Raw genomic sequence first — 138,793 nt, 5'->3', positions numbered from 1 at the left:
TCAGAGGAAGATTGCCCCAGCCCCTCTGCTGAGCAGGGTTTGGATGTGGAGGATTTGGATGGGAAGGGCGTTGCAGCTGCTCGGAACAGCCCACAGGTGGAGACATGCGTCAGGAGGAGCAGGGCCCTGAGGACCCAGTGGGCGTGGAAGGTCATGTGTGGGACAGTGTGTCTTCCAGAGGGCTCAGGACTGGGGCTGGGAGCCACAGAGCCTGTGGCAGGCAGGTGTGACCAGGGACAAGCGTGCTGCGGGGGGAGACAGGCCAGAGGACCAGCGAGGCCAGGCTTCCCAGCGGTGGGGCCCCTGGACAAGGTTGTATCCCTGTGGGAGGCAGAGGGCTTGTCCAGCCTTCATTTCAGGAACAACGACACGAAGCCCTGAGAAGGAGGAGCTCAGCCGGGAGCGGAAGGAGCTGGGCTCGAGCTCGGGGTTCAGTTCTACCAAACCCAGTCCGGAGCTGGCACCTGTCACCAGCCAAGGAGCACATTAAAAAATGTGACGAGGCCGGGTGGTGGCGCATACCTGTAAACACAGCACTTGGGAGACTGAGGTGGGAGGATTGCTTGAAGTCAGGAATTCAAGACCAGCCTGGACAACACAGTGAGACACCCATCTCTGCAAAAAATAAAAATAAAAAAAATTAGGCCTGGCATGGTGGCTCATGCCTGTAATCCCAGCAATTTGCGAGGCCAAAACAGGTGAATTACTTGAGGTTAGAAGTTCAAGACCAGCCTGACCAACATGGTGAAAATTCATTTCAACTAAAAAACAAAAAAAATTACCCAGGCATGGTGATGCATGCCTGTAATCCCAGCTACTCAGGAGGCTGAGGCAGGAGAACCTGGGAGGTGGAGGTTGCAGTAAGCCAAGATTGCGCCACTGCACTCCAGCCTGGGCGACCAGAGCGATTAGCTGGGTTTGGTGGTGCACACCTGTAGTCCCAGCCACTCAGGAGGCTGAGGTGGGAGGATGGCTTGAGTCCAGGAATTTGAGGTGTCAGTGAGCTGAGATCACACCACTGCACTCCACCCTCACTCCAGGGTGACAGGGTGAGGCCCTGTCTCAAAAAGTAAATAAATAAGTAAATGAAAAATAAAAATGTGGCGAGACCAGGTGTCCACTGATGAGTGAACGGAAAAACGAAACGGGGTCCATCTGTGCCTGGAAAATTCTTCAGCCATAAAAAGGAGCAGAGGCCGGGCACGGTGGCTCACGCCTGCAATCCCAGCACTTTGGGAGGCCGAGGCGGGCAGATCACGAAGTCAGGAGATCGAGACCATCCTGGCTAACACGGTGAAACCCTGTCTCTACTAAACAATACAAAAAATTAGCCGGGCATGGTGGCGGGCGCCTGTAGTCCCAGCTACTCAGGAGGCTGAGGCAGGAGAATGGCATGAACCCGGGAGGTGGAGCTTGCAGTGAGCCGAGAGCGCACCACTGCACTCCAGCCTGGGCAGCAGAGCGAGACTCCATCTCCAAAAGAAAAAAAAAAAAAAAAAAGGAGCGGAACCCCGACACAGGCTCCATAGGGACGAACCTTGAGACCCTTCTGCAGAGTAAAAGAAGCTGGTCACAAGAGGCTGCGCATGTTTGCCCCTGTGTCTCTGGAACACCCACAATAGGACAACAGGCAAACCCACAGCAGGGAGGAGGACTGGGGGTGTCTAGGCTGGGGAGGGGGAGAGGCAGGCGGCTGCTAATGGGGTGGGTTTTTTTTTTGGAGACGGAGTCTCACTCTGTCGCCCAAGCTGGAGTGCAGTGGCGCGATCTCAGCTCACAGCAACCTCCACCTCCTGGGTCCAGGCGATTCTCCTGCCTCAGCCTCCCAAGTAGCTGGGATTATAGGCCCGCACTACCACACCCAGCTAATTTTTGTATTTTTAGTAGAGGTGGGGTTTCACCATGTTAGCCAGGCTGGTCTCAAACTCCTGACCTCAGGTGATCCACCTGCCTCAGCCTCCCAAAGTGCCGGAGTTACAGGCTGGAGCCGCCGTGCCTGGCCTGAATACGCATTTTGAAAGAGTCTCGGCCAGGCAGAGTGGCTCACGCCTGTAACCTCATCTACTTGGGAGGCTGAGGCAGGAGAATTACTTGAACCTGGGAGGTGGAGGTTGCAATGAGCCCAGATTGCACCACTGCACTCCAGCCTGGGTGACAGAGACTCTTAAATAAATACAAGAGAGCTTCATTTGCATAATTTCAGGCAATGATGAGCAGAGCCCTCTGAAGGTCGTTATCCCCGGGCAGTCTCTCATCTGAGCTGGGCTCGGAGCCCAGACTGTCCTCTCCCGGGAGCTCCTCAGGCTCCGTGTTCTCATGGGCCAAGTTTGCCGTCAGACTGCCTGAGTCCCCGGGGCTCTGAGTCCAGCAGAAAGGAGGAGATGGTGACCACGCCCGTTTCCTCTTCTTTCCTCCAGGCTCACTGTAGCCTGGCCTTGGTGCCTGGCTGCTTCCTCCCGGACACATTGCTCCGGAAAGGAGCCCAAGGCCAACCTTCTGCCTGGGGGCCACTGTGCCATCCGTGGGCCACGTGGGCTGCTCCAGAGGGTGAGGTCCCCGACCTCCCTGGGTCAGTCAGAGCTGGCTGTGCTTTGCCTGTTCGGTGGTAGAGCTGCACCGTGCCTGGGGCGGGGGTGTGCACAGGAGGAGGCTCCTGCTGTTGGAGCAGAGTTGGGGTTGGGGTGGGGGCCACCCTCTCCCCTGGCCTGGCCTGGAAGGAGGCAAGAGGCATGTGTGACTTCCGGAAGATGGCAATGAGCACGGAGCAGAAGGAGACCGAAGGCCTGCCTGCACCTCCCGTGTTTTGGGGAGACATAGGGGCATTGTGCGTGTTCGGAAGTGTGAGGTTCCTGTCTTCCCTGACAGCAGGGGCTCGGATCAGGAGCCAGGGGTAGGAGCGCAGGGGGGGACAACCAACCTTCTCTCCGTGTTCTCTGGGCCTGTTCCCAGGTCAGAGGGCGGTGCCAGGGAGGCACTCGCACAGCTGGGCTTAGCCACAACTAAGTTTTGATTGAAGGCTCCTCCCAGGCGCTCACCCTCTTAACCCTCTCGAGTGAGCCCCGCTGGGTGCCTGAGCTGCAGGAACCTGCAAAACACCTTTGTCCCTCCCAGGCGTCAGACTGACTTCAGCGTTTCTTGTTGCTATTTTGTTTTGCTTTGTTTTTGAGATGGAGTTTCACTCTGTCCCCAGGCTGGAGGACAGTGGCGCGATCTCAGTTCACCGCAACCTTTGCCTCCCAGGTTTAAGTGATTTTCCTGCCTCGGCCTCCCACGTAGCTGGTATTCTAGGCGTGCATCAGCACGCCCAACTAAGTTCTGTATTTTTAGTAGAGACGGGGTTTCACCATGTTGGTCAGGATGGTCTTGATCTCTTGACCTCGTGATCTGCCTGCCTCAGCCTCCCAAAGTGTTGGGATTACAGGCATGAGCCACTGTGCCCGGCCTCTTGTTGCTATTTAAAGGAGGATTTGCCTAAGAACTAAATCACTTACAATCTAACACAGATCAGAAGTGACTGCCAGTGTTTCTGACCGAGACTTAAATAATCAAAGTCGCTCTGATGTTTGTGCTGCAGCTGAAGCAACACCATGTTTCCTTTTGTGAAATTAACTCTGAAATGGCCCCACGTTTAAAGAAGTAACTTTATTCTGCTTTGGTATTTCAGCTCATTTTGAAACCCAACCGTGGTCTCCTCTCTTTGCCATGTGAATTGTCCATGGATTCTGGCTGAAAGTGGTGGACCCTGGCTGGCGGGCGCAAGTGCACTACAGTTAGAGCTGGAGGCAGTCCTGCCCCATGCAGCCACTGCTGGCGCTCGGGATTTAACCACTTGGACCCTCTGTTTCCTCCTCAGTAAGACAAAGCTGGCACCGGAAGGGTTAAGATTGGAACAGACTTTCCTCAACTCTGATCCATGGAACTGTGCGTTGGTGCCAATGTTTTCATTGGTGTGCAGTGAAATGAGGAAAAGGAGTGCCAAGTGGAATAAACCATTTCATGTGGGCCGGGCGCGGTGGCTCATACCTGTGATCCCAGCATTTTGGGAGGCCAAGGCGGGAGGATCGCTTGAGCCCGGGAGTTTGAGACCAGCCTGGGCAACATAGGGAGACCTTGTCTCTATTTAAAAAAAAAAACACTTTCATGTAAAAGGCTTTTTGTTCAGATATTATGCCATCCTACTGTACTTGGTGCCAAAAAGGTGCTTTGATGAAATGTTGAGACTGTTAAGCAATAGTTTAAAAAATTAATGTCAGTATCTGGGAAAAAGTAAGGTTAGAGTCGCATGCAAACCCAGAAGTGACTGTTGACTGTTTTCTGGTTTGTGATTTTTCCGAAGTCTGGGGACACCTGTTCTGGGTGGCGCTGCCTCACTGGTGCCTTCAGGTGAACCCTGGCCGGGGGCAGGGTCCCTGGGAGGGAGCTGGGCCCAGCTGTGCAGTCCAGCCAGAACAGAGAAGGCAGTCGGTCAACATGCAGGCCCTGCCCCAGACTTGGTCCCAGATAAAGGGATGTCCCAGGGGTTCCTTTGAGACCCTGGAGCCTGTGGCTGGTGTGCATGGGAGGAAGGGAGGTGTGAGCCAGGCGCCCAGCCCACAGGGCTGGTGGGGGATGGGGGCAGGAAGAGGCCCAGTGCCCTGCCACATAAACCTGCCAGGGCTGGGGCCCTGGAAGCCCTTTCCCCTGGGAGGGTGGCAGGGTCACTGACGGTGACCATCTGGCTGGTGCTGATGTGGAGGGTGGGGATTGGAACCACTGGGTTGGGATCCTCTGGCCATTCACTGGGAACCCCACCTTATGGGGGGAAAGGCTGGTGGCGGTCAGGCTGCAGTCAATCCCTACTGCAGCGGGTGGGTGGGGGCTCGGTGCCCTTGAGACCCCTGGTCATCCTTCTGGCCACAGGATGTCCTGCCTCTTCTATGCCTCCTGGGTCTTGGGGGAACCAAGGGTCCTGGAGGGGAACTGTGCAGTCTCACGGCTCAAAAGGGCCAAGGTGGGGTGAGGCCAGGGTGCCTGCAGCCCGAGCACATACACATAAGCTTCATGTTTGGGCAGTCCTTACCCTCTGTCCCCTCACCTTCCTCGCCCTCTGTCCCCTCACCTTCCTCGCCCTCTGTCCCCTCACCTTCCTCGCCCTCTGTCCCCTCACCTTCCTCTCCCTCTGTCCCCTCACCTTCCTCGCCCTCTGTCCCCTCAACCTTCCTCACCCTCTGTCCCCTCACCTTCCTCGCCCTCTGTCCCCTCACCTTCCTCGCCCTCTGTCCCCTCACCTTCCTCATGCTCTGTCCCCTCACCTTCCTCTCCCTCTGTCCCCTCACCTTCCTCGCCCTCTGTTTTCTCACCTTCAGAATGAGCAGAACGGTGCAGCAATGGGCAATGGGTCTGGACAGGCGTTTCTCCAAAGACACACGGTGGCCGGTGAGCACGGGGAAGGCTGCATGGCGCTGCCCGTCACTGGAGAATGCAGATCACAGCCCCAGTGAGATGCCCCTCACATGCATTCAGAGGCTGAAGTCAGACAGTGCCCCAGCGTGTGTTGGTGGGATGTGGAGACCTGGCACGCGCTGCTGGTGGGAACAGCAAACACTGTGGCTGGTGTGGAAAGCAGGGTGACAGCACCTCAAAAGCTAAACCTCAGGCCTGGGTGCGGTGGCTCATGCCTGTAATCCCAGCACTTTGGGAGGCTGAGGTGGGAAGATTGCTTAAGTAGGGAGGTGGAGACCAGACTGGGTAACATAGTGAGATGCCGTCTCTACAAAAAGTAAAAAAAATTAGCTGGGAATGGTGGTGCGCATTCGTGGTCATTGGCACCCAGGAGGCTGAGGTGGGAGGACCCCTTGAGCTCAGGAGGTTGAGGCTGCAGTGCGCCGTGTTGGCACCACTGTACTCCCTCTTCCTTTGATTGGAGAGAGATGATTTCCTCATGCTGGTTGGAGACCGGAGCATCCCATGTTCATGCTTTATGAACTTTTATCTGACTTTACTTGTATTATTATTATTGCAAGGGTATAAACAAAAATAGATGCAAGATGGTCGGGCACAGGACCCCTCCCCCCCAGCTTATGAGGTGCCACTGGGATCTTTTTGCAGCCCTGGGAGGCCCTCTCTGTCCTGTGTCCCACCCTACTCCAAGTCCCTGCTGTCCTGAGTCGGGTGCAGCGGCCTCCAGGAGCCTCCTGTGGCCGCAACAAATCCACAAAGTTTGTGGCTTGCAACAAACACACCGATTCCCTCACGCACTAAGGGTGGCACTGACGTGGGTCTCGCTGACGCGGGTCTCACTGGCTGAGGTCAAGGCGTGAGCAGGGCTGGCCCCAGCTGGGAGCTCCCGAGGAGAACCAGCTCCTTGTTCTGGAAGCCTCCCTGTTCCTTGGCTCACTGCCCCTCCCCCATCTTCAAAGCCCATTGAGTCCTCCCATCCCACCTCTCTGCTGTTCTCTCCTGACCCCTCTTCCGCTGATAAGAACCCTGTGGTTCCACTGTGCCCGCCGGGATGATCCAGGGTGATCTCCATATCTCAGGTCAGCTGATGAGCAACCCCAACTTCCCCTGCAGCCTTAACTCCCCTCTGCTGCGTGAGGCTGCAGCCTTCACAGGTGCACCCTGGGATGAAAACACAGGCATCTTTGGGGCCGTTCTTCTGCCGGCCACCCCTCCCCCGGCATCGTTGTCTATGTCTGCTGCCCGGATTTGAATCCGGTGCATGTGTGCACCTGAGTGGGCCTGCATCTCCTTGCAGCATCCATGCTAAGATTCTTTGTGCTAACTCACAGAGCCAGACATGGTAGCGCAGGCCCATAATCCCAGCTGCTCAGGAGGCTGAGGCTGGAGAATCGCTTGAACCTGGGAGGCAGAGGTTGTGGTGAGCCAAGATTGAGCCACTGCACTCCAGCCTGGGCGACAGAGCGAGACTCCGTCTCAAAAAAAAAAAAAAAAAAAAAAAAAAAAAAAAAAGAACAAGACTGTGTCTCAAAAAACAAAACAAAGAGGCCGGGCGCGGTGGCTCAAGCCTGTAATCCCAGCACTTTGGGAGGCCGAGACGGGCGGATCACGAGGTCAGGAGATCGAGACCATCCTGGCTAACAAGGTGAAACCCCGTCTCTACTAAAAAATACAAAAAACTAGCCGGGCGAGGTGGCGGGCACCTGTAGTCCCAGCTACTCGGGAGGCTGAGGCAGGAGAATGGCGTGAACCGGGAGGCGGAGTTTGCAGTGAGCTGAGATCCGGCCACTGCACTCCAGCCTGGGCGACAGAGCCAGACTCCGTCTCAAAAAAAAAAAAAAAAAAAAAAAAAACAACAACAAAAAAACAAAACAAAGAAACCCCCCAAAAACTAAGCAGTTAGACTGTGTGTTATCATGTGCTGATGTTTATTCTTTACTGAACTTGGGATTAACTGGCTTCTTTGTCAACAAGGACTAAACCAAGCCACACACCCTCATGGCAGCCTCTTCCAAGTCTGAGGTGTGGTGAGGGAGGGGGAGTGCAGCCCTGAAGCGGGAGCCACCGAAGCACAAAGCGTGATGTGAGCAGGAGCCCAGCTCCCTCCAGCCACTGCAGACATTGCATCAAAAATTGCCTCAGTGTTGGCCAGGCGCGGTGGCTCATGTCTGTAATCCAAGCACTTTGGAAGGCTGAGGTGGGAGGACTGATTGAGCACAGGAGTTCGCAGACCAGCCTGGGCACTATAGTGATATCCTGTCTCTTATTTAATTAATTTATTTATTTTTCAGACCGAGTCTGGCTCTGTCGCCTGGGCTGGAGTGCAGTGGTGAGATCTCGGCTCACTGCAAGCTCCACCTCCTGGGTTCACACCATTCTCCTGCCTCAGCCTCTGGGACTTTACGAGTAGCTGGGACTACAGGTGCCGCCACCACGCCTGGCTAATTTTTTGTATTTTTAGTAGAGACGGGGTTTCACCATGTTAGCCAGGATGGTCTCCATCTCCTGATCTCGTGATCCACCTGCCTCAGCCTCCCAAAGTGCTGGGATTACAGGCGTGAGCCACTGCTCCCGGCTCCTGTCTCTTATTAATAAAATTTTCATAATAAAGAAATTGTCTTGGTGTGTTCTGTGGTGGTGTCTGTGATTGTGGGAACCAGTTTCCTTTTCTTCGGCTATTTTCAAATTTCACTGGTCCTTTAAAAAAACACACAGTAGAACTTTAAAACAATAACAACTAAAGTCGTACACAGACACCCAACAAACACCACAGCTCCTGATGGTGTGAAAAGTGGCTTTTGACTCACAGGGACTCAGGGCTGTACTGAGCAGTTTGCAAATCTCAGCTCCAATGATCATGGGGTATGAACGGACTCGCCAAGGCTACCTGCATGAAGCCACAAGTGCAGCCCACAATGATGAATCTTTGGTAGTGTTTTTGTTTTTGTTTTGTTTTGTTTTTGAGATGGAGTCTGGCTCTGTCGCTCAGACTCGAGTGCAGTGGCGCGATCTCAGCTCACTGCAAGCTCCGCCTCCTGGGTTCACGCCATTCTCCTGCCTCAGCCTCCTGAGTAGTGGGACTACAAGCACCTGCCACCACGCCTGGCTAATTTTTTGTGTTTTTAGTAGAGATGGGGTTTCACCGTGTTAGCCAGTATGGTCTCGATCTCCTGACTTCATGATCCGCCCGCCTCGGCCTCCCAAAGTGCTGGGATTACAGGTGTGAGCCACCGCGCCCAGCCTGTTTTTTGTTTTTTTTTTTTCAGACAGAGTCTCACTCTGTTGTCCAGGCTAGAGCACAGTGGTGCGATCTTGGCTCACTGTAACCTCCGCCTCCCAGATTCAAGTGGCTCTCCCACCTCAGCCTCCCGAGCAGCTGGTACTACAGGCGCCTGCCACCACGCCTGGCTGATTTTTGTATTTTTAGTAGAGATGGGGTTTCACCATATTGGCCAGGCTGGTCTCGATCTCCTGACCTTGTGATCTGCCTGCCCCAGCCTCCGAAAGTGCTGGGATTACAGGTGTGAGCCACCGTGCCCAGCCTAGCCCATCTTCGAAGAATGAGAAAAGTCAGCTGTCATGCTGGATGGAGTGTCCCATCAACTTCTCATTCAAGAATTATGGCACAATAAAGGCTTTTCAGATAAAACAGGAGTATAGTTCTGCATAGTCAGACTTTCATTAATGGAACATCGACAGAATGCTATTAAGGAAGAAAGAACGCAATGCCAGGAAGTTGTGCTGGGATGGCTTGTGACCCAGCACCACCATCCATGGCCAGGCGGCATTTGAGGGGGCTGCACCTGCCTGCCAGGTGCGCTGGAGCTGCCTATCCACCTGCTGCTGGCACCTGGTGCCTCCCATTCCCGCCCCGCCCATCCAGTGGGTGTGAGCCTCATCTCCTCATTTATAATTTGCCCTCCCCTGACGACATCTTCCCACCAGGCTCCTCCTTGTCTCCGGCCTTCCTGTGGGATGTGCAGACACCGGATCCCAAGCCAGGACTCGAAACTTCAAGCCCAGGCTCTAGAGACTTCCTTGCCACCTCCATGTTTGATTCTGGAAGGAAGGAGGGGCCAGCTCTCTGGCCCTTCCCACCAGATGGCAGGAGGGAGACTTGCTGGCTCTGTGCCCCTTCGGAGCCCCCAGTTGGCAGGGTCTAACGAGGCGTGCAGCCAGCTGGTTAATGGGGAGAACCTGGGGGGAGGTGACAGCACCCAGAGTGACAGTTGCCCAACAACCCATGTACCCAGGCCAGGCAGGCTGGTGGGGGAGACCCGTTGCAGGGGGCATGAGAGCACAGCCCATAGGGAGGGCCCCCAGCCTCTTGAGAGGCCCATGCCTGCTTTCCACAGCCAGAGACCCTGTTAGGGCCAAGGGCGGGCCACCCACACGCAGCCTCCGAGCTGTCCTGAGGTCGGCAACTAGCAGGACTTTTCCGGTCACAACCTTGCCGACCAAAACGTGATCTGGTCCAGCAAGGATAAAGTAAGGAAAGCAGCAGGAACCAGCAGATGGTGAGGAAGGTGATCCCTAGCTGCCTCGTTCTCTGGCGTAACACAGTCCCACCAGCGCCATGACAGTTTCCAAATACCACGGCAACGGCCTGGAAGTTACCACTGTTTTACATGGCAATGACGGGGAAGTTATTGTCCCTTGCCTAGAAAGTTCTAAGTAACAGCCAGGTGCGGTGCTCGTGCCTGTAATGCCAGCACTGTGGGAGGCCAAGGCAGGTGGATCACCTGAGGTCAGGAGTTCGAGACCAGCCTGACCAACATGGTGAAACCCTGTCTCTACTTAAAATACAAAAATTAGGCGGGCGTGGTGGCAGGCTCCTGGAATCCCAGCTACTTGGGAGGCTGAGGCAGGAGAATCGCTTGAACCCGGGAGGCGGAGCTTGCAGTGAGCCGAGATCGCGCCACTGCACTCCAGCCTGGGTGACAGAGGAAGACTCTGTCTCAAAAAAAAAAAAAAAAAAAAAAAAAAAGAAAAAGAAAGTCCTAAGTAACCTGCTCCTCAATTTGCATTAACCCATCCTTTAATTTGCATGTAATTGAAAGTGGTTTAAGTGGTTATAACTACAGTGGCCAAGAGCATGGTGGACTCTGGGCGCACTGCCAGGGAGTTAGCCTCGCTCTGCAAAGAGTAAAATTGTTTAGTAACAGACTGCTGCCGTCTGACACCCCAGCCCGCCCTTGAATTCTTTCCCGGCTAAGTCTCAATCGCGTGGCCCACCTGTCCTGCATCAAGAAGAGAATCAAGGCCACGTGCTGCCGGCTTACGGCAATAACAGGGCATGTGGGGCTTGGGTCTCTGGCTCGGGCACCACACCTGCCTGGCTCTGCCTCAGGCTGGTGGCAGATGCCCATGAGAGCATATGAGACCTTCTCTGAGCCATCAGCGGCCTCCTGGGGGGAGCTGGGCTCTGCAGGAGGAGCCCAGAATTTCAGACTGGAGTTAGGGTGTGTGCCATGCCTGCTCCAGCTTCTCCCGGCTGCTTGGGGCTTGTGGTTCAACATGGAGGACCAGGATACCAAGGCCCTCTTCACACTTCCCTGACCCTTTGCGCCTCCTGCCTGCACGTACCACATTCTCCTAGGCATTCCTTCAGCCTCAGCCTGTGCCCTGCGTTTGAGGGTGGGGCTACTGCCCTCGACACCCTGTTCACCAGGAGCATCAGAGAAGGGGAGGGCCAAGCATGCACTCTGTGCAGGGCAGGACATGGCCCCTGGGCAGAGATCTGGGTCTGGCTCTCTCCCTGCCCTGTCCCTGCCTCAGCTGACGAAGGCCTGGTGAGCAGGGCTGTGTCTGCTCCTGCTGGTGAGCTAGTGGGGTCGGCGCCCACGGTCTGGGCACCTGCTGTGTGTGCAGTTCTCACACCTGCCAGAGAGCAATCTGCTGGGAGCTGGTTAAAGGCAGATTCCCAGGCCCTGGCTGGCAGGGAGGGAAGCAGCCAGACAGAACTACACTTTGGTCAGCACTGCGGAGGCCGGGGGCTCTGAGGGGACCCTGGGGCCAGATGGGGAGGCCATGCCGGCGTGAAGGCCACCGTGTGCAAGGCAGGGCTTGGGCTGTGTGTGTTTCCCTTGCATCTTGATGGTTACTCCTGTGACCCTGGGCAAGTCGCCGTACCTGTGAGCCCCCTGCTCCCTGCCCAAGGACAGCATCAGAGGATGTGCCTCCAGGCTCGTGTTGGAAGCAGCCTGGAGCAGCCCTGTGAGGTTGGGATTCTGTCGGGTTCGCCACTCTCCCCAGGTCCGGGCCGTCTGGCGGCCAAGCTCCTCCCGGATGGCCGGTCACCTCCCCTGCCCCTTCCCTCACTGTGGAAATGGATGCTGTGAGACCTCCTGCTCTGCACCTCCCTCCTCCATGCGTCCTGCCCTAACCCTAACCCCAGCCTGGAGCTCCCGACCCTCCCCGCCCCTGCCTGGCTCACCTTTGAGACACTCCCAGCCCGAGGTCCCGAGAAGAGTTTTGTCCACAGCCACACGGTTTGCTGTTCTCTTCACCTCTCCCAGGTGCCTCCAAGTAGGAGGGGGTTGGGTGTTGAGGGGGGTGGGGCCGCCTCCTCCCACCCCTCCTCCCACCCTTCCTCCCTCCCCTTCTGCAACGCCCCTGCAGATGCCTCCTGGCGTCCTGAGGCTCCGCCTGAGACTCCAAAGCTGGGCTCTCCCAGGGGCAGGCTGGGGGAGGAGCAGGTGCGGATGGGTTTTCAGAGCAGACCCATCCTATGGTTGTCGGCTCATGCAGCCCCCCAGCCACAGATGATGTCCTGCTTTGCATGTTGGTGTCCCGGTGTGGGAGACAGGGCCAGCAGCCGGGGCCCTGTCCATTCCCACCCTTCCTCAGGCAGGCCGGGGTGGGCTTCTGCTGGGCCTGAGCTTTCTGTAAGCCAGGGCGTGGCTGGGAGGCAGAACCCAGCAGTATGGTTGGTGGTCAAGAACCCTTGGGTGCTGAAAGCCGGCAGTGGGACATGCCTCGGCCCAGCTGTGGCCGCCAGGTGCCTGGGCAGGAGGCGTGTTCCGATGGAACCTTGGTGCCCTCGTGCATAGTCAGGGCAGCCAGCCCATGGTGTGGCTGAGGGGCCAGTCGCTGTGCCTGGCAGACAAAGGGGCCTCAGGAGGGCGAGGCTGCCCTGCATTTTCTCGTGGACGTTGAGTCCCAAGTGGTGTGAGGGACTCCCGGCAGGCTGGGCTGACCCTGCCTAGGGGTTGCCAGCCTGCATGCGGCTTTTTATTTTTTATTTTTTATTGAGACGGAGTCTCGCTCTGTCGCCCAGGCTGGAGTGCAGTGGCCGGATCTCAGCTCACTGCAAGCTCCGCCTCCCGGGTTCACGCCATTCTCCTGCCTCAGCCTCCCGAGTAGCTGGGACTACAGGCGCCCGCCACCTCGCCCGGCTAGTTTTTTGTATTTTTAGTAGAGACGGGGTTTCACCGTGTTAGCCAGGATGGTCTCGATCTCCTGACCTCGTGATCCGCCCGTCTCGGCCTCCCAAAGTGCTGGGATTACAGGCGTGAGCCCCCGCGCCCGGCCCTGCATGCGGCTTTGAGCTGTATGCAGCTCAGGTAGACGGGGGCAGGAGCCCTCCCGGAAGGAGGAGGGTGGAGGTGGGAGGCCAATCCTGTGCAGGGCAGGGGAGAGGCGCAGCCTGGCTGGGTGGCCCCAAGGGGGAACTTTTAAGCCAGTCTTGAGGGAAGAAGGAGTTTCACAGGTAAAGGTGCGGGGAGGGGGAGTGGGGGAGGGGGAAGGGGAGTGGGGGGAGGAGGGGGGAGGGAGCAGCTTGGAATGCAGGGGTCTGAGCAGCTCAGTCACACAAGGGACTCAGTGGACAGTGTGACTGGAGAGTGGGCTGTGATGGTGGCTGTGTGCCATGTGCCACGAGTGGACCGTGTGGCTGTGACAGTGGGAGTGACTGCTGGGCGTGGGGAGACCAGTGGACCGTGTGGCTGTGACAGTGGGAGTGACTGCTGGGCGTGGGGAGACCAGTGGACCGTGTGGCTGTGACAGTGGGAGTGACTGCTGGGCGTGGGGAGACCAGTGGACCGTGTGGCTGTGACAGTGGGAGTGACTGCTGGGCGTGGGGAGACCAGTGGACCGTGTGGCTGTGACAGTGGGAGTGACTGCTGGGCGTGGGGAGACCAGTGGACCGTGTGGCTGTGACAGTGGGAGTGACTGCTGGGCGTGGGGAGACCAGTGGACCGTGTGGCTGTGACAGTGGGAGTGACTGCTGGGCGTGGGGAGACCAGTGGACCGTGTGGCTGGGACAGTGGGAGTGACTGCTGGGCGTGGGGAGACCAGTGGACCGTGTGGCTGTGACAGTGGGAGTGACTGCTGGGACCAGTGGACCGTGTGGCTGTGACAGTGGGAGTGACTGCTGGGCGTGGGGAGACCAGTGGACCGTGTGGCTGTGACAGTGGGAGTGACTGCTGGGCGTGGGGAGACCAGTGGACCGTGTGGCTGTGACAGTGGGAGTGACTGCTGGGCGTGGGGAGACCAGTGGACCGTGTGGCTGGGACAGTGGGAGTGACTGCTGGGCGTGGGTAAGGGTTGGCTGTTTTGTCTGTGGTCCACACACACCCTGTGACTTCAATGGATGCAGGCCCCTCCTTGGTGCCGGCCACTTGTGGGTGCCTGGGAGGCAGAGGTCCAGCAGGCGCAGCCCCAGCTTTCACAGGAGATAGGCCAGTAGGCAACGGGCAAGAGGACAGAGATGCAGAGTGACCGTTCCCACACGGAGTGAGCCGGGGACAGAGATGCAGAGTGACCGTTCCTACATAGGAAGAGAACTGGGGACAGAGATGCAGAGTGACCGTTCCTACACGGAGTGAGCCGGGGACAGAGATGCAGAGTGACCGTTCCTACATAGGAAGAGAACTGGGGACAGAGATGCAGAGTGACCGTTCCTATGCGGGAAGTGAGCCGTGGACAGGTCTGAGGGCCAGATAAGCTGACAGCCGGATGACAAGGGCAGCCTCCGAGGAGGAAAGAGGGCATCAGGAGGCACTGCCCGGAGCAGCCAGCTGCAGCAGGGGGTCCAGAGGGTGGTGGACTTGGCGGGGTCGGGGGCTGCCGTCAGGAGAGGCCACCGTCGGGAGGCTCCTCTCCTCTGTGCAGAGGCAGAGAAGGGGGAACTTCTGATCTTTGAAGGTGGGGCCAGTAACGAAGGGGTTCCACATGTGAAGCACAGGCACCCGGGGGTGGGGCCGGGCCTCAGAGCAGGGGAGAGGGGAGAGGTGGCAGCTGTGTGGGGAGTGGACCCTCGAGATTTGGAAGCGGCTGTTCAGAGAGACCCAAGGGTGAAGTCCCAGGCCTGGGAGTCGGCGATGGTGGATGGGTTTGGGAAGCGGTGGGTTTTGGACAAATCAAGCATTGCTTTGACAATGAAGGGTGAGTGCTCTCCCCCTTGAGGGGCGGGGGCCAGTGAGGACACCTGTGCAGGTGAGGGGAGGAGACAGTGAGCCAGGGGGATACTTGCACAGGTAAGGGGAGACAGGTGGGACAAGGGGATGCCTGCACAGGTGTGGGGAGACAGGTGGACTGGCGGGGGGTGGGAGGGAAGCCTGCGCAGGTGTGGGCAGAAGTCACAGGTGTGTGGGGGGTGCAGTCACTCACGGTACATCAAGGGCCTGGAGGGACACCGGGGCTGTAGGTCTGCAGGTCTAGGGCTCAGAGGACGGGTGGCTGGACTAGAGAATTAGTGGAGAGAAGACCATGAGCCCACCCCAGGAGTGTGGAGGGAGAACTTCAAGGGGAGACCGGGGCAGACTCAGAGCCTTGAACCTGGCTCAGCAGAGAACCAGCTGGGGGGGCGAGGGGGCATCTGCGAGCAGGGCTGGCAGCTTCCTGGGGAGAGTCGGAGAAGGCCTGGACCACCACTGCGTCAGTGGCTGCAGGGGAGGCATAGGGTGGAGGTCCAGGCGGGGGTCTGGTCGGGGGGGACTGGGGTGATGGCTTGAGGGAGTAGGGGTGACTGATGGCGTCTGCCAGGTGTGGGGGCCCCAGGGTCTGTGCAGAAGACGCGAGCCAGAGGCGAGTCCTGGGTGCAATGGGGACAGGCTCTGGCCGCACGCAAATTACCTGGGATGGGCGAGGGCAGCGGTACCCAGCCCTGCATGCTAGGGGCAGTGGGGGGTCATGCAAGCCAGGAAAGGTGCAGGGCCCTTCATGAGGCTCAGTGTGCTGCCCTAAAGCTTCGCGTCCGGGCCATGGTGGGGCTCTCTGGGGTGACTTCAGGTCTGGGTCCCGGTCACATGGTCCTTGTTGCCTGAGGTGAGCTCCCAGAAAGGGCTGCAGGGCCCAGGAACTCCCACTCCTGTGGTGCAGGGTGGGTTTGTGCAGCGCTGCTGGGCTCTGTCTTCCAGCCTCTCCTCTGTGTCTTCCATTACGGGGCCTCACTTGGTCAGGTTTGGGGTGGGGCTCAAGGTGGGTGAGGACGCTGGAGTTTTTTTTGCCCCTTTGAGCACCTGTCGCTCACCAGAGACTGTATCCTTAAAAGTTTCTAGGCACCTTTAAGAAGTTTACTTTTAAATGAACACACAGTTTACAACCCCCACCAAGGTTTCTATTTCTTAGAACATCTTGTACCCTCTGCCTGCACCTGGGGAGGACCTGGGGGCAGAACCTCCTGAACCCTCCATGCAAATTCATGTAGAACAATGCAAATGACGAGCAGGCTGAGGGGTCCGTGCCTCCCGTCCCCATGATCACCTGGCCTTCAACAAAAGGGGTGTCTGTGAGGAAGAGGCTGCTTGCCTTCCCTGGAGCTCAGGCCCCTGGGAGGGGGTGGGAGCCCTGTCTGTCCAGTGGCCTTGGCCACAGGCCCCATCTGGCCAGACACCCTAGTGGGCAGGTGGACAAAGACATCAGAGACCACTGAAAGCGTTGCAGACCCAGGCCCAGGAGCTGCGGGCGGGAGAGTGAGCCCTGGACCGGCTGGGAAGTGCCTTGGGCTTCTGAGGCGAGACCACTGCCTCGTTCGCTTGCACTCACCAGGGCTGCTGGGCAAAGCCGAAAAAAATGCAGCTAGTTCAAGTAGAGCTGGAAATGGGCTGGGAATGGTGGCTCGCGCCTGTAGCCCTAATGCTTTGGGAGGCTGAGGCTGGAGGAGCACTGGAGGTCAGGAGTTTGAGACCATCTTGGGCAAGACCTTGTCTCTATAAAAATTTGTTAAGTTAGCCAGGTGTGGCAGGTCAAGCCTGTAGTCCCAGCTAGTCGGGAGGCTGAGGCAGGAAGATGGTTTCGGCCCAGGAGTTTGAGGCTGCAGGTGACTTACGATCGTGCCACTGAACTCCAGCCTGGGGAACAGAGCAAGACCTCAGCTCTAAAAAAAAATAGGGTTGGCCAGCCTGGGCAACATAGCAAGACACCATTTCTACAAAAAATACGAAAATTAGCTGGGCATGGTGGTGTACACCTGGAGCCCCAGCTACTCAAGAGGCTGAGGTGGGAGAATCACTTGAGCCCACAAGGTCAAGGCTGCAGTGAGCTGTGAGTGTGCCACTGCACTCCAGCCTGGGCAAGAGAGTGAGACCCCGTTTCCAAAAATAAAAAAATAGCCGGGCGCGGTGGCTCACGCCTGTAATCCCAGCACTTTGGGAGGCCGAGGCGGGCGGATCACAAGGTCAGGAGATCGAGACCACGGTGAAACCCCGTCTCTACTAAAAATACAAAAAATTAGCCGGGCGCGGTTGTGGGCGCCTGTAGTCCCAGCTACTCGGGAGGCTGAGGCAGGAGAATGGCGTGAACCCGGGAGGCGGAGCTTGCAGTGAGCCGAGATCGCGCCACTGCACTCCAGCCTGGGCGACAGAGCGAGACTCCGTCTCAAAAAAAAAATAAAAAAATAAAAAATAAAGTGATGTCGGGAATGGAGAAATGTTTTTGTTCTCCAGTGAGAAAGCACGATGGAGGCTGCCCACAGCCGCCCAGCTGCAAACGGCAAGGTGACGCCGTGGCTCACTGTGGTCAGCCACGTATTCCCTCAGTGTTGCCGGTCCATACAGCCCAGCACGGCAGGGAAGACAGGGTGGGGTGCCCTGGTCCTTGCACCGACTCCGCCATCATACAGCTGTCCCCAGCCCTGGTTCTGAGGGAGAGGTGCACCCACCAGTGAGCATCAGGACCCTCTGGAGGCCAGGGAATGCTTTGCCCTTCGTTTTCCTCTCCTGTCCACCTACTCGCCCATTCTTCCCCCCCGTTGGCGACCACAGGGCTTCATCCTCCCCAGGGCGCCCCCACCCCTGCCATCCCTGGTGGTCTGTGACTGGATGGGGGACATCGGACCCCCAGGACCATGGAGGGTTGGGGGATGGTCAGCCAGGACAGTGCCTTTCCCTTCTGTGTCTGGTGGCCAAGTAGACCGCGGAGAGGGTCAGCAGTGCGGAGGCTGCCCTCCCTAGGGGTTTATGGACAGGGGTGGGGTGGAGTGGGCCCAGAGCGGCTGGCCCTGCAGTGGTTCAGTGTGTGCTGTGGTCTCCAACCTGAGGGTCGGTCTAGCTCTTAGCACCACCTGCGGTGTGACTCCTGCAGGGGCCCAGCCACTCTGGGCCGCAGGGGCCTGTGTACAAACCGGGAGTGGAGGTGACGCTGGCTGCGTGTGCCTGCCGGCTCAGAGAACTAGGCTGGTCCACCACCATGCTCATCAAACTGTACTTCTTTATTAAGTGCCAAGGGTCCAGGCGGGCGCTGTCCCTTGCGAGCCCCTCCGCCGAGGCCTGTGCATGGCGGGGTTCCCAGGAGCCAGAGTCCGTACGGCCTGGGGGCGGCTCCCCCCGCCTCGCCGGGGGGCGTGCAAAGCGTCTGCGGCTGTAGTGTGGCGCTCACTTCACGTGCTCGGCGGCGTGCGAGGAGCAGTAATACTTCTTGTGGGCGATGAAGGTGGACAGGCTGCTGAACTTGATGTTGCAAAGGCGGCAGTACCGGTGGTTGCCGTTGGGTAGGGGCGCCGGCGTGCCCTTGCTGGGGGTCTGGACGCCCTTGTCCGAGTAGGAGGGGGGCGCCGGCGGGGGTGGCACGGCCTCGGGCGCGGCGGCCGGGGACGGGGGCGGGCCCGGCGGCGGCTCCTGGAGCTCCGGGCCGAGGCCGTCCCGGGGGCCGCGGGGCTCGGGCTGCGGGGAGGCGGCGGGCGCAGGTGCGGGCGAGGGGCCGCGGTCGGCCGGCGTCCGGGCCTCGACCCCCGGGCCGGCCAGGGGTGCGCCGAGCAGCAGGCCGTGCGCCAGGCGGAAATGCTCCAGCAGGTCCCCGCGCACCGGGCCGTTCGGGGGGCAGTAGGGGCAGGCGGCGGCGGGGAGGCCGAGCGCGCCGGGCGGTGGCGCAGCGGGGCACGAGTACTTCTTGTGCGCCAGGTAGGCCTCGAGGCTGTGGAAGCTCACGCGGCAGGCCGTGCACTCGTGGTAGTCGGCCAGCGCTGGTGCCGAGGCTCCGGGGGGCGGGCGCCGCGGCTTCTTGCTTAAGTCGATGGGACCGTCGGCCGCCGGGCCTGGCGAGCGCGCAGGGGCGGTGCCGGGGCCGCTTCCGCTTCCGGGCCGCGGCGACTCGGGCGCGGGGGCGTGGCCGGGCGGCGGGGGGGGCGGGGCGCCGGCCGCGTGCAGCTCGTAAAGCTTGCGGCGTCTGCGCGTGCGCACGGGCGCGACTGGGGAGGGGGCCGGGGGCACGGCCGGCCCGGGGGTTCCCGGGGGCGCGGCCGGGCGGCGCGGCGGCGGGTCGTGGCGCGAGGCGCAGTAGTAGCGCTTGTGCACGCTGTAGGTCTCGTGGCGGCTGAAGCGGATGTTGCAGGCCTCGCACAGCGTGCGGCTGGGGTCGTCCTCCGCGTCGTCCACGGAGCTACCCGGGCTCTGGCTGCCCTCGCTGCCCCGGCCGCCCGCGCCGTCCTCGGGCGTGGCCGCACCCCCGGCCCCGTCCTCGCGCGCTCCGGGGCCCGGGGACAAGCGCGGCGCGTCGGGCTCGGCGGGCGGGCCAGGGGGCACGCGGGCCGGGCCGGGGGGCGCCTTGGGTCTGCGCGCGGCGGGCGCGTCCTCGGGCGCGCGGCGGCCCGAGCAGTAGAGGCGCTTGTGCACGTAGTAGTTGTTGACGTTGCTAAAGGTGATCTCGCACTCGAAGCACGTAGCGCCCTTGGGGGCCCCCGCGAAGAGCCCGGTCTGCGCGCCGCCGGCTCCCGCGCCCGCGCCTTGCTGCAGCCTGCTGTGCACCAGCTCGGACATCTTGGCCAGGATCTCCGAGGCTGGGGGCGCCGCATCGGGCCCGAACACGTACTGCGGCAGGAACAGGGCCCCGGCCAGGCTCAGCTCGCCTGGCACCGGGCTGGAGACCGGCGTGGGGCTGGACAGCTCGGCCTTCACCCTGGCCGGGGCGGGGCTGCGAGGCGACGGCGTCCGCGACGGGGCCTGGGGCCCAGGCTCTCCGGTGCCCGGGGCGCGGGCGGCCTCCGGCTCCTCCACCGCCTCCACCTTGATGCTCCTGGGGGCCGCCGGGGGACCGCTGCTGCCTCCATTCTGGGGGGCTGCTCTGGCCTCTCCGTTGGTGGCCTCTGCCAGGGCCTTTCTGTCCAGTCCTGGCGATGGGGTGGGCGCCAGACCCAGGTCCGCAGAGGCCAGGGGGCCGTGCAGGGCCGTGTGCTGCTGCTGGAAGCTACCCAGACTGTCTGCAGAGAGACCGCAGGGGTGGCACCTCAGGCCTGGGGCAGGACTTGGCCGGTCAGAGCTGAAGGGCGAGCTCCGGGAGGGGAGAGGTGGGCGGAAATGGTTTACACCTGTCTTGGGCGACAAGCCCGCTCCCTTCCCTCTGCTCAGGGGGCCCAAGGGGCAGGGGGTGGCCCCCACAGGGCTGCTCACCTGGAGGCAGCTTGGTTGCTGGGTGTCCGGCCCCTGGCGAGTAGATCTCACCCTTGGAGCCTGGCTGGCAGACCATGTGGTTGGTGACCAGGTGGCTGTAGAGGATGTCCCTTGTGGTGGAGATGAAGCCACAGCTGTGGCAGACACCTGTGGGCCATGGCGAGTTGGTCAGGGCCCAGGGCGGAGGGCGGGCCCCACACATTCCCCGGCCCCTGTGGCGCCTACCGCTCAGCGTGTCCGTGTGCACCTTGAGGTGCCGCTCGCAGTTGGCCTTGGTGGTGAAGGCCGACAGGCAGATCAGGCACACGAAGGGCCGCTCTCCTGGAACACAGGGCGCATAAGAGCGGTGCCCAGGCCAGCTTGACCTTGGGACTCCAGGGACGAGGAAGGCAACTGGGCCAGGACCATGAACTGTGCCGGAGGGGGGGACCCTGTGCTGAAGGCTCTTTACACCCCTCCCCCTCCTTGGCCCTTTGTCTCTCGGGACTGCAGTGGGCCCAGCCCTCAGCTGACTACCCAGATAGCCCACAGGCTGGCCTGCCTGCTCTGGGCCCCTGCGGGGGTCTTGGGTGTGCCGGAGACCACACAGGTGAATCGTGGCACTGTGGGTGCTTGCATGTGGGTTTTCCGGGGCGGCCTGCAGGACTGGGTGGGGAAGCAGCCGGCATCCTGAGGACCCGCGTCTGGGGTGGGGGCTCACCGCTGTGGGGGCTCACCGCTGTGGCTGCGCATATGGATCTCCAGGGAGCTGGCGCTGGGGCAGCTCTTGCGGCACTGGGGGAAGGGGCAGACGCGTTCGTTGGGGTAGGTCTCCTTGGGCTTCTCGTCCGCAGCAGCTGCGGCCGGGGAGCCGGCGCCCTGGCGGCTGGCACAGTAGTAGAGCAGGTGTGCTTGCAGGTTACGCTCGCTGCGGTACCAGATGCCACAGTCCTTGCAGGGGAAGACGTCTTCTGTGGGGTGGGAAGCAGGCGGGGGCAGGCTGAGGGCCAGCCGGGCAGCCAGGGCAAGGCTGTGGGCGGAGGGAGGGCCTGGCCCCGACAGACCCCACCGTCCTCCCCACCCCAGGAGCTGAGGCTTTGACCCCTCCCTGTAACCGTAAGCCTCCTGGATGGTCCTGTGACAGCCCCACTCCCTTCCGTAGATCCCAGAAGCCCTGGGACCTGTGGGGCGTGGGGTCTGAGTGAACCCCCATGGGTCCCCTTCCAGTGGTAAGCCCCATAAGGAGACGCTTTGGCCTCATGGAGGCAGAAGGAAGAAGTGGACACCGCTGGGCGAGGCTAGCATCTATGACATACTGGGGTGACCGTGTGGACCCGGGAGGCCGTGGAAGAGGAAACGTGTGTACAGATGTGCGTGCAGGTGCGTGGGAGTGCCAGGCTGCGAAGAAGACCCATGTGCACAGTCTGAGCACTCAGGCACACGATGGCTGCTGACTGGAGTTCTGGGGATGTGGGGCGTGAGACTAGGAGTGCAGAAGTTAGGAAGCCCCCATGCGCCCACACACCTGGGTGGCTCCATGTCAGCGACTGCCTATCTGCTCAGATTTGCCACATTCACCACACTGACCCCAAATGGGCTGCTTGTAACTGTTGAGAGTTTTGGGGGCTTGCACTCTGCTTAGGGTGGTTTTGCTAGCGGGGGAGGACTTCTCTGGCATGTTCTCAGTTTGTCTTTATAGCAGTTTAAGGAATGTTCTCTGACCCAGAGCCCTGCCCTGCCATCTGCCCGTGGCCCCTTGGCTGAAGACACGGAAGGGGAGGGCCTGTTCAGCTTGGCCTTGGCCTCCGTGTGGAACCCAGGGGCCCTGGGATTCCTTATCTGGCTTTCAAGCCCGTTCCACTTAGAGCCCGATGTGATATCTGGTTTCTGCCTCTGCAGGTTAGTGCTGGTTTCTCACCCGGCTTCTCCCATGTTTATCCTGAGTCCGCAGTTAGCACGCAGGGGTGGCCCCTGCCCCCGCGCCCTCCCCCCTGCGGCCTGCTTGCCACCGCTCGCCTCTCGGGAGGAATTTCAGTGCCTGCCTGGGTGAGGTGGCTCTTCCTCCTGCACCTAGTTGTTCTGGCGACTTTTCTGGCTCACGTCTCCCTCCTGTGCTCTTGATTAATGTTTCTCAGGTTCCTTTTACTTGGGGGCTGCAGGCGGCTCTGTCCTGTCTCAGCTGAGGCCTTGAGCTGGGTCCCAGATCTGGGAGGCCACCGGGTGGGTTTGTTTCTGCATCTCCCAGGTTATTGTGGGGGCTGTTGCTGCAGGGATGTGGGGAGAGGGGCTGTGGCCGTGCAGTTTAGAAAGGCTGCCCGCCTGCTGATGACCACAGGCCAAGTCCGGTGGCCTGTGGAGGGGCCTCCAGGCAGGTGCCTCTGCATCCCGCTTCACAGGTGAGACAGGCCCAGAGTGCTGGAGGCTCAAGAATTAAACTGGATCTGACTCTGGAATTGGTTCCTACGGCTCTCCCAGAGCAGCAGCCAAGCAGCGGCTGTGCCCTGGACCGGCAGGAGTTAGGAATGTCAACAAGACGTCTTGCCCTCGGTGGTGACCTTCCAAAGCAGCGTTCCCAGGACACTGCTGCCTGGGGATAAGGCATGTCAGACCCATGAGGGGGAAACCGAGGCAGAGGCTGAGCCTGGGGCACCCGCAGCTGCCCCTCAGAGATCGGGAGCTGGTCTCCGCAGGCTGTGTGGGCAAGGACCCGGCTGGAGGATGGGACCCTCCCCAGCCTACTGTCCCCACTGTCTCACTGTCTCTATCAGCGGGGCACTCCCCTGGAGTTGGGTCTCCCGGACACCCTGAGACACTACAGGGGTATCTGCTCCCCATCCTGGTGGAGTAGCACTCTGGCCTCCCATTCCCTCCGTGCCTTCTCCTTCCAGGGAAGAGACGAAGGCAGATGGGGACCCCCTTTGCTCCCGGCTCCTTTCAGTCACCTGTGGCCCATGTTCTCTTTTGCCCTCCTGGCTCCCTCGGGCAGTGGCTTGCCCTGCTCAGACCCAGCCCCCAACGTGGGCTTGGGTGTTGACCTGGCCGCTCTGCCCCTTCTCTCCAGTGTCACCAACCGTTGCCACCAGCACATAACGTGGGCCGTTATGTCCTGGGTACCAGGCACACAAGCCCAGCCCCCTCTGGCCAGGTGGCCCCTGCTCAGGCCTCCTCTCTGACCCTCACTGGAGTGGCCTCGGTCAGCGTCATGGCGACCTCTGCACTGTCAGGACCAGCAGTCATTTCTCTGCTGTTGGTCTCGCCACAGCCTGGATGTGGCAGACCACCTGCCGCCCTCCAGGGCCCCCTCTAACCTATCTCAACTCACTCTCTGTCCCTTGGGAGATGTCCCCTGTCCCCTGACTCCAGGGTCCACAGGCCCCAGGGCTCCCTGAAGTCTGTCGTTGTCCCTCGACAGACTCTGTGACATCTCTTGTGCATCTGGCAGGTGTCTTGAGGTCAGGACATTCAAAGAGTGGGGATCTGCTCCCCAGACTCCCATATGGGCCGACATCCCCCCAGTGGTCACACCAAAGCCGCACACTTGGCCCTGCAGGTCCCTTTGGCCCTAACCACTGGTTGTCTCCACCTACTTCAAGCTGTCTTCACATCTGACTTGCTCACAAGGGTCGCTTTTCTTCCAGTTTTGTAACTCTTTAGTCACCAAAGCTAAATCTGAGTCTTACGTCCCCCTCCAAATGCTCTCTGGCGCAGTCCCCATTCCCCTGGGAAGTCCCAGCTGCTGGCCGGAGCCAGACTTGCCGTGTGTCCCCTGCATGCCTTCTGCCTATCCATGGTGGCCACACGCTGTCCTTGGCCACACAGGTGCATGGGGTGCACCATCACTCTTGGCTAAGTTTTAAAAGTTTTAGCTGATACAGGGTCTTGCTGTGTTGCCCAGTCTGGTCTTGAACTCCTGGGCTCAAATGGTCCTCCTGCCTCGGCCTCCCACAGTGCTGGGATCACAGGTGTGGCTCCTGCACCTGGCTGGGGGTGAGTGACTCCTGATTCCCACAGCCACCCTCAGAGGTTCCGAGAGAGTCGCTGCAGGAGTGATGTCTGTCCACTTCAGGCGTCCCCAGGGGCAGCTCTGTCCCCAGGGACATGTGGCCACGTGTAGAGAGCTTTTGGTGGCATGTGCCTGAAGTCCCAGCTACTCGGGAGGCTGAGGCAGGAGGATGGCTTGAGACTAGGACTTCATGACCATCCTGGGTAACAAAGTGAGACCTTGTCTGGAAAAACAACAGAAAACCAACAGGTGTCTTGGTTGTCACAACTTGGAGGTGGAGGTGGTGGCAGCACCTAGTGGGCCCGGGCCAGGGCTGCTGCTCACCACCCATGGTGCCCAGGAGACCTCCACTGTGGAATGACCTGGCCCCAAACACCAGGAGGGCCGAGGTGAGGGTCCCGCAGTCAGGGCTGCCCCCAGGGAAAGCACAGGCTTCTGTTGTGGTATGCAGGGCAGAGCTGGGTCTGTGCCTAAGCCTGCTTGCCTACTGGCAGGGGCTTTCCCTGTGGTGGCCCCGGGCTCTGGGGACCCTCCTGTCCCTGTGTGTTCTGAACTTGGGACCACCCACATCACCTCCTTCCCCACCTTCCCTCTCACTCTGTCGGCAGCCTGGGGCTCTTGAGCTTCCCACCCTCAGCTCCCACCCTCTCCTGCTCTGCCTGCCCCTCCTTGGTTGAGCAGCCGCCCCGGGCCTGGGGAGCCCAGCACTCACTGTTGATCACTGCGGTGGCAAGGATGGAGGCCATCCCGGCCTGCTGGGGCAGGAGCTGGAGGTCGTGTGCGGGGGCTGGGCACGTGGGCTCTGCTGGCTCCTTCTTCACAGGGTGGCCGGGGGTGCTGCGGGGCTCGGCTGTGAGGAGCACACTCAAGAGTCCCCCTGCGGGCACTGGCTTGGTGACCCTACACCAGAGCGCGTCATCTGGAGGGAGACAGGTGTCCAAACCTAGGACTTTGTGCCCCACTTCCCTGTCCCATCTTAAACGACAGGTGGAGGATGGGGTCAGGAGAGCGGCCACCCCATGTTCACAGCTGTGGCTGACTGGCTGCCAGGGCTATCCTGCCTCGGGGGCAAGGCTGGGTGGTCCCCTGTGGGTGCTCACAGTCTGCCTGCCTCCAGTTCTCCCTGCCCTGCGCTCATCCTAGTGGGAGGGCCCTAGGGAAGTCTCCCAGGAAAGGGATGTCATGGAGGGTGGGTGGTGGAGTAACTAGGGGAGACCATTCAGGGAAGGCAGCCAGAGGTGGGGCCCTAGAGTGGACCCTGCTCTCTGGGAAACCGTCCAAGGGCGTTCTTCCTGCTGTGGCCCGAAGGGGGCAGCCTTAGCCCACAAAGCCCAGGCTGCGCGGGGCCGGCTTGTTCACCTGGGGTGCCCGGGCTGTGCATTCTCTGCGGTGCTGGCCTCAGGCCTGAGCCGGCCCCGCCTACACACACCACAGCCCGTCCCCACCCTGTGCTGGGGCCAGGGACTCCACTGGCCAGTGGACCTGCCTAAGCCCAGAGGGCCTCTCGCTTCATCCCCGGGCGTCCAGAGGTGCAGGCCGCCCAGACGTGCTACCCTCAGTAGCAGCAGCATGGCAAGGCCCCTTGTCCTTCCTGGATGGCCACCTTGACTGTTCTGGAGCCAGCCTGACGACGTGGAGCCCTGGTCCAGTGGCACCTGCCAGCCAGCCTGGCTTTGGGGTCCCTGCTGCTGCCCTTGGTGGGTTCCCAGAGGTGCAGCCAAGGTAGGGAGGAGATACGGGGCTCATGGTGTCCCCCAGAGGGGCAGAAGCCATCCCCATTCCCCCTGCCACAGACACCTGTCGTGGCTCAGCCTGCCAGGCGAGACCTTCATACAGGGACTCGTGGTCTGGGCTGACTGGTCCCAGGGGAGTGTCTGCTTCATGCTGCAGTGCCTGGTTCCAGCAGTTCCCCGTCCCCCATCCCCGGCCCTAGCAGTCTGGTTTCCCTTTAAGAGCCCAGCCCAGGGACAGCCAAGTGACCCCCACCTTCCGGAAGGCTTGGGACAGAGGCGCCGCGTCATACTGACCCTTCCTGTGGATCTCTGTGTTGGCCTCGGCCTCGGTCAGGGCCTGGGGCAGTGTCCTCAGCCAGCAGGCTTCGTCCACCAGCAGCAGGGTCAGGGCTGGGCTCTGGGGGGGCAGGAACACGTGGGGAGGGGTCCGTCAGCAGCCTGCCTGGGGGTGCCCGCGGGTATGTGGGGCATCCGTGACATGGATCTGCCTCCCGGCTTGGCTGCTAGGCCAAGCTGTGGACAGTCACTGGCCCAACAGCCTGCAGAGCTGTGGCATGGGCCATCTGTGCCATAGCTGGCCGGCATGGCTACACCATGCTGGGGCTGGGAGGCTTGGCAGGGAGTGGTACCTTCCAGGGTTGGGCACGGGGTTCTTGTGGAGACTGAGGCCCAGAGAGGTCACACAGCCAATAAGCAGCAGAGCCTGAAGTCACACTCGTGTCTGCATATCTGTGTATCAGTGTTCTCCCCCCTGCTCGCCCACCCTGGCCCCAGGTGTGCTGGGTGTGGAACCACTGTTCCCACACGGGCTGGACCTGGTAGAGGCTCCTTCCACACAGGCCCTAGATACCTCCAGAATGACCTCTGTGGGCTGGAGCCGAGATTAGCCCAGAAGATACAGCACCTCCCTAGCAACCCTCAGGCCTCAGTGTCCCCCTGACAGCATGGCTCCCCTCCCTGCCACAGGGTGTGGCAGGGCCACCTGCGTTCCTGCTCCCTTCCGGGGCCAGCACACAGTGGACGCCAGGGAGCACCCACTGGACTCAGTGGGTCTGTCCCCACCCTGAGGCTGGTCAGCCCCCTTCCTGTGGGCCTGAGACACCAGCACTGTGTTGGATCAGCCCTGGCCCACCTGGCCTCACCGGCACCCTGGAAAGCAGGTAGCGCCCTCCTCTCCATCTCATGGGTGAGGAAACAGGCCTGGAAAGGGGAAGGACAGAGCTCATGCCAGTGCCTCGGGCCGTGCCGTGCTGTCGGCGGTGGCTTAGGCTAAGTCTAGAAGGAAAACACTCTGGGCTCAGCCCTCGGGGTGGCTGCCAGCGGAGCCCGTGGAGGCCGCCTCATTTCCTGTGTCCCTTGCGCCCTGGGCCCCAGCCGAATGGCAGAGGAAATGTGAGGGGCCCCATCCCAGTGCAGTCTGGGGCTGGGACAGGACGAGGTGGGGCGGGCAGTCCGTGGCCTCGCTCTGTGGTGCCCAACACTGGTCAGCCATCAAGGGGAGAGAGTGGTGGTGGAGGAAGGGGTGACCGCCGTTGCCCTTCAGGCCTTGGTCCCTCCTGCAAGGCTGACTCAGCCTCAGCGCCCTGACCCTCGGTCCTGTGCTGCTGACTGCACTGGTGGTCCCCAGGCTCAGCCACCTGGGTGCCCAATCCGGAGGCACAGCACATGCACGTGCTCCAGCACTTCCTGTAAACACACTCACTTTTTCTATACAAATAAATGCCTTTTAATCAGAAACTTCCTACATCATGACCTTTGACTGAAAAGCCAGTGTCACCTACAAATGCTGCTGTTGGCACTGGACAGGTTTGTGCAGCCCTGTGGTGAGGACGGCAGTTGGCCCAACCCTGCCATGGTAGAAGGGGCCGGGCTGGTGACAGTGCAGGGGTGTCCCCCGTGGGTCTGGGGTACCTCCCCACCAGGTGCCAGCCCATGAGCTTTCCTGGCCTTTGCCAGCCACGCGTGGGACCCTGTGGGCCGCAGAGCTGGGCAGCGGGGTCCCAGCCAGGCTCGGCCTCCCTGCTGCGACCATGGGCAGGGCACGGCCAGACCCGTATGCAGGGACCCCTCTGGGCCACCCCTGCCTCTCGGCCCATCTGCAGGGCACTCAGGAATCTAGCAAGATACAGCCTTTGGGTTGGGATGCTGAGTGACTACTCAGGCAAGGTTGGGGCAGGCTGGCCAGCAGAGCAGGTGACTTCCACACGGCTCAGCCACAGAACAGGTGAGCAGAGCTAAGCTGGCCTTGGCCGGGGTGGGTGCAACCCTGCAGTCCCAGTGTGAAGCCATCCCAGTTCCTGGCTCAGCTTCTCTGCAGATGGGGCTCTGCCCTCTCCCACATGGCTGTTAGGGGGACGGAGGGGAGGCCGAGCCCCTGCTCACTCTGGACCCACCCCAAGCCCACCACTAGCCTTTGGGGCAGCCTCAGGGGGGTCAGTCCCATCTCCCTTGACTCAGTTTCCTCCCAGTATGTTGGGAGGCTGTGATCTGTGTGAAGCCTTTTGCCTGCCTAGCAAGTTGCCAGCCTAGCAGGTTGCCAGCCTAGCACGTTGCCAGCCTAGCAGGTTGCCAGCACAGGATGTGTATTAGCTCCAGCCCTGGCTATTGCTTTGGGTTGGCCTGGCAGGACAAAGTGGGCAGGGGGTGCCTCCAGGCCCCAGGGGATGCCGTCCATGGGGCACATCTGGGGCAGCACATGCTGGGTGTCCACTGGGGTGAACGGCTCCCCTGAAGAAGATGCTTTGTGCAGGCTGGCATCGGGTGGGTGTCCCCTTTTTAAAGGACACCCCAGTGATTCCCAGGGCCACAAGGCAGGGCTCCGGAGCCGCATGCCAGCTGTGGGGCTCGGCCAGCTTGGACGGGGGCTTCTGCTGGGGCAGGCTGGGGGCAAACCCCAGGGGCAATGGACAGGCACGTTCCTGGCACAAAGGTGGGTGACCAGCGGCTACTGTGTCCCGGCTGCGCCCAGGTCAGGCAGTCAGTGCTTGGAGAGGCTGCTGGGGCCTGGCCCTCCCCACTCTGGCCTTCCCGAGCCTCTAATGAATATTAATGAGTAGCGGAGGGTGAAAAAAATTAATCTGCTTGATCCTCCGATGGGTGCTGCGGTAACGATATGAAATCTAATTATTCGTCCCAATATTTCTAAACCCTCAAACTGAGACTGACAGCCTCCCGGTCGGTTTAATGCTTATCACTCCCAGGAGCAGCGTGTTCACAGCATGATAAAAACACGCGCCGCAACTTTGCTGACGCTGCACAACCCCCCGATTTTTCTGTGGCAGTCCTGAGTGGAGGGAAGGCGCCATGTTCCCACCTGGCCCCGCCAAGTGTACCCCACGTTTGTGGGGCACGATGGGGCACCTGCCCTGGGGGTGCAGGTGGGGAGGGGCATGGGGAAGGAGGGCAAGGCTTACGTCTGGCACTCGCCCCCGACCCGGGAGGGAACAGGTGGGAGAACTAGGGGTGCAAGACAAGAAGCTCGGGCCGCCCTGCCACAGTCCCCCCTGCAAACACTCTCAGAGGGGCCTGCCACTCCCACTTCTGTGACCACAGGCTGGGAAGGGGTGAGGGCCTCCCTGCCAGTCTGCCCTGTCTTCAGGGGCCACCCCCAACACCTCCCAGGGGAGAGGGGAGCACAGCCTCACCCGAGGCCACCAGGGTCCCCGGCCTGGAGGTGGCGTGGACACAGCCAGCCCTGAGCCAGTGTCTTGCCCGGTGCCGAGTGGCAGGACCCCTGAAGCCAGCCTGGGGCCACCTGCCCACCCTGGGAGCCACTGCTGGGGCCGGGGCCAGGAGACACTGGGGCAGGAAGCCAATTTCAGCTCCTGCTTCCCTTGCGGAGGGGCTGGCTGGGCACAGGTCTGTCTGTTGATTTTTTTCTCTCTCTTCTTTTTTCACCACCTCTGATCAGGCCTGCAACAGAAGCCTTTCTCTGGTGCTGCAGGCCCTTCCTGACCCTGCTCTGCCTGTGGGCAGTGGGGAGCGAGTGGGGAAGGGGCCAATTTTTTTTTTTTGAGACGAAATCTTGCTCTTGTCCCCAGGCTGGAGTGCAATGGCGTGATCTTGGCCCACTGCAACCTCCACCTCCCGGGTTCAAGCGATTCTCCTGCCTCAGCCTCCCAAATAGCTGGGATTACAGGCACCCACCACCACACCCAGCTAATTTTTGTAGTTTAAGTAGACACAGGGTTTCATCATGTTGGCCAGGCTGGTCTCGAACTCCTGACCTCAGGTGATCCGCCCGCCTTGGCCTCCCAAAGTGCTGGGATTACAGGTGTGAGCCACCGCGCCTGGCCTTGGGAGGGGGCCTATTTTTAACTTCCCAACCCGACCCTTCTGCCAAGACTCTCGGAGATGGCAATGGCTCCCAGGGTGCCCCAGGCTCGGCACTCATCCTGGTCAGGCAGGTGTATCCAGGGTCCGCGGAGGACCCTAGAGTCCACCCTGCTTGCCGCCCCTTGGGGTTGCCTTGTCCCTCCTCCGGGCCCTGGCCGGCCCCACCAGCGGCGGCCACTTTAAATTCCCCGGGTGGACCTGAGAATACTCCTTGTTTCCTCCAACAAAGAGGTCAGTGTCTCGATTCTGCGGTGGCACCGATAGCTATCGGAAACCCTATCTGCGCCGCATCCGCTGTGACAACTTTATCTGAGGCCGTTCCCAAACCTCGCTGTGCAGCTTGCAGGGCTGCTGAGGTGGCCCGGCCCAGGGAGCCAAACAGCTGGTCCTGCAGAAGCCCCTGCAGATGTCCTGCTCGGCCATCCCCAGGTCACTGCGGGGTAGCAGGCCAGCAGCGGGTTCACGGGAGAGTGGGGGCTGAGGCTGAGGCTGCTGAGCCCATCCTGAGAAGTCCTCCACCTCCCCGTCACCTCACCAGAGACACCAGCTGGTCCCTCAGTGCCTGTGTCTCCCTCAACCACGCAAGAAGTACATTTCCCAGGTGAGGGCCTGAGGCCTGCAAGACTAAAGCCAGGTCTGTGAGACCCCTGCCACCTCGCTGCTGCCACTTCATCCACTCAGTCACTCAGTCACTCACTCACTCCCTTATCCGACAGGCAGGGCTTGTGCATCAGCTGTTGCCAGGTGTGGGGAACACAGTGAACAGAACTGCATCTCCCGTGGATGCTGGAGTGTGGAGCTGGCCAGAAACAGCAGGTAGGTGACTGGAGGGGGCGGTGACAGAGACACAGGACAGGCTGAGACAGGAAGTGGGGGTGGCTGTGCCAGGATGTTGGCTGAGGCCTGGAGGGTGAGGAAGGGAGGGTGTGGATATGAGGGGGCCAAGGAACAGCATGGGGAGGGAACAGAGAGGAGGGAACAGCACAGGGGAAGGTACAGCACGGGGTTGGGGAACAGCACGGGGTGGGGGAACAGCACGGGGGAGGGAACAGCAGAGAAGGGAACAGCATGGGGGGAATAGCACCTGGGGGAAAAAGGTGAACAGCATGGTAGGGGGAACAGCATGGGGGAGGGAGAACAGCATAGGGGAGGGAACAGCACAGGGTGGGGGAACAGCACGGGGGAGGGGAACATCACAGGGGCAGGGAACAGCATGGGGGAGGAAACACGGTGTTTGTGCTCAGGAGACCTTAGCAGGCGGTCCCTGACCCATGATGGCCTGAGGCTTTCTCACCTGAGGATGGGGCTGGGACCCCTGGAGACACCACAGGGTCTGAGCAGTCCTCTGAAACCATGCAGGGAGCCCCAGAGCCTGGCGTCAAGGGTCATCGTCATGGCAGAACCTGATCTCATAGCAGGGGAAGGCCGGGCTTGGGGAGCTGAGTCAGGCTACTCTCCCTTTAGTTTTCACAGCACGGGGGAGGGAACAGCATGGTGGTGGGGGAACAGCGCGGAGTAGGGGGTAACAGCGGTGGGGGGAACAATGAGGTTGGCCTCAGGCCATATATCCGTCTATCCATCCAGCCATCCATGCGTCCACCCACCCACCCACCCAGCCATCCACCCACCCACCCAGCCATCCACCCACCCATCCATCTATCCATCCATCCATCCATCCATTCATCCACCTGTCCATCATCCACCCACCCACCTAATCATCCATCCATCCACCCATCCACCCACCCTCCCATCCATCCATCCACCCACCCTCCCTCCCTCCCATCCATCCATCCACTCACCCACCTAATCATCCATACATCCACCCCCCACCCACCCTCCCTCCCATCCATCGATCCATCCATTGATCCATCCATCCATCCACCTATCCATCACTCACCCACCTAATCATCCCCCCCCCCCACCCACCCTCCCATCCATCCACCCATCCATCCATCCACCTACGCATCATCCACCCACCCACCCACCCTCCCATCCATCCATCCATCCATCCATCCATCCATCCATCCATCCTTTCAGCCACCCACTCATTCATTCATCCATTCATTTATCTACCCACCCACTCATCCATCCACCCATACATCTATCCATCCATCCATGTGGTTATCCATCCACCATCCATCTACCCACCCACCCATCCATCTATCCACCCATTCACCCACTCATTTATCCATTCATCTATCCATCTACCCATCCATTCATCCATCCACCCATCCATTCATCTATCCATTCGTCTATCCACCCCTCCTTCACCCACTCATCCATCCATCCATCCATCCACCCACCCACTCATCCATCTATCCATCCATCCAGCTGTCAATCCATCTACCTACGCATCTGTCCATCTACCCATCTACCCACCCATACACCCACCCATCCATCTACCCATGCATCCACCCATCCACCCATCATCCATCCATCCATCCATCCATCCACCCTCTCAGCCACCCACACATTCATTCATCCATCCATCTAACCACCCACCCACTCATCCATCCACCCATACATCTATCCATTCATCCACCTGGTTATCTTCCCATCTGTCCACTTATCCATCATCCATCTACCCACCCATCCACTTGTCTACCCACCATCCATCCTTCCTTCCTTCCATCCATCCATCCATCCATCCATCCATCCATCCATCCATCCATCCATCCTCTCAGCCACTCACCCATTCATTAATCCATCCATCTATCCACCCACCCAGTCATCCATCCACCCATACATCTATCCAGCCATCCACCTGGTTATCCTCCCATCCATCCACTTATCCACCATCCATCTACCCACCCATCCATCCACCTATCCACCCATTCATCCACTCATCTATCCATCCACCTATCCATCTATCCATCCATTAATCTATCCACTCATCCATCTACCCACCCCACCTTCACCCACTCTCCCACTCATCCATTCACCCACCTATCCATCCATCCATCCATCCATTAATCTATCCACTCATCCATCTACCCACCCCACCTTCACCCACTCTCCCACTCATCCATTCACCCACCTATCCATCCATCCATCCATCCATCCATCCATCCATCCATCCATCCACTCACTCATCCATCTATCCATCCACCCAGCCATCCATCCATCTACCTACGCATCTGTCCATCTATCTATCTACCCACCCAACCACCCACCCATCCATCTACGCATGCATCTACCCATCCACCCATCATCCACCCATTATCCCCCCACCCATTCATCCATCCACCCACCCACCCACCCACTCATCCATCTGTCCATCCACCCCTCCAGCCACACATCCATTCATCCATCCATCCATCTACCCATCCATCCATCCACCTACCCCTCCACCATGAGTGTTTCTGTAACTGACTATAAATTCTGAAGCTGGCTGGGCCCCTCGGGTCCCTTCCTGCAGCCCCGGGTGTGGCAGAGGTGGGAGCAGTTGCTACATCAGGGAAGCGACCTGCCCCAGGTCACACAGCAAGTCGGTGCCAGAGTCCACACTCCTGACTTGGCTGGGGACTCGGGCACTCAGTTTCCTCCCTGGGTGCTCACCCCCCACTGTCCAGAGGTGGAGGACTGAGGGGGATACCACCCTGGCCCCATTCACCCCTGCCTGTGAGCGAGCCCCAGGCCTGTGGAGGCTGCGGGGAGGGTCACAGGGTCGCATCTGCACCCCTCCCCCTTCTCCTTCTACAAAGAGAGAAGAAAAACCGGCAGCAGCTGGGGCGATCCGGGGCAGGAGGCGACGTCCTCCTCAGGGAGGGGTCGGGGAGAGAACTGGGACCTATCAGCCAAGAGCCACAGGGGCCCGCTGAAACGCAAAAATATTTAGACAATAAATGAAGTATCGGAAAGGCGTGCATATCTTGAAGAAATCAATCATCTTGTACGGTGTGTCTGGACACTCGGCGCCAAGGCGGAGATAGCGCCTCGCTGGGGAGATAAGGGTTAATCAAGGATTTAATTCTGCAGGAGATAAAGCAGAGGAGGGAAGAGTGGAGCGGGGGCTCCTTCCTCCCCAGGCTCCCCGCAGAGCCTCAGCGGCTCCTCTGGCCTTCGCTCCCCTTGTGCCCCCAGACGTTATCTCCCCACTTGGGAGGGTTTCTAACCCTGCGCCCGTCTCCCCAGAATGGCCTGTGCCCCAGGCCAGAGCAGGACTAAATGCGGAGGCAGGAGGGCAGGCAGGGAGGGGTGACTGCAGCCAGGGCAAAGGGCAGCCCGTGGGGATGACTCCCAGGCTGGTGCCAGCCCCTCAGCCCCGTCATTAAGGAGTCTGAGAGGGTCTCCAGGAATGGGCAGATGTGGGTTCTAGTGCTCCCTCTGCTGTTTGATCCTGGGTACCTGGGCAATTGACTTAATGTCTTGGAGCCTCAGTTTTCTCATCTGTCAAATGGAGTGGCAGGACCCACCTCGTAGGATGCAAGGAGGAGGAAGTGAGGATGGGCCTGTGGTGTGTCTGGAACTCACAGAGCCCTCTAATCTCAGCCCCTACGGCCTTTGCCCCTGGTCTCTACCTATGGGTTTTCTTGACACTTTGAGAGTTCAGAGATGAGAGCCACGGAGCTCCCAGCCCATCCGTTCATTCCTCCTGGCAACCATAAACGCCTGCCAACATCCCCACATCCCAGCACTCCAGAAGGATCGACTGCCACTTGCACACGTACAGTGATGGGGAGCTCACGCCCCACAGAGCCAGCTCTGAACACCATGGCTTCCTTCCTGTGGTGGAGCTGAAATGTGGCTCCTTCCATGGAGAAAACTGACCACCACTGAGCTTCCACTGCTATTCTTCCACCTCCCTGCTCCAGGCCACGGGGCCAGGGAGCCACCCCTCCTGCCAGGCTGCCGGCCGCAGTGCCCACTGAGCCATGCCCCGTGTCAAACACCACTCCTGAACATCTCACGTGACCTGCCCAGCTGCCCTGGCAGGCAGGGGTGCCATGGGCTTCCCTGCTTCACAGACAAGCTTGCAGCCCTGCCCATGCCCCTTCTCAGGGTCTGCAGGCTCAGATGTAAAAGGAAGCTTTAGGCGCCCCTGTGTCTCACCCAAGGTCCCAAAGGCTGAGGCAGTGGAGGCTCATAGCGGGCAGGGGCCTGCCTGCAAGGAAATGGCATAAAGGCAGGAGACTCCAGGGCCTAGCAAAGGGGGACACCCTCTGTCCTGGGCCGGCTTCCCAAGGAATCCCTGAGCGGCCTGGGACACGCATCTGCCCGCTCAGCGGCAAAAGGCTGTGTGAACGACCCAGGAGGCCCCAGACCCTATGCCGCCCATGACGTGGCCCCACGCGTACTTACAGGTTTCTATGTATCAGTGCCCTTTCTTAGCTGAGACGTGTTTTAAAAGAAACTGTTATACCCTCTTCGGAGGAAAACGTACTGACTTGTCGTAAGTCGGAGGTGGCCCCAGAAGTACATCCAAGACAAACCACACAGGCATTCGTGTCTAGTAGCAAGGGGCTGCCTTGGAAGGCTCTGCCAGGCAGGGGCTATCACCAAGGAGGTGAGCACTCGTGCCGAGGCCATGGAGACCACGGGCCTGATGGCCGTGCCTATTGTCAGAAGGGTCTGCGGGGACAGACACAGAACTACCCTCTCGCCCTCTGCTGCAGCGTCCTCACCGTCCCAGTACCCCCAAGGCCTGGGCCACTGCTTTGCTCCTCCCTCCCCTTGAATGCTCTTCTCCCCTGTCCCAATGCCCAGTCATCTGTCAAGGTCCTGCTTAAAGAACTCCTCCTCCAGGAAGTCCTCCCTGAGGCACCAAAGGCCCAATATCACCACCTACAGGAAGCCCTCCATGGGCCCCCAGGCAGTGAATCCCTCCCTGCCCTCCAGGTCCCAGTGTCTCAGGCCCAAATCTTCCCACAGGCTCTACACACAGTGGCCAGAGCTCCTGGGCTGGCGTCTAAGCTGGGCCTGTCCCCTGGGTCGGTGTTGCCCTGTATCGGGTGGGTGGGCAGGGGCGGGGGTGGGGGCTGCTTACCGGCTCCACCTGCCCGGGCGACGAGGCTCCGGTCTGGACACTCCCGTGGAACGGGCCCCAGGACAGGCCCATGGCGAGGCTGAGTCGGGCCCGTACACGCCTCTGCCCATCCTGCACCACCGGCTCCAGCTCGTCTGCAGGGAGACATTGCAGGCATGAGGCGTGCCCGGTCTGGGCCTGTCCAGCCCACCTCCCGCCAGGGTCGGCCCAAGGGGCAGTGGAGCGTGGCAGTCCTGGGGGCCTGGGCTGAGTGGCAGGGGCCGGCAGGTGCTGGGTCCCGGGGGCCTGGGCAGCCCTGCAGCATGATCTCTAGGGCACTGTGGGGTATAGCGACGCAGCCCGGAGGATGCCTGCGGCTGGGTTGTGAGCCCTGCGATGGTCGTTCTCCAGGGCAAGGGCTGCAGGTTAGACGGGGCCCACAGAGCCCGGCCGCACGGTGCAATGCTGGCATGAGTTTGTGTCATGGCTGACGAGTGGCCCCCAAAAGATACACCAGCCTGCAGTCTACGAACATGCTCATATTTAGAAAAAGGGTCTTTGCAAATGTAATTAGATTAAGTCTCTTGAGATCAATGGGATTATCAGGTGGGTCCTAAAACCAATGACAAGTATCTTTCTAAGAGACACAGAAAAGGAGACAGAAAAGACCATGAGGAGATGGAGGTGGAGATGGGAGGCAGCCATGAGGGTTGCCTGAAGCCCCCAGAAGCTGAGAGTGGCAGGAAGGAGCCTCTGGAAGGAGGCTGGCCCTGCCGACACTTGGACTTGGGACTTGGAGCCTCCAGACTGTGAGAGGACACACATCCGCCGTCTGAACTTAGCACTCAGCCCAGGACACACACACACCTGACCCTCACCCGCCTTCTGGAGTCTCAGCCTCCTCGGTGGACAACAGGGACGTGGCTCCTTCCGGGCCACACACCCTCTGCCCAGGAAGGCCGGGTCACCTCTACCTCTCCCGTGGCCAGGGCTGCCTGGGCCCACGGAGGCCTCACGTGGCCTCGCCTGGTCCCCTGGCCGCAGTGCTGTGGCAGCCCCACTTCCTGGAGCCCCGATTGGGCAGGCTGTGGCCTTAATGGGCCTGATGATCAGATAGCTGCTTGCCTAATGGCAGAGATAACATGTAAATACGCCAGGAGGCCCTGCTAAAACGTTTTAACTGGGTCTTTGTCTTCCCCAGGGCAGATAAGATGGCAGCGAACCAGGACTGAGAGGCTGAGGAGGCCTGCGTCCCTTTATCAGCCCCCAGGAGGGGACGAGCGGACTGGGGGCAGCAGGAGCGGCTCTGCCGTCTCAGCTTCGTGGCTGCCAGCCCACCCAGAATGCCTGGGTCCTGGCCCAGGGCTCTGGCCACTGGGCCTCCCTCCTCCCCTGCCCCTGCCCCTGCAGGGCTTGGCACCAAGAGGGTGACCAGTGTGAGCTGGGTCCCAGCATCCCATTCATATGGGCCAGCCAGCACCACACGGCCCTATGGGGTCATCCCCCGTACAGACGAGGACATTGAGGCCCCTAGAGGCTATGCGGCTAGCAGCAGGGCACTGGGGTCCAAAGCCCTAGGCCTGGCTCCAGGGGCACCCTGTGTGTGACAGTGGTGGGGGGCCTGGCCCCTCATGTCCTGGCTGCACCTGCGTCTCTGGCCCCTACCTGGTCAGGCCTCAGGGGTGGACATGGGAGAGAAGAGACTCCCCAGAGGGGAGCTCCCAGTGTGTGCTCATCCGTCCGTCTGTCTGTCCAGTCGCTGGTGGGTCGTGAGTGCCACCCCTCAGTCAGGGCTGGGGCCACAGGGAAGCATGTGGAATCCCATCCGGACCGTCAGAAACACTCGCAGCTTCGTGGGTGGGGCCCTGCGTGCGGGCCTCTGTTCTGGCGGGGCAGGGCGGGGTGGGGGGCAGAGGACCCTTGTCTGAGAAGCCCCTGAGGGCACATCTGGACCCATGAGTGCTGTGACTTCCTTTCAGAGAGGGAAGGGGTCGCATGCCTTCCCCTCAGGTTCCAGAACATTCCTGACCAGAGTCCCTGGGCCTGCTGGGCACGGAGCCCCCACTGGGCGCCCCTGCTGTTCCTGAGACACTGCCGTGCACCTGGAGCTGGTGCCCACCTTTCCAGGGGTAGGAGGAGCTTGGGCCTGCAGTGTCCACACCTGCCACATGTCACACCTCAAGGGTGTCGAGGTCCCTGTCCTGGTGGCCCTGGGCTCTCGCTTGCCCCCTGCCCTCATGGGGAAGGGGGAGGGCAGAACTGGTGCCCACCCTACCCGGTCCACGCTGCACCCACAGGCAAACGGTCCTGCTCCCTAATCGGAGCTCCAGGGCCAGCCGGCCGAGCCTCCCAGATAAGAGCGTGGCTGGCATTTCCCGTGGCGGCCGCCTCTTCTGGGTATCACGCACCGCCAGAGAGGGCTGGCTCCGATAAAGGTGGCCGTTCCGCTCGCCCAGGGGCAGAACCCACCACTCTGGGATGGCCGGGGGCTGGGCGAGGGGCCTCCAGGGAGTCCAGGGATCGGAGGCGTGTGGGGCTGGGGACCAGGGCAATGGTCACCACGACAACCCATCTCCCTGGACCAGGGTTCAGGTTGCGTCTCCAAGGGGCTGTGCATGGGAAAGGTGCCTCTTGGGGGTGGATGCAGGGCCACGAAGGTGCCTGGATTGGTAAGGGGAGCATGGCTGATCTTAGCCCCAGCTCACCCCCGGTGCCCTCGTGCAGCTTACAACCTGTGCAACTGAACATGGAGGCCGTGGTGGTTCGAAACACTCATCTGCTCACGTAACCTATTTCCAGCCCCCTGTTCCTGCAGAGACCCTCTCCCAACCAGAAACAAAATCGCATTGGAAAGTGGGGGTGGGTGAGGCTCCTACTCCTGGCAGATGGGGTGCCTCCTGAGGACTTGACTCAAGGCTGAGAATGGATAGAAATGTCCGTGAGTGAGGGTGAGAGGCCTGGGACTGGGGGCTAGGGGATGCTGAGCTGGGTGGGAATGGGCGGGAAGACACAGGCAGATGTTTTTTTAAATGGTCTGTAAAATGGCTGGGGGATCCAGACAGTGGCAGCCATGGAGATGGCCAGCACCCAACCCCACCACCAGGAAGCCCAGGGCCCAGCGAGGCTGAGGAGTGCCCAAGCCACACTGGGAGCTCTGGCTGGAGGTGGGACCAGAACCCATGGTGAGCTCTGTGCTTGTCCCACCACAAAACCCTGTGGGGAACCCGGGGCAGCAACAGGCAAGCCACAGTCTTGGCCTTGGGGCTCCCAGAAAACACAGGCAGTGGCCGGACACCCCCATGGCACCAACAGCTCTGAGGGCAGGCCAGTCAGGGTGGGCTTCCAGGGGGAGGTGTCCTTCCCTGCCAGCCTCCTGTGACCGGTCTCTCTGCTCCTCCTCCCCAGCTCCAGAGCAACTGGGGTGAGCCCAGCAGAGATGCCAGCTCCAGCCAGGTCGTCTCTGCAGATGAAGAATGGGGACACCAGCTGCGGCTCCCAAATCCCCACGAACCCAACATGAGTGCCCGCCCCACGGACCCAACATGAGTGCCTGCCCCACGGACTGAGCCTCAGCCGGGCCCAGCAGGACTTGCGGGGATTCTTCCCAGCTGCTCTGAAGTTACTCCTCCCAACACACGTGGGGGAGACAGATCCAAGAGGTTCTGTCTCTGGCTCAAGGGTAGGCAGCGGGTGGGTGGGTTAGAACCAGAGCCCCAGGGGTCTTCTGAGCTGAGGTGGGAGGGAGCGGCTGGTGGTCCCGTGGCTGACTCTTCCAGCTGTGGCCTCAGTTTCCCCATCTCTAGACGGGTCTCCTGAGGAGGGGGCGGGCCCGAAGCCGCATAGGTGAGCCCCGCAGGGGGCATGGGGCCGCCACTATAGGCACAGCACTGGGACAAGGATTAATTTATTCAGGCAAACAGGACTGCACACGCCATCTCCAGAACAAACACGCCGTGCTGGGATTCAATTTCACCCCCAAGCATCTGCGAGGAACCAAATGAGAAGTTCCAGCCATTGCATATTTATATGATTGAAACGTCCACATGGGTCTTAAAACCCTCCGGTGACACTCGCGGGGATGGAAGCAGTGGCTGAGGACCAGGCAGAGCTCAGCGCTGCCGGCTGGGCCAACCCCACAGAGTGGGGAGCCTGGCTGAGGGGAGCCTGGTGGGTCTGGCCAGGGTCCAGGGCCTTTTGGGGGTGCCTGGGGAGGGAGAGCTGGGGTCTGGAATCCACAGGCCTGGGGCCAATCCTGCCTCTGCCCAGCTCGCCAGTGGTTGTGTGTGCTCTGAGTCTCGGTTTACCCATACGGAGAAGGTGGTGCCCCCATGACGTTCCCCTGGGCTCATGCCATGAGGGTAGGGGTGTGTCTGCCGGTGCAGCCAGCACTGTTCTCTCTCCCAGCTGCCCGGATGGGCTGAGACACTGCACCAGGTGGGCATCCTAAGGCCTGGGGCCCAGCCCAGGGCTGCCCCCTGGGATTTGGCCTCCACCCTTGAGCTCTGGCTCTGCCCCAGAGGCCCTAGAGGTCCCTGTGGCCTCCCTCAACAACGTGGCCAACATGCCCAGCACAGGCACCGTGGCCCCCTCCTGACGCACATGTGGCAGCAAGCCTGTGGAGGAGCGTCTGCTCCCATCCCACAGGCCCAGAGACTCCAGCAACCAGCTGGGGGTCACACAGCAGAGAAGGCAGTTGCCCCCGAGACCAGACCCCGAAGCTGCTCTCTGGCAGAGGATCCAGGGCTCCACCCAGGACCATCTGCCTCCTGAACCGACGCTGCTCAGCCACCCGCCTCCCCAGGCCTGTTTCCCCACCTGAACCACGGCCCTGGCAGGCTGGCTCGCAGCTCTGACTTGAGGAGGCAGGTGAAGGCGTCACCCTGTGCGTCTGTGGACGTCCGGGAACCGGGGCCCCTCCTGCACACAGCTGGCCTTCCCGCCTTCCAGGGGCCAGCTTCTGTTTGTGCCTAATGGCTGGTAGCCTCTGGAGCGCAAAGTCCGGCCACCCCCGACGGTGGGCTCTGTGGTTGGTGCCCACCGTGGGGTCACCCCAGCACCCACTTATCTAATCAACCCCATCGCTCCGCCCTGTCCCGCCCTGTGGCTCCCACAGGCCAGCTGGGCCCGGCTTTGTTGGGAGCGGCCCTGTCTCAGGGATCATGCTGTTTGCTTTTGATAAAAGTCACAAAAAAGGAAAGAAAAAGGAGCTTCCCTCCCCCAGGCTGGCGGGGTTCCGGAAGTCTCTGTGGGTCAGCAGGTGAGGCTGGTGCACAGAGCATGTGGGTCCTGAGAACACATCCTGCACAGACACAGAAACAGAGGCCAGAGGGGCGAGCGGCTCCCCAAGGTCACACGGGAGGCAGACCAGGCTGGCCGGGGGTCGACTGCGTGGGGCGGGGCAAGCCGGCCCCTCTGTCCACCAGGACGCGCCACATTCGGATCTGCTTGCTGGTCACGTGTTTGGCTCCCACGAAGGCCAACCCTGCGGAGTCCATTTAACAGGGGCGAGGGGACCTGCCCACGGTCACCAGCTCCAAAGTCAGACCCTCCTGGATGGAAAAGCCTGTAATCTGGGTGGCAGCTGAGGCCCCAGGACAAGAGACAGGTGACAGAAGGGGAGTGGAGGCTAAGCAGCTCCTCCCCCGCCCTGTGACCTCCACGCAGGGTCTGTGTCCCCTCTGCAGCCTCAGCGGCAGGCCCTGGTTCCCAGGATTCACCAACCATGGCCCACGGCGGGCACCGAAGGCCACGTCTGGGAGAGGTTCTGAGTGAGCCTTGGGATGGGCCTGTGCCAAGGAGAGGCCAGGGGAGCCCACGTGGAGCCAAAGGCCTGTGGTTGGACTCTGTGGCCTCAGAAGCCTCTTGGGCAGTGAAAAGCGTGGTCCTGTGTGGATATCATGGCCTCCCTCACATGTGATCCTCCCAAAATCTGGCTGGGAACAAACGCAGGCCTGGTGAGAAATGGATGGGGGACAAGGCTGGGGGTCCAACAACTTCTTTCCTTTTCTTTCTTTTTTCTTTTGAGACAGAGTCTTGCTCTGTCACCCAGCCTGGAGTGCAGTGGTGCGATCTTGGCTCACTGCAGCCTCCGCCTCCCGGGTTCAAGCGATTCTCTCATCTCAGCCTCCTGAGTAGCTGGGAGTACAGGTGCATGCCACCACACCCGGCTAATTTTTGTATTTTTAGTAAAGAAGGGGTTTCGCCATGTTGGCCAGGCTTGTATTGAACTCCTGACCTCAAACGATCTGCCCACCTCAGCCTCCCAAAGTACTGGGCTTACAGATGTGAACCACCGTGCCCGGCCCACCAGCAACTTCTTGACACATCCTCGACCCACTGGGCCCCTTACTGTGGCCCCCTTTTTAGGTTCCTGCTTACAGATAGGGCAACCAAGGCTCAGAGGAGGGAGTGGCTGCTGGAGGCCCCCGAGTGGAGCCCAGGATGGGTTGGGCAAGGGTGTCCTCCCAGGCAGGCGGTGGGGCTGGCCCATCTGCAGAGGGGCCTCACAAGGGTCCCTTGTGAGCATCCAAACGCCTGGGTGCACGGGCAAGGTCAAGGTGCACTGTGGGCAGCTGACTGTCTGCAGGGGGCCTTTCCCACAGCCACGTGGGCCCCGCAGGGCTGCCACTTCTCCCCAAGGCCCACATCTGCTGGAGCTGGATGGCATCTCCCATGGGGGCTGGTGTTCCCAGGCCTGTAGAACCCACAAGACCCAGCCCACCCTTTGGACAGAGGCTGGGCATCCTCCTCTGAGCCGTACCCCATTCAGCCATCCTGCCAGGGCATGGAGAAGGCTGACACACCCAGGCAGCCCAGGTCTGGGACCAGGAGACCAGATCTATGCGGCACTAGTCAGTCAGTGTGTTCCCTGGATCAAGCCACACCTGAATGCCAAGTCAAGAAACACAAAGGGGCCCAGGCTTGACTCCAGCCCTGGCTGGGTCACTGATGGCCATGGCACCTCTGGGCAGGCCTCAGTTCCCCACCTCTGAGCTCTGGAGGCTGGGACACGGTGCTGAGGGGACGAGGCCAAGAGCTCGGGGGATGATGGGGGCTGTTTCTCCTGTTCTTGTCTGTGAAAAGCAAGGCCTGAGAAGCTGGGGGCCACGTGGGAGGTTACACAGCCAGCAAGTGGCATGGGAGAGTCAAGCCCAGGTCCTTCTGATCGCAAACCCATGACTGCAGCCCAGGCCATACCCCCACCTGCAGTGAGTCCCACCCACTGGGCAGTGGGCCCTCCGTGAAGTCCATTCCCTGTTCACAGACAGGAGCCACCAAGCAGAGTGGGCAGAAGGCCACCTGGAAAGGTCAGCAGGACCACAGCCCTCACTCGTGGCGGTGGCCCTGGCTGTGGCACTCGGGACAGCCGAGATGGAAGGAACAACGTGACATGGGCTAGTGAGAAGGGAGACGGAGCCGCCGGATGAGACACAGAGACGGAGCCGAAGGCGGATGAGACGCGGGTGGTGGGATCAATGGATGCACCAAAGCTCAGAGGCAAAGCCACTCAGGGCTCTGCAGATTAGCCCAGCTCTTGGGGCCCTGATGAGGGTTCCCACCCTGCCTCTCCCTGGGTCCCCCCAGTGCCCCTCGGAGGGTCCAGGTCCTGGCAGCAGGGCTGAGTCTGGGAGAGGCAACAGAGGAGCCTGGGAGCTGCATGCCCAGGATGGGTAGAAAAATGGATCAGCTTTGCTGCTGAAAAACCAGATGTCACATACGTCTGGGCCCTCCGGCCATGCTGGCGAAATGGCTGTGCTCCTCAGAGCTGTGGCCCGTCCACACCCAGTGACGGCTACTGCCCTGTGGACGCACACTCAGTGCACAGCCTGCCCTGCACGCCCGCTCTGGGGCAGCCTCTTGGCCAGCCCCCATTCAGTCGTTTCCGGATTATTCTGTGTTATTGTGTGCCCAGCAGTGGAGCCAAGCCCCAGCACAAGACCCAGGTCCATTTCACTGAGGGAAAACAGAGGAGGGGCCTGCTCAAGGCCTCCCAGCACCCCGCCCCGGGAGACCCCAGGCCCACCACCTCCTGGGAAGCTTCCAGCTCCTCCACCCTGGTCCTCCTGCCCTGGTGCCCCCACCCCTGCCCTAGTCTCCCCACCCCTGCTGTGGTCTCCCCACCCCTGCCCTAGTCTCCCTGCCTCCTGCCCTGGTGCCCCCCACCCCTGCCCTAGTCTCCCCACCCCTGCCCTAGTCTCCCCATCCCCTGCCCTGGTGCCCCCCACCCCTGCCCTAGTCTCCCCACCCCTGCCCTAGTCTCCCCACCTCCTGCCCTAGTCTCCTCACCTCCTGCCCTAGTCTCCCCATCCCCTGCTGTGGCCTCCCTGCCTCCTGCCCTGGTCTCCCCACCCCTGCCCTGGTGCCCCCCACCCCTGCCCTAGTCTCCCCACCCCCTGCTGTGGCCTCCCCACCTCCTGCTCTGGTCTCCCCACCTCCTGCCCTGGTCTCCTCTGCTTTCTGCCTGGCATGGCCCCTGTTGGCCTCCTGGCCATGGTGCCTGGCCTCTGCTGGGCCACAAACCTCAGAGCACCCCGGAGGCCAGTGGAGAGCCCAGGGTGGGGTTGGCCCAGAGCCCCAGGCCTCCTGGACAAGGGTTTTCTTCTCACCCCAGGCCAGAGGTTAACAGAGGGCTTCGAACGCCAGAGCCTGCCTTCCTGAGATGTTTCCCTCGGACCCTGCACTCACGCGGGAGGGCTTCGGGGGGCTGGGGCTGTGAGGGGTGCCTTCCTTTGGGGTGAGGCACGTGGCCGGAAAGCCCCGTGGAGGCCCTGCCAGCAGCTGCACCTGCCGAGGCTCTCTCTCTGCTAGAGGTGGGCCTCGCACCCTGTGTGCCCACCCTCCGAGCGCCCGCCCACCCAGCATGGTGGTCTCCTTGCCAAGTCGTGCTCAGGGCCCACATCGCAGGAGGCCTGGCTGGGATCAGCAGACAGGCGGCATGGGCATCGTTCCTGGGAGCTGACGGCAGGGGGTGCTGGCTCCAGGGAATGGTAGGTGCCAGGCACGGTGCTGCCTCAGGGCCAGCCCACATGGCACGGTGCCAGGACCCCAGGAAGCCATCCGTGCGGAGGGTGATGCCAGCCCCTCCCACCTCCTCCCTGTCTCCCAGGTCCCCAGAGTGTTCACCACCTCCTGGGGGCACCCAGGGGCAGAGGTCTTGATTTCATTAACTCTGTCTTCCTGCTAGACGGTCAGCCCCTCAGGGCTGGCTTTTGACGGCTGTGTCCCGAAGGCACTGGAACACCGGGGACCTGAGTGCCTGTGTTTGGAGGAGGACGGCACCACCTCCTGGGAGAAGACCCAGCCAGCGCACCTTGGGGAGGGACCGACCTCCTCGCCGAGGCCCTGGCCGGCTCTGGGCTACAAACGGGCAGTAAGGAGCGGCAGGCACAAGGGCCACGGCTTGGCTTGGCCCAGCCTGGGCCTGGCGTCCACTGTGGAGCAGCTGCGTCAGCCATCGGGTGAGGGAGCAGCAGGAAGGGCCGGCCACAGGTGCCGCAGCCCCCGGCTCTGCCCCGCCCACCCGCCAGCTGGTGCCTGTGAACTTCTCTTCCTATCGCCTGGAACATCGCTGCGATTATTGATTTTTTGACACAGAACAACAGCCCATCTTTATCGGGCTGAACCCTGGCCCCAGCTAATGGCAGAGCTGGGACCGCCTGGGAATAGCAAGGAAGGCAGGGTGGGGCCAAACTCCCCTGCAGGTACCTGGGGGCCCTCGTACCTGCAAGCCCAGTGGCCTGTCCTGGGGAGGGGTGTCTCTAAGGGAAGGGGCAAGGACCTGACCCTACGGGGGCAGTGGGGCAGTGCTCAGGCCCAGAACTGCCCTTTCAGAGGCCTCGAGGGCAGCTCGGAGCCAGGTCTTGCCTGTCTGAACCGCTTCCATGGTGCTCTCTTGGGGGCTGTGGTCTCAGACACCACCACCTTGGCCCCCTCTGGGGCAGCTGGACTGGCAGGCAGAGCCCCATGGTGCACAGGGGGGCCCGTGTCCCTCCATGTGTCCCCGAGGGGTCTGTGCATGGGGCCCAGCGAGGGACTCTTTCTCCCCGCACCCTGGGCCTCAGAGTCTCTGCCACTCTGCAGCGCCTCCCCAGGGCTGAGGAGTCTGAGGGCCACGGCCTCGTGTTACCTCCAAGCTGGGAGACTGGCAGCCTCTCCGGGCTTCTGGAAGGCTAAACACCCTGGGTCCTGGGCCTTGGTCTTCCTGCCTGGGAAGTGGGGAGAGGGAGCCGATTTACCCCCAGGCCCTAGTAGTCTGGTCTTCGGGGACCCTGAGGCCTGAGAACTGGGGTGGGGGTCCCTGGCTCTCCCCAGCCCTGCCTCATCCTATCAGTGGCTGGAAACAGGATGTTAGATAAGCTGTTTACACAGGACGTATTTTCTTTACCTTATCTGTGTCCTATCGGCCTGGGTGCCCCGGCCTCTGCCCTGTTTTTCCAGGGTCTAGATGCCCCTGAAGGCCCTTTCTTCCCACCAGGCCCCTGCTCAGCCTGTTCATTTGTCCTCTGGGGGCTCCGTCTGTGCTCCATAAATGGGAGAGGGTGAGTGAGGGCCCAGGGTGCTGCCCCAGCCTTGGGTGAGACCATCCTACCCAGCCTGGCAGGCACCCACCCCCACCGGGGGCAGCTGTGGACACCCAGGCAGGTGCTGATGAGGACGCTGGTGCCCACCGAGAGCGCCAGGACACTGCCACCCCCCGAGAATGGAAAAGTCCCTTCCAGAAAAGGCTGCTGCCCTGAGCCCTCACTGACCCTTCGGTCTTGTCACCTCCACAGAGGAGGTGCTAACCAGGGGAAGACTGAGGCCTCGGGAGCCCAAGGTCTGCCTGGCACCCTGAGGCTCTAACTGGGATATGGAGCCTGTGCCCCGGGGTGAGCCCAGCCCCATGTGAGTCCCAGAGGCAGAAGGTGCTTCTGTGAACTGTGAATGTGTCTCCTCTTCTAAAAGCTATGTGTGGTTTTATGGGCAGCCACAGAGAGAGCTGTCATGGCCCCAATCACCCCAACACAGATGAGAAGACCGAGGTCAGAGAGGACCTGGCCCCACAGAGCGGACCTGGCCCCACAGAGCGGACCTGGCCCCACAGAGAGGCAGCTGGCACCACAGAGAGGCAGCTGGCACCACAGAGAGGACCTGGCCCCACAGAGCGGACCTGGCCCCACAGAGAGGCAGCTGGCTGTGAGTCAGATACAGGCCAGGCAGGGGCTCGGGAGGGTGGGGAAGACCAGGAAGCAGGAGGAGCTCTGGAGGCAGAACAGGCCAGCTCCTCCTCAGACACAGATCCCTCCACTCAAGAACCGGGGGCCCCCCAGACACAGCTCCCTCCCCTGTGCCTCTGCTCAGGAACCACGGGAGTCTCCACTGCCCCTGAATCAAGCACTGTGTTACAATGGGGGTTCCTGTCCCAGGGGCGCGTGCTCATCCACCCACCCTGCCCTGCTGAGGAGCACCACCCCCACCCGCAGAAGAGACGGCGCACAGCCTTCCAGTCCCGCTACCCGCAGAAGAGACGGCGCACAGCCTTCCAGTCCCGCCACCTGCAGAAGAGACGGTGCACAGCCTTCCAGTCCCGCTACCCGCAGAAGAGACGGCGCACAGCCTTCCAGTCCCGCGGGGTTGGGGGAACAACAGCTAAAGGTGGGTGGGGGTGGTGACCACTCTGAGGGCAGCCCGGGATCTGCCGTTCGGCCACTGTGTGTGCAGAGCAACCCATAAACGGGCACCCACGTGGCCTCCGCTGCCCTTAGAACCATCTTCTTTCTCTGGAGGAAACGTGGCAGGACAGCAAAAATTTTAAAAAAAATAAATGACTTGCCGTCTTCGACATGCTGCCCTGAGCCCGTCCATGCTGGGATGATTTTTCTGGGATAAATTCCCAGGAGCCAACTGCTGAGTCAAGGGAGGCAGCAGCTGGTGGTGCTGGGGCAGCCAGGACCGGGTGGCTCTGACCTGCGAGGTGGGGACCCTCAGCTGGGACAGGGTCGCCAAGGCCACTGCCTCCAGCAGCACCGGCTGGGGAGGGACAATGGGGCTCTGGGAGGCTGGGGGCAAGCCCGAGACCCACAGTAACTCCAGGGTGGATCCAAACGGACACCAAAGCCCCTGTTCATGGCCCCAGGCCGCCCACAGGGCACAGGGACTAGGTTGGGGGACATGGAGGGGCACGCACAGAAGCATCACGCCTGTGGGGCAGAGGCGGGTCCTGAGTGGTGCCCGGGCCCTGGGCAGGGCGGGAGAGGGCGGGGGGCTGGGGTGGGAGGCACCCTCACGAGACACAATAAACCCCGAGATAGCATCTTGCCGCATCTCAGGCCCTGCTCGGCCCTTTCGGGCAGGATATGACCAGCCCTCGAGCCGATGGCGGCCCCTTTGTCCCATCTCCGGGGACCGATCTTATCGGCTGCGTCCACGGCCGCTGTAATGGAAAAGCGCGGTGAGGAAATAAAAAGTTACATGCAGAGACGGAGGAGAGATAAATAAATAAATAAATAAATAAATAAATAAATAAATAAATAAATAGGGGGCGGGTGCAGCCGCCTGAGGGGTGGAGGAGCTGCTGGGAGGGTTAAACCACGGGTGGGGGCGCTTGCAGGGCTGGGGTCAGGAGGTCAGGGCTCACCGGCCTAGTCCCCACCTCGGACAAGCCATGTGAACTCACTGCGTCTCAGTTCGCTCTTTGGCCCAGGAGCCCTCCCAGGCTGGGGTTGACCCCATGGCAAACAGCAGTGGCAGGAGGGCCCCGCACCCCCGCCCACCACCTCCATCATCCACGGCCGCCATCTCCATCATCACCAGCACCGGCGGGAGGGCCCCGCACCCACACCCGCCATCTCCATCATCCACACCCGCTACCTCCATCATCCACGCCCGCCATCTCCATCATCACCAGCAGCGGCAGGAGGGCCCTGCACCCACACCCGCCACTTCCATCATCCACACCCGCCATCTCCATCATCACCAGCACTGGCAGGAGGGCCCCGCACCCACACCTGCCACCTCCATCATCCACACCCGCTACCTCCATCATCCACGCCCGCCATCTCCATCATCACCAGCACTGGCAGGAGGGCCTCGCACCCACACCCGCCATCTCCATCATCCACGCCCGCCACCTCCATCATCACCAGCACCCACGCCCGCCATCTCCATCATCACCAGCACTGGCAGGAGGGCCCCGCACCCACACCTGCCACCTCCATCATCCACACCCGCTACCTCCATCATCCACACCCGCTACCTCCATCATCCACGCCCGCCATCTCCATCATCACCAGCACTGGCAGGAGGGCCTCGCACCCACACCCGCCATCTCCATCATCCACGCCCGCCACCTCCATCATCACCAGCACCCACGCCCGCCATCTCCATCATCACCAGCACTGGCAGGAGGGCCCCGCACCCACACCTGCCACCTCCATCATCCATACCCGCTACCTCCATCATCCACACCCGCTACCTCCATCATCCACGCCCGCCATCTCCATCATCACCAGCACTGGCAGGAGGGCCTCGCACCCACACCCGCCATCTCCATCATCCACGCCCGCCACCTCCATCATCACCAGCACCCACGCCCGCCATCTCCATCATCACCAGCACTGGCAGGAGGGCCCCGCACCCACACCTGCCACCTCCATCATCCACACCCGCTACCTCCATCATCCACACCCGCTACCTCCATCATCCATGCCCGCCATCTCCATCATCACCACACTGGTAGGAGGGCCTCGCACCCACACCCGCCATCTCCATCATCCACGCCCGCACCTCCATCATCACCAGCAGCACCCACGCCCGCCATCTCCATCATCACCAGCACTGGCAGGAGGGCCCCGCACCCACACCTGCCACCTCCATCATCCACACCCGCTACCTCCATCATCCACACCCGCTACCTCCATCATCCACGCCCGCCACCTCCATCATCACCAGCACCCACGCCCGCCACCTCCATCATCACCAGCACCCACGCCCGCCACCTCCATCATCACCAGCACCCACACCCGCCATCTCCATCATCACCAGCACCCACGCCCGCCATCTCCATCATCACCAGCACCGGCGGGAGGGCCCTGCACCCACGCCCGCTATCTCCATCACCAGCAGTGGTGTCTCAGTTTCCCTCCTGGGCAGGAGGAGGTGGAGAAGTCAGGCCAGTGTGGGGAGGGGCCGGCCTTAGAGACCCTGACATGTCCCCAGCTGAGGCTGTACCCCACAGGGAGGGCCTGCTGTACCTGTTGGTGACGTGAGGACACCAAGGTGTGGTCTAGGGACCCAGCACTGTGCCCAGGACCCAGCTTAGCCCAGGGTGGCCAAGATCTGAGCTGACCATGCAGACATGCTGGGAAAGAGAAACTGTGGGCCCTGCCCTGCCCCAGCAGCTCCAGGCAGCCTGAACTGTCCTGTCCCCGTCTCACAGATGAGGGACCCTGAGCCCAGAACAAGGTGCAACAGGCCCCAGGTCTGTGGTGAGAGAGGTGACACCTGGAAGCTGGGTCTGCTGTTGTACCAGCGGGAGGGCTGGTGCCAGTAATAGCAACAGTCTTAGCGAGGTGACAGCACGACCCAGAGTGACAGTGACAGCACCAGCAAGGTGACAGCGGCCAGGCCAGCAGCAGCTCTCTCTAACAGCACTGTTCCTGTGCTAGTGATGGTCACGGCGCCCACACTGGTGGCAACACGGGGCGTAGTGGTGGGAACGAGGGCAGCTGGGGCAGCAGCTGCCAGCGACACGCTTGTGGCCTGCCCAGCGCCTGCCCACTGTCCCAAGGGTCCTCCCAAGAGCGCCTTGTGGCCATCTTCCTGAGGAGGCCACCAGCTCAGGCGGGGAGCTGACTGTGTCCCCCGCCATGCGGCAGGCCCAGGAGGGGCAGGGAGGGAAGCTTCTGGGCAGCAGCCGGGGCTCCAGGGGCTCGCCCAGGTGATACTGGTGGGCCTGCCCCCGAGATGTCTGGGAGGGGCCGGTAGGGCAACGGCGGGGGCCCGGGTGGGGGCTGGTGGTGGGGGATGGCCGGGGCAGGAAGCCGGGTGGGAGGGCGGAGGAGGAAGCCAGCTTGATTAGCGCCTGTGGCCGAGATAGGCTGCCCTGGCCACAGATAGCCGCTCCCGGAAGGTGGTGAGGCCAGCGGGCAGCACGGCAGGCAGCCAGGCCCGGCCCCTGCCCCCCAACCATGGGGACGGCTAGAGACCCAGGGCTCCAGCTGCACTCCTCATGGGGCATCCACTGTCCCTCACCCTCTGCTGCCATGGGGCTGAGGAGGGGCCCGGGGAGCCCACAGGACCCTGGGGGCTGGGCCAGGAGAGACTGGATGGGTGGGCCTGGGCCCTTCCCTGGGAGGCAGGCCTGGGGACTCTGTGCCCACTCGGACCCTCCCCAGCATGGGGGTGCGGTGGCTACCTGACCTCTCCTGGCCTCAGTTTCCCATCTGTGAAGGGGACACAGTGCCCACTTCAGCCAAGCACTTTCCTGGATCTCCCTCCGTCTGCCCCTGAGCTGTCCTCCACCCAGCCAGCGGGATTCAGGGGCCACCCAGGTGGGGTCCCCCACACTGTGCACAGACCTGCCCCCGTGCCCAGCTTACTAGGCACCAGGCTCCGCCCTGTCCACGTGCCCGGTCCTGCCTGCCCCTTGGCCCCTTTGCTGCTCCCAAAGTCAGCTGGGCCGGCCCCACCCCAGGCCTCTGCACCCGGTTTCCTCTGCACCAGCCCGCATCTCCAGCGTCACCCCCACGACTGCTCTCTCCTCCTCGGCGGCTGCTCTGGAGGCCGCATCAGGGTCTGTTTTGCTCACGCTGCATCCCCCTGTCTATGGCAGGGCTGGCACACAGTTGGTGCTCAATAAATGGAAGTACAAGAGAGTGAGTGAATGCCGGCTCTGCCTGCAGTTTCGGGACCTCGAGGCCCAGGTGACTTTCCTGGGGTGGAGGCTGAAGTCAGGGCCAGGCTCAGGAGGCAGCTTCTGTATGGCCAGGGCTGGGGTGGGTGCGGGAGGTCAGCCAGGCCCCGGGGTGCTGGCAGCCTGGCCATGGGGAAGCCACAAGGGCCATGGGGGAGCTGGGGATGAAGGAAGAGGAGCCGGTCTCAGGGGCTGCAGATGGCTCTGGCCCCAACCTCAACCCTGACCAGGGGCTCTGCCCACAGGGCCTTGCATGGAGAGGCAGGCCTGGGGTCTGGTGGTGCAGGCAGGACCCGGGTGCGGCCCCCACCCAGGCCTGGGGTCAGTGCTTGGGAGAGGGGAGGGAAGGGTGTCATGGGAAGGCTCAGGGCCAGGGGCAGCCAAGGTGTCCACGCCAACCACCCAGGGTCACGCCGGCCAGAGCCTGCGACCTCTGAACTCAGTTTCCAAGATAACTACCCTCTGCCACCGCAGGCCGGACGTGCTGGGGCCTCAGGCTCTGAGTTCGCTGCTGCCTCACCTCTGCGCTCACTCCAGATGGGCGGGGTGCCCCCGGCTCAGGGACTGCGCCCTCAGCCTGGAACACCGTTTCCAGACGCCCCTCACTCGTTTGGGACTCAAACGTTGGCTCAGCGAGGCCAGCTCTGCCTGCCCCTCGGATACGTGGCGTTCCGACCTCGTCATGACTTGGGGTGTCTCCCTCACCAGAGAGCAGATCCTGGAGGGCCTGGGCTGTGCTGGCCTGAGCATGTCCCTCATACACACGCTGGCTGAATGAACACACCACCTCCTTCTCTTGACCGCTCCCGGGCGGGACACCCATGTTCTTTCTGGTTCCAGGGCCCATGTCCCTCCACCACACACGTCCAGGGCAGGCCCATCCCTGTCTATTCCCAGCACCTGATACACGCCTGGCCCCAATGTGCTCAGCAAACCTCCAGGGAAGGGTGTGGCTGCGAGACACACAGCCCCTCCTCGGGTTCTGGCTCCAGCTCCCCATGGCCCCCTCTGCCCCGCTGTGAAGTGGGGTGGGGTCTGGGGCTCCCTCTGGGGACCCCTCAGGTGGGCTCCTGTTCCCTAGGACAGCCAGAGGTGGTAGCTCCTGACCCAGCACTGGGTCTGGTCTATGGAGGTGACCCCAGGCTGACCCCTGCCATCCGCCAGGGTCCCCTCCCCCCCGTTAATCTAAGACTAATAGTGCTATCGGGGGCAGCGCCGGGCTGCTGATAAGGCAGAATAGCTGGAATGATTTCCCACCCACGCACGCCGGGTGGGGAGGGAGCGCCGCCGCCTATCGGCCCATCTCCCCGCTGTCCATCAGGCCGGGCCCCCGCCTCAGCCTCCTCCCGATAGCAGGCCTTGAGGTTTGCGTAGACGCTCGGCCGGCGAGATTAGTCAGATGGAGCTCGGCCCAGATAACCAGCCCGACGCCCTCACACACTTGGGTGAGGATTCCCAGCCTCAGGCAGGCCCCGTCAGGACCCTTGGGTGGGGGCCCTTTGTGGGCCTCAGGCAGGAAATAGCGGACAGAGCCCTCCTCCGGACTCACAGCAGCCGCCTGCTCCCAGTGCCGGGACGCTGCACCAGATCACTCACGGCACAGCATCTGGACGAACGGCCCCCCCAAAACCCTTCAGGATACCCATTTTACAGCCAAGAAAACCGAGACGGCTCCTTTCAGTCCCTGGCACTGAGCCCCGCCCTGACCCCTCTGAACCCCATCCACACCTGGGCCGGAATGCTCCAGCCACGACTGACCACTTGAACCTCAGGCCCTGAGCTAGCTGCCTGTGTACACCCAACCCCATTCTACCGTGTCCGTCACGGCTCAGCGTGGGGCTGGGGCCGGGGCCGTCCACCTGCTGCCCCTCCCATCTCTCACACCCAGCCTGAACTTGAGTGTCCCTTCTGCTGGCCAGCAGTGCCCTGGAGACATGGCCAGCCTTCCCATCTCTGCCACCAGGGCCCAGGACAGAGCGGGGATGGAAAAGTCATGACTTGTGTGATCAGCTGGAATTCACCTTGTCCATAGTGGTTCCAGGAAAGAGCTCCAGGCCCTGAGGCACTTACAGGTGGAGCGAGCCAGGAGCAGGTGTTTGCGGATCCTGGGCAAGCAAGAGCAGGCCTGCCAGCCCCCCGCCCACAGGCAGCGCTGCTCAAGTCCCAGCCCCATGTCCACTCAGGGTTGGACCACTGTGGCCAAGCCACCTCACCTCGCTGAGCCTCTGTTTCCCTAACTGTAGAGTGGGACCCAACTCAGACCTCCCCTGCAGGACCCTATGTGCCAGGACTCGAGAGCTCCCCTCACAGGAAATGCCCAGTGAGAGGCGATCTCCTCAAGTCCGGTGTACATGACCCGTGCTGATGTGCTCTTATGCCCAGCAGTATGTGGGTGAGGGTCCCCGTCCCCACCCCAAGCCCCCTCTCTGTTGCTTTCTCTCCCCTGTGGCTGACCCTGGGCCAGGGCAGGTGGGGACTTTTGTTCCACAGCCTGAAGCCCCCAGGATGGAGAAGTGAGGCCTCCTTGGTGCTGCAGGCGGCTCTGCGCAAGAAGCTTTTCCTCCCAGCCCAGTTCCCCTCAGTTCCGCCCAGCCTCACAGAGGGAGGTGGGGGAGGCCTGTTCCAGGGGGAGGGGACTCCACACTCCCAGGTCCAGCCCCCATGCTCTTCAGCTTCTTCCTGCACCTGTTTCCTTGTGGCCCAGGCTGCACGATTACTCTCAGGGCAGACGACCACACAGGGCCCGTGAAATGGGCCAGCACAGGACCCAGGGAGTCGAATGGGACCCCAGCTCCACCCCTCCAAGTCCTAGTGGGACGGCATGTCTGAGCGACTCCATTTTCCAAGGCAGGAGTGGGATGCCCAGGAGTTCCAGGACTCGGCCCCACATCCCACAATGGGACAGGCCTGCAGGACGCGCCACGGCCGAGCTGCTCCCAAGCACGTGCAGGGATTATAGATTATGGCTTAGCCATTTGCATAGCGAAATCTTAAGCAGCTGCCCCTCCGGCAAACAAGGTCATTTCAAAGATAAAATAGGAGCTCTCCGCCTCCTGCCGCCCATCCTTCCCTTCACATCCGGACTGGTGGCTCCAGGGAGGAAGACGGAGTCCAGGCCCTGGCGGCCCCAGCTCTGCCTCCAGCCGAGGTCCCTTCTCTGTGGCCACTCCTGGGATCATGCTCAGACCTTGGCCCTTCTCTCCTCCTGCTGGCGCCTCCTGCTGCCTCACTGGAGTCCAAGGCCACAGGCCCAGTGACCAGGCCGCACTCCTGCCCGTCCACGTCCGCCTCGCCCCCGACTCAGGCCCTGCGGCATCCTACCCATGCAGGGCTGTGCCCTCTCCCACTCCCTCTGCTCCCTACTGCAGGGCCCCGACTCACCCTGGAGGCCTGCGGACACCCCTCCTGGAATCAGCTCCTTTCCCCACTTCCCCCTTGCTTCCGGGTTTGGTTTGGGTGGTGATGGCAGGGTTTGGTGAGGTGTGACTGGTCCCTGTGACGGGAGGCTCTGCCCGTGGCAGCCTCTCACCCTGGCGGGTGTCCTGCTTTGGACATCGAGGCAACGACCTCACTGGTGGGTCCCGGCTCCCGCCTGGAAGCCTCCCTGGTACTGGGCGGGTAACGGGGTTTGGGGGGTGAGCTTTTCCTGCCATGAGGCCATGATGACCGCCACTGACAGGGGAGCGCAAGGTGGCTGCTCCAGGCCCCTGCTTGGTCACCTCTCTTGGCCGCGAAAAGGGGAGTTCCAGGCTGCAGATGGTGGCTTCTCCCGGCAAAACCTACCTGCACCCCCTAATCCGAGAGAACCTAGGCCGCCCTGGGGTGGCCGACAAGCTCAAGACCCACAGCTGAGGTCTGGGAAGCGGCTCCAGCCACACTGCACTACACACTCCTCAGTCCCCCTCCTCATGGAGGCTTCCTGCTGTGGCTGTGGCTCTCCTTACATCCATTTTGTAGATTGGGAAACTGGGACCTGGAGAGGTCAGGCGGCCTGCCTGCTGTCACTCAGCGAGGCTGGGCTGTAGAGTCTGTGCTCCCGTCTCAGAACAGCTCCAGGCGCCCCCATTTGAAGTCGTGGCGCTCCAGAGCAAAGCCGCTTGCAGCATACAGAGCTCAGAACTTTTGAACAAAAACCAGCACCACTGAATGCCTCCCTGATCTCTTTTTAGGGCTCTGGGAGCACCAGGTATCAGGTAGGGCCAGGAGGGGGCTGAGGTGGGGGCAGTAACAGGGCCAGGAGATCATAGGAAGTCAAGACAATGGCCACGTGCACACCGGGACAGCTCTCCCCACCCGGGGACAGTTCTCCGCACCCCAGGACGGCTCCCCACACGCCAGAACAGCTCCCTGCACCCCGGGACAGCTCCCCACACGCCAGGACAGCTCCCGCACCCCGACACAGCTCCCCACACGCCAGGACAGCTCCCCGCACCCCGACACAGCTCTCTATACCCCGGGACAGCTCCCCACAGCTTGGGACAGCTCTCCGGTGCTTACAAAGTCATTGTGTGCCCAGGACCTCACTTACGTTTGCAGTAGGTGTTGGGGACCTCTTGGGTGTCCCCTGGGAGGAGGGGAGGGGCTGGGAGGCCTCCCCTCTGCCTAGTGTTACATGGTGCCTCCAGGGAGTCCCTGACCACCAGGGATAGGGCAGCCTGGCTGGACCCATGGTGGAGCTGTTGGGGGAGGCGCCAAGGCCGGGTCTCTCCACCAGGCTAACCCTGTCTACCTTCTGGATGTCCCTGGGAAATGGGTCTAACCGGGGTTGGGGTTGGGGGGTTTCCCAGGACACCTGTGAGCCCGGGTCCAGCCAGCAGATGAGGGCCCTGGGCTCCAGGCTCTGCAGCGTGACCGGGTTCCACCCACATGCAGGACAGGTGGGAAACAGGTTCAGGGCCCAGTCACTTCCCCAAAGCCACAGGGTGCAGAGTGCACCTTGGTCCAAGTTGGCGCTCCCTCCACCCCAGATAGGAAAGGAGGATGGCGCCTCCCAGGCCGCCTCGAGAACAGGGCCCCAGGCCAGGTTCAGAGGGGCTGGGGCAGGTTCAGAGGGGCTGGGGCCTGCACTGTTTCCCACACTTGGGGATGGGTGGGGTGGGGAGCAGCTGTGGGCCAGAGACCATGAAACAGAAATTGGGAGAGACAGGGGCAGAGACAGGGGTGAGGGAGAGAGGCATGGAGAGAGAGAGAGAGAGAGAGAGAGAGAGAGGGAGAGAGAGAGAGAGAGAGAGAGAGAGAGAGAGAGAGAGAGAGAGAGAGAGAGAGAGAGAGAGAGAGAGAGAGAGAGAGAGGCAGGGATGGAGGAAGAGAGAAGGAGAACGGCAAAGAGAGAGGGAGAGAGGAAGGGACAGAGGGAGAAGGCGGGGAGGGAGAGGGGAGAGAGAGGCGCTCACACAAGACAGAGCATCAGAGAGAGGGTCTGGAGACAGAAGGGAGAGACATTCAGGCCCAGCAGGGCAAATGTGGCCAATCCCCTATTGCATCCCAACCACTGGACTGGTCACCTGGCCAGGCACTGCCCTTGGGGCCACTGACCCTGCTGGCCATCGACGCACGGGCTGCCCTGAGAGATAAGAGCCCACAGAACCTCCTTGGCTTCCCCGTGGGTGATAGCTCGGCCTGTGTGGGCCTGATAGGCCGTGGCCACTGCAGCGGTTGGCCAGCAGCCGCGTATCAGCCCATCACCGCCCACTGCACAGAAATTCATATCTGTGGGAGCCGATAGGGCACCGCCCGGTCCAGAGGATGCACACAGCACAGGAAGCTCGGGGGTGCGCCCCAGCCCCAAACCACGGCCGGCCTCAGGGGCCCAGCCCTTCCCGGCGCCAGGCTCCATCCCCCAGGGCCTCCTTCGTCTGGAGAACAGGAGGATGATCTAACCCCTCTCAACACTGCAGGGGTGGACAGGGACCCGTGGGGTGACGATCAAACCACTGTCTATGAACTCTAGGCCCAAACCCAGCTCCACCACCTCCCAGCTGCATGATGGTGGACGTGTGCTGCATCCCCGGGCTGGGCCTCCTCCTCCAGAGACTGGGGTCACCATCTCGGCCCCTCTTGGGGCTGGCGTGAGGACCGCCCAGCACCCCCTGTCTGCCCAGTGGCCAACTGGGTCCCACAGGTACACAATGGTCCCTGCCACTGTGTGGGTGGTCTCCACTGATAGAGTGTGGGAGCTCTGAGGGCCTGAGGGGGGCCTATGTGCACCTTCCCCGCTACCCTGTTCTATAGCTGGGGACACTGAGGCAGTCAGGGCGGCCCCTCCCAACCCCACAGCGCTGCCCTGCACGTGAAAAGGCCTGTCAGGCTGACCCCGCAGTGAGGGCCTGAGGCACCAGCACCTGACCAAGACCCCCAAAGACACCAGCATCTGACCGACCCCCGACAGGTGTGTCCTGGGCCTCCCCCCACCTGGTGTCCCTGAGGAGAAGGCACGCAGCCAGCACGTTTCTGCCACGGCGCCTGGGCCCCCCACCATCTTTGGGTCCCAGGTGGGTAAGCCACATCGTCTGCTGTGCTGGATGCCCGGTCCCCCCTTCCTGGGGAACAGCAGGAGGAGCCCATGAGGACCGGTGGCCACGAGGCCCCAGCATTGCCTTGGGCAGCCCCACAGCCCGTGCAGGTGTGACTCGGCTTCCCCTTGGGGCCGGGTCATCCTCCTGGCTGTGGCTGCCCAGGCCCACCCCTCTCTCTGTGGTCCCGGCTGTCCCGTTGCGGGAAGGGGCTGTATTGAACGAGAGGCCTCTCCACGCACGTGCCGCTGCTTACTTGCACCAGCGGGCCCGTGGACCCATCTCTCACTCTCCCTTGCTGCTGGGACCTCACTGACCCCTTTCTATCTTGGCCCCCGGGAAGGAATGGGGTCCCTCTGCCTCAGCGAAGCCTTCCCTGCTCCCCAGGACGGCGAGCGCCTCACCACACGTCTTCTCTCCACAGATGGGGGCCCTGCTGGTGTCATTACGGCCGCTTGTGCGCTCTGCGACGGCCATCTGCTCCCGGCTGTATGCCTGGCACACAGCAGGCACTCAATAAATGTTTGCTGCATCTGCACATGCGTCTGGCTCGAGCACCTGCCCCTCCTCACGCCGTCCCTCCTCCACGGGGACCTTGCGACCCCCACTCCGCCTCTGCTGGGCCTCCTCCCTCCCTCACCCACCAGCTCTCATGACGGCCTCGGTCGGGCGACCCTGGGAAGCCACCCCAGACGCTACTCTGGTTCCTCAGGCCGCGGGATTTATTAGGAACAACAGAAACAATCTGACTACCAGTGCTCCCTGCGTTCATAAATGAATGGAATTCACAGTCCCCGAAAGGGCCACAGGGAGAACACGTTTGTGGGACTTCTGGGGTCAGAACTCTAGCTACAAATCACGGAGCAGAGTCACCAAATCACCCTCTAGGACACACCCTGTGGCCCAGGCCCCGCGGGGCAGTGTGGCTCGGACTCCGTCCCCCACAGCCTGCAGCCACTCTGGAGTGGGGTGGGGTCCTCTCCTGCCCTTCAGGCCTGAGTGCCTGCCTGGGCACCTCAGCACAGCTCTGAATCCCGGCCCAGCTGGGAAGGCCGCGGGCCCAGGCCGCTGAGATGCAGCCTCCTGTTCCCACCTCCCTGCCTTTCCCACCTCTGAGGACTCCTTCCTGGCCATCACACTAGCTCCTCTTCTGCGGCCCAGACCAGGCTCTGATCCAGGGAACCCCCCAGAGCTTCCTTGTACACCACGTGAGGCCCGGGATTGGCCTGAGGGTGCCAAGCTGCAGCGATACCACCAGCTGCACAGGTTAGCTGAGCTTTGGACTAGGCACAGGCCTGGGCCTGGTGGGTCTCCAGCAACCTACACACCTGCCCCAGCACCCACGTGGCCCTGTTCCCGGGGGCCGGGCCAGGCTGCCCGGGAGGTGATGTTGCTGCCTCCACTGCCCACATGGTTACCTGGCCCGCTCCAGGGACTGCCCGGCTCTTCCTCCGTGGGCCTGGGTTCCGGTTCCTGTCCTTCCAGCTCCTTGGGGCCTCCCGGGGATGTGGGGGTCGGTGGCGGTGGGGGTGAGCTAACATCTGCAGAGAGGAAAACACCGTCACATCCCTGCTGAGTGCCAGGCACTGAGCTGCCCTCCCTGTGGCTGGGAGGGATGCTGAGGCACTGGGCACCGGGTTGGGGAGCTCGGGCCCAGAGCCACCCCCACCTCCTGGCTCACTCTCACTGGGGTGAGACAGACATCCAAGTTTTCCTCTTGGTCTTGTAAAACCCCTTATCCCTCATTAATTGTTGCAATGATAATTGTTATTCCAGCTGCTGTTGATAATTAGGGCACAGGATGGCCGACCCGACCGGCCTGCCCCGGCCAGCAGGCACACACGCGGCCGCCAGCTCCCCGGTCCCCTCTGCTGGCAGCTGGGGGCCCCTCCACCAGGTCCTGCACCTATTCCAGCCCAAAGGGCATGTTTGCCTTCCCAGCTGGCCTGATAACCACCTCGGCCCCGATCGATGCGATCCCATAAAGCCCCCCCACCCCGTGACGTCACATGCCCACAGATTATTAATACCCGCGATAAGGGCTGTGATTAACATCAAATAAGTCAATCACACAGTATAAAAGTCCTATTATTTTTGGCTATAAATCAAAGTGGCTGGCATCTGAGCTCCAGCCACTGCGAGGGAGCCTCACTGGACCCGCCAAGCGGCAGACACAGCTCCCGCGCTGCTGTCTTATCGCACCCATCGCCACGCTATCACTCAGGCCTGTGCCAGGTGCAGCCCTGGTTGTTTTTTCCAGCTCCTTCCCGGGCCCCACCCCCACCCCCATGCAGCCCTGGCTCCCAGATCAGATAAGGAGCCTGGCTCCCCGGGAAGCCGGCCTGGGCCAAAGTCCACCACTTGCCCTTTGTTGTGGCCCCTCCATCAGGGCTCCTGCAGCTGGCCGGCAGCACCTGTGTGCGGCACTAAGGCTGGCGGCGGTGACAGCCAAGGGCCTCGGGGTCCACATGTGCCACACGTGCTCACTCCCCGTAGCCACTGAGGGACTGGCACCCGGCTCACATGTGCGGGAACGGAGGCTCCGCAAGGGTTAAGAGCCCGGCCCCGGGACCGGCCAGGCAGAGTTCTGACTGCACCACAAGCAGTGTATGCCAATGGTGATGGCAGCAAGGGCAGGGAGGAGTGGCAGCCAGTGGGTCCCAGGCCTCACCAGAGGCTGGGCTGGACACCTGCACCCAGCCTGGCCGTCCTGGGGCAGGGATGTCCCTGGGTGAGCTGGGGGAGATGGTGGACCCAGCCCTGGGGTCAAGTCCCACTGGCTCTGGTGACCCCGGGGCCTGCTGCCAGAAAAAGGGGCCCAGGCGTAGCAGGCTGGGTGTGTGCAGATGGGGTGATGAGGCCTGCTGGGCTCCTGGGGCTGTGGCCCACCCAGAGGGGACTCTGACACTCAGACTGGGAAATGCTAGGGTGGGGGTCCCCACTGAGAAGCCCCCCTCCCAAGCGAGGGACCAAGGTCTGCCTGGGATCTCCACCCCAGCCCCTCGGCTACAGACCCCTGTGTAACCTCTCCCCCACCCCCGTTGGCCTTGGAGCCTTTGGACCTGCTGTCACTGCCTCCTGGCATCCCTCCGCCCATCAGGGACAGTCCCACGCACCCATCTCTCCTCCACCCCAGCTCACGTCACCCACCTAGCACCCTCCCAAACGGTCCGGGTATGGCCACATCTCCTCCACGTTGGAGTGAGGGTAATTCACAGTCTGTGTGCAAAGGGCTTCATGGCACGGGTATGAGATTGGTGCCTGGGGCTGCAAGTGGAGTGTGGGGGAGCTGGGCAGAGCCCACCCCACAACCTGCTGCTGTCTCTCTCAGACCTTGGAAAAAGGGGGTGAGCATGCTGACCTCTCCTGGCACCTCTGTCCCAGGGAGGCCCCTTCTCCCAGGGTCTCTGGGTGTGTCTGGGTGTGTCTGGGTGTGTCTGGGGTACAGCTGTCTCTAGCAGACCTCCTTATGGCAGGTTAACTCTCTCTTGGGAGGGCAGGCCCTCTTCTCGGCTCGCAAAATGCCCTGCCCCATGGAATTGGCCACCAGGAGGGCCCAGGGAGTATGGAGGTGCTGACGAGGGTGGAGGAAATCAGGCTAAACCCAGACCTGGGTGGGACCCCCACTGGGGCACTTGCCAGCTGAATGACCCTGGCAAGTCACCAAACTTCTCTGGTCTGTGAGTGGGGTGTGCTGCCTTAGCAGGAGACACCACTGTGCACCGAGCACCCACTTGCACCCAGCATCCACTGTGCATCCAGCACCCATCTGCTGTGCACCCAGCATCCACTTGTACCCAGTAACCACTGTGCACCCAGCACCCATCCACTGTGCACCCAGCACCCATCCACTGTGCACCTAGCAACCATTGTGCACCCAGCACTCACTTGCACCCAGCACCCACTGTGCACTCAGCCCACGCAGCATGCCAGCAGGGGCCTCAGCTCACCAAGCCCCAGGGAGGGGGCCTCGTGGTCCCCACTTCACAGAGGGTTTACTGAGGCTGGGAGGGGCATGGATTCCTGTCCAACCCTGGGCCAGACCTGCCCCACCTGGGCCTCGGTCTGCTCATCTGTATGAGGGCCGGATTTCAGGCCGCACATGCGGTAGGTGTGCACATCTCCCTTTCCCCAGAGACCCCCCAGCCCCACCCAGGGCCTCTGGGCAACAGGCCTCCGGCTGGAAGACGCCTGTCCTGGACTCTCGCATATGGCTGGCCCACACCGCTCAGACACCACTGAACTCTGAGTGCATGGTACGGGGAAGCAGGAGGCCCCAGCTGGAGGCATGGTGAGAGGGCTCAGTCTGACTCACCTGTGCTGGGAGGGCTGGGGGCTTCAGGCGCCGTGGCCTTTTGCTCCGTGTGGCTGGTGCCCACCAATTGCATCTCCTCTCCGGCCTCCATGTCTCCAAGGGAACCTGTGGACACAAGACGAAGGCGGTTCGGGAGGAACTCTGGGGAGACGGTGTCTGCCTCCTGCCTCCTGACCCCTCCTGGCATAGGCACAGCCCTGGTGCCCAGGTGGAGTTGGCAGCTGGGCAGGGGTGAGGTCATCCACCCCTACGAGGTCAGAGACCAGGTAGCTGTTAGCCGAGGGCTCCTTCTGGGTCCCTCAAGACTTGACATTTGGGCATGGTGGCTCACACCTGTGATCCCAGCAGTTTGGGAGACCGAGGTGGGAGGATTGCTTTGAGTCCAGGAGTTTGAAAGCAGCCTGGGCAACATGGCAAGACCCTGTCTCTACAAAAAATACAAAAATTAGCTGGGTGTGGTGGCGCACGCCTGTAGTCCCAGCTACTAGGAGGGCTGAGGTGGGAGGATCGCTTGAGCCTGAGAGTTGGAGCTGCAGTGAGCCGCGACTGCACCACTGCACTCCAGCCTGGATGACAGAATGAGACTTCTGTCTCAAAAAAAAAAAAAGACCTGATGATCCTTGACGAACCCCCATCCTCTGCAACAATTCCAAAGCTGCAGGATCGCCTCCACCCACCCTTACCTGCCCTGACCCCTGGCCTCCGCTGTGCCCACGGATTCCACTCTTGCCAGAGAAGAGTCACAACCCCTGTGTCTGTCTCCCACCTACTCCCCCCAGCACCAGGGGACAGGTCCCCACCCACTCTGGCAGCCGTGGAGCAGCGAGGGGGCCCTCCCTGTCCTGTAGGCCCAGCGTCCATCCAGGCCCCGAGGGTCGCCATCACCACGGCCTCCGCCCGGCATCATCCTCCAATGCCCTGCCCAGGGGCCCAGTCCCCGTGCGCTTCCCTCACACTCATTCCCTCGGTCTGGGAATTCCCTGGGGTGACGCCCTCGCCCAGCACAGGCCCTGCACAAAGCAGACGCTCACAGACTTGTTGAGTGAACAAACCAAGCAGGGCACAGGTGTCTGCAGCACCGGTGGGTGGAGTGCCTCAGGGCCTGGGCCCCTCAGAGACTCACACATCGGGGTGGGGGACTCCAGGGGCCCACCTTACAGGTGACGAGACAGACTGAGACAAGGCCATGTGGCCCAAGTGTGGGGGCAGCTGCCCCGGACCCCACAGTGGCTGTGGAGTGGCGCCGAGTGCAGGCGTGCGTGCTGATGTCTGCCCGGGGGGCTGGTGATGGGTGATGGTGTCCAGTGTGAACAGAGGACAGAGGTGTCCTTCCGTATCCTGCCCGACTGCTCCCTGGGCCCCCAGGCCCTGACTCAGTCGGCATGCTGGGACTGCCCCCTCCACACCCATCTTCCACAAGGCCTGGCCAGCCCTGCCCAGCCTTCTACTGTCCCGTGTGAGGCACGATGGGGGCAGAGCCTCCAGACCCACTCAGGAGTGGGAGGGGCCGAGGCCCTCCTGAGCCCAGGCCCCAGGTCCTGCAGCTCCCAAGTCACAGCATAATACGAACAAGAAAAGTCTAGAAACCGCGTCAGTGTCTGTGAGTTCATGTGTCAGGGGAGCTGAAGGGGCAGAGTGGGCTTCTCTGGCGGGGGGGGTGGGGCAGAACAAAAGACACCAGAAGGAAGGCTTAAGCGTTGCAGGCTGGAACCACCACCTCCGGAGGGCTGAGCTCCCCATCCCTGGAGGCGAGCAAGCCGCACGGATGGAGAACTGTTCTCGGTGTGTGCCTCTGGCTTGGTGGTTCTGGCTTTTCTTGCCTCACGGCCCCTCTGGGAATCTGATGAAACCCGGTGACTCCTCCCCAGAAAAACACGCCGAGGCGCCCACACGTGCCCAGCTTCAGGAGCTTCTCTCCAAATCCCCGCCGTCCTCCTTCACAGCCCCTCATGCTCCCTGCTTTGCTCCATGTCTCCAGGGAAAGGCAGAAGATGGGAGGGAGAAGGGCAGGTCAGAGCTGGAGCCTGCTGACGCCTGAAACACCTGCCCAGCCAGTAACAAACGTGCCACCCGCCAGCGTCCAACGCCGGGTTCAGAGGCTGCCTCATGTCAGAGACCCCCAAAGATGCGAGAGAATGAGAAATGCTGTGACTGAGTTTCAGGCTGATGTCCGAGGCTGGCCCCACCGTTCCACGCAGCAGGGAGGTGGGAAGGTGGATTTTCTGTGTTTGGACTCCAGCCCCCTCTCTGATCATCAGCAGGCTGTGGCTGGCTGATGCCATCAAACCAAACTGCTCCTAGAGGGGCAGACGCCTTTTCTGCCTTCTGCTGACACCTGAGGGCCAGGTGCCCCTCCAGGATACAGGGGTGCACCAGATCGCTGAACACTGCCCGGGGCGTCCAGGCCACTGTGGGGACAGTCAGAGAACAACAGATGGGCCCTGACCAAAAACAATGGCAAGTTCTAGAAGTGCAGTGAGGGAAGGAGCCATGAGAGAAAGAGAAAAAAACACGGGGAGGGGAGGGGCTGCCACCAGCAGATCTTGGAGGGAACAGTGTGGTTGTTGTGAGACCAGCACCTGAGAAGACAGCTCCGGCAGTGGGGGCCACATGGGCAAAGGCCCCGGGTGGGGACAGAGGTGGTGGAGGAAGGGGAGGTTGGGGGCCAGGGTGTGCTGGCAGCCAAGGCTGAGGGCAGGCAGGGTCCTGGCCGTGCTGACCTCAGAGGCCACGGGGAGGAGGCGACCCTCATCCTGGGGCCACCGGGGAGCCATGGGGGGTCCTGGACAGGAGGGACAGGCTGGACTTTCCCAACTGCTGCCTTCGGGGTTCTACCTGGGACCCGTGAGTCCAGGCCTCCTCAGAGCACCTCAGAGCTGTAATTACAGGAGGGGGCTGGGCTCAGACCACACAGGAGCCAGCCCCAGGCAAGGGCTCACAGCTTCCCATCAAAGCGCCCACACGGGCAGGCTCCAGGGCGGGCTGGGCACACGCCTGACCGGTCCAACTCCTGCCCCTGGGACAGGAGGCCCAACCCGAGTGCCCTCCCTCAGCACACGCCAGGGCAGAAAAGCAGCCATGGTGGCTCCACCCCCCTACCTCTGGGCAATGCCATCTACAAGGCCAGGAGGTGCTCAGCCGTCCCACCTTGGCGGCAGCACGTGAAACACTCAGCTCAGCCCGGCTCCTCCCCATTCCAGAGGCCTGTGCTTTCCATGGCTGTCATGGAGCTCGGAGGGGCTGCCCAGGAGCTGAGGTCCCTCCTGCTGAGCAGCTGTAGGGCCTCAGGGCCTTAGTCGCCTGCTCTGGCAAATGGGCTCGAGGCCACCTGCTTTCAGGGACTTTGGGGACCAGAGCACTGGGGTTGGGGTCCACAGGAGACGCAGCCCTGTGCATAGCTGCCGCAGCCCCAGGAAGGCAGGCTGGCTCTCCATGCCCCACCCAGGTGGGCCTCAGACACCCAGGGAGGCGCTGGGCTGGCGATGGGTTCTCCTATTTACAGGAGAACAAAGGCGCCTGCTCTACACAAAGCCGTGACGACGAGCGTGGAAAAGAGGCTGCCAGGGTAATTTCAGTTCCAGCACAATTAAAACAGCTCTGATAATGCGGGAGACAATTGTCAGCCCACAAATAGGGTGTGTCGAGGCGGATGCTGCCCTGGGCCTGCCTCGGCGTCTGAGAGCAGCTGCCCGGTCCCCGCCGAGCCCGAGTCAGCACCGGTCCCGTCTGTGGTCCACCGGGGGTCCGTGGGGACTGTCCAGATGGGCGACAGAGCACTTGGGCCCCTGCTGGCTGGGGGCATCTGTGAGCCACATCTCCTCTCTGTCGCTTTCCCCCTGGGCTAGCAAAGACTCCCCCGAGCCTTTTTGGGGACCCTCTCTCTGTGCCAACAGCCGGACCAGGCCAACCCATGGCCAGGCAGGCTGACAGCTGCTGCGTCCTTGCAGTGTGACCTTGAGCAAGTCACTCCACTCTCTGTGCTGTTTCCTGGTCTACAGATGAAGCCACAGCAGCTCCCATCTCAGGAGATGAAACGTGCAGCCTGCCCGCATCCTCAGAGCCCGACACGGGGCAGGTGCGCAGTGAACATGAACTGTGGCTAGCACAGATTTTGGGAAATGGGCGAGGGTGTGAATGGTTAAGACCGGACGGGCGGCACTCAGCACTTTACAAATGCCCACCCGTAACTGCCCCCACCCACGTAGCCCAGCGAGGTGGTCTTCCAATTCCATTTCGGATGGGGAACCTGGGGTGTGGAGGGTGGCGGCCCACTCAGACCTCAGCAGGTAGGGGCGGTCAGGAAAGTGCATGGGGACAGGGTGCATGGAGGAGGGGGGACCAGGACAGGGACTTGGTGATGGCTGTGGCAGAGTGGAGTGGAGTGGGGTAAGCAGGACCTTGGGGGCAGCCATCGTGGAAATCCCACTCTCCAGCCACATCCCAATACCCACAGCAGGAAGCCGAGTCATGCCCACTTTACAGGTGAGTAAACCAAGGCCCAGCAAGGCCGACTTGTGAGCTGCCCTGTCCAGGGCCCCTGGCGAGGAGGCAGAGGTGGGGGCGGTGGGATAGGAACTTGGGGCTGGATTTCAGACCTGCACCCAGCACACAGCCCTTCCCCAGGCCAGACACAGCCCCCACACCTCCCTCGCCCTGGGCCCACCTGCAGTGAGGGTGATGCTAGCCCCATGGCCTGGCCCGGGAGAGGTCAGTGGCCAAGGCCGCACCTGCCTGGGGGTGTCCACAGGCCATGGTGGTGGTCACCGGTGGCCAGGGCAGTGCTGGGCTCAGCCCCTGCGGTGCCCAGAGCCCCTTGGTTATCACAGCTAGCAGACACCCGCGCGCCCATCCGTCTCCTGCTCATTAAGCCGGACGCCAAAATGGAAATGAAAACATAATAGCTATTTGATTGGGGGTGAGATATTTTGCATATTGGCTTGGCGCTGATAGCGGAATTTCATCAACTCCCTTTTTTCATGCTTTAAAACTGAATTACGGAGCTGGCTCTGTGCAGTGGGATGATCCCAGCTCCCTTCCAACTCCCGGTGCTGACGATTAAGGTGGCCCCTCCCAGCTTTGATGGCGAGGCACTGGGGGGCTCCTTTGAACGAATGCCTTGCAGAAAGCCAGAGCCAGTCGCTGAGGAGAGGGGGGACATCCCTCAGACTGTGGGCCCCAGGGTGGCCATGCCAGGTGGGGCGCAGATGGGGGCTGTGGATGAGGAGTCTGAGGCCCCTGGGGAGGCCCCTGAGGTGCCCCTGGCTCTGTGGCCTTGGGCAAGCCTCCTGAAAACCAGAGCCCTGGCCCAGGGAGCACCCTGCCCCAGCTCAGGGTTCGAGACCAGCCTAAGTCCCCAGTGGGTGCCTGCAGGGGACACAGGTGCCTATGCTGGCCTCTCTTGGGGGTCCTCTCATTCTCGGTCCAGAGGGGAGGAAGTGGAAGTATAGGTGCCTGCCCAGGCCCCATGTGAGCAGCTGGTGGGGTGGGTGGCCACTGGTGGCCACATGGCCCCGCTCCTCCCCCACCAGAACCATGGCTCTTTCCTTCACTCATTCATCGGCTCCCTCCCTCGCCCGCCCCCTCACGCACTCAATTCTTCCTCCTTCGCTTTCGCTGGCTCCTTTCCCCTTCCTGAGCCCTTGGTGTGCCCCACCCTCATGAGGTGCTGGAGATCCTGCAGTGACCAGCCCCACCCCCCCAAAAAAGTGGAAGATGCCAGTGTGGGCACCACAGGAAAGAGTCAGAGGTGCCATCCAGGAAGGCTTCCTGGAGGAAGTAGCAAGTGGGTGGCAATCTGGATGGGGAGAGGAGGAGGCTGCCAGCACCAGGTCCAGGGAAAAGCACTCTAGGAGGAGGGAGCAGCAGGCGCTGAGGCTGGCACAGGGCAGGCAGCTTCTCCCTGAGCCTGGTTTCAGGGGATGAAACTGTCTTGCCAAAGGCTGGTGTCGGGACTCAGACAGGTGTTGGCAGCGGGCGCTGGGCGCAGATGTGAGGTTGTCACCACAGCTGCTGTTACTGTTTCTACTCCACAGGGACGTGCCGCATCTTCCCCCTGCGGCAGTGGGTGTGAGTGGGTGAAGGCCAGGGCTGGGGGAGGGAGTGCTGTAGGGGGGCAGCGTGGGGGAGGGAGGGAAGGGGAGGGGAGCGGCGAGGGGCACAGGTCGGGGCAGAGGATGGGATGGGGAGATGGAAGACGGGTGGGGCTGGGGAGGCGGAAGAGAAAGACCCCCAGGGCTGGCCTCCTGGTCTTGCTGGCCCTGGGCAGCAGGTCGGCGGGCGGTGGGGGGGTCACAGCATTGCCAGGAGAGAGACCCTGGCCTCTGGCGGCACAGCGGCCAGATAAGGCCCTGATAACGGAGAGAAAACAGCAACAGATTCAGACTTTCCCACCAGCTGGGCAGCGGGCAGCTCGGGCCACGGTGGGGACAGAGAGGAGACAGGGACAGTCCCACTCGCTCTGTGGAGGCCACGCTATGGGAGTGCAGGGTGACTGGGGCCCAGGCCGGGTCTGGGGGCCGTGGTGAGCCATCACAGAGGGCCTGGGTCCCCCAAGCTGACCCGAGTTGAGTCTACAGCTTGACCTCTTGGCCGGCAGGCAGCATGACCTCTGGCCGAATGGCCCCCTCCCGGGTCCCTGGTGAGTGGCTGATGCTCTCCACATCCCCCAGCCCAGCTAGGAGCATCTCTCATCCTGTGAATCTCGCCAAGCAGGGAAACCGAGGCACAGAGAGCAGCAGTAGCAGCAGCCCAGCCACACCGTCAAAGTGGGGTCTGCTGGCAACGCCAGCCCATCACCACCTGTGTGGGGAGCCCAGCCCCGCGGCAGGGACTCAGGACTCACCGCCCACACCCTCAGGAAAAGTGGCCAGTACCTCACACGCAATCCATCGAGCAGCCAGGCTGACTTCCAGGCACAAGGGCAGCTGAGGGAGCGGGCGGCAGAGCCTGGGAGAGCCCAGAGCAGACGGCGCCTTCTGTGCCTACCTACCTACCCACCAGGGAGCCCAGGCTCAGCACACACCCCTGGACCCTCCTGCTTCATTCACGTCCAACACATCACCCCGGTGTGGCCTGGAGCCGCCATTGCTATGTGGCCACATAAATTTGAGCCCAAATTTGAGCCACATTGCTATGTGGCCACATAAATTTGAGCCCAAATTTGTGGCTCAAATTTTCCATTGAGATGGAATTCACATACAATCAACTGCACCCCCAAAAGCATCCTCTTGGCTTTTCTTTTCTTTTCTTCTTTGAGTTAGGGTCTTGCTTTGTTGCCCTGGCTAGAGTACGCCTGTGCAATCACAGTTCACTGTATCCTCAAACTCCTAGACTCAAGCGATCCTCCGGCCTAAGCCTCCTGAGGAGCTGGGACCACAGGTGCATGCACGCCACCATGCTGGACTGTAGCAATCCTTCTACCTCAGCCTCCCAAAGTGTTGGGATTGCAGGCATGAGCCACTGCACCCAGCCGTGTTTGGCTTTTAAAGGCAGGAAAGTGTGCTGGAAAATGGGTATGGTGGTAACATGCAACCTAAATACAAACCAGGCCCCACCTGGCCCAGTCTCATGCAAAGAAACACACCGAAATGACCCAAATCTGTGCTTGTTTCTCAAGAGTATTAAAGGAGTCACTGAAAATCTTACTCTTTCTAACATCAGCCACCTTCCCGTGCCCTTCTCCGCTGACCCGGGGCCCTCACTGGCTGAAGCTCACACGCCCAGCCCATGTGGCTGCTCAGCTCTCCCTTCCCGGCACTCATGTGAACTGTGCCCACTTCTCTCCCTCCTCTCCTCTCCTGTGGTTCCCTCTATGTCCATGTTCCGACTCCCTCATGGAAGGCAGGGGTGCCGGGCTGGCAGAGACCAGAACTCACTTTCAGGGCTGTGGGGAAGCTCTGCGTGGCCCCGGTCTGCAGATGGTGTGGAGAAGGGACCCGGCATGTGGGCGTGCGCATGTCCAAATCTTCTCTCCATCCCTTTCACGCTGTGTGTTTAGCGTAAGCACAGCCTTGGGGGGGCTGGGGTCTTGCAGCCAAAAGCGGTCCCCGGCCAGGAGTGGGGAGCCCTCAGGCCACCGGCTTAGCTTCTGACCATCTCGGGCCCTCAAACGCCCTGCCTTTCCCTGCCCCTCTGGGAAGCCCTCCCTGGCCCATCGTATGTTCGAGTCGAGTCCAGCTCCCTCCCTCGGTGCCAACAGCCTGGATTCCACGACACACTTGCTGTGTGAAGGACTATCACCCTGTCTTCCCAGCCACGCTTGGCCATGTGGTCATGCTCACTAAGCAGCCCCCAACCCCTCACCTGCTCTGCTCAAACGCCTCCCATGGGCCCCCAGGGATCTCAGAGCAAAAGCCAAACCCCTACCCAGCTCCCGCCTGGTTTCTGAAAATGGCCCTGCCCTGGCTGCCCCCTCTGCCAGAACTTCCAGCAGGCACCTGCTCGGCCCTCCCCCTCCCTCAGTCCTCCCCAGTTCCCACGATGGCTGCCCTGCCACTTGGCAGCCCTCCTTCCCTCCCTTCACCTCTGCTCACAGCCGCACCCCCAGCATCTAGAACGGTGCCTGGCACACAGTAGGTACCCAGCAAATGCTGACGGACACGGGAAGGGTCAGGGCTGGAAACAGGCTGGTGGGGTGTGGCTGGCTTGGAAGGGGGTGTGGCTAGGTCATCCTGGGCTCCCCGAGCAGGGAGGCTGTGCAGAGGGATGGGGGCTTGGTTGGTTTCAGCGAGGGGCTTTCGGGTCTCAGCCTGCTCATCCTGGGGTGGGTGAGCCAGACTGAGTCCCACCTGGCTGCCTGCCCCTGTGGGGTCTGAGGCCTGGGTGGGTGTGGGGGCACTACAAGGAGAGGGATGAGACTCAGGGTCATGGGGCACCAACATTGGGAGGGGGTCCTGCACCCACACCCCCTGAGCCCCACTACTTCCTCCTGTGGCCGACCCAGTAACTGAGGGGTGGACCTGGTGGGCTTAACTGCCCTGGGCCCACAGCCACGCCCGGCCTCTGGCCGCATGGTGTCCAGGCTGAGCAGCCATCCGCAGGGCCAAGGGTGGGCCCAGGCACTCCTGCACCTGTGTGTCCCAGGCAGCATCGGCTGCAGGCTGATGGGGCTCCTCCGAGCCCGGCCCCTCCCTGGGCAGAGGAAGTAACAGTGGTGGGCAGCGGACAGTAGGCAGTGGCCAGCAAGCCTTGGGGTGGCCACACAGATAGCACAGATCCAGGTGTCCAGACCCAGCAGACTGCCTGCACCTTTTCCCGAGCCCTGCCCTGTACCCGGCGTTGTCCTTGGGGTCCTCACAGACAGGAGAGAGAACCTGGACTTTCTCAGGCCCCAACTCGCTCTCCCCTCCTCCTCCACCTCCCTTTTTCTTGGCCGTGCCCCCCAGACTCCTGCCCCTGCTCAGGGTTACTTGGGTGGAACTGGGACACAGGTCTGTGCAGCTCCCAGGCCCGAAGTCTGGTCTCTCCCCTTGCTGGCCTCAGTTTCCCCTCCTGGCTCCGTGTCATAGGCAGATCACAGCTCAGCAAGGCCCTCCCCGGTCCCACACCTTCCCTCCCATCACATGCGCTCCTGCCCTCACCATGGTCCCTGTGCAACTGTCCACCCTCCCCTCTGACAGCTCCCCAAGGCCTGGGCCCTGCCAGGCGCCCGCTGCGTGGCTGAAGCCAGGGCACCCTCAACACCCCACGGGAGCGTCCACCTGCCTCGCCTGCTGTGGTGCAGGGCTGGCACCGGGCACGTCTCCTCCCAGAGCTGTGACTCCCTCTGACCAGATCAACACGGGTGCACAGCTCTTCACAGTTTATGAAGCTCTGCCAGGATCAAGCACAGGCCTGTAGGGAAACTGAGGCAGAGAGCAGCATGGTCCCAACACGGGCCTCAGGCCAGCTGCCATTCAGGGACAAGTGGAATCCAGCCGGTGCCTGGCTCTGGGCGTAGGGGCTGCCCAGGTCCTGGTTTACACATCTGGCCGATGGGGATGGACTCATCAGTCTCGAAGAGCTGCAGTGAACAGAGGATGGGAGGCTCTGCAGGAGGCAGAGGGGCCCCAGATGCGGGTTCCCAACAGCCCTGGGGGTTCTGCAGCAGGGGCGGTAAGAGGGGAGCGAATGAACGTCCTGCGTGTGGGGACGGAGGATGCCGAGGAGGCTCGAACAGTGTTCGGGACAGAGAAGAGTGGGCTGGCGTAGGGGGCTGGCTTCAGACGAGGTGGTCACCAGGGCTTCTCAGAAGGTGACCTTTACCTGCGGCTGAGAACAGCCCTGGGCAGAGAGCGCTGAAGACAGTCCCCCACCCCGAAGTGGGAAGGAGCCCCGCACAGCCCAGGAATGGGAGGAGGCGGGTGGCGGGGAGGCAGGGGGCTGGAGGCGTCAGAGGGAGCTGGGGTTTTATTCTGGGCACCGTGGGAAGCCACCATCAGACGCTGAGCAGAATGCCAAAATCTGTCAGACTGTGTTAGGGTCACCGGGCTGCTGGGGGGAACCCTGGCCCGGCAGCTGCTGTATCTGCCACCACCTCCAGGCAGCCCCCCAGCTTCTGGCCATCTCTTTGGGCTCCCTTGGATCCTCCCCCTGCCCTGAGCCTGCCCCTTCTCTGGTGCCAGGGCCAGTGGGCTTGTCCCCCACCCGTGTCCCCAGGGGCAGGGGCCCGGGCGGGGCAAGGCAGAGAGAAAGGGAGGTGGAGGAGGAGGGAAGAAAGAGCCGGGGCCTGAGAAAGCCCAGCCCGGCTGATAGGGGAGAGATTGGTTTCAGCCGGAGCCGCGGCCTGCCAAGTCCACATCCTATCGGTGCGGCCTGCGTTTACTCAACATTCATCACCGCTGAACTCGGAAACTTTATCGACGCTGAAGGTTGGCGCCATCTCTGGGCCCGGCCACTCCCGGCCCTCCGATGGGCCCGATAGCCACTGATAGATTACATGAGATTGCTTCACTCCGGAGAACTGATTCCTAACCCCCTTGGGGAAGAGCCGAGGGGGTGCCCAGGGATGGGATGTGGGGGCGAGGCCGCGTGGGGCCGTGGGGGGCAAAGACCACGGCCCAGGTTGAAGGTGAGGGTGGGGTCAGGCCATATATGTGGCAGGGTGGCTGAGGCCTTGCACACGGCCGCAAGCCCGCTGGAGGCCCAGGGAGGAGGAGAGGTCCCAGCAGGGCCCCGAGTATCTGGGCTGGGGAGCGACCCCATCCTCGGATGGGTGATAAGGGCTGACAGACGGGGGGGCCGCGGCTCATGGAGCTGTCGCCGAGCAGCCTGTGTCAGACGGGTGGAGGCAGCTGGCTCCCTGGAAGGGGGCAGGGCTCCAGTAGGATGGCCCGGCCATGGGAGAGGTGGGCGCAGCGCCCAGACCCCGGGGCAGTGGGGGGTTACGGACCTTCCCAGCAGCCAACCCTCCTCCTGCCCTGGGGTCCTCAAGGCCATGCCTGTGGGGTCACCTCACTCCGCCTTCAAGGCCATGGTGAGAGGGGCCCCTCATCAACGGCTGTACAGCTGGGCTGAGGCCTGAGGGGCAGCGGGTGAGCTCATGAGCCCAGGAGACTTCAGGTTTCATTCACAGAATTGAACCACAGCCCGAGGATGGGTGGTTCCTGCCATCCTCTTCCCGGTGGGCCATCCCGGAGATTCCCAGGGGCCAGGAGCAGGATTCACCCCAGACCCAGGGACCCTAATGTCCAGACCCTCAGATGCCTTTCAGAAAGGAGGAAGTCACGCCCTCTGACTCGGTTCAGCCTTTTCCTCGTTCCAGGGTCCCAGGCAGCAAATCAACCGCTCCCACCGCACAGCTGCAGAAACAGAGGCTTCCCGGTCCCATGGGGGGATGGCAGAGTTGCAGGGCCTGCGTCCAGACCTCCTGCCCAGCTGACCCCTCGTCCCGGTGGGGCCCAGGGCTGCGGCGTCCTGGAAGCTTGTGGGACACTAGAGCTCTGAGCTCTGTGATGCCTGCCCTGGGCCTGCTTCCCACCTGAAACCAGGAGTTAACACATCAGCCTCCAACCCACAGAGGCGGAGCCTAGGATGCCGGAGTGGGGCTGTGGCAAGGGTGGGAGTCACCATCAGGCGGAGCCTGTGCCGGGAGCGCGTGGAGTTCTGGGGACCCACTGCTGCCGGGTTCTCAGCACCGAATGCACACTGGAAATGGTTAATATGGCAAATGTGATGTACACATTACCACAATAAAAAACAGAAAATTCAGGCCGGGCGCGGTGGCTCACGCCTGTAATCCCAGCACTTCGGGAGGCTGAGGCGGGCGGATCACGAGGTCAGGAGATGGAGACCATCCTGGCCAACATGGTGAAACCCTGTCTCTATTAAAAATACAAAAATTAGCTGTGCGTGGTGGCGGGCGCCTGTAGTCTCAGCTACTTGGGAGGCTGAGGCAGGAGAATCGCTTGAACCCAGGATGCAGAGGTTGCAGTGAGCCCAGATCGCACCACTGTACTCCAGCCTGGCGACACAGAGAGACTCTGTCTCAAAAAAAAAAAAAAAAAAAAAAAAAGAAAGTTCAAACAAAAAAGCAGGAAATGCCGCCCTCTCTGTGCTGTGGGCGCAGCAGGCGCTCCGGGTGCCTCTTCCCTTTCTCCTGGGACCGAGGCACAGAGCTGGCACATCCCTGCCTGTGTGCCCCACCCTGCGGGCACCTGCCCTGCCCACCACCGTGCCTCCAGCCACTTGTGGGTGTGGACACTGAGGCTGGGGCTCGCTGGGGTTCAGTCCTGCACCCCCTCCGTGAACTGTGGGTCCGCAGATAGGGTGGGGTTGCCGGTGGCCATGCGTGGTGGGAGCCCAGATAAGGTGACCTGTCCCGAGAGTGGTCCCAACAAACTTCCGATACCCATCAGGGTTTGGCCCTGCCGGGCTCCTACCAGGGAGGCCCTAGCTTCTGGCTCCACCCCCTGCAGCCCACACGGCCCCTGCCCCAGCCCACCCAAGGCTCTTGTGGACCTGCAGGTCCCTTCAAGAATAACCCACTGGAACGGGGTGCGGAGCCAGCCCAAGGCTCAGAGCCCTCCCAGCCCGCGCGCACCCCCATTCACAGAGATGGAGACGCAGCCTTAGTCGTAGTCACAGGCTCAGGTGTCTGTGGCAGATCTGACTGTGAGTAAGTGGTAGGCAGAGATTCATGCCCAGGCCACTTGGCTTCAGAGCCGTGAGCCCTGACCCCTCCACTGTGTGCTGGAGCCATCACGACCACGGTCATCTTGGGGCCCTGACCCCACCTCTGTGAGTGGGAGCCACTACAGCCACGATCATCTCGGGGTCCTGATGCCCCAAGCTGTGAGCGGGAGCCACTGCAGCCACAGTCATCTCAGGGTCCTGAACCGTGAGTGGGAGCCACCGCGGCCACTGTCATCTCAGGGTCCTGAACTATGAGTGGGAGTCACCTCGGCCACGGTCATCTCATGGTCCTGAACTATGAGCGGGAGTCACCTCGGCCACGGTCATCTCATGGTCCTGAACCGTGAGCGGGAGCCACCACAGCCACGGTCATCTCAGGGTCCTGAACCGTGAGCGGGAGCCACCACAGCCACGGTCATCTCAGGGTCCTGAACCGTGAGCGGGAGCCACCACAGCCACGGTCATCTCAGGGTCCTGAACCGTGAGCGGGAGCCACCACAGCCACGGTCATCTCAGGGTCCTGAACCGTGAGCGGGAGCCACCTCGGCCACGGTCATCTCAGGGTCCTGAACCGTGAGCGGGAGCCACCGCGGCCACGGTCATCTCAGGGTCCTGAACCGTGAGCGGGAGCCACCGCGGCCACTGTCATCTCAGGGTCCTGAACCGTGAGCGGGAGCCACCGCGGCCACGGTCATCTCAGGGTCCTGAACCGTGAGCGGGAGCCACCGCGGCCACGGTCATCTCAGGGTCCTGAACCGTGAGCGGGAGCCACCGCGGTCACGGTCATCTCAGGGTCCTGAACCGTGAGCGGGAGCCACCACAGCCACGGTCATCTCAGGGTCCTGAACTATGAGCGGGAGTCACCTCGGCCACGGTCATCTCAGGGTCCTGAACTGTGAGCGGGAGACACAGCGGCCACTGTCATCTCAGGGTCCTGAACTGTGAGCGGGAGCCACTGCGGCCACTGTCATCTCAGAGCCTAGATGCTACAGCCCGAGTCAGACCCTGTGGCCGCTGGCCTTTGCGAGGGAGGAGGCCACACACAGCTGGAGCCCTGGAGGGTCAGCTGGTTGGGAGCTCCGGGAGTCCGGTTCTTGTCTGAATTCTCAGCACCCATTGCAGTCAGGGTGGAGTAAGTACAGAGGAAAAGTCTGGTCTACCATGGCTGCAGGGGAGCTGGACTTTCCTCTTCCCGGCCCCCTCGCTCCTTCAGAAGGCAGCCTCTGGGCAGCCCACTATGTAGTTGGCAAGGGCACACGGGGAAGGGAATGTCTGTCGCAGAGGCTGGACCCCGCCGGGAGAGGTGCTGGCATATGAGCTGGGCCCTGGGTCAGTGCGTCGCGCTGCGTCTCCCGCCCTTTCCTGGGTGACCTCATTCCCTGCTTGGAGCTCCTACCGTGTGCTTGGCGAGGACGTGTTCCCCATGCCACATCCTCACCCGTCACTCAGTGTCACCACCCGGTCCTCCATACCACCAGTCCCCCAACAGCCTCCCCAGTGGCTCTGCCACAGAGCACACAGACCCCTGTGTTCACTCTGTCCCATCAGGCTGGGGCTCCACGAGGTCACCTGGGGTCCCTGGTCCGTGCCCAGTACACAGCAGGCACTCAGTACAGGTTTGGAGAGTACAGGGGACACCCGTGAGCATCCAGAGGCTGCCCGCTCCAGCCTGTCCAGCAGCCCCGTCCCCAGGACGGGTGGGGTGGCCCTGACAGCAAGGACCCCGCAGGAGTGAGTCACAGCCCCGGCACAGGGACAAGGACCCTGGCTCTCCGCAGTTGATGCCCCCACACTGGAGGGGCCTTTGCCCACAACGCTGGCTCTGGAAGCCCTGGCTTTTTCTCCATTTCCTTTTTCCTTCTGCTTACTCTGCCTCTGGGGACAGCGCCAGGCACAGGGAGCAGATCCAGAAATCAGCGGGGAAGTATTTATGGAGCACCTACTGTATGCCCCAAACTGTCCTTGGGGAGGACAGAGCTGCCCGTATGCGTGGAGACCCCCCTGCAGACTGGGAGGGCTGATGGGGAGATCCTCGGGGCTGGGCACGCACCTCTGACCCTCACCACGTGAGAGGCACCACACCCCATATTAGGGGGTGGGGCCCTGGCCAAGGTGATGTCTGGTTCTGGTCGGACAACCCCTCCCTACTTCCTCTCCTCAGATCTCAGCCCAGACTCTTTCCCTCCTCGCCCTGCCACTATTTTCCACTTACACATTTTTCACAAACACCCACAACTGTGGCTGATTTTCAGGTGCTGTGGGAGCTGACTGGGCCTCCAGCCAGGTCGGTCTCAGGCCGGTGGAGCCTACCTCAGCCTGGTCTTGCCAACAAGACCCACCGTGCAGTATGGGTGGTTTCAGAACACAGGCGCACGCCCCCAAGGTGTCCTGAGCCCCCCTGTAGACATGGTGTCCTGGCATGTGAATTTCTGACAATGGGAAATCTGGAAGACCCCAGGTTTCCAGGCTATGCCACAGCCACAGACAGAAGGAGGACCCCCAGAGAAACTGCCACCTCAGCCTCACGGTGTGGAAGGGGAAACTGAGGCCCAGGCTGGCAAGGGACTTGCCGAAGAGCTCAGAAACTATCCTGGGAGGCAAACCTACTAGACCGCCTTCCCATTTTACAGAGGGGGAAGCTGAGGTGGGCAAAGGGTTTGGGACTGTCATTCATTAAGATGGTGCCACGTTCCCAGCCCGGCCGGCACTTCAGAAGTCTGGCAGAATGAGGTTCCGGACGGAAGTCAGGGCGGGGAGAGGGTGGAGTGGTGGGGGGCAGCCTGCAGGAGGGTCTGCAGTGGGCCCAGACATGGGGGCGGGAGGGAGGCTGGCTGGCCCCGGGCCGTCCCTGCCGGTTTGTGAAACTTGCTATTCCCATCTGGGAGTGGCTGCTGGCTGCACTCCTCTGGGGAACTCCTGGGTCCTGGCCCCCAACTCAGGCCATGTGGGTCTGGGCTTTGAGGGTTGGCAGGTCCTCCAGAGGCCAGCCTGTCCATCCACCTGTGCCCAGGCAGCGAGGCCCCTAAAAGGCGGGTCCTTCCAGAGCCGGTGGTGGTGGTGGCAGAGGTCTCCCCTCCTGGGGCAGGGTCCGGGGTGGGAACTACTCCCCCAGGTCAAGGCCAGCCTCTGGAGGAGGCCCCGCCCCCACACAGCAGCTCAGCCAATCCTTGAGCCTCACCCCTGGTCATTTGCATACTCCATTTCCACTGGCTGCCAGCTGTCCATTGGTTAGGACAGTGGTGCCCTGGCCATGGGGGTGGGGCTCTGGGGGACAGGGCCCTGGGGGTATCAGATTCTGGGTAACTCCTCCCAGCCCCAAGTCTAGGGTCAGAAAGCTGCATGGCGGTGTTGGGGGGCTTTAGTTACAGTGTAGGCTCTCCCCTTTCCTCGAAGGCTCCCTGACATCCATTCAGGGATGACTCAGAGCAGGAAAGATACTGGCCCAAAGTCGTACAGCCAAGAGGCCGGCATAGCTGGGACCTGGCCCCGAGTCCCGGCCCCTCTCCAAGGCTGGCCTCTTTTCTCCTGGGGGGGTCTGTTTAGGGCAACTTCTTATTTTTGGCTGCCTTGTCTCAGGGAGGGCTATTTGGGGGCTTTCTTTGCAAAACGATGATGATGATACTTTCGGAGCACCCCGAGTGCTCAGCTCTCCCTCTAGGCTGTGTGTGTTGTAGGCAGTGGGCTCGCGGGTGCGTCAGGGGAGGTGGGCTCGCGGGTGCGTCAGGGGAGGTGGGCTCGCGGGTGCGTCAGGGGAGGTGGGCTCGCGGGTGTGTGTGCGGGTGAAAGTGTGTTCTCGATTTTGTTCCTGGCATTTGGGTGGGGTGAGATAAGGGGAAGGGGGGCCACTCAGCTCGAGCAGGCAGATAGATAACGGCGATAGCACCTCCTCCACCACACAGCACGCATCGCCCTTTTCATCAAGTTCCCTTTTTTCTTTTTCTTTTTTTTTTTTTTTTTTTTGAGACGGAGTCTCGCTCTGTCGCCCAGGCTGGAGTGCAGTGGCCGGATCTCAGCTCACTGCAAGCTCCGCCTCCCGGGTTCACGCCGTTCTCCTGCCTCAGCCTCCCGAGTAGCTGGGACTACAGGCGCCCGCCACCTTGCCCGGCTAGTTTTTTGTATTTTTTAGTAGAGACGGGGTTTCACCGTGTCAGCCAGGATGGTCTCGATCTCCTGACCTCGTGATCCGCCCGTCTCGGCCTCCCAAAGTGCTGGGATTACAGGCTTGAGCCACCGCGCCCGGCCCCCTTTTTTCTTTTTCGCTGGGGGGTGGTAGGGTAGAAAACACCCCATCCCCACCTCCCAAAGCCATGGAACTAGGGATGGGGGCCTCTCCCTCTCAGGCCCCAGCCACAAAGAGCGCGGGTCAGCTTAGGGCCTGCTGTGCCCAACACACCAGCAGCCAGCCCAGAGCCCACGATGGGAGGAGGGAGGGGATCCCAGGCGGCTGCGAGGCCCGGGGTCTGGAGGGCACAGGAAGACAGGAGCAGCCGCACATGTGCCCGGTAGGGCAGGTCTCACGGTCTACACCATCAGCTCCTTGAAAGGACTCCGAGGCCGGGCACGGTGGCTCAAGCCTGTCATCCCAGCACTTTGGGAGGCCAAGACGGGCAGATCACGAGGTCAGGAGATCGAGACCATCCTGGCTAACACGGTGAAACCCCGTCTCTACTAAAAAAATACAAAAAACTAGCCGGGCGAGGTGGCGGGCACCTGTAGTCCCAGCTACTCGGGAGGCGAGGCAGGAGAATGGCGTAAACCCAGGAGGTGCAGCTTACAGTGAGCTGAGATCCAGCCACTGCACTCCAGCCTGGGCGACAGAGCGAGACTCTGTCTCAAAAAAAAAAAAAAAAAAAAGGAAGGACTCCGAGAGGGGGACCGGCCTCCCATTTTTTAGAAAAGGACAGCAAGGCCCAGAGAAGTGAAGTGTCACTGGGGGGGGTGCTGAGCTCCTTCCTCGAGAAGCCCTGGTGGGAACAGCTGGGAGGGGCGGGGAGACCTCAGGGGGGTTGGCCATGGCCTGCAGGGCAGGCTTAGTGGCATTGGCCCTATTTGACAGATGTGGAAACTGAGGCCTGAGCCTCTGGGATGTGTGTGAGAACAAGGGCCATGGGGGCAAATGCTGTACCCCCTGCTTGTTTGCTGTGGTCCCCGGTCTGGGTGACTGTGGCAACTATGGGGGATTGATAAGGGGTGGACTCTTGGATCACAGGGACAAATGTTCTGGAGCCATTCTGGCCGCTGTGTGATGTGACGAGGCCCTAGGTGACATCACTGAGGTCATCTGCACACTGGAGCCACTGGCCGAAAACCGTGCAGGAAGAATGCCAGCAGGATTCAGAGAGGGGGGGCTGTGGGCAGAGAGGGATTTGGAGAGGTGGCCCAACCCCAGGGACCCTTGCCCTGGCATGTGTCCCCCATTAATACCACCGCTGTTTCAGGGTTTACTGAGACCCGCTGCACAAGGGCCCCAGATGCTTTCCCAGTTCTGCCCTGTCTAATTCCTCAAAGGCCAAGGAGGCTGAAACTATGATCATGCCCGTGATACAGGTGGGGAAACTGAGAGGCTGCCGGCCAGGGGGCAGGATTTAAACGCTGGTCACTGGAGCTGACGTTTACCCCCTTCCCCCGCATACACACCCCACTGTACTGGAAATAGCTGACTTCCTTTTAGAATATTGAAACAAAACAAAACTCAAAAGTTAGAAAGAAACCAACTTTCTCACCAGAGGAGCTTATTTTCTGGGAACAGATGAACCCAAGAAACAAGAATAGAGGCAGGCCAGCCTCCACCCATCCCCTCCCACTGCCAGGACAGGCTGTGTGGCCCTCAGCCATCCCCTGTCCTGTCCTCTCTGTGCTTGGCCTTTCTCCCTGAAGGGGAGGGATAAGCCCCCTGGGAGGCTCGTGGGCTGGCTCCCCCACTGCAAACACCCCAGAACCTCCGGCCAGGATGGAGACTCTGACCTCGGCTAGACTCTAAGCCAGAAGCCAGGGTCCCTTCTGTTCTCCTCATGCTGTGTGATCTCTGGTGAGTTACTCAACCTCGCTGAGCCTTCAGTTCTCCAAGGAGAATGAGGTCATAGGCACCCCTCCCAGGGCTGCAGAGTACTCCATGCCAGAACTGCCAGGGCTGGGTAACGGAGCTGTTGCCTAACCACGGCCACCATCAGGATTATTACAACTGGGGGTCCCAGAACCGCCCAGAACAGCCGCCATCCACACCGCCCCAGGGATCCTGCCTTTGGGATCCCAGAGGATCTCATTTCTCAAGAGTCACTTAAAAAATAAAATCCAGGAAGCGGGAAATGGCAAACCGGCCTGTACCCACTGGGACCCCAGGCGGCTCCACAGGAAGGCGAGAGAGCGGCTGGGCCACTGCCTCAAGGAGACATCGTAGCTGCGGGGCCTCGGTTTCCCCCCTGCACAGCGGGCCCCTTGGCCCCCTCCACCCCTATGGCTGCCTCACCTGTCCCTCTTCCACCCCTATGGCTGCTTCACCTGTCCCTCAGCAGGAGGATTAGCTGCACGCCGGGCTCTAATCGCCGCTAATCGCTCCATCAGCGCCGGATCTCGGATCAGCTGAAGGAGGCGGCTTTATCCAGACAGACGCTGCGATGGCACCTGAGTCCCATCTGGGCGCAGCTGTCAGGTGCAGCAGCAGGGCCAGAGATGGCTGGGGACAGGGTGGGAGCCCATCTGGGGAGCACACAGGGCTTCTCAATGCAGGCAAGCCCCTCCCCCTCCCCAGCTGGCCAATGGGGCTCTGCCTGGGCCCTTCACATTTATTAAGTACCTACTGTATAACCGGGCACTGTTCTAGGCACCAGGGGGACACCAGGGATCCAAACAGGCGAAATGCCCGCTCTGGGGCATTGCATGGCCCGCAAGGCTGTGAGGAGGGCCCCGTGCTCCCACTCATTTGACAGGTGGAGAAACTGAGGCACGGAGACATGGCCCAAGACAGGCGCAGCCCAGCCAGGCCCAGACTTCTGGCTTTTCCTCCACCTTTTGCCCACCGCCAGGCTGCTGGGAGGAGCACTTCCCCGACAGAGGGCTTCCTCACAGTCCTGTGGCCCACGGTTACGAGCTCCCAACTTTCCCGAGTTTCCAGCATTACGACGTGTTCCTGCTGTTTCTCTTCTGAGCAGACGCTGCGCCCTGCCTGTGCCTCCCCAGCCTGGGCCCTGCTGTGAGCTAACTCTGCACCGCCGGACACAGGGTCTGTGCAGAGGCCGCGGCGGTGTAGGCCGGACACTCTGTGGTTCACGGCCCGGCCCAGAGGCCAAAAGAGACTGGGAGAGACGGCCAAGGGCTCCCACCCACCCCAGGCCCCCATCCTCCTCACCCTCCTCCCTACCTTCTTTTTCAAAAACATAATTTATCTGTGTATTATCAAGAAATCCAGACACTTTAATCAGTGAGCTATGAAGTCAGAATTTCCATTCTTATCTTCGGGAGGAGTGGAAATGGAGGAGATAGGCGGCGGATCGCTGGTGGGGAATGTTAATGGGTGGAGAGGCTGGGCTATTGGCCACCGAGAAGCTGGTATCTCCTCCATTATCAAGGCTGTATCTCACCCACCATCTTGGCGCAGTAATGGGGCCAGTTCAACTTTCCCAGTTATCACAGGAGCTGAAACCTGTGCCCGCCAGGGGCCCGGACCAGGAGACAGTGCAGGGCGGACCAGGCCACAGCCTGCAGAGCTGGAAGGGTATGGAGATGGTCAGCTTGAGCCCAGGCCCCAGAGGGCCTGGGTGCCCACCGACCATTGCCACGGCGGGGGAAGGGGGTCTCTCTGCTCTCTGGGAAAATGTTTGGGTAGAGCTGGGTGTGGGCCTATGAGCAATGGGGGAACTGAGGCCGACTGCCTCAGGGACCCAAGAAGGCTGGGGTAGTCCCAAGCCTTCCTGAGCTGTTCCAGGCCCATGAAGTGGAAAGAGGGTAGGTGGTGTTGGGGACAGCAGCAGGACTGAGGTGCAAACACCCCATCCTCCTGCCTTGGGACTTGCAGGGTGTCCCGTCCCCTCCGGGAGCATATCCAGGGCCCAGGCCCGGGTTCAGGAACTATCAATCATAAACAGGCAGCCTGGGGGCACCTGGGGGCCCTGCCCCTGTGGGTCCCAACCTGAGACATGGCTCACATGCTTCGGCCCCTCGGGCCCAGGTGTGCTCAGCGAACCCCTAAATGTTGAGGGGTTGCTCGCCTGTCCTCAGGGCCCCTCCTCGAGACGGGGCACCCAGGCCCTAAACAGAGCACCTCTGTCCATTGGGAAGAAGGCGCCTCCAATCCACTCCTTCCAGCCCCCAAGGATTGACTGACGGACCACAGGGCGCAGAACAGCAGCCTTGATCAAGGGCTCCTGGCTGGCTGGAAATGCCCAGGGCTGGCCCTGCCCTACGTGGGCCAGGTCTAGTCGTGGCTCTGATCTCTTTCCTACATCTCTAAGGCTCTGCAGTGGCCACTTTGGCCCAGAGCAGGGAAGGGACTTGCTCAGGGTCACACAGCCAGAGGACACAGTATTGAGGCCACAGCTGGATCTGCCTGGAGACACAGGAAGACCTCAGTTTCCTCAGCCTGAAGACGGGCGTCCCCTGGCCCAGAGGGAGCAGGGAAAGTTCTCCTGTAAAAACCACCACTGCTGCCCTCCTCTTGCTCCCTCCTCAAAATATTTGCTGGGTGGTTTCTCCGCCCAGATCTAGGAGCTCAAGCTCCAGGGCTGGGGCTGACCTTGAAACTCTCTGTCTCAGTTTCGCCATCTGCACACTGGGCCTCCCTCAACGGCTGCCGGGAGGACGTGCAGCCACATCTATCAAATCCTGGGTGCGGTGGCCGAGTGCGAGTCAGGGGCCTAGTAAATGCCCAGTAAGTGCTGTGACGCCGGTGAGCCTGGGGGCTGAGTGTGGAGAGGGGCTTAGGCCCTGGGATCACAGCGGGGGGAGGGCCCTGTGGCCATTGATGGCTCTGAGTCTTGGTTTCCCCTCCCATCACCAGGGTCTGGGCGCCTGATGCCAGAGGAACCCCAAGAGAGGCTGAGGGAGCAGCTGCAGGCACCTGGTCCCTCACTGGGGGCTGACAATGTCCAGGACAGACGCACCATCAACCGTGAGGCCCCGTCCCCTGTCCCCGGAGGACTCCCCAGCAGGTCTTTCCTCATGCACCACTTCAGGAAGGAGCCACGACCAGCCAGCCCAGGGCCTCCTCTGCTCCTGCTCCCTCGATCTGACTTGGGGAGCTGGGGCTTGATGGAAGAAAGGGAAGTTGAGGCAGGAGGCAGTGATGAGCACAAGTGCCCAGGAGGAAGTGGGAAGGAGCGGGCCCACGCGAGGCCGGCTGTGACAGAGACACCTGAGGGACGTCAGCAACCTGGGGAGGGGAGGGGGGCCCCTGCCCTGTGTGTGTGGATTTTGTTACACAGCACAGACCACACGGGCCCTGGCCCAGGCCGCGCCTCTCGTGTTGGGTGGCATCCCTCCTCACAGCCCGGTGAGGTGAGCATCACTGCTCCATTTTATAGTGGGGAAACTGAGGGTGGCTGAGTGACTTGCACGAGGACCGGGCAACCCTGGAACCCAGCCTGGTGCCCCACGATACCCCCATTTTGCAGAGATGGAGACTGAGGCTTGGAGAAGCAAGGTAACCTGCCTAGAATGACAGAGAATCTAGGACTCTCCACTCCAGGATTCCAACCATGGCTGCTCACAGGGACACTCCTGGAGGAACCCGGAAGCCCGCAGTGGCCGCCCCTCCTTCTCAGGAAGCCACACCCCTGACAGTCCAGCAGGTCCTAGGCATAGGCAGCCCGCCCGGGAGCTAGGGCAGGGCCACCCTGCCCTGCCGCTGCCTCCACAGCCAGAGCACCACTGTGTGCTGCAAGACTCTAGTACAGCCACCCACCCTCTCTGACCCCCGAGGTTCTCATGTGCGAAATGGGTGGAGAACCCAAAGCTAAGTGGTCTGGAGAAGGGCAGGATGGGGATGCCCATAGGCGCTTAGCAGACAGGAGCCCTCAGCACACCAGGCTCACTCCAGCCCCAGGTGGGGAACTGAGGGAACCAGGAGAGCCAGGGCCTGGGCTCTCGGAAGCTGCCCTCCAGCCCCCAACACCCATTTCAGAGGTGGGGAAGCCGAGGCTCCCAAGACCACAGCCAGTGGCCCAGGGGAAGCTGGGGAAGCAGACGGAGGCACAGGAGGCTGAGGGGAGGGGCCTGCTTATCTGCTAACCCGGCTCTGCCCAAGGTCAGCCGCCACATTCCTGCCCCAGCAGGGCCACTGCCTTCTCCCAAAACACGAGGCAGCTGGGGAGGGAGGAGGAGATGGGGAGGAACCTGGGCCTCTCCGGGCTGCAGGCTGCACTGGGGCTGGTGGCCTGAGGGGGCTGAGTGGGCACTGCCCAGAGACAGCTGGGCCCACCCCCGGGGTCCACGGCCCCAGCTCCCATGTCACATGTGACACGTCCCATGTCACGTAACCTCACTCATGTCACGCCTCCAGGGCCTCCGTTCCTTGCCGGTAAAATGGGTTGGCCAATGCCAATGATGATCTTAGCAGCGGGCAAGAAGAGGACGGCTGGGGCTGGGATGTTAGGCCGGCCCAGCCCAGGGTGTGGCACACTCAGGCAGAGTCCCTCCTCCCTTCAAAACCTAACACTGAAGGAGGGGAGGGCAGTGGCACTCTGCTAAATGTCCAGCCCTCGGGGCTTTTGGCAAAATATCAGTGATGCAACCAGCAGCTCCAGAGGCAGCAAAGTCCCTCATAGACGTGCCCGTAGGACAGCCCTTCCTAGCCCGCGCCCCACACAGCAGCCAGGCAGGAGGTGTTCTTAAAAAGCTCCTCCATCAACAGAGAAACAGAGGCCCCAGACACAGCCACTGTCCACAGGGTCATAGCAAGGCCAGGCCAGGACGTGAGGTTGCACTGTTGTCCGAAGTGGTCCCCAGACTGGTCACCTCCCTCTCCAGAGTCCGGCATCAGCCCGGAGCCCTGAGGGTGCAGCCCAGGTGGTGGGGCAAAGCCCCTGCAGTGGGGATGGGGTGGGAACCTGGGGCCTCCCCATTGAGCATCCTGGTCCTCACCGGGCCTCCCACCCCTCTGTCCTCAGCCCACCCCGTGACCCCATGAACAGGGAGCACCATGTCACTTGGCATGAACAACTCAGGTCGCCTTCCTGACCCGGGACCCTGGGTCTGCTCCAAACAGCTGCTATTAAGCACCCACTGTATACCAGCCCTGTTAGACTACTCAACGCAGCTCGGATAGGAGGGACCCTGTTACTCCCACTCTAAAGAGGAGTCTCCAAGGCGGGCATCTGGGAGACACTGGCTGAGGCCACCTGGCTGAGAGCCACACCCCCTGTCCTCACTCTGGGGTCCGTAAGTCAGGGCCACATGCTAAACATGAAAGCTGGTGTTAGGCAGAGGGCAGGACCAGACCACCCCCGCTTCCTCCTCGTACGGGGGCAGGACTCGAGTCTCGGCCTCGTAGGACCTTCTCATCCTGGTTTGAAAAATGGGTGTGCCCACTGAACCCACTGAGGCAGGGAGGGCCGCCACCATGACGTCGCCTGGGCCCAGAAAGATGGCCACTCCCCAGGAACTGCCAGTGTGCCTTCCTGCGAGGACCCCCACTCCTCCCGACCCACCTTCTCTCCTGGCCCTGCCAACAGCGGGCTGGGGACCCTCGATAAGCCCTGGGCCTCTCACTTGGCTGCCTGGCCCCACAGCCCTTCTGGCTTGGCTTGGTCCAGGCCCTCCCAGAGCCGGGTGGGGAGGTGGAGAGGCACGCGCAGGAGCATCATCTCGGCCCCTCCGTGCTGCCCTCGCCAAAGGGAAGCCCCAGCCCAGAGAGGGCCACACAGCCTGGGGAGTCGGGCTGCGCTGGAGGGAAAGGCGCTGGAGGGAAAGGCCAGCCAGCTAGAGGGTGGGTGTCAGGGGCTGCCCCGACCTGGGGTGGCGCGGTGAGCTCCATGAGCAGCAGGGACCCTGTGTGTTTCACATGCTGGACTGTCCTGGGAGACAGCCTGGGAAGAGGGATTTCTCCATCTCAGATAAGCTGGAAACCACAGATCTGACCCAAGTGATTGACCATGAAGGGGAAGAAGGGGAGGAGGAGGGGGAGGGGGAGGAGGAAGGCAAAGAGGAGGAGGAGGAGGAAGGGGAAGGGGGGAAGGGGGAGGAGGAAGGCCCTTGCCAGATGGCACTGCCAGTCCCATGGGTGGGCATTAGGCTGCTGGGGAGGAGGGAGAGGAGGGGGAGTAGAAAGAGGAGGAGGGAGAGGAGGAAGAAGAGGAGCGGGCGGGAGAATGAAGGGGAAGAGGAAGGGGAGGAAGAGGAAGGGGAGGAGGGGGAGAGGGTTAGTAGCAGCTGTCTGGGATAACAGGTGTTTTCCTTCCATTCTCACAACAATGCTCAGGGGGCAGGTACTATCATTACACTCACTTTGCAGATGGGAAAACGGAGGCTCACATGGGCAGGCCTTGCCCATAGTTCTATGGCCAGTAAGTGGCAGAGCTGTGGTGTGAGCAGGCCATGTCTATTTTGAGCTGAGCGTCCATCTGGTCATTTATCTGACAGAGAGTTCCGGCAGGCCCACTCTGTGGGGACAGGACTGACCCAGTCCTGCTCTCAGGGAGCTTGCGGGCCTGAGCGGGGAGCGGGTGATGGGACGGGCTGGCAAGGCCATCAGGCAGGTGTGGATGGGGCCTCCGAAGGAGCACTGAGCTGCATGGGGGCCGCCTGCATACAGGCGAATTCCAGGGGCCAAAAGGAGCCAGAGAGGAGCCACCCAAGTCTCGACTTGCACACAGGCCCTAACGAGGGGCTCACCCCTGACGGGCACCAGCTCTCCCCTGGTCCATAAGGCCACATGCGTTGCCTGCAGCTTGTAGGTGGCTGATCCCTCACCCATGGGGTCATCTGCTTCCTAATGACACAACCAAGGACAGCGCATCCAGAGCAGTGAGACTCATGAAGATTGCGCAGCCAGGCGGGGCGCAGGCGACCCCCTCTGCAGGTTCTCGAACCCCCTTCCCTTCAGTCTGGGCCACTCCTGCCTGAGTTTAGGGTGGCAGACGAGGTGTGGAGAGGAGACCTGTGGCTGTAGCCTCAGTTTCCCCCTCTGTGAAATGGGGTCAGGAGCCACTGGGTACCTCCAGGAATACCCAGGGGTATGGTGGCCGGGTGGGCAGGAGCCCCACCAGGGCCCCAAGTGTGGCCGGGCCAGGTCCATGGGGTTGGCGATACCAATCGGCCAGGCAACAGCTGCCTCCAGGAGGAGGCTGTCGATGGCAGATAGGCCAGCGGGAGTATTATTCACAAGCCCGTCAAGCCCAGGAACGTCTGGTTGGCATAGAAACAGGAGATAAGGGGCACAATTAATGGCATCACATTCCCTCCTCCTTTCTTCCCCAACTGACCCATTTAAATCCCCAGCGGTGCTGGATGCCACGCTGGGTTCCTGGTGACCTCCGGGGAGGGACTGGCAGGGCTGACGGCAGTCCCAGGCCCAGGGAGGGCCCGGATAAGCCTCCCAGGGGACTCCCCCTCCGTGTAGTAATGTCTTAGGAAGGAGGCCGTCTGGGGGTCAGCCAGGGAGGGGCTGGGGAAAGACCTCAGAGGGCCTCTGGTCCCAAAGGCCCATTTCACAGATGTGGAGACTGAGGCTGAGAGAGGCCCAGGTGGCGGGGCAGACAGAAGCCAGAGGATGGAGAGGGGGCATCGTGGTGTTCACAGACACACCCTTAAGGAGCGCACGCCCAGCCACCTGGGTTCCAACTCTGGCTCCATCACTTGCTTGGGCAAGAAACTTCTCTGTGCTTCAGTTTCCCCAGATGTAAAATAGTGATCAGAAGAGGACCTGCTTTAAGTTAATACACAGCCTCGCACAGAGAGGGCTCTTAAGCATTGGCTGTTATGAATATTATTCTTACCATCAAATAAACACGAGCTGTCTGCCTTCCCTGAGGCCCAGGAAAGCAGGCAAACCACAACTGGCCCAGAGCTGGGTGACGGCGTGGGCTCCGGGGTCCGGCAGATCCTGCTGGAATCCAGGTTTAGGGGTGGGGGGCCTCAAGAGTACCTCCCGATCTCTAATTCCCTCTGCTAAATGTGGCTTGAGGGCAGGTGTGGTGCCTCATGTCTGGCACCCCAGTGCTTTGGGAGACTGAGCTGGGAGTATAGCTTGTACCCAGGAGTTCAAGACCAGCCTGGGCAACATAGTGAGACTCCATGTCTATTTTTTTTTAAAAAAATTAACTAAAAAGAAAGAGAGAAAGGGAGAAAAACGTAGCTGGGATCAGGACTCTGAGATGACAGTGATGGCTTTGCAGCCTAAGCACCAAGCCAGCTGCAGGCACCATTTCCCTCAGGGTGGTGACTGGCAATGGGGCAACTGGGCCAAGGACCAAGTAAGCTGAGGGCAGGACCTGCAGCCCCTGGATGGCAGACACTATCATACCCGTTTTTCCAGCAGGGGGAAACTGAGAGCTATGGAAGTCACAGTAACTTGTCTCCCGTGGTTTGGCACCAGGATCAGCCAGGCTGCCAAAGCTCCTTCTTTCCTGGATGCTCTGCTACCACCCTGGGTCGTGGGCATGGTAAGGTGGCCTCTGAGAGCCTCGACACCCAGGCGCCTCCCACGCATGGAAGGCCACTGTGGATGGCTCTGTGCAGACATCCCACTCATGTTCATAACACATCACAGAAACCACCCCATCGCCCTCTGGGCCCAGCCCAGCCCTCTCTGGAACTGGAACTGGCCCTTGCCAGATGGCACTGCCAGCCCCACGGGTGGGCGTTGGGCTGCTGGGGAGAGCAGGTGGGTGACTTTGAAGCTTGGAGTGAATTAGTCATCCTGTGGCTACCAATAATTTGTTTAATCAAAGTCTGAGAGTGTGTGAAAAGCACCTTCCTCTGAGCTGCGGCAGCTGCCTGGGCTGGGACAGGAGGGGCTCAGGGACACCCTGCCCCGCCCCGCACCCGGGCTCCTTCCGGAAGGCCCTAACCAGCCAGCCTGGGGTTCTGTCTGGTCTGTGGGATCCATGAGCCCTTCCACTGCAAAATGCCCCTGCAGACCCTCAATATCTCCAGACTGACCCAGGGACCCCCACAGCCCTGGGGACCTATTCTTGACTCCATTTTTCAGAGCGGGAGGCCAAGGACCTGCCTGACTCCACCACTCCCGACCTCACTCACACCTGCTGGCACATGCTGGCCCCCTAGCCCCAGGCGCCTCTCAGCCCTTGCTCCCCTGACAGCAGCGGAAAATTGAGGCCAGCCCTACAACGCCAAAGGTCACCCCCTTCCAAGAAATGTCCCTGACCACCGGACGTGCCCCCTGCTCCCCTTGGCTGCCCCCTCTGCCCCTCTCATTTGCCACTGGGACCCAGGGCCTGTATGCAGTAGTGCTCGGCAAACAGTGCTCAGCCCAGGCAGGTCTGCGGTGCCTCCTCACCAGGGCACACTGGCCTCCCCCAAAGCAGCCTGGGCCATGGAAACCACCCTGATATTTTTTTTTTTTTTCAAGAAAACTCCAAGCAGTGTACACTTGGTTCCTGCCAGGAACTACCAGCAACGCCAGCAGGATTCAAGGGGGAAACAGCCTCTCTCCCTCTGGAGGTGTCAAACCCACCTCTGTACCGTCTATGAGGAATCGGGGCGGGGTGTCCTCCCCCTTCCCCCTCCTGGCCAGGCGAAGTCAGTTTTCTTTCATTTTGACGGACTGTACCACCGGCCACAGGGGAGGATCAACTTCTTGGCAATTAAGTGTGTTTGGGGAGAAAACTCCCCCAGACAGACAGCGCAGGGACGCCGGCTCCCTGGCCCCAACCAGGCCCGTTCCAAGCCCCCACTCGCCCCGGTCGCGACGCCCCCGCGCTGTTCTCCAACCCGGCCGGGCCTGGTGGCCAAAGATAAGGCCCCTTATCGCTCTTGGCAATCGCCATCGGGCCGACCCGCCAGGCGCTTATCAGAGCTCACATCGACTCGGGCGGGAGGAAAGCCCAGCGGGCTGGGGGCGCCGGGGGTCCCGAGCTGCCCCGGCCCCGCGCTCCCCGCCGGCGGCCCGGCCTATCGCCTCCGCCATCTGGCCGGCCAAGGCCGCGCTCCCGCCTCGCCCTGCCCCCGCTCCCACGTTTGAAGTTAATAAATGGAAGCGCCTATCGCAGCCACCATCGGTTGCGCGCCTTATCAGCGCGGCACATCTATCTCCGCACGGAACAAAAGGCGCACAGAGGCGCGGGCAGCTGCGCCAGGGCTTTGATGGGGGCGCGGGTGGGGGGTGGGCGGCCCGAAGCGCTCGGCCCCCTCCGCTCTGCACTCGCGGCCGGGCCGCAGGTGAGGCCAGGGCAGCGGGCACGCACAGGCGCTGGCAGAGGGCGGGCGGGCGCCTCCGCTTGGTGACAATCAGCCTTCGCATCTTAACGTGCTGAGATCTGCCAGGGTGAGGAGGAGCCCCGGGCCGCGAGCGACAGGGAGGGTCCGCGGCCCCGCCTCCCTCGTCCGGGCCCTTCCTCTGCCCCGGTCCCAGGCCACAACGAGGATGGGCCGCTAGGGCTCACCGTGCACCCGCCGCGGTCCCAGTTCCCAAAGTGCGCGCGCTCTGCCCGCCCCGCTGGGCTGGGCTACCGGCTCTCGTAGGCGCTGGCTGCCTTATCGGCGCTGGAAATCGGTTCCCAACCTGCGATCTCCCTGCCCGAGCTATCTGCATTTCTCATCACAGCGAAACACACACACACACACACACACACACACACACACACACACACACACACACACACCCCAGAACCGAACACAGGCGCTCAGGGGAGGAAGGAAAAAGAAACCAGAGCATAAGCGCGGATCGGGACCTGTGGGTGGTTTTTAATACTTGAGTTGACATGATAGACGGCGACTTTCGGGAAACAGGTCCCGTTTGCACTGAGGGAGTTGGGTTACGGGAACCGGTTCATGCCGGTGACCCCCGCCTCAGGAGACCTCCTGAGTAGGGAAGCTCCCACAGGCCCCGCGCAAGGGGTCCTGGTGGCAGTGGTCGTGTGGACAAAGGAGGCAGTGCCCGGGCGCCTGCGGCTGGGCAGCGGGCCGGTTTCCGTCGTGGCCTCCTGGCAGGGCTCAGACGACCTGCCCGTCAGGCTCCGGGGAGGCGCCCCAGGGAGGAAGACCTGTGCCTGGGCCCTAACCATGAGGCGCAAAGTTATTATTGGCCTAGGGTGGGGAGGGGAGCTTCCTGTGCTCTTGCTCCCTCCTGGCACAGCCCAGAGGCCCAGGCCAGACAGTGGTCCCGAGAGCGCAGTTCTCATCGTGGGGGCACTGGCAATGTGGCGGTGGGGCCGCAACCTCTGACCCCGCAGGGAGCCGGACCAGCAAGAAACTTGGTTGCGTGCAGGGGCGACCCTGGCCTGGGGCTACGTCCTGGGAGGCCCTTCTCTGACTCAGAGCAGCCCCCTGGGATGCCAGGGGGTACCCGCGGGCATCCGAGGGCACCATTCGTTGCCCATGCCGCCTTGGCTGGGACATTTGCAGGGTCCAGGAGGTGTCACCAGGCAGGCAGGGCCTGGGTTCAGGACCCCAGCACTAGGGCACGGGGTGGAGATGTCTGGGGGGCTGGAGCCAAGTGCCTAGGCTGCAGCAGCTGCGCGCTCCCCCCTCCCCTGCCCTGCGGCTCTGCGACGGCACCGGTGGGGGTGGGCGCGGGCGGGTCCTTGCCACTTGGCCAGGCATCTCCACGCGGCCCCGGGTGTCCCCTCTCCCTCCCAGGTCTCTCTCCGCTTCTGGATACAAAGCCTGGGAGAGTCAACCGCGCGAGATAAGATCACAATTTCAGCCCGTCCCGACAGAACGATCTTATCAGGACGGGACTTGCAGAATGGAATATTTTAAACTTTATCTGAGCCCAGATCGGGGCCGCCCTATCGCCGCACCATCTCGCAGATGCGGGGGAGGGGCAGGCCGCGAGGGGCCAAGCGCTGCCCGGGCCGCGCCCCCAACCACCCTCCTCCCGGCCTCCGGGCGGCCCCCTCCTGGGCTGGACCCCCTGGTGCCCAAGCCAAGACGCGGGGGCCCAGGCCGCCAGCGGAGATTAGATTACGGCGCGCTTGGCACAGCGCGGGGGGCGCGGCGCGGGGTGAAGGTCGCCTGCGCCCGGGGCAGAGCGGGGACAGGCGGGGGCGGCGCTGGCGGCAGGGCCCCGGCGGGGGTCGGGCGCGCGGCGGGGACGGCGGGGACGACGGGCAAAGTTTGACTCACGCTTGATCTGCCGGGGGTTGCTCTGTTTCCTCCTGGACATGTCTCCGGCGCCGCGCGCCCTCCCGGCGGCCGCCTCTAGCCCCGGGCGGGCGGCGGCGGGCGGCGGGGGCGCGGCGGGGCCGCGGGGCCGCTCATGCCCCCGGCCCCCGGTTTCCGCGGCCGCCCCGGCCCGCGCCCCCAGCCCGCACGTCCAGCCCCGGAGCCGCTGGCGCCGCCGCGGAGGCCTGAGAGGCCACGGTCCTGCGCTGCGGGTGCGCGGACTGCCCGGCGGGCGGGTGCCGGCTCCTCCGCTTCCGCGCACTCGCCGCCGCCGCCGCTCAGCTTTTCTCAATGGAACCCGCGGGCGGCGAGCGGCGGAGCAGGCGGCCACTGCGAGGGCGCTCCGGAGGCGCAGGAGGCGCGGGAGGCGCGGGGCGGGGCGGGGCCTGAGCGTTGTCGGCCGCCGCGCCTCCCGCCCCGCCACGCCCCCGAGCTCCGGCCCCGCCCCGCTCCGCCTGCTGGGCCCTACACCGCTCAGGTTCCGCCCCCAGCGCCGCGACCACGCCCCAGGCCGCCGGCTCTTCACGGCGCTGTCTCCGCCCCCAGCGCTGCGGCCCCGCCCCTGTCCGTCTGGGCCTTCAAGGCACTGGCCCCGCCCCGCTCTATGCCCCGCCCCTTCCTGGTTCGGCCCTGCCCCAGTCCCGGGGAGACCTCTAGCCTCCCTCCCCGACTCCTCCTTTGCCCGGAGGCCACGTCCCAGGCCCGGCTGGGACTCTGAGACCTATTCGGTTCTGTTCTGTTCTTCTGCCCCGCGGCACGGCATCCCGCGCCCCGCCTCTTGGTGCCAGCTCCGCCCCCAAACCTGACCCGACCTGGTTGGGCCCTGAGACGCCGAGGCTCCGCCCCCGCCCTGTAACTCCGCCCCCATCCCGTGGTTCCTTCCCAGACCCTTGGGCTCCGCCGCCCGCTCCACGTGCGCGGTGGGGGCAGTGATGACCGGCTCAGGAAGCCCGAGGCCTTGACGCCCACGTTTGTCTTGGGCCAGACTTGGGGTGTGGAGCGGATTCGGGCCGGGAAGGGGGCTTCCGTCCCAGACTGCGGTGAAAGCAGCACGGGGTCCGCCACCTGCCATGGCCCCCAAATGGTGTTAGTCCGCACCCTCAGGACAGCCAGGAGAGCGGGATCTCGGGTCTTCCCCTGTGAGCTCAGACCAGGCTGGAAATCGAGGAGGGGGTGCGGGAGCCGGCAGCCCTGGGCGTTGCCCCTTGGGGCCTCTTTCCTCACCGAGCCTCTCCAGGGCGCCCCGCAGGAGACCCACGAAGGAGGTGCCCACAGCGCCCGGGCCACAGCCCCCTCTCGGGGCAGTCAGAGGTCAGCGAGATTTGTGGGCGCTGTGCTGTCAGCTCAGGCCTGGAAATGGAGAACCGGGCTGTTGCCCTCTGGGGTGTGTTAATGGCGCCCAAGAGCCCCACCTGATGGAGGCTCGGGGACTTGCTCAAGGTCACGCACTGGGGGGTGTCCCCCACTCCCAGCTGAGTTGTATCATTTCCTTTTAATGTTCTCGGCCTGCACTTGCTGCCTGCTTCCCCATCCCCATACTCATTAGAAACGGGGGTGAGTGGGCCCAGGGGCAGACAGGAAGGACCCCTCCCATGTGGCGACGAGACCATGGCACAGCAGGTCTGTCACACCACCTGCCAGCCTGCTGGGAGCTCCTGAGACCCCATCTCATGCCGACTCCTGTGACCTATTCCCTGGCTCCAAGGAACTGGAGTAGTGGTCTCTCTCCCTGGCACAGGAGAGTGGTGAGTGGGTAGGAAAGACAAGGGTACGTCACTGGATACACGCCGCGCCCCCTCTCCCCTGCTCCACCACCATAGACAGACAGGAACACTGCGACCAGGAGGCCAAGAGAGCTGCCCAGGGGCATACGGGTCCTCCAGCCCTTCCTGCTCTCTGCCAGGGTCCAGTGGGCACAGCCTTCCCACAGCTGCTCTCTGGAAGGGGTGGGGCCCATGTCTGATTGGTTCACTCAACCCAGGACCTCTGCCCACGCCCCCACCCCACCCAATGTTTGTCAACTGGATGGAGCCCCTACCCGTATGGGTTTCCCATTGGACCTCACCTCCTTCCCAAAAGGAGGCCAATTTAGAGTATGTGGACCTGGGAGTTAGGGGAGTTCCTGGAGGAGGTGGCCATGGGCTGGCACCTGGGCTGGGTCTGAAGCTCAGCTGGGTCCATGCACAGCAAGTGGCACCCGGGCTGGTGCTGCTGGAACGGGTGGAGATCTGTGTTGGGGTGGATTCTGAAGGTCAGCAGGAGATAGCCATGATCATCCATGACTGATGTCTGTCTAGGCTGCAGGAGGAGATGATGGGATCATTTTGGATGCTTCTTTGCCTGAGCTGAGATTTCTATGAGCCCGTATATAGATGAAAACATGGAGAGACACTCCCAGGGCAGCCAGCGAAGGGGGCCGGCGGTAGGTCCAGACCACAGCCTGCTGCCCTAGCTCGTCACTAGCAAGGCCCTATGCAAAATGAAAATATGAAAATGTGGGCCGGGCGCGGTGGCTCAAGCCTGTAATCCCAGCACTTTGGGAGGCCGAGACGGGCGGATCACGAGGTCAGGAGATCGAGACCATCCTGGCTGACACGGTGAAACCCCGTCTCTACTAAAAAAAATACAAAAACTTAGCCGGGCGAGGTGGCGGGCGCCTGTAGTCCCAGCTACTCGGGAGGCTGAGGCAGGAGAATGGCGTAAACCCGGGAGGCGGAGCTTGCAGTGAGCTGAGATCCGGCCAGTGCACTCCAGCCTGGGCGACAGAGCGAGACTCCGTCTCAAAAAAAAAAAAAAAAAAAAAAAAAGAAAATGTGGTGCCGCCTGGATCAAAACCCCAAAACCCCAGGGCATCAAGGGCAGGATGTTGAGCCCAGTGTAGTACCCTTCACAGCTCAGGCCCTGTGGTGGTGCATCGGTCACAGGCCCCCTACCCCTGCCAGGGCTGCTTTTGTAGCACGTTCCTTCTACACGCTGTCCCTCTACCTGTCCCGGAGGGAGGCATTATTACAGATGAGAAAACTGCGGCCGAGAGGGGAGGCTGCCTGCTGATGTTGAGTGGTAAAGCCGCAGGACCTTGCACACACCACTAAACCCTCAGGGAGGTCATGACGATAGCCATACACTGAGGAAGAGAAACAAGGCATGCTGTCTAGATGATGGCCTGGGGGAGCCCAGAGCAGGAGCGGCCATCTCTGCCTGGGGAAATCAGGGAAGGCTTTCTGGAGGAGGTGACATCCAAGTGGGGCTTTCAGGGGTCCCTGATCAGGTGGGAGAGGAACAGGGTGTGGGGTTGCTGAGACTGTCTAGGCTGAGCCCACCTGGGACCTCCGCCCCCCACCTGCTGCCCATTGTGAACCCTAGTTTCCATCTGCCTCTGCGTGTTCTCGGGGTGTGTTGAGATTCACATCCAGTCACTGGTGGGGAAATTGGAACTGCATTCAGCCCGCATGGGGTTCTCCCCTGCTGGCTCCCAGGGAGAGCAGGGCCTGGAACACATAGAAAGTGCTGTCTGGCAGTGGCCTGGAGACCACCTCTCCTCCGAAAACAACCTCAGCCCAAAGAAGACATTTTTGGGGTTTGAGCAGTGAGGGTGTGCAGGGGTGGGCTGGGCCAGTGGACATGGAAGTCCAGCCTTCCATTGTGGTAGAGGGGTGTGAGGGGTATATGCCTTACTATGCCTTTACTCTGCCTCAGCCCTGCCCCTGATGCTCGGTTGGTTTTCAGCAGGGGGTGGGGCGGTGGGGGGGTTCTCCTGTGCGTTGCTGACCCTGTACATTTGGAGGTCAGGGAGGAGGCACTCTGAGATGGCCTAAGGGATCCCCACCTCCCAGCCTCCCCTCCCCTTTCTGGGACCTGTGTCAGCATCACCAGCACCGCAATGCCTTTGTGCTTCCAGGCTGTGCCAGGTCCGTGCCACCTTTGCACAACTGGCTGGGGTGGGGGCTCAAGTTATCCCCATATTACAGATGCAGAAACTGAGGCTTGGAGTGGGCCAGCTGCTTTTCCGGGGTCCTACGGCTTGGAAGTGCTGGAGCTGGGAGGGAGCCCAGGAACTCTCACTCCAGAGCCCATGTTCTTCACCCTGAATGGGACGTTGGGAAAACTGGGTTTGAGTCCTGGTTCTGCCACTTTCCCTCCGACCTGTGGGCTATGGGCTGTGGACCTGGCTCCTCTGACAGGCCAGTGCCTAGCTGCCCCAGCCCAAGAGGGCCGCCGGGGCTGGGCAGCAGCTGTGGATGGGTGAGGGGCTAATTGTGGCACCACCTATGTGCCAGGCCGACTGTTAAGCTGTGACTCAAGGAGCCACAGAATGTTCTAGAAACTTAAGCTGGACCTTGAAGGATGAGGATGAGGAGGATGCTCAAAAAAGAGCGATGGGAGAGAGAAGGGCATTTCTGGCAGAGAGGGTGCAGGGGCAGAAGCTGGAGGCCGGGGAAGGTGGACCCGGGGCCCCAGCAGCTGCAGGGCTGGTGCACCTGGAGGTCAGGCCATGTGAGGGCCTCGGAACCAGGCTGTACCCAACTCCTCTGTCTGCTCCCCACCACTCCCCACAGCTGGCCCATCACCAGGATCGGTGACTTCACTTCCTTATGGCTCTGAAAGGCCCCTCCCACCCTGCTCCAAACCTTCATCAGCCTCATCTTGCCCACTCTCCCCAACCCTGGCTGGTCCCTGATGGAAGGCTGAAGCCAGTGGGGCCTCCTAAGAGCCATGTGTGATAGCCTCAGGCTCTGCCCTTCCTTCATCCTGGAGCCTCCCTCTATGTGGGTCCAGGGGTCCCCTTTGGCACAAGCTATTGGGCTGCTGGGTGCACCCTTCCCTCTGTTGCCTAGACTGGCCTGACCACCCCTCCTGAGGGAATCCCCTGAGTGCCCCAGGCAGGCTCAGGCCTCTCTGTCCCAGCACGCAGGGCAGGCCTAGCTGTCTCCTCTTCCACAGTCAGTCCTGCCCTCCTACAGCAGCAGCCATAGCAGACACTGCCGAGGGCCCTTCTGAGCCAGGCTGCACATTGCCTACGTCAGCACACTCTGCTCACAGCAGCTCTCTGCAGAAGGAGCTGTCAGAATTCCCATTTGCCAGATTTGTAAACAGAGGTTCAGAGAGGGGAAGTCACTTGCCTGAAGCTGCAAAGCAGGGAAGTGCAGAGCAGGGCTCTCCCGGGGACGTGCATGCTCTGAAATGCACAGGGGCAGCCGAGTTAGGGGAAGGGAGCCCAGGACCTGTCCTGTGGTCCCTGCCTGGGCCAGGACTCACTTCCCCCACTGCCAGTCATCCCCAGGCCTTGGCGCCGCCGGGCAGCCGTGCCAGGGGCCCATTCTGACATTTGTCAACGCTGGCTCTGTGAAGGGTTTAATTAACTTCCTGTTTCAGTGGGGGGATAATGAGTTTTAAACACCACGTGACTCCATAAGGAGGTCAGGCGGCAGCAAAGATGTCAAAATAAATTAAGTTAGGAATCGGGAGGCCACCCGCCGTGGGGGGTGGTCTGGCCGGCTCTGGGATGCTGGGCCACCCTGGGCGGGGGCTGTTGCTGTGGCCCTGTCGTCACTGGAGCTGACTCTGGCTTTGGAGACGCGGCTCCGGCAGTCCCACCCTCAGCCAGGGACCCATCTGATCTATCAGACATCCAAGGACAGCAGAAAGCGGGCTTGGCCCGGGACCACACTGGACAAGCCCCTCTCCTGTGGGTCTCACAAGCTTTGCCCTCCAAGAGCCAATGGCCAGGCTTCTGCCTGGAGACCGTCCTTGGATATCAGCCGGGAGTGACCTTTTCACACAACTGCCCATCCGTCCCATTTATCCGGTGGGGCAAGGTGATACCAGTGCAGACAGGAAATCTTATCTGGACATTTCTTAATCTCTGAGAGTGTGGGTCACGTACATCACAGATAGGACTCGCTTCCTTCCTCTCTCTCTCCTCTCCCTCCTTTCCTTCCTTCCTTCCCTCCTCCTCCTCCTCCTTCAGGAGTCTCACTCCGCCCCCCAGGCTGGAGTGCAATGGTGCGATCTCGGCTCACTGCAACCTCCACCTCCTGGGTTTAAGTAATTCTCCCTGCCTCAGCCTCCCAAGTAGCTGGGATTACAGGCACCTGCCACCATGTCCAGCTACTTTTTGTATTTTTAGTAGACAGGGTTTCACCTTGTTGGACAGGCTGGTCTTGAACTACTGACCTCAGGTGATCAGCTCACCTCCCAAGTGCTGGGATTACAGGCGTGAGCCACTGCACCCAGCCTCCTTTCCTTCTTTCCATCCACAAATATGTCTGGAGCTCCCAACCCAGGTACTGAGATTAGGCAGTGAACACACACAATTCGTCACTGTGTGTGATGGACTGTGCCAGGTGGAGGTGGTGGCCAACAGCAGTGAGTGGACAGCGGACGACAGGGGCTCCCATGTGCTATAAATCAGGTGGGGTGGGAGTTGCCATCTGACCAGGTGTCTAGGGGAGACCCTGTAATGCTTGGGGAGGGTTTCGGGAGGAGGGCAGAGCCAGCGCGTGGCCGAGGCAGGCTTTGGGCTGCAGCTCAGTTCGCCCGTCTCTGTCCACCTTGGGCCTGACCCCGTGGCCCTGTGACCCACTTCGGTCAGTGGAGCTCCAGCAAATTGGAGGCAAGCAGAGGCTCACGGAGCAGGTGTGTGCACGGCTTCCTGAGGACGCCTGACCTGGGGCCTTGAAGATGAAAAACTGCCTGGAGGCAGGGGGCGTGCCGCCCTGCCCCTGCTGACCCGCTGGTGGGTGGCAGCTGCCAGAATGAGCCCAGGTGAGGCCAGAAGAAAGGCTGCCCAGCCGACCTGTGGAAGCTTGGCCTGTCGTCAGCCCTTCTGTTTTCAGATACCAGCTTGGGGGCTGTTAGTGACACGGGCGTGGATGGTGCAGACGAACGCGGGTGAGTGGAGGTGGGGGCTGCGCACAGCTGCGGGATGCAGTGGCCGTGCATCTGGCACCGCCGGGGAAGCTCTTGGCACAGGACCTGAGGCACGACGAGGAGCCAGGAAACCTGTGCGCCGCAGCAAGCTCGGCCCGGCAGGACCTTGAAAGCGGCCGTGGCCTGTGTGGTTGGTCCTTGGCGATACTGCAGGAAGACCTGTTTGGTTTTCAAGCAGAACTTAGGAGCAGTATGTGAGAGCGTGGATATGCCAGGCTGGAAATAAAACTGCTGCAGGTTTCCACTCTGTCTCATCAGAGAAAGATGCCCCAAGGGAGCCCTGGCCTCAGAGTGAGGAGCTGGTCCAAGGTGTGGTTGCAAGACCGCGTGTCTGGCCCCAGGAAGACCCTGTTGCTTCATCTGGACATCGGCCTCCGGAATCTGAAGAGCTCGGCCACACAGCAGCCACGGAGAAGGGTCTGTCCGTGAAGGTTGAAGGGGCCTTGCTCTGGTGGATGTGCCATGAGATGAGATGGAAGGAGGTGGAGACAACACAGTGTGAAGAGGCCCGGGACCCCATGACCTTCACCAGGCTGGGGAGCGACGGGAGGTCCCTGAACGGTGGACTCAGCCTCCTCGAGGAGAGGACACCAGGCTGGGGAGCGACGGGAGGTCCCTGAATGGTGGACTCAGCCACCTCGAGGAGAGGACACATCAGTGTGGAACCAGGCCCCAGGCAGCTGGGCTAACAGCGCAGTCACTGTCAGGGGCAGGACCCAGGGTTTGGAACCACCTGTCTCCTCCCAGTTCCCGACAGGGGCATCGGTGGCGTTTGTCCTATGTCCCGTGCCCTGCACCCCGAGGCATGGGCATGCTTCACTGGAGGAATGACTCGAGGGCCTCAGGCACGCCTGGCCCTATCTAAATGTCGGGGCCCTGGGCCTGAGCCTGACGCTGAGACACAGTGAGACTTTTGGGGAGACTTTCGGAGGAGGGAGTGTGCCCTGCATCTGGGTGGAATATAAATAATTTGTGGCCAGAGGGCAACGGTGATGGTTTTAAAACATGGCCCCGGATCTGTGACACACCTCCACGTGGGCGGGGAGACCCAGGCCCTGTCTTGGATTTTGGCTCTGGGACTGCTTGGCCGGAAGGATGTGCAGGGAGCCACACCATTTTGGCTCCCAGCCCAGTCCTCGAGAGTCCGGTGGCGTCTGGGTCTCATCTTTTGGGGCCTTCGATGTTGGAACTCAATCACCATGTTGGGTAGAAGCTCACTTGGAGACGCCAGCCCCAGCAGATGCCACGGGCAGCAGACGAGCTGTGCCCAACCAGCCCTGCCCAAACTGTAGGTCTGTGAGCAAAAGACATGATTGTTGTTCTGAGCCACTGAAGGCTGGGGTGGTTTTGCATGCAGCCAGAGATGACTGAGACAGAAGGGTGGGAAGGGTGGGAGATGGAGTCAGAGAGAGGCAGGGCCCCAGCCTCGCCAGGCCCTGGGGGGCGAGGAAGCACCACCGTGTGACTTTGACTCCGCAAGCCTCGCAACAGGGGCCCAGGTCAGTGTGGAAGGCGCCAGCCGCGGTGTGCGCTTCTCTCCTCACAGAGAGAGCGCCGCTGCCTGGCGCGAGGCCAGCAGTTCACAAACGCCATCTCACTTCTCATCACAGTCCTGGGAGCTCTCACTGAGCCCATTTCACAGACAGGGGAAACTGAGCCTGCATCTGTGAAATCCAGCTGGGCGCAGGGAACCACAGCTCCTTGCCTGGAATTGACCCTCTGAGGGAGCTGCTGGGAGCCAGGGCTGGAAAGGGTCTTGGTGGTCACTTTGTCCATTTAATGGATCGAAGAACTGAGGCCCGGAGGGGGGTTGCTGGTGACCAGCCTGAGGCCTCTGGCCCCCAGCTCAGGGCTCTGCTGCTCCTGGGTACCTCCTTGTGCTGGCAGAACACATCTGCCCCCTCCTTGGGCCCAGAAGCAGCCCTGGGGTTCTCTCGGGCAGTGCAGGCCAAGGGGTAGTGTGTTCACCTCCCTGTCGTGCCCCGGGCCTCGGGGAGGACCAGTTCTGCCTCCTCTCCTCAAGGCCACGCCAGCTGGTTAGTGAGACAGACACTGCATTGGGGAAAGGGGCCGTGGCCTTGGGAGCCAGGCCAGGGCAGACCTGGAAAGACAGACACCCCTGGGCCTCCGTGTGGCTGTCCCAGGGCTGCGATTTACCCAGAAGTGGGGACTGCCTCCTGCTGCTTCCCAGCTGGAACCTGGTATGACTTGCTTGCTGTCTTTGCCCCCAGCTTCAGCTGCATCTCTGTGGCCCATACGTGGCACGTGGGCAGGACTGAGCTCCCCACGGGCTCCAGGGCCTCCAAGTCCCATCACCTCAGAGGCGCTTCAAGGAATCGCCACATCAGCCATCCACACAGTTACCGGGACACAGCCCCTTCCCCGGGGCTGACCCTCTCCATCCTCCTCTTCCCACTGTGTGAGCCCGGCCATCCACACAGTCACCGAGCTATCCACACAGTTACCAGGCCATCCACACAGTCACCAGGACACAGCCCCTTCCCTGGGGCCGACCCTCTCCATCCTCCTCTTCCCACTGTGTGAGCCCGGCCATCCACATGTCTTCTTAGGAGACCAGATGCTTCAAGGTGTAGGAGCATGTTGGAGAGCCTGCTTTCAATAATGAGTTTCCCGGTAAACCGTCCCTGCATCTGTTCCCTGAGGAGGGTGTGCCCCCATCCCGCGGAACCCCCGACCCTGCCCTGCACACCTCCTCTCTGTGTGGCGGGGTGAGGGGATGAAGCCGGGCCTGCCGCTCACCACTGGCACCCTCCTACCCTCCCTCCGCTTCCTCACCCCACAGGCTGAGACCCAGGGGCAGGCACCTGGCACGTGCTCCCCTGCCTGCGTCTCCTCCACGGCTGCCCACTCGCTCTGTCTCCTCAGCCTGGCCCAGGGCACCCACTTCTCTTCTACCCCACCTCCCCAGCGGCTTTGGGGTCAGGCCTTGGAATCTAGCCGTGGATGTTGGGAAATAATGCTGCTTTCTATGGGAGCTCTCTGCATATTCATGGCCTCCCCGCCTCCCCCTGCTGCTTCGGGGCAGCCCATCGGGGGTGCTGGCCACAGAGGGACTCTGCACTCTTGGGGTGAACTGGGCCTCAGAATCCTGGGTGGGAGAGACACGGTCCCCAGGGGGAGGGTTGGTGTGGACGGTGGCCCTGACTGTGACCAGGGGGAGGGCTGGTATGGAGAGTGGCCCTGGCTGTGCACAAGGCCGGGCCTCAGTGTCCACTCCCTCTGCAGAGGTCCTTGTGGGGCCTGCAAAGCTCACGCCCAGTGGTCCTCTGCTCCCAGCTCAAACACCTGTCCTTCAGGGAACCCTGCAGGAACTCTGCAGCACTCGCTTCTGTGGCTGTGAGAGTGGACTGGCAGGCACCTGAGTGTACCCCGGGGCTGAGCAGGTTTGTGTGTCTGTGGGCGTGCGTCTGAGTGCCCCAGGTGTCCGCATAGGTGAGGCTGTGCTGTGTGCACATGTGCAGTCGAGAGCTTCCTGCCTGTCTGTCCCCTTTAGTGTGTGGAGGTCCCGGGTGTGCACGTGGATGGTGGGCAGGTCGGGTGGGTGTGGGGCCGGCAGGTGCGGTGCCTCTGGAGGCTGCAGGCGGCCGCCCTGCCCAGGTGGAGGCCAGGCCCCCTGGCCAGGCGAATGCTGCCACCTGGTGGCCAGGCGGGGGCCATCCACGCCTTAGGTCTCCGGCCACACGGTGGTCTCAGGCCCCATAGCAGGAGAGGTGAGTGTCTAGGGGCAGGGCTCACTCCTGGCAGTCCCTGAGCAGGGCCTCAGATGGCTCAGAGCAGCGGCCCTCCAATGTCAGCCCCCGAGGCTGGTGGGAGCGAGTGCCCAGCCCCGTCCCAGAGCCGCTGACCCAAGTGGGGCACCCTGGATGCTGCTGGCCGGGGCCCTGCCTGAGACAGGCTGCACTGAACAGGAGCAAGTGTCCCAGACTGCAGACCTGGCGGGATCTCAAGGGTCTTCACCCATGAAGTCCATGGGACCGTTTCACATACCGAGCCCAGACAGGCAGCCCCGTGACCCACCGTTGCCCCAAAACACCAACTCAGAGCCCTGTGCGGGGCGCAAGGTCCTTTCCACGCCCTTCCCTCCAACACCTGTCTACAGCCCTCCTGCGGGTCCTCCTCACTGGAGAGGAAGCCACCCGCTCACCCGCCAGGCATTGTCCCCGTGCCAGACCAGCACCTGTTCAGAAGGCCCCGCCTGGGGGCTGCGTCTGCGTTTCCCTGAGCCGGGCTCCTTGCACAGTGGGTGGACAATGTGAGCAAAGAGGGAGGGCAGATGGCCTCACCCCCACTCACCAGCCCCTCCCACAGGCAGGCCTGGCCCAGGCTGCCTTGTGGCTTCTGCCACCATCAGGGCCTGGAAGACCCAAAAACCAGGGTCCAAGCAGAGAGCCACCTGGGCAGAGGACAGCAGGTGTGAGGGGAGGGGCCCGAAAGGAGGGAAGGGGCCTTGTGAGGGTCTGGAAACAGTGCTCCTGGCCAAGGGAACCCTGCAGGCAGGGGCCTGGCGGGTGGGGAGGCGGCGGGGGTGGGTGGGCCACAGCCACAGACCGCAGGTGAATTTGCCGTCTATCAGGGAAGAGGGGCACCGTGTGCTTGGACAGAAGTGGTGAGACCCTGGTAAGTATCTCATTTAGGAGTTCTGCTTCCCATGGAAGAGGGGAGGAAAGAGAGCCTGGTGAGGCAAGGAGGGCTGGGGACTCCTCTGAGCAGCCTCCTCATCTGCCCAGTCAGAGGCCTACTGTGACCCACCCTCACTGGGGAGGGTCACTTGTTCCCCAGACACTGGGATCTTTGAGGGGCTCTGTAGGACACAGGATGCTGGGTGGGGGAGGGTATCCTGGTTCCACTCCTCCTGCGGCCCTGGCCCCTTCCCTGCGTTGCCCCCCTCAGTGGAGCCACTCTGCTCCCTGAGGACCCCATCCCAGAGCCAAGAAGCTTTGGAAACAGAGGGGAAGACTGAGGCATCGCTGCTGGCGGCCTCATGATCTTCGTGTGTTAACAAGAGGGAAGGTGTCGCTGCCCTGCTGGGAATCATTTGTAAGATCCCGCCCAGGTCCTGCTGGGGTCTGGAGCTCCCCATGTTCCCAGCCCTGCAGCTGGCATGATGCATCCGCCATCCACCCGAGAGCAGGGCTTCGAGGTCAGGCACTGCCCTCCCCACACCGGGTCCCTTCGCAGACGCCCTCACGGTTTGAGTTCCATCAGCAACAAGTGGAAGGCAGGGGAGGCCCAGCGCCCACCTGGGGGAGGGGTGAAAGCTGACCAAGTCCAGCGGCCAAGAAGATGAGAGAATGCTGTGATGGTCAGTGGCAGGTGCTTCCACAGAACATTCCAGAAGACAGTCTCAGGAGAAACCTGGAAGGGCACACGAGGGAGCAGGCTTTGAGGCAGGGACATGTGAACACTTGCAGGGACCAGCGTGTGGGAGAGAGGAGGGGACAAGGCTGTCTCTGTGTGGGTGAGGGGGCCTGGCTCCCCAGTTTGGGAGGGCTGCATCCTGGCATGTGAAGGCTGGAAAACTCATACCAGACGGGTGCCAGTGGGGAGGCCCAAGGGTGGCAGAGACCACGCCCCACACCCGCCCTCCCTCAGCCCAGCCCCATCACTCCCTGGGCTTCTGACGTAGGGGAGGGGCGCCAGGGCACCTCAGCTTCCCCTCTGTTCTTCCTCAGGGTGAGGGGGGGGCGTCAGCGAGGATGGCTGGGGTGGGCTTGCCCCTTTCTGGAAAACCTGGGCCAGCCCCCACTGCTGAAGGGGTGTGCTTAGGACACAGCCATGGCTGCATCACTGGGTCCCGCACGAGGCCCCACAGCCCTGGCCGGGCACTTGGCCCACGGTGGCCTGAGAGTGGCAGCCGGTGCAGACACCCTGGGAACCAAGTTCTGAGGCTCAGGGAGGTGCAGGTGAGGGGTGGGCGACTGGCGGGAGGACAGACGTCACACAGCTGGAGGTTTTCTGCGAAAATAGTGGGAATATATTTGAAAAGACAAGTCACTATGATGTTTACAGTACAACCTCAGGGCCCCTCCGTGCTTGGTTTACGACACTCCGGAGGCAGGAGGCATTTTGAACGGCCCACAACACCTTCCAGAGAGGCAGTCTGGGCCTGATTTGGTCTCTTTCAAATATCAAAATAAAAACTTTTGTCATACACATTGCACCCAAGGTAAAAACTAAACAATAGAGCAAAACAAACCATGGATCTTCAAGATACTTACGGAGAGAAGGAAGCCCTCCCACCCTTTGACCCACCTTCACAGGCACAACTCTGAGAGGACACGTGCGTCCTGGGCCTGGGTCAGGTCAGTGCACGAGGCTGCCCTGGCTGGGGCAGCGGCTCTGCGGCGCCAGCCCTGAGCATCCCCGTCTGGCAGCACGGACCTCGGGCTTGCAGCCTGGCAGGGGAGGCAGGGAGAGCGCCACCACGTGGGTGCCCGTGCCCTCAATGCAGCCGTGGTGGGGCCTCCCTGACCCCGTCTGTTCCACCCAATACCCCCATTAAAAAAAAAATCAAGGAAGCCTGTATTCACATTACAACATGAAAATAGCACCAGAAACTTCAGAGTAACATTGCAGATAGGTGGAGCCCAGAACTCCGTACAGCAGGGAGGCTCTAAAGGGCGGCCATGGAGGCTGGGGTGTGGGGGGTGAGAACGGGGAGGGCCCGCAGGAGCTGGCACAGGGCCAGTTTCTTCCCAGTTCCATATGGGAACCCAGTTCCCGGGGTCAAGGTGCGCTAGAGATGGGCTTTTCTCTGGCAGCGCAAATGGAGGCTGGCATGACCCTGTGGTCAGAGGGAGGAGGCATGACCCTGTAGTCAGAGGGAGGAGGCATGACCCTGTGGTCAGAGGGAGGAGGCATGTTGTGCTCTTGGGGGACCAGGCGGCTCAGAAGCAGCTCTTCTAAGTAGTGAGCACTGCCTTCCCCAACGTGGTTTCTAAGGTCACTTTGGAATTCCAGCAACAGCAGCAAGACTAAGAGGGAACCTGCCACCATCCCACGGCTGCCTCAACTTACTTCTCTTCTCCATATGGGGAACGGGAGGGTGTGCAAATCTCCAAACATTGGCTTCTATGGTGTCGGTGCCAACAGGGCGCAGGGGTGGGGGTGGGGGGATGGGCTGCTGTCTCTTCAAGTACTTGGTACCAAGGAAACAGCTGTATGATCTCAAAGGGGCTGCAGTGGCCCCATCTTTCACCCGCAGCCTTCCAGCAAGAAAGGGAATGCTGCCTACCCTGGGCCCTGTTCAAAGCGTCACAGCCTCAGCTCTGACATCAAGAACTGAGCAGTCGCACAAGAAGTCAAGTGGCCACAGAGTGAACCATCTCAGGGAGCTGGAGCTGGCCAAGGAGGCAGGCCCCGACAGGAACCCCCAGCTCCGCTCCCAGGCTCTTGCTCCTAAAAATTACTCAGAAGCATCTTTCTTTAAAGGGATTTTGAAGCCAGTTAGTCTCTGCCCAAAGAGCTGGCTGAGGAGGTCACTCTGGGCCTCGGCCGTCCGGTGGGTGTGCGGCTCGGCAGGTTCAGCACCGTGGACAGCTCTGCCCCTCTTGGGGGTCCTGAGCAGGGGTCTCCCCTGGGGGAAGGCCTTGCCCAGTCTGTCCTTCCTGTGTGTGTGGCCTGGCTCTGCCTTCTGCTGCTCTGAGGGTGGTGGCCTGGGTTTGTTCTGGCTGTTGGGCTTGGTCTTGGTCGGGAGCACTCGGCTGGGAGTTGCCTGCTTCCGAGGGGTACGGGGGGGCTTGTCAGGGGCCGAAGAGGCTCTCCCGAAGCCCCCCACACTTTCACTCCTGGCTGGCCCTGGAACCTGGCCCTTTTTCCTCTTCATACTGCTTTCTCCCTTCTCCTTGGGACCTGGGCTCCCGCGGGGCACCTGCTCACCAGCTTCCCTTGGCCCCTTGGTGCAGCTCTTGGCTTGGGCTCGAGGGGGGAGCCTGTCTGGTGCAGGGCTCCGGCTGGGGAAGCTGGGCTTGGCTGGGGTGGTGGCTGTCTCGCTCTGGAGCTGCCCGCTGGCTGGCTGGGGCTGGCTGCCACCTCCCGTCTTCGTGCTGGGGCGAGGGCTTCCACTGCCCTGGGAGCTGGGGCCTGGTTTGGCTTTGGGGGTGGCGGGCTTCGTCCCATTCTCTGTGCCACGGGCCAGCTCTCCGGGTGCCAGGCTCCCCACTGCTTTCCTTGGGTGCACTGGGAACTTGGGTGCTTTGCTGGGGGTGGACGCTGCCGACCTATCCTTTGACGAGCTCTGACAGCCCGCAGGCTTGGTGGTGCTGCCCTTGTGGAAGGGGCCTCCGGGCCCCCACTCAGACACCATGTGGCTTGAGGACACCTCCTTCTCTTTCTGAAGCAGGGTGTGATCTTCCTGGAAATGGTCAGGGGCACATCTGCCATGGGCACCCGGGGCCCTGCGTTTCCCTGAGAACAGGAGAGGAGCCCTCTTTCCCTCCGCATCTTGGCCTCTGGCCCCCGGCCGCGGCAGAGATGCCCCCAGAGGGAGAGCTTGCTGGAGAAGAGGCCTGGGGCTGCCTGGGGAAGCCTCGTTCTCTGACCTCTTCAGGGCTCTGTCCAGCGCACACTCCCCTCTGCCATCAGCCAAGGCAGCTGGGAAGGGAGACAGAGATGGCGGAGGACACTCCCGGCAGTCGGATGGCAGATCGCAACCACTGATCATGTGGGTCACGGGGTCTACAGGCCTCTCTGGGGTCTCAGGCCATCCCTTCGTGGTGCTGGGAGCCACCTCCGGGCAGAGGTGGAGCAGGGCTGGGAAGGAGCCCTCTGTCAGGATGGGGCTGCCTCCCCGGGGAAGAGGCCGGTCCTCGCTGGGCCCGGGGGCACTGCCGGGCATGGCCACCTTGCGCCGTTTGCTGGGCAGTGTGCCCTCGAGGGCCCGGGCCTTCTGCCCTGGCGCTCCCGGCCTCCGCACGCCGCGGAACGTGAAGGGCTGCCGCCCTCTCCTGAGGTGCTTGTCCATGTGGCGGTCGAACTGCTCCTTCTTAGCGAAGGTGTAGTTGCAGGAGCTGCAGGCGAACGACTTCTTGATGATGCGCATAACCGTGGCGCAGAGCTCGCAGGCGTACAGCGGTGTGTGCTGCAGCTCCGGCCGCTCCCGCAGCCCGTGCGCCCCGCCCAGGTGTGCCAGCAGCTCCCCGTGCTCGGGGTAGACCCGGGGGCACCGCGGACACAGGTAGACGCGCTGCGGGCTGTGCACCGCCAGGTGGCGCTGCAGCTTGAAGGGCTTGGGGAAGCGCTTCCCGCAGTGGTGGCAGTCGCGGGACGGGTCCTTGCAGGCCTCGTGCACCGGGGCGGCTTGCAGGAGGGGCTCCCCGCCGGCCCCGGGGTCGGGGGACGGGCTGGGGGTCGTCTTGGGGAGGCCCAGGCTGCCGGCCGCAGCGGGCTTCTCGCAGGCCGCAGGGCTGCCGGCGTCAGCCAGGGCGTTGGCAGAGGCGCTGTCTGGTGCCGCCGCCCCCTCGGGGTTGCTGGGGGCGCTGCGCGCTCGGGGTTTCGCCCTCTCTCCGGGGCTCTCTTTCCCGGCTTCTCCCTCTTTCCCCGACGGGTCTCCCGGGCTCCTGGCGGCCTTGCCCACGGAGCGCTTGCCCCTGTGGGGTTTGGGCACGGGTTCCATGATGCTGTTCAGAAGGTGGGCAATGGCGCTGCTGCCCTCCAGGTCTCTGGGCAGCTCCCCCAAGGACCTCCGCGCCTGCCCCTTGCGGGCGAAGCGCACGGCGTGCTCACGCAGGTGCTCGTTGTACATCCAGACGTCGGCCACCTCCTTCAGACACATGCCGCAGGCCCAGGGCCCCGCCTTGCTCTGCGCGTGCCTCTCCTGCAGGTGCCCCCGCAGCAGTTCCCGCGAGCCGAACCTGCGCTCCACGCACATGTAGCAGGTGGGCGGCGGCGCGGGCATGTGGGCCAGCTTGTGCAGGTCCAGTTCGCCCAGGCCGCGGAAGCGCTGGAAGCACACCCTGCATTTGTAGGAGGCCCGCTTGCCCTTGGCCGGCCGGCCTCTGCCTTGGGCCCTCCCTGCCCCTGCAGCCTCCTCTGTCCTTAGGCTCTGTGGCCCCTGGGAGCTTGCCGTGGCCTCCAAGTCTAAGAAGCTGGTGCCGGGGAGACCCACTGGGTCTTCAAAGGGTCCTAGAAAGCACAGGTCTTGCATCTCAAACTTGGTGCTGAGCACCTCAAAGTCCGCCGCCCCGAGCTGCAGCAGGTGGGCGTTCCCGGGAAGCCCACTGTCACAGCGTTCTCTTTCCAGGCTGGGGGGCTCGGGGCTCACGTCTCCGAGAGAAGAGGAGGAGTCATCGGCAGGGGCCGGCAGCTCCAGGCCTCGCCAAGCCGCTGGGACCATGTGCAGTTCAGGAATGGACTCGGGCTGATCATCCTCGGGGCAGTGAGAGGGCAGCTTCTCTGCACCGGCTTCCCTGCTGGACTCCAGGGCCCACAGGCTGAGGCCGGGAGCCCAGGGGTCAATGCCAGGCACCCTGCTGCTGAGGAACCCATCCAGGAGGAAGGACTCGGGCAGACCTGCGGGATCCTCATCCTCCCACGGGTCCTCATGGCAGAGGCAGAGGGAACCAGAGTCGCTGAGGTCCGTGGGCAGGCCGGCTGGGCCCAGCGTGGGGCCGCCGCCCTCCTCGAAGCTGGGCTGGGTTGGCAGCGGGCGCTCCGGCTTCTCACAGCGCTTCCCATAGACACGTGGGTTCCTCTTCCGAGTCAAGCGGCCACCCGGAGGGAAGAGCTGGGAGAAGGAGGCCTCATCATCAAACAAGCTTGGAGGATCCTCAGCACTGGAGCCGGAGGCATCAGGAGTGGGGCCCTCAGGCCCCTGGACTCCACCCTGGGCATCTGGGTTGTCCGGGAGGCCCTGGAGGCAGCTGCTGGTAGTGCCATCCGCTGGAGAACCGGAAGTCTCAGGAAAACCCAGGGGGCCCAAGGCGGGCGTGTGCTCCTCCCAGACGCCTTCCTCTGATCTGCTGTGGGCCCCACTGCTGTCCTCCGCAGGCTCGCTCCCAGACTCTTTGCACACACCCAACGCCTTGGTCTCTCTCGGTCCCCAGAGCCCCCTTGCTGAGGCTCCCTTCTGCCCAGCTGGCTGTTCCCCCAGAGCTGCACCATCCATCCTCCCTGGACGCAGCATCTGATCTCCAGGTGGCTTCTGGACCCCAGTCTCCCCTGCACACAGAGCCTCCAGGTCGGTCTCCGCTGCACCCTCCATCACCCCAGGCCCCGGCGTGGCCAAGCGAGGTGGCTGCTCCCTGTCAGTCTCAGGCCCTCCTTCCACAGAGAGGCAGTGGCTCAGAGGGGCTGCGTAACTGGCCGTTGCAGGGGATGGTCTGGAGCCACGCCCATCTGAAATCGCATCAGAAGAGGCTGGACGAGCGCTCTCCTCCCGGAGCCTTCTACCTCTTGGCTTTCCCCTTTTCTTATTTGACTTCCCCTCTGAGTGGCTGGGGGAGTCCACGGTGGGTTCTCGGCGCCACCTCCGGCCTTCTCTTTTCTCTACCTGTTTGGGATGGAGCTCATCTTCCCTGGCCTGGTCTGATCTGGGTTTGGAGGCCGGAGCCTTCACATTCACCCCATGCTCAGTAGGGCTTGGAGGCTGCAGCTGTTGGCTATGTGGGGAGCCCGTGTTCCCCTGTGTTCTGAGAACCTCCTTTGGGCTCTGGGCAGGCGGTGGCTGGGCCACGTGGCTGGGCTCTCCCCGTGAGTGATTTGGTCTGTCCTTCCCAGGCACCTTGCGGCTTTTCTTCCTGGGGGACTGGCACTTTTGGGCTAGGGGCTCCAGAGGCTGCTGAGCAGGTAAGGCCGCTGGGCTTGCCTCTGCAGGGGCTCCCGGGTGTGGCCGGTGCTTCCTGGCCTTGTGCCGGCTCAGGCCCGGCCCGGAGCGGAAGGAGGCTGCGCAGACCTCACAGGTCACAGGTCCGTGTGGAGCTTGGCCCTTCCAGTGGCCATTCTCTGTAGACGCAGGCTTCTTTTTATAGCCACGAGGCCTCTGTTTGAGGTCTTGGGGGCTGAGGGGGTCCCCCTGGGGAGTCTGGTGGGAGGCATTTCTGTGACTTTGGGGGGAGTCAGACTGGAAGTCACTGGCTGTGCTGCTTGGAGCTGTGGTTCTGCCCAAGGAGAGTCCTGTGGAAGGGCAGGTGACCCTGGGCATCTTGGTAACGCCAGAGCGCCCGGCCTCAGGGGTCCCTGGGTCCTCTGGCTCCTTGCTGCTGCTCCCCACCTCAGCTTCCAGGCAGGTGGGGGAGTCTGGCCCTGTACCCTGTAGCATGGGAGGCTCAGTGGGCACAGCTGTGACAACCTGGTCCTCCCTGTGGCTGAGGCGGGCAGTATTGCTTGGAGAATACGAGGAGTGGCCCCTGGGCATCCTGTCAGGGTTGGTGTGGGGCGGGGCTCCCCTGTTCTGGGGGTCTGGCCCTGGGAGCCCCCTGCCTGCCTGTGCCTCATCTTCGGTGGGAGTGCTCGACAGGCCAGCAGCCCTGATGGCCACGCAGGGGGAGACAGCCCCCGCCAGAGGAGGAGAAGTGGCTTGGCCAGGAGACTCCTGCAGCTTCTCTTTTCTGGAATCCTCTGGAATTCTTAAAGTGCTGTCTTTGGGGCTGTCCCTGCCGCGACTGCAGGTTATGGCGCTGACGGAGCCAGGATGCCAGGAGGAACGGTCTTCCAGGGGGCTGCCCTCACCCTGGAGAAGGCAATGAGCCAGGGCTTCCTTGGGATCACAGGGGCTTGTTGTCAAAGACAGGGGAACCACTGGGGGATCCCCAGCTCCAGTATCTGTCGTGGCTTGAACACCATCTGCCTCTTCCAGAGGTGCCCAGGCAGGAGAACAGGCCAGCAGGTGCTGGGGGCCGGGAGGGTCCCTGCAGGAAGGAGATACTGGCAGCTGCCCCCCCAGCCCACCTCGGGCCTTGGTGGCACTGGAAGGCGAGGTGGGTGGGTCTTCACGGGGGAGGGGCCCGAGGCTGCAGGGCATGGGGGTGGCTGAAGTGGGTGAGGGGGCGCAGGCGGTCAGGTCCCCAACAGAGGGTGTTGGGTTATCCCCTTCGGCCAGCAGTGGCTTGTTCAGGCCAGCGCTGGACGCCCTCTCTGGAGTCCGGCCCTCAGATCCATTTTGGGTGTAGGCTGCTGTTAAGACTAGCGCTAGGGACTCCCTATCAGGGGATGGGGGGCTCGGGGTGGGCTGGGCGTCCTCCTGAAGGCTCGTGGCTGCCCTGCTTCCCTTGTGCTTCTCCAGCAGGACTGCACCCTCGGCGGGGCTGGCCAGCACTGTTTTGGGACTGGCATTGACTGAGGCGTGGTTATCCATCCCCCCTGGGCTCCCCCCGTTCTCTGGCTGAAGCTGGTTGCCTCTGCCTTGGCCCTGGGTTTTCTCAGCCTGGCCAAGCAAGCTTTGATGTCCATCTGCCTCCAGCCCCAGCTGACGTCTGGTCACTGCAGGGAGAGTTGTCACCTGCACACCCCCTGGGGAGCCCTGGGCAGGGCCACAGGCCACCTTCCCTCCTTCTACAGTGCCCCCTTTGCGACCTGAGAGGTTCACTCGCCGAGGGCTCTGGGCAGCAGGTGTCGGCTCCTGCAAGCCCAGGATGCCATCTGCACTCTCAGCTGCTCCGGGCCCTGGGAGCGGGAGCTGACGTAGGGGGCTCGAAGCTGGGTCCTGGGACCTCCTGCTGGGGTGGGTGTTGGACACACAAGCAGGACTTGGCACAGGGACCAACCAAGCCTCCCTGCCCCGGGGGGCAGTCAGTGAGGAGGCCCCTGCCGGTGCAAACTCACTATCCTCAAAGTCAGGCCTCCCTACCGTCGGGTAGCAGCGCCCACCTGCTTTGCCTGCAGAATGTCCCTGGGCAGTATGGCTGTGACTGGCACCAAAAGGCCAGGTGGCATCCAGAGGTGGAGCCCCGTCACCCTGAAATGCCAAGTCAGGGGCCAGATGGACAGCAGGGCTGCCAAAAGCTTCTGGAGCAGGAGTCTCTCGGTGGGGCCGGTCTGCTGCGCCGGGTTCTGGCAGGAACCCTCCTCTCTGTTCACAGGGAAGCGGCCACAGGGAGTCTTTACTTTCTTGTGAGCCGGCGGCCTCCTTATTCTTAGGAAATGAAAGTTCCTGGTTGGGGCTGCACTTTGCTAAGCTCCCGGCATCCAGCTGTGGCCCCGGCTGTTTGCTGGGGTCAGGCAGGCAGATATCTGGGGGGACCCCGCTGTTTCCTTCTGCCTGGGAGAGTCCAGTCTTGGAGGCTCTGGCTTTTTGCACCGGCTGAAAATGGAAGTTGGCTCCCCTGGGGCTGAAAGGAGCCCCAGAAACCAGGTCTTCCTGGGCACAGGGGAGAAGGGCTGCCTCTCCCGAATGGAAGGAGGCTGGGCAGGGCCACGTCCCCCCGGGCCTCCCCTGAACCCCTTCCACGGTGGCCACAGCCGTTTCCGCACCCTCTCGATGTGCGGTAGATTCCCCAACGCCCGTGAGGTCAGCTGCTGAGAACGTGTCCCTGTGGGGCGCAGTGGCCTGGCACGTGTGCGGTTGGGAGGGTGGCTCTGTGCCTGTGTCCAGCTCCACCCGGCCCACAGACTCAGCTTCTCCAAGTTCTCTCGGGGCCCCATGTGTTTCTTTGCTTCTTTGCAGCTGACTTTCTAACTCGGTGACCAATTTCTGGATCTCCAGTTCGTCCTCGGACAGGTGACTCATAAGAGTGACATTACATCCGCTCCCCTTCCCAGGCAAAGGCGGGGCACTGGGAGCCACTCTCCGTTCAGGGGGACACATCTTACTGAGCACCTTTCCCCCCGAGAGATCAGGAAAATGGCTAGGCAGCATCGGGGATACTTCCTCAAGCAGCAAAAAAGAGGGGTACGGTGGATCTAACGGTGGCGTCTTCTGGGGAGGGTCGGCACATGCAAATGGCAGCTGGGGGTCCCTGTTTGCAGACAGGCTGCCATAGAGGGGTGGGTCGAATCTGTCCACCGGCAGGTCCGGGAAAAGGGATGTGGACTCCAAGGTCAGTGGCGATGCGGCTCTGCCTGGGTCCGTTTCAGCCATGCCAGGTGGCCTCTTAGGCAGCTGTGGCTCGAGGGAACCGGCATCCTCGCCATCCTGGCAAAGGCAGGAGCTGCTGGCCGGCGGGGCATCTGTGGCTGAGGGCTTGGGGTGCAGTTCTTCCAGGAAACAGCCAGCCAGGTCTTTGGGTCCAAGGAACAACTCACTGTGGGGGCTGCTGTAGGACTGAGGCCCCTTTTTGGCAACCGGAACCCCCAAGGGGTCTCCGTTAAAACCAGCAGGGTCACAGCCCAAACTGGAGATCTTTGAAGACAGAACACTGGGTTTGGGGCAGGCGGAACTTGAGGGGTTAGCCATGGGTGCCAGAAATTCTCCAGGCTGGTGGGCAGGGGGGTCCTTGCTGTTGTGGGAGACAGGGGCCTGTGTGCACCCAGGACCACCCAGCAGGCTGCCCACACCTGGCGTTGGTGAGCTTCCGTGGGGCGCTGTGTTGGCGAGGCTTCCGGATAACTCGGGGGTGCCGGCGTCATGTCTGCTGGGCTGTGGCTGCTCTGGCGTCAGGAGACGGAAGCTTTCTCCCACACAGGCGGCTGGAGGAGAACGCAAAGGCTCTGTGAATTCTGCGGTGTCTGGGGGTGACTCTTTGGCAATTTCAGGCTCCTTGGCCTCCTGGGGCAAGTCCAGCGATGGGGGGGTTTCCTCTGGGGTCTCGGTGTTGGTGGGGACCTGCAGGGGATCCTTGGGGGCCACTGAGGGGCGATCAGCACACTTGGGGCCTCTCTCCCTGGCGGCCACTCCCGGCTCCAGGCTTCGAGATGGGCCATGGGCCTGAGGGCTCCTGCCCGGGCCTGGGCGAGGCCTGCCTGGCTCCTCGGGGTTCCGGGGGGCTCTGTCCCCGCCGGCTTCCTGCCTCACTGCCTTCCGGGGTATCTGCTGCTCTCCATCCTCTCTGGGACCCGGGGTCGAGTCCACTTCCTTCCTCTTCTCGCCTCGGCACCGCCGGCCTCTGAAGCCGGGGCCCCGCTGCGGAGGCGGCTCGTCCTCCTCGGACTCCGAGGCGTAGTCGTACTCGCGGAGCCTGCGGTCCTCGGCACCGGGCTGGGGCCTCTCCGCCGCCAGCGAGCTGCGCCTGCCCGTCTGCCGCCCCAGCCCCAGCCGCCGGTAGCGCTTGTTCTTCTGCTGCACGATTTTCAGGATGAGCTCCTTGCCCCAGGTGCCGCCCCGAGCCTTCCTCTTCCTGGGGTCCTTCTTGGGGGGCAGCCGGAGGCGCTGGGAGCTCCGGGTCTCCTCGGGGAGGGCGGCGGCTCCCCGAGACTGGCGGGCGGGGTCTGCACGGCCTTCGGGGCCCTGAGTTCTAAGGCCCCGGGGGCGGGGTGGGGGCCGCTCCCCGAGACTGCCCTTCCTCCTGGGCCTCAGGCCGGAGGCTCTGCTGCCCCCGCCCGACCCCTCTGCTGCGCTGGCCGTGCCCAGATCCTTCCGGAACAGCTTCAACTGCTTCCCTCTCCTCTGCTGCCTGCCCTGGCTGGGCGCATCCGCCTCGATGGGGGCCAGACCCAGGGAACGCGTTTTGGGCCTGCCCCGGGCTGGGCCGCCCCTGTCCCCAGGGCGGGGGGCTTGGGGGTCCGGTGTGGCTGCTGGGAGCGGGGGCGGAGCTTTGTTCTCCGGAGTCACCCCCGCCTTGGTCTTGGGGGGCTGTCCAGTGCTGGGACCTCTGGGCCCGGAAGGCTCCTCGTCCGCAAAGACGTCGATGAAGCTGCTGTCGATCTCGGGGTTGTCCGACTGGTACTCCATGCCGTTGAGCGCCTCGGTGATGAGGCTGTCCAGCTTGGCGTCGTCTTCCATATCCAGGTCCGAGGCGGGGAGCGGGAAGGGGGTGGCGGCCAGGCTGGGCAAGAAGCCCGTCCTCAGCGGGTCGTCTTTACCCTCCGCCTGGGCGTCCCCGGCCAACAGGAAGGTCTTCGTGTGGTTGAGCAGGACCGGATGTGCGTCGGCGGGGACTTTGGGGGCAGCGGTGGGCGAGGGGAGCCCAGGGGGGCCTGGGGACCGCTGGTGGCCATCCTTGGCCCTGGCCAGGAGCAGGCCGCAGAACTGCCGGTGTGCCAGGAAGGCCGCCAGGCTGCTGTAGTTGCGGTCGCACTGCCTGCAGGTCAGCAGCACGTCCAGCTGGTCCAGGCTGGCACTGCTGAGGGAGAAGTGGTGTGTGGGGTACGGGGGCGGCACGCGGGGGAAGTCCTGCAGCCCTCCCCGGCCCACCTCGGGGCCCTCGTGGGGGAATGGGGTCTCCTCCAGGCACTGGAAGGCACCCTGGGCTCCCAGCCCATCTGCGGGAAAAGGAAAGGCCTTGGCTGGCTCTGGCTGGTAGTGGGTGGGGAGGGAGTGGGGGGGCTCCGGGGACGGGAAGGGGCTGCCCGTCTCCTGGGGGTGAGTGGGTGGGTGGAAGAAGGCCGGGGGCCCCAGTGAGCTGGGGAGCTGGCTTTCCTCTGAGCTGGGGTTGGCGGGGCTGCTGGACATCGGCGACAGGGAAGAGCAGGTGCTGCCGGCCGTGTTGGTGGCCGGTGACGGCAGCGGGGACTCGCTGGGGGAGGCTCCCACCACCCTGGGTGGGGGCAGGCTGGGTGTCCTGTGGGGTGAAACCTGGGGCTGGGCCACCCCGAAGAACAGGGGCTGGGCTCCAGGGTCCGTCATTCCGTTGTAGGTGAACAGCACCGGGGAGCCGCCTGGGCTGCTTCTCACGGCTGGCAGCTTCTCCCCGGGTCCCGGTGTCTTGCCAGCAGTGCCCAGGGCTCCTTGGCTGCTCCCCTGCCACTCGGGGGCCCCCGCGGGGAAAGGCAGCCGGCTCAGCATCTCCATTCCATGGGGGCTTGGCCCAGTGGTCGGGAGCACCTGGGACCAAGGCAGGGGGGCACTCTGGGGCAGGCAGAGCCGCTGGCCTGGGCTGGGCTGGCTGTTAAAGAACACACTCCTGGTGGCAGCCAGGGGGCCCCTGGGAGGTGTGGGGTAGGGGGCTGCTGTGGGATCCCACAGCTGGGGCAGCCTGGCAGGTGGGGGCCCTGGGGCAGCCAGCTCAGTGTCCAGAGGCCCCGGGCTGGTGTCCACCCCGCTGGCTCCGTATGCCTGCCCTGGAAAGTGCCTCTGGGGTAGGGAGCTAGGGGGCCCTCTGGTACTCCCCAGCCCATCCTGGGCTGAAGGTGGTCTTTCGGGAAGGATTTTGGTCAGGCTCTTGTGCAAACTGTCGGAGAAGGGTCTCGGGGCCGAGTGAGCAGCTCCAGGGGGAGAGAGGGCACCACTGAGGTTGCTGTGGGGGTTGAGGCCACCTGCCTGGCCCTGGTAGCAGGGTAGGGGTGAGGGCGCAGGCTGGGTGGGCAGCGGGTAGGCAGGGCCCGTGCCCACGGCCTCCTCCGGCCACGCTCCCTGGGGCTGGTGGAAGGCAAACACCAGTGGCCCGTCGGTGAATGCGCGCCCAGCCACATCCGCAGGGAAGGGTTTTGTGCCGGCCCCATGCAGTGCCGGGAAGGGGAACTGGAAGGAAGCTCCCCTGGGGCTGCCGCCGGGCCTGCTGCCTTTGGGAATGGGCTCCGGCTCGGCGGGGGGAACCCCGAAATTAGCACCTGGGAAGCTATTCTCAGCAGCGGGAGGCCAGGAGTCGGCCCCACTGGCCTGGAATTCGGGATAGGAACCGGGCCGGAGGGGGCTGGTGCCCCTGCTCTGGGGGGGCCCCGGGGCTGGGGGCCTGGGGGTGGCGCTTGGTGAGGTATAGTTGGTGGAGGTAAAGCTGGAGGGTGTCTCCTGGAAGCACCTGTGGAAGCCAAGCTCTTCGGCGGTGGACTGGGCCTCAGTCCTTGGGAGGCCCGGCCTGAGTGGAGTTCCAGTCCCAAGGGCCCGGGGGGCCTCCGCCTCAGGGAGCTGGGCAGCCTCCAGCTGTGGGTTCTCTGGTGTCTCGTCCAGGATGGGCTTGGTCCTCGAGCTGGCGATGCTCAGACTGTAGCACTGCGGGGGGCTGCCCTCTGCCCTGCCCGCCAGCCTTGAGGGAGCCTGCAAGGGGCTTCTCCCCGGTGGGGTCTGGGGGCTGCCCCCATTCCCAGGGGTGCTGCTCAGGGCCTGGCCTCTCAGGGGTGGGGGCTTGGGCTCCCCATCCCTGGCCTGCCTTGGCTGGACCTCGGGGAGCTCCATGGCCTGGGCCCGGCCGCCAGCCTCCCTGGCATCCTTGGTGGTCCTGCTGGCTGGGGTGTTGTCCTCCAGTGGGGGCTGGGAGGGGCGCCCCAGGCTGCTGGCAACTTGGCAGGGCTGCAGGTCTCCAGTCATGGTGGGGGGTGGCGCTCCTCGGGGGCGCTCGCCAGGCATGGCCCCTCCGTCCTGGCGCTAGGACCATGCAGCTGTCCGAGTGGGGCCCCGGGTAGTGGGCTGGACGGCCATCCTCAGCCCTCGGTGGGCCCCAGGGAAGCCTGCGCTCATGGTCCTGAGTGGAGCCTGGAAGGAAAGGTCAGGGGTGAGTGGGGCGGAGGGGCTGGGCGGCCCTCGCCTAGGCGGGGAGCTTCCAGGCTGTCCATGCGAGCGTGGCTGGGCCGGAAGCAGAAGATGCTACGTGCAGCCATCACAGAAACTCCGAGCTTAGCAGGGATGCTCGGCTCGGCCCCTAGGAGAAGCAGGAAGGGAGAGGGCGTCCCGCCAGATGGAGCAGGGATCCTTCCCCATCTCAGGGAGAAGAGGGGCGGTGGAGCGTAGAGAGCGAGTGGAGGGGGGAGGCAGTGGGGAGCTTTCTGGGGTGTGAGAAGGCCGCTTACAGCCTCAGAGCAGTCCTTGGCCAGGCTGTGGAGAGGACAGGCCCCTGTGTGGGGCACAAGCTCCGGGCCTGCAGGAACTGCCCCAGGGCAGGATCCTGGGAGCGTCCAGGAGGGCCCAGGCGGATGCCTACACCTGCCATGGGGAGGGCCTTGCGGCAGGAGGCTGCGTTGCAGGACGTAGGGAACTGAGGCAGCAGAGGCTCAACCTGAACCTTCTCCAGGCCTGGGTGGCTGGTTCTGAGCGGAGCCTCCCCTGCTGTCAGCCAGGGTTTCCCTGCCACCAGGTCTCACAGGGTAACCTCCAGACCCTGCTCTGGGAAGCCCCCAGCCTCTGGACGGTTCTGGCTCCCATTCTGGCACATGCCAGATGTAGCAGGGGCCGCCCACCCAGAGGAGCCTGGCCCCTTGCTCACCCAGGGCTGGCTTCACGCTGATCATGTCTGTTCTCATGTCATGATATACAGGACTGTCCTCTGTGCGGACAGGACTCAGACCCGAGCCATGGGCTGTGGCCACGCGGTGCGCAGGCCGCTAGGTGTGGGGGCCCCTTCTGACCTGCCCAGCAGGGACTGGGCATCCTTTACACAGGAAAGCGAGGAAGGACTCAGCCCTTGTGGGCATCATCCTTGCCACTGACCCCTGGGTCCTCATGGCAGGCCCAGAGAGGCAGATGACTTGGCCAGGGTCACACAGCCAACAGCAGAGCAGCTGGGAGCTGAAGGGACAGGCCTCAGGCCTGGAGCGCTCTCAGAGACCCTGCTGCCTCTGTGGAGTCGGGGGGCTGCCTCCTGCGGTCACAGGACCCTCCCACCGGCTTGAGCTGGTGGTATCTCACGCCCCTCCAGAAGTTCCCACACTACAGCTGCCTGGGAACTCCTAATGCAGAGGCTCGCAGGCCCTCTGTCCCCAGCACGAGACTGGTACCTGCGCTTCCAGCCGGCTCTTCCTGCTGTGCCCGGGGACTGCCTGCACTGGGGGAGGAGGGTCCTGCCCAATTTGGGCCAAGGTCTCCAGGGTGGGCAAGGTCCCAGCCTGCAAGCTCCACATCACAGCACCAAGAAGAGTCATGCCGGGTGGGGGGGCCTGGGTGCCCCTTCTCCTCTGCCACCACCACTGAGGTACCTCCTGTCCCATGACCCCAGGAGGAGTGTCCCTTTCCCTCTTCTGGGCTTCACTGCCAGGGGGCAAAGGCCTGGGAGTCCTTGGGGCCAGGATTCACAGGTGAGGTTTGTTGAGTGAATAAATGACGCTGGGCGTCTGAGCACCTTCCTGAACTGCCTCCCTTGTGCTCATGGTGGCTCAGAGGTGATCTGTGATTGTCGCCCTGGATTTATGGGTGAGTAATCCAGGCACAGAGAGGTGGGGAACCCACTCAAGGCCTCAGCCAGTGTAGGCGGGGTCCTCCTGGGAGGGCTGGCTCCTAGCCCTGCACATCTCCTGCCCTGCATTGGGCTTAGCCATGTCCTGCACGGCTCAGACACCCACTGGGGCCAGGCTGCAGGGGGTAGGAACAGCAACAGCCAGGCCCCACATGAAGCCCAGTCCCACATGTCAGACCTCCTACCCATGGCCAGAGTCCTCCAGGAGGTGATGGAGGAGGAGGGGGCTCAGAGCGGGGGCCTCAGCCCAGATGGAACATCAGAAAGGCTTCCTGGAGGAGGTGGCTTTTACTGAGTCCTGGATGTGGAGAGGAGTGTTGAGAACACAGCTGTGCCCAGTGGCCTTTGTCAAGGAAAGGAGTTCGTCTGATTTATCAAGGGAAGGAGTGAGGCCTGCTGGCTCAGCGGCTGCCATGAGGAACATCAGGTGACACGCCCACCTGCTGGCTCAGAGCTGTGGCTGGAAGCCCTGCCCAGCAGGCCCCAGGAGATGGCTCTCGGGAGGCAGTGGGCAGGCCCGATTACTGTCCTGAGAGGGAGAGGAAGGCCGGGCGGGTGGGGCTGGAGGGGGCCTCAGGACCATCAAGACCAGAGCATTTCCGGCCAGCCTCGGCGCAGGCTGCTGCCTCTACATACCTGGGGAGTCGGGGGCCCCTCAGCTGGGTCACCGCACAACTTCCTGAGGAATGAGAATTTCTTGGCTGCAAAGAAAATGGAAAGCATGTCAGGACTGATGTGGTGCCTGACTGTGGGCCAAGAGCCCCGGGAGGAGCAGGTGGGAGGGAGCAGCTCCCGGGCAGAGCCGGCTGCAACCTCAGGGCACCAGGAAGCCACCAAGGGCCACCGGGAGATGGGTGAGCTCCTCCCAGAGGTCAGCGGGCAGCTCAGCCGGTCTGGGGGACCCCGAAGGGTTTGGGGGTCACCTGGCTGCCTCAGCCGCAGGTTTGATGGCTATCTTACATTTCTTTTTGTTGGGTCTTTTGTATGCACAGATTGTGTATTCACATGGCTCCAAAGCTCAAGACTCTATTACAAGTCAGTGAGAACGCTGCCCCTCCCATCCCTGCCACGATCCCTCCCCAGCCCCACTGGGAAGACTAGAGGAGCTTCCGGTGTTTCCTCCCAGAGTCCCTTGATGCAAACACCAGCACACAGGAACACACACTCCCTTTCCTCCTTCCTTGATCAGAAGATCATCGGCTACACTCACTGTTGCGCTCCTGACTTTTTTCATTTAACAATATATCCTGGAGATAATTCCACAATATTCCATGAAGAGCTTTCTCACTCTCTGTCCACTTGTCCTCCCATCCAGGCTGCAGAGCACCCAGACCTGTCTGGATGGACACTGGGCTGCAGCCTGCATTCGGCCCTTAGAAACAACACAGCAATGGTCTTCACGTGGTGACAGCCTGTGCTGCAAACACTGCGGGCCTAGCTGCATCAAAGGGCACCTGCGTTTGACATTTGGAGGGAGATTGCCCAATTGTCAATCTCTGTGATGGTTTTAAAATATGGCCACACATTCTTTAACCCTCCTCCCTTCAAGAGGTGGAGCCTCATTCTCCCCACTTGAACACAGCTGAGCTTTTTTTACTGCCTCACCGCTAATGAACAGAATATGCTGGAAGAGGGGGTGCTGGACTTCAAGACTGGGCTCTAAAAGGCATTGCAGCTACCTCCTTGCACACTTAGATCACACATGTGGGGAAGCAGCTGCCATGCTTTCAGGGCACTCAAGCAGCCCCGTGGAGAGGCCATGAGGTGAGGAACAGAGGTCTCCTGCCTGTAGCTGTGTGAGGTAGCCACCTTGGAAGTGGCTTCCCCAGCCTCAGTTGGGCCTTTGGATGATGCTGCAGCCCATGCTGACATTCTGACCACAACCTTGTGAGGGAACCCGAGCCAGAACCACCTGCTAGGCTGTACCTGCATCCTGACCTTTGGAAACTAAGAGATAGTAAAGGTTTGTTGTTCCAGTCTGTTCTTTATTATACGGGAATAGACAACCAGCTCATGCCCCTCCTAGCAATGTAGAGAACGCAAAGGCCCTAATGTGAGTCCCTGTGTCACAAGAGGAAGCGTGACCTCACCAAGAGATGGACAGACTGAGGCTCAGGGAGGGTGAAGAACTGTAGGAAGCCACTGGGACTCAGCAGTAGAGCCTTTGCCACACTGTCCTATCCATCTGTTCATGTATCCATCCACCCACCCACCTATCCATCCATCCACCCACCCACCCACCCATTCATCCATCCATCCATCCATTTACCCACCCACCCACCCATCCATCACCCACCCATCCATCCATCTATCCACCCACCCACCCATTCATCCATCCATCCATCCATTTACCCACCCACCCACCCATCCATCACCCACCCACCCATCCATCACCCACCCATCCATCCATCTATCCATCCATCCATCCATCCATCCATCCATCCATCCACCCACCCCCACCCCCCCATCCATGCACCAACCCACCCCCCCATCCATCCACCAACCCATCCATCCACCAACCCATCCATCCATCCATCCATTCATCCATCCATCCACCCATCCATCCATCCATCCATCATCATCCATCTATCCACCCATCCATCTATCACCTACCCATCCATCCACCCACCTACTCATCCATCCAGATACCCACCTACTCACCCATTCATCCATCTATCCACCCATCCATTCATCCACCCATCCATTAATCCATCCATCCATCCACCCACCCACCCATCCATCTGTCACCCACCCATCTATCCATCTACCCACCCATCCATCCACCCACTCATCCATCACCCACCCACCCATCCATCTACCCACCCATCCATCCGTCACCCACCCATCTATCCATCTACCCACCCATCCATCCACCCACTCATCCATCATCCACCCACCCATCCATTTACCCACCCACCTATCCACCCTTCCACCCATTCATCCACCCATCTATCCACCCACTCACCCATTCATCCATCCACCTGCCCATCCCCCTATCCCCCCATCCACCTGCCCATCCCCCTATCCCCCCATCCACCTGCCCATCCACACATTCATCTGCCCATCCATCCATCAAACACTCACCCATCTATCCACCCACCCATCCATCCATCCCCCCATCCACCTGCCCATCCACACATGCATCTACCCATCCATCCATCAAACACTCACCCATCTATCCACCCACCTATCCATCCATCCGCCCATCCATCCATCCACCCATCTATCCACCCACCCACTCACCCATTCATCCATCCACCTGTCCATCCTCCCATCCACCTGCCCATCCACCCATCCATCCATCACTCACCCATCTGTCCACCCACTCATTCATCCATTCATCCATTCATTACCCACCTATCCATCCACCCACCCATCCACCCTTCTACCATTCACCTACCCGTTTATCCACCCACTCACCCATTCATCCATCCACCTGCCCATCCACCCACCTATCCACCCATCCATCCATCTATCACTCACCCATCCATCCACCCACCCACCCATCCACCCACTCACCCATTCATCCATCCACCTGCCCATCCCCTAATCTACCCACTCATTCACCCATCCATCCATCCATCCATCCATCCATCACTCACCCATCCACCCACCCACCCATCCACCTTTCTACCCATTCATCCACCCATCCACCCACTCACCCATTCATCCATCCACCTGCCCATCCCCCCTAATCTACCCACTCATTCACCCACCCATCCACCCATCCATCCACGAGTCTTTGAATTTGTGTCGGATGCTGTGTCAGGCACTGGGCACACAGTGATGTGACAGATTCACAACCTTGGGCTGACCAGAAAGTCAGTGAGTCAAGAAATTGCTGCAAATGAGGAAGTTACAGCCCAGAGAGGTGGTGTGATGGGTCCAAGGTCACACAGCCCACACAGCCAAGCTCAGATTTGAAGGCAGGACTGCCTGTAACTGTGCTGCTTCTGTGCTGAACAAAGAGTGGCCCTGCCCCACTGCCTCCACAGCCTGTCCCTCTGTCCTTCCTATCCCCTGGGGTGGCCCTGCCTCTGCCTGCCCAGCTTGCAAGCAGAACTTGGCCATACCATCCCCTTTCCTCTGTCCCACGACAGCAGGGACATTTGCCTGCAGCACCCTGGGGCACTCGAGGGCCAGTTGCCAGCTCTCCCTCCAGGAGCTTGCGGTCGTGTCCCAGTCCTCGGACCTGGGGTGGGTGGGCATGGGGGTGGCGTGTGCTCCAGGCCTTGGGTTCTGGCCCTGCCCAGGCTCTTGGCAAAGCCCCTTGGTGCCAGCCCGTCGGTGTGGGTTACAGGAGGCCGGACCCCTTTGAAGTCGGGAGATCCTATCCCCCAGATCCAGGGCTGGCCCCAGGGAGACCCCGGAGGAGTGTGAGCGGCTCCTTTTCTCTCAGAAACAGGAACTGGCCCCTCTTTAGCCGGCCAAGTGCTCTGGTAACTCAAGAGCGGGTCGGGGTGGCTCTGGCTGGGGGTGTGGGGAACGTCAGTGCCTGAGAGGAGGGGTGCCCCCACCTGGGCTCCTGCCCCCACGCCTCTGCCCCTCACCTGGCCGCTGCTCCCAACCCTCTTCTCCTCACCTCCTCTTTCAACCTGCTCAGTTTAAGCCTCTCCACCCTTGAGGGTCAGGTTCTCCCGATTCGCCCTGGCCCCACCCCTGGCTCTTCCTCCCCAGCCCCTTGCTCTGCTGGAGAAGATCCCTTGGGTTGCCCCTCCCCTTTCCCTTCTTCCCGACCCCCACTCGCTCCTGGCTGACCATGCAGGGGGCTTTGGGGCTGGCTCGACCTGGGCTTGACTCTCAGCTCCGGCACTCCCTGACTGTGGGATCCAGGCCTTGTCCCAGCCTCTCTAAGCCTGTTTTCCCACCTGTAAAATGGGGATGATCAGAGTCTTGACCTCACAGGATGTGGTCAGAGGGTTAAACAGAACAACGCAAGCCACCTTATGGAGCACACAAACCAGCACACAGTGAGTGCCCCGCAGACGTTTGCTCAGAAGCATGGCATCCCTCTTCCAGGAAGCCCTCCTGGATTGCATGTGGTATGAACTCCTTGGGCATGTGTCTCCATGATCCCGCAATTCTCAAAGGTCGCCTGCCCTTCCACATCCTGGTGGCCATCCCCTGGGGACCGGGAGCCCTGCACACTCGGCTGCACTGCCCAACTGAGTGCCACTGTCCAATCGGGTCTTCTGGCCTCAGTTTCCCCAACTGTAGATGGAGGTTGAATCTGATGGGTCCTTGGGCCTGTCTGTGACACCCTGATATCAATGCTCATGAAGTCCCACTCGCAGCCAGGCATCCCGAGCAACCCGCTCCTCCTCCTTGCGAACGGTCCCGGCCCTTTCAGCTGCAGCCGTCCCTGGCTTGGGGTAGGCGGTATTCCCCTGGTTGTTTCTGCTGTCGTCAGGGCTGGCCCATGCCCTCCCAAACAGCAGGCACTGGCTCTCCCTTTCTTCTCGACCCCTCTGTGGGAAGAGCGGGAAGTGTGGGGTTCCTGGCGAGGGGGAGCTGTGGGAGAGCTGCCCTTCTTCCCCTGTCCCCATCCGTGTGAGTGGAGCCTGGTGCACACGCCCTGTCTTCCCCACACATGGTACCTGCGTGTGGCCCCTGCTTTCTGGACATGGCACTGGGGAAGGACGGCATGGCCGAGAGCTGAACCTGCAGTCGGGATCTGGCTCCCACCTGTGGTCAGGGTCTGCCACTGTGTCCTGTGTGACCTCAGGCCGGCCTCCACCCCTCTCTGTGCCTTCTGCCCTTTGGCAGAGGAGGGCACTGGGTGAGCCCCACAGGCCCCCGAGTCCTGCCTGGCTCAATCCCAGCTCCAAGGCCCTGGCCTGAGAGAGAAGGGTGGGCACTTAGGGCCTTCTGGGTGACCTGAGCGGCTGCTCTGATGACATGACCCTCAGCTGAGGCCTGGCCTTGGGTGAGGGTCTCTCAGGCATGGCGTTGGGGGCATTCCCGGCTGTTGGAGGAACGTTGAGGAGGGGCGGAGTGCTACTGAGGGGGCACATGGCTTCAAGGGGTGGGGCCAGCATGGGCTTCGGGGGCAGGGAGTGGGAGGCTGCTGGGGTTAGGGAGGTTGTCCACACCCAATCCCAGGGCCCCACCTGTCCTACCCTGGACACGAACAAGGGCCAAGAAATATGTGCCATGGGGTGGGACCGGGCTGGGAAGAGCAGCTGGGCTCCCAGGCCAAATGAGGGAAACTGAGGCTCACAGAATCTGCCCAAGGTCACACCGCAAGTCTGGAGAGCAAAGCTGGGGTCAGGATGTTGGCCTCCCGCGCTGAGCTCTCCCCGTCTGTTTGGGAGGCACCAGCCCGTCCTGGGAGCAGCTCGGTCCACTCTGTCGGTTCTCTCCGGCCTCTGGCTGCCCACCAGGGCTGAGCCTGCCCGAGCTGTGTCACCCTGGGCACCATCCCCTGCTGTCTGCATCCCCTTCCATGGCCTGGCACGGCCCCTGCAGCCAGCTGGCCTCACCCTGATGGGTGTGGAGCACAAAGTCAGACGCCATGTGTGCCAGCGCCGCTGGGCAGGGGCCTCCGGTCCCAGGTCACCCGAGACAGCGAGGCTGGGAAAAGGGAGGAGTTCGGCTGTGTCCACAGCCTCTGTGCCCCGGCCTTCATCCTGAGCATCGTGTCTGCCCATCACACCCATCTGGCCCCATTCACAGCGTGGGCAGGCAGCCAGGATCACCCCAAACCCTGGCGGAGCTGAGCAGCCCAGGAGAAAAGCACGGGGGCCTCCCGTCTGCAGTCCTCGCCATACGGGGCCACAGCGCTGCTGCCTTCTGACATTTATTTCACAAACATTCTCCTTTCCTTTTGCTTCAAACGCTGCTGCTTTGCTTAAAAACTATCTGTTACCTGAGTGCTCAGATAAACCTTTGCAGGTAAAATTATATCTGAGATATGGCCCGGAGGGTACGTTTAAGAATACGGTGCAAATTATCAGCTGCATTTATCTTAATTACTTTGGGGGAAAGTAGAGGCCGGTGTTGGAGGGGCTGGGGAATGGTGTTCGTCCCACCTTATCGGGGTGCCTATTTGAGATCCTTTAACAGGAGGGAGATAAGGGGGCACATGGAAAGAAAATGATGTCTTCGAAAATGACAGGGAGGTGGCTGGGGGCGGTGGGGATTTGTGCTTAAAGACGGAGCCCTGCCACCCACTGAAATTGCTGAGAGCTGGCACACGGCAAGAGGCAGGCGAGAACGGCAATCCCCCCTTCTCTGCCGCTCCGTGCCACAAAGGCCAATATTCAGGGGGTCATTACCCAGAAGGACACCAGGACCTCACCAGTGGCCAGGCCCCAACCCAGCTCTGCCCAGTCTCCTAGACAACCCTCCACAGCCTCATCAAGATGGGCCTTCAGCTCTAGCTCCAATGCCACCTCCTCCAGGAAGCCCTCCCTGACCACAGAGCTGTTGCTGTTGGTCCTGGCTCTGTAGATGGTGTCCATTTGCTGCTGTACTGTCCCCTGTCCTCACTATCGGCATCACACCGGTCAGGGCCGCAGGTCTTCTGCTCACCCCCATCCTGGGCCTGGCAGAGAGTTGGTGCTCAGGAGCCCGGGGGCGGGGGGTCCAGCTGGGGCAGCTGTTATTCCTGGGGTCTCTGGTAGCTGCTCCTCTAACCTGGGGCTCTAGGTTAGGGCAAGGGACCAATTCAGGTGGGGTGCAGGGTGGGGACAGGCCTCCCCTGTGAGCGCACACGTGGACACACTCATGCACACATGTACAGGTGTGTGCACAGTTATGCATGCTCTTCCATGCACACACCTGAACACACGCTAATATATGTATACAGCTGCACATGCATATGCACAAGTGGGCTCACACACACTCCCCTGCCGGGCCGTGGGGGGCTTTGGGGCCTCATTTCTACAGGAGACTCTGAGAGCTCCCCAGCGCCGGGAGGTGGAGGCACTGTCCAGTAGAGGTGGGCGTGCGACCGTAGCAGTCTGTCCAGAAATGACTTTGGAGACACAGCCTACCCTCTAAATGTAAATGCCGTACCAGAGCCCAGCAAATGCCAGCTGCCTCCATCAGCACATTTGTCTGAGGGTCCTTCTCCCCTGCCCAAAGGGTGTAGGAAGAAGGACCATGTTGGGGGAGTGAGAACTGTCTGGGGGCCGCCCTGCCAGGCATCTGGCTTGTGGGGACTGGATTGGGATTCATTGGCCTCAGGAACCTTCTGGCGGAGCCAAGGTGAATAAAGCCAGGCGGGTGTCCCAAGGCTGAGACGGCTCGTCCAGGGCGTGGAGGCGGCAGGTGGTTAGAACGGGCGACGGTGCCCACAGCCCCAGAACCCACTTTAAAAACTAAGGAAGGGGGTGCCTTTCTCTCATTGGCCACTCGAGCCTTGGATTTCTAGAACGAGGATCTTTGAGGGTATCTCGGTGTGCCCACTTCACAGAGGGGAACAGTGGCTCAGAAAGGGTGCGGGCCTGCCCCGGGCCACACAGCGGCGGAGCCTGGGTTCTCTCGCCCCTGGCTTTGAGCTCCCTCTCAGTGATGCTCAGGCAGGGTGGTTGGGGGCCTTGCTCTCGGCCTCCCGGGGAAGGCAGAGAAGACAAGCAGCCCTCCAGGTGCCAAGCAGTAGCTCTGGAAAAGGGCAGGCGGCGCCCAGGTCTGCCTTTCTCTCGGAGCTGCAGCCCTCACCCCGTCACACAGAGAAGGAAGCCGAGGACCAGGGAGACTCCATGGGACCCCAGGAGGATGCCCTGTGTGGGTGGGTGGCTGACCTTGACCCGACAGTCCCCAGGCCCTGAGGTAGACCCGACCCCAGGACAGGCGCCTGCTCAGGCTCTGGTCCCCCAAGAGGAGCCCTGGATCTCCTCCCAGGGAGTGAGTGCGCCGTTTCCCTGCAGGACCCTCTGCAGGCTGGGCCCTGTGGAGGGAGCCCTGGAAGGGTGAAGGATGTGTGGCCCTGCGGGGCTTTGATTTTATGGGCAAGGTTGTCACCGTCCCTCCCCTAAAACCACTGATCACCACCTGACTGCTTGTTGAAGATAGAAACCGTCGTTATTCTCCATTACTCTTTCCCGGTGAAGCCCTGTGTGCCGTTTCTCTCGGTAATGGTGGTGCCGTCTGAAGTGGCTTCTTTCAGTGGCCTTTTCTGGGGCCTACCTAGACCCTCTGGGTCAGAAGCTTCGGGCTAGGTCCAGAGCTTGCCTTGGAGATCCTGCCGAAGTCACACACCGCTGAGATTCCGGTGTGACACTGCGAAGCTGGTCTGTGGGCGGTCGGACGGGAGGCCTGGGAGTCTCTTCTGTCATCCGGCGTGGGGAAGGCCCAGCAGGCCCATCTCACAGATGAGGACGCCCAGGCTGCCAGAGCGCAAGTGAACTTCGAGCAGCCGCCTGGACTCCTCCCTGCCGTCAAGTGGCCTCCTGAGAAGGTCACGGCCTCTGGTTTTTGGGAACGGAGTCCATCCCGCCTCGAGTGAGGTTTCCGCATGAGAAACTGGGACCGATGAGGCCCACGTGGGGTCACCTGGTCCTCCCAGTGCCCCAGCAGAGGTTTAATGAGCTGTCTCCTGAGTGACATGATTAATGGGCTTCTCCGAGGCCTGGTGGCTGTGTTAATTACTCTCCTGCCGCTGTGGGGTTCGGAATCATATCGGCCTCTTTTTCAATTAAAAGTGATTATAATTTTACCTCCTAAGGACAAGAGGATTAGTGGAGTGCCCGGGGTGGGAGCTGGGTGGGGATGGGGTGTCCGCACTCTGGCTCTGCAGCGCTGGCAAGTGAGCCATCCTGGGAGGGGCTGGGCTGTGTGCCTGCTGCCCCGGCTCGAGGAAGGGCGCCATGAGCACCGACTGTGTGCCGGGCGTGGCCTTCCAGGCAATCGGTCCAATGATCATGCCGGGCTTGGGAGCTACACGCCTGGAAGAAGCTGTCGGTGCCGGTTTGCAGATGAGGAAATGGGGCTCAAGTGTTAGTGCTGGGTTCCAGGGCACATGGCTTAGACGTGGGGCTGGGACGTGCACCCAACTCTGGCCACTTCCGGGCTCTCTTGCTGCTCCTGGACAAGCTGGGTCAGTGTCCTCCTGCCCCTGGAAGACATCCTGCTGGGTGGCCACCTGGAGTGCCATCTGTGATTTTCCAGACACTTCGCAAAGGGGGCCTGAGCGACGGGGATTGTCACTGCCCTGCCATTCCCACGCTGGGGGCTCAGTCTCAGTGTGTTCAGCTGTAAAATGGGCACAGCACTGCCCCTGCTGCACAGGCCCCTGGGTTCCTAGGACACAGAGCCTTCCTCCCTCCTCCAGCCAGGGGTGGAGTCTTGCTGAGGTTTGAGGAGGGGCTTGGGGGAAGGGCCTTGGCTCCTGAGGTCCTGTGGCAGTGCAGTGAGCGATGGGCTGTTCAAGGCCCTGGGTGGCAGGCTGCGGTGGGGGCTCCTGGCCCCTCTCCAGGACCCTTGCTTAGCTGTGACTGACACTGGCCTGACCGACCCTGAGATCCCAGAGGGCCCCTGATGTTCTGGGTGGTCACCGGGCCAGCACTGCCTCCTGAATCCTCTCAAGGCCCCACGAGGTGGCTCTGTTCCTCCCCATTGCTCAGATGAGAAACTGAGGCTCAGAGAGGGGAAGGGACTTTTCCAAGGCCACACAGTGGGAAGTGGCACCCGGGACCGGAGTCTCTGCAAGGCCGAGGCAGAGCCCTTCCCTGTTGCAAGTGTCTCCTCAAGGCTACCTGGGTCCTGGTGTGGCTGACCCTGCTGTCCCCACTCGCTGTGTGGCCTCAGCTTGTCTCTGGGCAGCTGGAAACCGGAGGCCTGGCTGTGCTCCCTTCGGCCCCGCCCTAACTGGCTGACCCATGGCTCTGGGAAGGCCAGGCTGGGTGGTGGTGGACATCTGGACGGGGCTGTCCTGCGCGTGGACCTCTGGTCACAGTGGCCTGGCGAGGGGCGGCCCTGTGCCGCCTGGGCACTGAAAAGCCCTGTTCCCTGGGGTGGGGGAAGCTATCCCCCAACTGGGACATCCTCCTGGGTTTGGCCTGTTCTCGAGAGCAGGAGGCCACAGCCAGGACAGAGGAGGCCTCTATGGTGCCAACCTGAGGCCACATTGCCTGCCTCTCCCTCAGACCCTCCTGCTTTGGGCCCGCTCCCAGGCCACAGCTTGCTCCCAATCCAAGGCAGCTCTGCTGGGTCTGGGGGCCTCTGCCCTCACGGCTCTCTCCCGGGAGGCTGCCACCTTTCAAATCCCGGCTCCGCAGCATCCCTGGGCCTCCGGCGACTCGAGTCTGTGGTCCCCAGGGCTCTTCAGGGTGGAAGTAAGGAGACCGTGGCCTCCTCCAGGCGCCCCCGAGGCCAGATGCCTTCACCCCGCACCCACGTTTGCTCCCATTTCCCGATGCCCAGCAGGCGTTTGTGTTGGGAACTGAAGCCCGGGCGTGATGGGATCCGTGGCCATGTCCGACCTGGAGGCCCGTGGCCTGTGGGGAGCAGCCTGAACCCAGGTGGGGGCTTTGGGCTTCCAAGGTTGGACTCTACTCTGTCTTCCCGGGGACTCAGGATCTAGGCCCTGAGGGTGACAGGGTGTGGACCCACCGCAGGGAGCCAGCCCTGAGCGCCTGCAGCCTCCAGCTATCCTCAGGGAGTCCCAGACCCAAGGGTGTAGGGAACGCCTGGATGCTGAGGGTCCCAGGCGGCTCCGCTGCACAGTCTTGGGGGTGTCACTGGCCAGGTGGTGGCAGGGCCCTTCTCCTCACCGCTCTTGGCAGAGGCTCAGGGTCACTGTCTCTAAGTGCCACCACAGCGCCTGCTTCCACGGCACCTGCCTCTACCGCACCGGCCACCACACGCACACAGCCCTGGGGGCTGGCCCAGTCGCTCTCCCCACTGTTGCAGAGCCTGTGGAGGCCTCTGTGGCACTGTCCAGGCGCTGAGGTATGGAGCCCAGGAGCTGGGATCTCCCTGGGTGCTGCACCCTCTGGACCACAGCTGCCGTCAGCACTGCCACAATCACCGCATTTCAGAGCTGAGAAGACTAAGCTCAATGCCCAGCTAGAGGCAGTGGTGGGACTGACTGAACCCCGTCTATAACTCTGCCTCCAGTTCTGCAGGACACCCTCCGAGGCTCGCTCCGGACAGAATTGCTTCTCCAGAGGCCTGAGTTCACTGGCAGGCAGGATAGCGGGACCCAGTGGGGCTAAGCAGGGCTGCCACAGAGCCCAGGGCTCCCCAATTTCAGAAAAACTCAGAAAACACATCTGTGCCGGGAAAGCCGTGGTGCCCCGGGCCTCGGTCTGCCAGGGTGCCCGCTGGCCTCTCCTTTGCTGTCTCCTCACTCCCATGCTCCTTCTACCACCTCCAGGGCCCACAGGCGGGTGTTTTGGGGGTGAAGGGAAGGGAGGGGCTGAGGGGAGAGACAGAGCTGGTCTCCTGGAGTGTCACTGCCCAGGCCGCCAGTCTCAGCACCCAGCCATCTCCAGCTGCTCTGCCTCCTCGGTCCCGGCCTCTCATGCACACTGGATTGCAGCTGTCCCATTTATCAGGTGCGTGCGGGGACCCAGATTTTAATTAGCTTTAGGCACGACTATGGCCCCCGTGCCTTGGATAAGGCAGAGATAATGACCCAGATTTGTTCAAGGAGGGAGCAATGGGGATGCCACACCGCTGACACCTGGCCTGGTGACACCGTGGTGGGCCCTGGGTCTCTCGGTGACCCTCCCACTCAGGTGGGGGTCACAGGGCTCCCATGCCCGCAGTTGGATAAGCGGCCACTGCTGCCCGGACCCCAGCTGTGGCTGTGGCTGTGGCTGCCAGGACACAGAGCACAGTGGCAGGCTTTCTGATTTTTCAGGAAAAGCCAGAAATCCAGGTTATAAAGTGAAATCTCCCCATTTTAAAACTTTGGCAAGAATTCATGTAAAACAAGGAACTACTATGTGGGCCAAAGCCGTGGGCGTGGCTTATGGCATGTGAGCGTTCTCTCTGGGCTGCACATTTTCCAAGTGTCCCCGCCCCGACGAGGTCCCCCATTCACCCACTCGCTCTTTCCGGTGGATTAACCGAGCATGGAGACATTGCTGTGGATGAGACAGACTGACAGACAGCCCTTCCTGCTCCCCACTCCGGCCGCATGCTGACATCCCGGGGGCCCAGTCTGGGGCAATTCTAGGACGGAACAAAGGTCCCTGACTCTGGCTGGGTCTGGGCTGCTGTGCCCAGGAAACGTCAAGGGTTTCTGGAACTGCCATCGAAGCAGGAAAAGCCTTCACTGGCAAAGACCTCATGAGCTCCGATGCAGCAGCTCAGAGAGGTTAAGCAAGGTGCTACAGTCACACAGCAGGCTGTGGAGAGGGCACTGGGAAGGGAAGGTGGGCACCAGGCTGCGCAGAGGCCTGCATGCCCAAGTGGGGCTGGCGGACGTGTGTTACCTCGGGCCTGGGACTGGAGAGGGGCTGGCAGAGCAGGGTGGGCCTGGGGCAGGGGCCTGGTGGGCTCCTGATGGAGGGTGGGGCTCTATGCTGTCTCCTGCCTCCCCTACCGCCCCCCGCACCTCCCTGGCCTGAGGCTGACTTGGCTCTGTCAGGAGACCGAGGCGAGACCAGCAGGGACTTGGGACCTCAGGTCTGCCCAGTGGGGCAGTGGCCCCCAGCTCCTTCCCAGAGCCTTTGGCCTCCCCTCCCAGGGCCCTGGCCGTCCACAGCCAGCAGCTGGACCTGGCCTTGCTGTCCCACACTGCACCAGGGCTCCATGAATACCAGGGTTTCGTCTCTTCTGAGAAGGCAGGGCAGGCTGGTGGGGGCCCTGTGAGGCCCCCAGGATGCTGAAGGGAAGAAGGGGACCCCAGGTGTGGGGTCCCCTATGGCCCTGTTCAGCTGTGACCGAAAGGGAAACCAGGTGGGAGCCTCATGCACACCTTACAGATAAAGAAACCAAGCTCAGAGAGGGTGAGACACTCACCATGGACACAGAGTGAGAGGCCCCAGGCCCCAGAGCACTTGGGCTGGCATCCACCCTGCGCCACCTCAGGCCACTGCTGTCTCCTGCCCAGAAGATTTTGACACCTGTCTCCAGCTTCCTGGGGCTTCCTACACCCCATTTTACCTGAGGCAGGCCGAGGGGTCCTTCCAAACACACCTGAGGCTGCACCCATGCGCGAGTGCCATGCTCACACCCACCCCTGCTTACTTGAACCCCTGCCCATTCACACCCCTGCCCACTCACACCCCTGCCTGCTCACACCCCTGCCCACTGGCACCACTGCCCGCTCGCACCCCTGCCCGCTCGCACCCCTGGCCGCTCACCTGCCTGCCTGAGCCCAAGCACACACATCTCCTGTCCTTGCCCCTGCTGCCCCACCACTCTTGCTCGCCGCTGCCCCTGGACCACCCGCCGGGGCTGCGTTGGGCTCTGGAGCCCTCGGCCCAGATGCTGGCTCGCTGGGGTCTGAGCCACCCCCACGGAGCCGCCCACCTGCGTCCCTGTGTCATTGTCTGTGTGGCACTTTCACCCTCTGAAGTTGTCGTTGCCGAGGTTGGGTGGCGGGTGGGGAATAGTGAGGTGTGGGCCGAGGTGTGTCCCCCAAAAGCAAGTCCTAACCCCAGCACCTGTGAATGTGACTTTACCTAAAAACAGGGTCTTTGCAGATGTGGTTAGCTAAGAGGAGTCACACTGGATTACGGGGGCTCTACATCCAAAGACACGTGTCCTTAGGAGAGGCCCGTGAAGAGGAGACAGACACAGGAGGAGGCCACGCGAAGACGGAGTAAGGTGGCCACGAGCCAGGAATGCCTGGGACCTCCAGGGGCTGGAGGAGGAGGAGGTGGGAGGGACCTTCTCCAGGGGCCTGAGCAGGAGGTGGCCTTGCCCACACCTGTCAGGTCATCGCTTCACTGCAAACTTCACCACGAACTGCACCGTGAACTTCACCGTGACCACGTGACCTGCACTGTCAACGGCATCATAGACGCCACTGTGAACTGTGTGACCTGCCCCGTGAACTTCACCGTGAACAGTTGGGCTTCCCTGATCTGCTAAGTCGCCTTCCTTTCCCCACCCCCACATCCAATCCATCAGCAGCTCTGCCTTCTAGAACCCAGCCTTTTCTAGTATTTGTTCTGAACCCCCTGACTCTCATCTCCCACTGGACACCTGGCACCCCCTTCCTGGGCTCTGCTGCACACCCTGCTTCACCATCATCCAGCAGCCAGAGCCGGCCTGGAAGACCTGCGCTGGGCCCACCCCCCAGAGCCCTCGAACGCCCTGCCCTGCCCTGCCCCTGCCAGATGGCCACCGCACCTGTTGCACTCAGGCCTCCACTCACAGGCCACTGAGTGAGGACCTCTGATCACCTTGCCCAAGCTGCCCGCACATGTGGGCCCCGGCCTGCTTTTCTGAGCTTTGTTTGCATTTTCCTCACGCAGTGCTGCATACGTGTGAACACATGCATTTTGCATCTCCATTCAAAAGCTGTGCGTGAGTGCACACATTCATACAGCATGTGTGCATGGGGTGCACATGGCCTATGAGGAGAGTGTCCTCCACCCTGAACACCCAGGACCCCTCCCCGGCTGGCCCCTGCCCCTGGTGAGGGTCTCTTCCTCCCACACTCCCAACTGCTGCCCTGCGCACGTGGGTGACCCGCCTGTGTCCTGGTTGCTGCCCCGAGGACACAGGTGACTGGCCTGTGTCCTGGCTGCTGCCCTGAGGACTCGAGTGACCAGCCTCTGTCCCAGCTGCTGCCCTCCCGCTTTCACGTTTGTCCAGCCGTGCTCAGTCTCTGTTCATCCTCCAGTTCTTGAGTGTCTCTGAGGGAAGGATGGACATCCTGCCTCTACCTCCATTTCACAGCTGGCCCAAAGAGACCCCATCATCATCGCCTCTTTGCAGGTGGGGAAACTGAGTCACCATGAGGTCAGGAACTGGCCCTCCCCGAATGCTGACCTGAGCCTGGACACATCACATCACAGGTGGGAGAGCCCCCAACTCCAGGCCACACTCCCGGGGTCTCTGGTCCCATGACCCTCCCCACAGCAGAGGGGACCCCAGGGAGAAGCTTCCTTGCAGGCCCAGCCCCAACCCCATCTCCCCTGCAGCTAGGGAGGGCCCCCTGCTGGGCTGACCTTCAGCCCACACAAGCCCCAGCTGCTGGCTTCAGTGAGGCTGGATAGGATACAACAGAAAACCCCTCCCTCCGCGCTTCCCTGGGAGTGTTTTTCTTTCATCATTTGGAGAAAAAGTAGGGAAGAAATGAAGAAAGAGGGATATCTGCCAGTGGCTGGAAAAGGCACTGGGACCATGTTTTCCTTCAATGGTGCATTGGGTGCTGGGCACAGGCGGCCCCTCTCTCGGGCCAGCTGGGGTCTGCAGG

At 62.0% G+C, this 138,793-nt stretch overlaps 3 protein-coding genes across 3 annotated transcripts in view; 1 reads left to right on the top strand and 2 right to left on the bottom strand.

Moving 5' to 3' along the window:
* Positions 1-18,072: 18,072 nt before the first annotated feature.
* On the bottom strand, positions 18,073-94,695 carry ZFPM1 (zinc finger protein, FOG family member 1). The gene is made up of 10 exons (XM_050773609.1): positions 94,346-94,695; positions 62,999-63,103; positions 60,102-60,224; positions 36,301-36,434; positions 26,274-26,376; positions 24,959-25,165; positions 20,981-21,214; positions 20,490-20,585; positions 20,265-20,411; positions 18,073-20,074 (listed from the first exon to the last, which is right to left on the bottom strand). The coding sequence occupies exons 1-10, from the start codon at positions 94,383-94,385 to the stop codon at positions 18,255-18,257; spliced, it is 3,009 nt and encodes a 1,002-aa protein (XP_050629566.1). The 5' UTR covers positions 94,386-94,695; the 3' UTR covers positions 18,073-18,254.
* Positions 94,696-107,286: 12,591 nt separating this feature from the next.
* On the bottom strand, positions 107,287-120,647 carry ZNF469 (zinc finger protein 469). The gene has a single exon (XM_050773595.1). The coding sequence runs from the start codon at positions 120,645-120,647 to the stop codon at positions 108,741-108,743; it is 11,907 nt and encodes a 3,968-aa protein (XP_050629552.1). The 3' UTR covers positions 107,287-108,740.
* A 6,584-nt stretch (positions 120,648-127,231) lies between these two features.
* The window catches only part of KLHDC4 (kelch domain containing 4), a 723,698-nt gene continuing 712,136 nt past the window's right edge, over positions 127,232-138,793 (top strand). The window contains exon 1 of the mRNA XM_050773655.1: positions 127,232-127,235. The gene's annotated coding sequence lies outside the window, so the exon portion shown is untranslated. The remainder of the gene's footprint in view (positions 127,236-138,793) is intronic.

The sequence above is a fragment of the Macaca thibetana genome, chromosome 20 (genome assembly GCF_024542745.1).
Source record: "Macaca thibetana thibetana isolate TM-01 chromosome 20, ASM2454274v1, whole genome shotgun sequence".
In the NCBI taxonomy this organism is placed as follows: domain Eukaryota; kingdom Metazoa; phylum Chordata; class Mammalia; order Primates; family Cercopithecidae; genus Macaca; species Macaca thibetana.
The sequence above is the reverse complement of the archived record's forward strand: the minus strand, read 5'-3'. Positions and strand labels throughout refer to the sequence as shown.

Excerpts from the sequence above, each read along its gene's own strand:
- ZNF469 (XM_050773595.1), bottom strand. The coding sequence starts at position 120,647 with ATGCCTGGCGAGCGCCCCCGAGGAGCGCCACCCCCCACCATGACTGGA.
- ZFPM1 (XM_050773609.1), bottom strand. The coding sequence starts at position 94,385 with ATGTCCAGGAGGAAACAGAGCAACCCCCGGCAGATCAAGC. Across the intron at positions 26,377-36,300 it reads CGCCCGGGCAGGTGGAGCCG|AGCCCAGCCCTGACCCTGCT; the intron begins GTAAGCAGCCCC and ends CTGCCCCCCCAG. Across the intron at positions 21,215-24,958 it reads TGCCACCGCAGTGATCAACA|AAGACGTCTTCCCCTGCAAG; the intron begins GTGAGTGCTGGG and ends CCCACCCCACAG.